At 38.2% G+C, this 144,179-nt stretch overlaps 1 protein-coding gene across 1 annotated transcript in view; it reads right to left on the reverse strand.

The window, feature by feature from the left end:
- pcdh8.2 (protocadherin 8, gene 2) overlaps nt 1-398 on the reverse strand; it is a 7,179-nt gene extending 6,781 nt beyond the window's left edge. Inside the window, 1 exon segment of the mRNA NM_001004845.1 lies at nt 1-398. This exon segment is cut by the window's left edge and continues 1,718 nt beyond it. Within this exon segment, the coding sequence (NP_001004845.1) occupies nt 1-250 (250 nt within the window). The 5' untranslated portion in view covers nt 251-398.
- Between the last annotated feature and the right edge of the window lie 143,781 nt (nt 399-144,179).

Consider the following 144,179-nt stretch of genomic DNA (forward strand, 5'->3'; position numbering starts at 1 on the left):
CAATCCTCTCCATGATGCTCAGCTGCCCATCACTCTCACGGATTCCAATAAGGGAATTATTAAATTGTTTCATTAGACGGAAATTGGTGGCAGGTATATCTGTAGTGTTAAACACAGAGTGCTGTGCCAAAACTGCAATTACGGTGCCAGGAGGTTCCTCTTCATCTATGTAGTAGTGGGCAATTTCACAGTCCGATTGCAAAACCATCAGTCCCAGAAGCAGCAATGGAATGGCTCTGAGAAGCAGCATCTTGTGACTCTAGAGGAATGCAGAATCCAAAGTTGCACCAGTAACAAAGTTAAAGTTCTTTCTTGTCTAGAAACAGTGTGCAAGTGTGAATCCTTCCAGACCCGCAGTCATTTAAAACAATCCCAAGGAGTTCTTTTGTGTAGGAAGGATCCTGCTTGTCTGCTTGGTCCCATCTCTGCCCCCAGGTTATATTCCCAGAGGATATGTAAATGAATTTACTTCTAGCCAATCCCTTTCCCCAGAGACAAAGGAGCACTGGGGCAGAGCTAATGAGACTGTCATCAAATAGGTCTCACTTGGAAGTCCAACAAACTGTTATATTTTATGACAGTGGCTCAAATCAAATCAGTGTTTCATAAAGAAATATGTGAAATACAGGGGATTCATTCTTGAATGGCAACAACAAACAAAATATTTCCTTTTTCATTGAATAAAGTAAATATTTTAATATATGTTTATATATACATATATATATATTTTTACCATGTCAGTTATTAGGCAATGTTTATTTTTATGTATATATGTGACAAAATGATTGTATAACAAATATCTATCACCTAAGGGTGTAATGAATATAGATAATGGTTTAACATTAAAATATTTTTTTTAGCCCAGACTTATTAAATCTAGATTTCATCCCATTCACCTTTCTGTTGGGTCTAAACCTTCTTCAACTTCAACGTTAAGTCTCAAACCAAATATTGCACCTCTTATTTGTTGGTGGTCATAATAATGGGTATTCCTTAGGTAGATAATTATAAAAAAAAATGGTGCTATAAAAATATTCATTTTGATTTTACCTAGCTTTAACAGGGACTGAGAAAGAGAAGCATGGGTCCTTGTTAATGTAATAAAGTACAGCCCAATGGGGATTGGACAATTTATAAATCAGGGATTCACAGCTCTTCTCGAGATACTGTTGAACTACAACTCCCAGAATCCCCTTCTGTATCAGCAATATAATTTCAAGTTACTACAAATGGGTAGTAATGTAGAAAATTATTAGTAGTAATGTTATAGGTTATCATGGAAATGCATATATATTATTTTACTGTTTAGTTCTATTAATTCACTGTAAAAATGTGCAGTGCTATGTGTACAAGTAGGACTATATATAGTGAATAATGTACCCCTTCTTCAGTGCTTTTATACATCTATGGAACTCCTCTGTGACTGCTAATATCCTCATATTTTACAAAAGGGGGTGCATTATTTATTATAATGCATAATTTCCAGTGAGTCATGTGACAGAAATGTATGTATGTATGTATATTTTTATTTATAAAGCGCTACTTTTGTACGCAGCGCTCTACAGTAGAATACATTAATACAAACAGGGGGTTAATAAGATAATAGATAAATACAAAGTATAACAATAAATACAAATAAATACAAGATACAGTAACAGTTGCAATAAGTTAAGAGTCAAAGACACAAGAGGATGGAGGTCCCTGCCCCGTAGAGCTTACAATATATATTGTAAATGACATCACTTACTGCCAATCATAACTAAAGGCATTACTAAGCACAGTTTATATAGTCAATACAGTACCCCCAATTGTAAACTATAGGGATATTATAAGTCACAGAGGAGTTGATGGAACTCCGAGGTGACTTCTAATATCCTTATATATAACAGGGATTATAACTGATGACATCACCAAGCACAGTTTATAAGGATATAATTTACAGTCTGGTCCCATAGGGAAGTGACCAAACTGTATATTATAAGAATATAATTTATGAGATATTGATGGCTTTTGTGTACTATAAGAGATAAATATTTATATACTTAAATATGGCTGACTTCTAGGGGCAGGGTACTGTGCATGAGTCCAGCTGTACATTAGTCTAGTTGATTTATAGTACAGGTATAGGACCCATTATCCAGAATGCTCGGGACCAAGGGTATTCCGGATAAGGGGTCTTTCCGTAATTTGGATCTCAATACCTTAAGTCTACTAAGAAATCCATAAAACATTAATTAAACCCAATAGGATTGTTTTGCATCCAATAAGGATTAATTATATCTTAGTTGGAATCAATTACAAGGTTCTGTTTTATTTCCACATAGAAAAAGGAAATTAGTTTTAAAATTCTGAATTATTTGATTAAAATGGAGTCTATGGGAGACAGGCATTCCGTAATTCGGAGCTTTCTGGATAACGGGTTTCCGGATAAGGGGTCCAATACCTGTAATTGAAAGTTTTAATCAAAGAGCAACTGATCCTCTGCAAATTACATTCCATAGCTAATAGTGTTTATTTAAGAAGAGACAATGGTGTCTGTGCTCTGCTCAACATAAACCCCTTGGTGCAAATGACATGGACATTAACATATCCTGTGGGTTTTGAAAGTAGGATGTGATGGCTTTGCATGTGTTATTCAATTGTATTGCAGTTTCCTATAGAAAAACATGCCAAGAGTTAAGGGGTTAATTAGTATTCACTGCCAGACTTTTTTTTTAGTACAATATACTGGGTTCAGTTGTATATATTTTCATATATACATGTCACATGCAGGATAATATTTGAATTGGAAGTGGAATGGAAGCACAGTTACACAGAACATACATAGCCCATGTTACACATGCAGTAAATAGTGCATGGCCAGGGCTGTTAAAAAAAGTTACTAGGCCACACAGCAATCTCATTGTATGGCCCACTGAACTTATAAGCATATATAGAGTGCTTATTAATCAGTGCACCACTAGGCACCCTATACTCCTAAACCCTCCAGTAGTTGCAGGTTTGCTTCCTCTGTTGTTATATAGAGATGTAACGAACTGTTCGCCGGCGAACTAATTCGCGCGAACATCGGGTGTTCGCAAGTTCGGAAGTTCGCGAACTTTTCGCGTATGTTCGCACTTTGGGTTCGCCGCGTTTTTTTACCGCTGCGTTTTTTCGCTGCGTTTTTTCTCGGCCTAAAAACGCCGCTCAAGCCACACATGGCGTTTTTCAGCCTAGTACTGGTGTAAGCAAATCCCGTTTCCATGGTGCTAATAGTGCGAAATAGCAAAAAACGCAGTGTATTTCCGCTAGGTCTGCCAGCTGCCTTTGCGGTTTTACGCAACGCTGTGTCAACAAAGTTTTCAGATACATTTTTGCCCTTGATCCCCCTCCTGCATGCCACTGTACAGGTTGTGGCACCCTTTAAACAACTTTAAAATCAGTTTTCTGGCCAGAAATGGCTTTTCTAGGTTTTAAAGTTCGCCTTCCCATTGAAGTCTATGGGGTGCGCAAAGTTTGCAAATATTCGCGCTTTTTGGCGTAAGTTCGCGAACTGGTTCGCAAACTTTTTTTTTAAGGTTCGCTACATACCTATTGTTATACTGTACCCCTATGCATGGCACACAAATACCTAAAGTCACATCCCATCAGCTTGGATGGAGAGCATTGCAGTAAGAGCCAATAATTACTAATGTAGGGCAAGCAGCATTGCCCCTATGTCACTACCTTAATTGTTATTTGCCTGCCATGTCTACCTTTTGTCCCCAGTGACAAGTATAGCTCAGTGCTTGACATCTGGGGAGTGCACAACACACAAAATGCAATGCAAAAAAAAAACCCTGAAAAGAAATCGCCATTGGCTGCCTTTAATTATATAGCCAATACACAGTCTATCAAATAGAAACAGACAAGCATTTAGGCATGGCAATACACATAACTTGTGTTCAAATCTGTATGCTTGTTCAGATTGTGGAGGCGGAAGTGTGTAGACTATCCTAATGAAGTACAACTAAAAGAATAAGGCTTACAATTTCCCATTAAAGGCAGGAGGAGGTCTTTACCCATTAGAAGGCTATTCACTTGAGTACACAAAACAGTGCATTGATTAGAGTACCTTTCTTGATGTCATCAATTAGAATTGAATAGGTAATTATATCCATAATGCCTCAGGTCTAATTAGCTACAAAGCCAATATTCCACACAGGACACAAGGCTTGCTTGTTGAACAAAAGGTATTAAATACCCCAAAGCCTATCTTAATGTACAGCAAGTGCATGGTAAGAGAACAAGCAAGCTCTATGTATTCTGCAGAATTTGCTGTAGAACAAGAGGGATGATGTTTCTGTCTTATAGTTTGTTACAAACATTTGACCCAGGATTTACACAAGAGTAAGTTGTGTTCAATGTGCTCCATTTGGCCTTTAGTTGAGTCTTTTGGTGCAAACCCTTCTGTCATTTAATTAAATAGTCCTTCTTAGAAATACATTCGGAAAACACCCAAAGGCCAGTCTAGTTAGAAAAACACTTAGGCAACAAAATTGGCACCCAGGCACATGAGGGGATAGCAATTTGTTCCACTTGCACAGTTTGGTGGGGAGTTTGCTGCAATTTGCGGTCAGGCAGGGGGACAATAGTCACCCACAGGGCAGAGTGTTATCTCAGAAACAAGTGACAGAGATACTTTCTTTTCTCATACAGTAAAGCATAACATTGGATTTTTAAGGTTTAAAGGTGGCCATACACGCACCGATATTATCGTACGAAACCTCGTTTCGTACGATAATCGGTGCGTGTATGGCATGTCAGCGAGCCGACCGATATCGCAGGAAGCTGCTGATATCGGTCGACTCGCCGATCGGCCAGGTTAAAAAATTTTGATCGGGCGCCATAGAAGGCGCCTGACCAAAATTCTCCCTTCAGAGCTGAATCGGCAGAAGGAGGTAGAAATCCTATTGTTTCTACCTCCTTACCTGCCGATTCAGCCCTGAATGGTGTGTGGCGGATCTGACGATGTTTCGTGCGACCGACGGTCGTACGAAACATCGTGAGATCGCCACGTGTATGGCCAGCTTAAAGCATGAAAACTACTCAGAAATGCATAGAAACAATCTGCTGGAGCTGATAGTCTTTAACTGTTCAACACTATTTTACTGCACGCCCTGTTTGCACCAAGAAGAGTAATCCTCTAGATTAGAATGTATGCTTTCTTGATTAGGATGTCATCCTTCTTATCAGTCTGAATGAATTATTTCTGTAATTTCTGCTACCCACCATGATGCCCCTGGTGCAATTATGGGCAATGCATTAAATCACAATTAATTGTAAATACGCTTTGATGCTTATCAGATGCAGTCAGAGTCAGGCTTGACCAGCGGCCCCTTGGCCCCGCCAACCCAGACCCGATCACTGCTAGGAAATATTGGTGCACCCCCTGACCTACCCCCACTCACTGGATACAGTTGCGCTGCAAATCTTAGGTGTTGGGATGTTGTCATTTTTGCAACCAGTTCTTTAGCCGCAAGTACACATCTATTGATGAATGCTGTGTTGGGAACCCTTGAGCCCTTTATTTATATATATAATATATATATGTATATATATATATATATATATATATATATATATATATATATATATATATATGTATATATATATATATATATATGTATATACAGTATATATAGCTATTTGATATTGCTTTTTGATAATTCCTGTTGTTTTATTATGCAGCACTGGAAATTGTGCAAAATAATATTACATAGAGACTTTGTACATTAATACATGGAAACATAATGATATGTTACCTACAGTTTTATTCAAACAATTATATATATATATGTTATAAGCAGCCCCCAAAAGGTTGGAAGAAAAGCAACACAACTATAAATTGAAAAGTAAACACTGTTTTTATGTGGAGTAATGTGTAGCAAGGAAACATACTCCCAAGTGCTCCCCAAACCTTACTGTATTTAAGTCACTACGTCGCTGTGATTATAATAGTAATTGCTGCCATGAAATGTTTGATCACCCCCCTCTATTAGGGTTAGGTGACCTTTGGCTGAAAAAAGTAACATGAGCTGGATAACAACCTTCCCATAAATGAAAGCCAGCCCTGTCCTGTTGAAAATAGTGGATTGAAAATAAGTCCACTTTTTAGTTGTAATTGTGGTACTTTCCTATCCACAATTTTTGTTTGGAACAAATAAAAGTTGAGTTTTAATCTGAGGGCATCCTCTGCACATCTGACAGTATGTACTATATGGGGACTTTTTTGAGCCCTCATCCACATATTTTTTTTATAAACACCACATGTACACCACTATATTTACCATCAGTTTCAGGGATTTACTGTATGAGAAATATATCATTCTTCTCCGCACTAACGGTTTCTGCCAAGTGTAAAAGTTATTTGAGTGGGGGTGGAGTATGGAAATTTTAATTTAATTCAACTTTTTTTCTTTTATTTTTTCAAGGAAAGAGTAATACATATTTGACATTGGTCAATGCAGGGGTAAATGTCACACACTAATTTGATCCTCAGCACTAAGCTTTGTGCTTACGCCACACAGGGCTGATTCCTGGCCTGCAGATACAGCCCCTGTGTGGAATCAGCCATTCCCCATGCCTGCATCCAGAGCCAATGCGTCAGATCAGGTGCAGAAACAGTGAATTTCAGTGTCGAAATTCATACTCATGTATTTCTGCCCTGAAATCTGCTCTGTGTGCCTGCACCTGGGTCAACACAATGGGGCTCATTTATCAACAGTGGGCAATTTGCCCGCGGGTAGTAACCCATCAGTGATAGGCATTCTCCAGCCAGCTGCAGGAGGAACAATAAATAAAACAATTTGATTGGTTGCCATGGATTACTGCCAATGGGCAATTTTGCCCAGTGTTGATAAATGACCCTCAGTGGCTCCAGGTGCGGGTGCAGTGAATGGCTTATTCCAGCGCAGGGGCTGATTCTCAGAATGTTTTAATCCACATGCCAAGAATCAGCCCAGTGTTGCATAGGACTTAAACAGTGTAATAGCCCTGTTATTGGTAACCATTTGCTTTACCATACACTTACTAAGGACTACTCTTTTAAGAGATAAATGCTATGTACCATAAATAGAATGGAATAACCCATCCACGCCATATAAACCTCTCTACTAAATAGTTTTCTGACATTATTTTTTACTGAATAATAAAATGTTATATACAACTTATTCAGTGCCTTGCATGTATATGAGTGTTTTTGTGTTATTGCCACTTATTCATTATCCCCAAGTTCAGTACACATCTCTCATTGAAGCACTGTAGGATGTGACATTGGTAAACATGCATGTAATTGGGACAGGATTCCACTCTTACTGAAATCACACCCATTGTCTGAAAACCTGCATTTCTACCTCCAATCCACAAAATAACCAATTATGAAGGCACTAAGGTGACTCTTTAGTATGCATATAGTTAGTGTTGGACTTTAGGATTTATTTTAACATTTTTGTTGACAAAAAAAGCAGAGGGAGGTGTAAAACCCCATCTGATGCCTTTCCAATTTGCCTTACACAGGGGAAAAAAATCCTTCCTTATTTCAAGATGCCTAATAATGATATATATCGTTTTCATATCCCCACTTAAGAATCTCTTCTCTAGAATAAACATTCCCATCTTGGCCAGGCTTTCCGCATAACAGAGATTTTCCATACCTTACCCAGATCAGTCACCATTTTTTGCACTGGAGACCTGCACTGCATAATCTAAATGGGGCCTTGCCAGTGAAATCTACACCACTTTTAATATAGTTCAAAACTTGGTTGGCCCTTGCAACTGCTGGCTGACTATTATGCCCAAGTACCACCAGGTCCACTTAGCCACCTACATACAATGCCACTTAGGTTAGATTTTGTTGCAGGAATGCCACATCCTATATAATGCTTTCATACAGCATCATTTAGGAATTACAGCCCTATTATGGTGAAGACACACAGAGCTACTGGTAGCAGCTACTTGTGGTGGCTACTAAAACAGACAATGCAGATCATGCACTGATAATTGTCTCTATGTGTGTTTTAGCAAAGGCAATTCTCAGTACTGTCTATGGCAGGGTATTTTTTGGCGTTTAGTAGCCATGAAAAAGTAGCTGCTACTAGTAGCTCTGTGTGTCTTCGCCCTTATCTTCTTCAGACTCCAACTGTCAAGTTCCCTTGTTGTGGTCGACTAATCTCCCCGATATGCCATCCCACTGGCTTGAATATAAATGGTGAGATGGCATATGCGGCACGGCAATTTCCCGAAATCGCGGAAGTTGCCTTGACAGTAAACTTCATAGATTTCGGGAAATCGCGGTGCTACATATGCCATCCCACCAGCGATTTACATTCAAGCCAGAGGGATGGCATATCGCGGAGATTAGTCGCCCACAACAAGGGATATCCCTCGTCGGCCCTTAGCCCTTCACTTTTTTTTTATAGCTATGACAAATCCCCTGTTGGCAAGTAGCCATGATTATATTCAAGGGATGGGCAAAGGTATACTGAACTATTAGCCATCTTATCTCCCTTTGACTTAAGGACACATGCTGACTTGCATATCCTTTCTTGTCTTATCTTTAGGATAAAACTCTCCATTCCTAAAAGAAACTGGAACCATTCTGGAACTTTAGGGCTCTGGTACACGGGGAGATTAGTCGCCCGCGGCAAAACTCCCTGCTCGCGGGCGACTAATCTCCCCGTGTACCAGAGCCCTAATTTATCCATGCCATGTGTTTGCTGTATAGATAAAAAAAAATCTACTAGATTACTTGATGTATCACATTGTCAGATAAATTGCTTGCAATTAATTAAGATCCAGAATTTCTACACACAAGGCACATAATATTTTTTAAAAACTGTATTAGTTACTCCTCGTAGCTGACATTATTACCTGTCTTTCTACTGTACATTGGTACTCGCCTTCCTATATTTTTGTTTTTTTTCCCTATTAATAGCATTTGCACCAAGCACCATTTTTATGTATGTATGTATGTATACATACATACATACCAAGCACCATTTTTATCAGCTAGTTGGCAACCCTATTGTTAGGTTTAAAAGGGGTTCTAAGAAAATAAAAAAAGAATAGGCGCGGGCTCCCTAATGTGGAAGACACGGAGACATATTAAATCCTGGGTAACAATTTACATTATAATAAGAAAGGTTGTTTTTCATTAAATATATCAGTAATGAAAGTCTGTATTTAACCACAGGTAATATATGCTCTGTGATGCTTTCATACAGGTCACTTGATTTTAAGATTCCTCATATACCAAGCATGTTCAGTCAATAACATTTCATCTATAGCTGAACTATCATTATTAACATGTTTTTCTTTACCACTATATAATAAAACTACAAATTGAAATTGTTTGCTATCAGATTTTGCTTCTAGATTCTGTTCCACAACAACTGCAAGAATAAAGGAACCTACCAAGGGTCACCTTCCATTCACAGCTTGGGCGACTGTTGCTCATAAATGCATGATACCAAAGGGTGGGAATCCACCCAAAATGCTGTTGCTATATTTTTGTTGACATTAAGGAATGTTAAAAGGCATTTTAAAGTGGCAACCAGCAGAGCTTTTCAGTAAAGGGAATGGAAGCTAAAGTGTGTGGTGGTAGATTGTGTTGTGAATGCCACCTCAATGAGCAGTAATCAAAATGCCAGGTGTGCCATCATGCTATAATCACAATTATATCATATCATCATCATCATCTCTCTGGGGTCAGAAAGAGAGAAACAAAAGTGTTCTACTGTCAGTAAATGAGAAGTTTATGTAATCCTTTATTATACATTTCCATTATGTTTTCTGGTCTTATATACAAAAGAAACCTCTGTGACGTCATCCGTGATAAAGAACTAAAGTGGCTGGAAATCTTTATTACAGGTCCAGGCAGATACACATTTTTTGTATGTTATTCCATTTGCATAATGTATTCATTTTTCTATTTAACAGAATTATAATCCTTTTACTTAAATGTCTCTAGTATTAAACATATCCAGGAAATACAATCTATTAATTAGTCTTTTGGAATGCCTCATTACATTGGCAGACAAAGCATACAGACAGAAAATGCCAAAAAAAAGAGGACATTTTCATTCATTAACTTGAGCAGCAAAATAACAAACTGTGAAAATCTGTGAAATAGATGCACAGGCCCAATACACTGGCTAACTAATCTAATTTACTGTTTGCTAACAAATGAAAGTAAGAATTAGACTAATTTGTTTGCTTTCCCAAAATGAGTCAGTCCTATTGAATAGAGCAGCATCCTGTACATTCATCTTCCAAGACAAGCTCCTAGAAATGTTCAATACAGCTCTTTCTAGACCTAAAGAAAATAATGCATATTGTAAATTAAAGCTTAATTTAGTAAATAATTGGTCAGTCCAAATAACAATACATTAGAAAAAGCTAAATACAAGTGCTAAGTATTCAGCTGGACTAATACAGCCATCTTGTACATGCTATTATTATTAACATTTATTTATAAAGCGCCAACATATTCCGCAGCGCTGTACAATAAGTGGGTTACATACATTGGACATACAGATTAACATATAAAGCAATCAGTAACCGATACAAGAGGTGAAGAGGGCCCTGCCCAAAATCTCATCATGAAAACCCAAAGAAGGGTTATGGCTCATCTTGCCAATAATAAACCCAAACTCCCCAAATCATGCGATTGTTATTATTAACACATATTTATTAAATGCCAACATATTTTACATATTCCTTCAAATCAACTTTTAGCATGTTAAACATGAGCATTGCTTAGCAACTTTTCAACTGGTCTCCATTTTTTATATTTTTCAAATTGTCTTCTTCTTCCAACTGTTTCCAGTTTTTAAATGGGGTTGCTGATCCCAAAAGCCAAAAAACTATTCTTCTTTGCTTTCTATTTAGGCATATCCTATTCATATTCCATTGTCTCACACACAAACTATGACTTGGTTGTTAGGGTAATTTGAACCCTAGCAACCAGAATTCCAAACTGGAAAGCTGCTGACAAAAAAGCTAATTAGTTCAACACACTTAATAAAAAATAAAGACCAAATGCACATTGTCTCAGAATATCTCTCTCTCTTTCTCTACATCATACTAAAGGTGGCCACACATGTGGCGATTTGCGATCTTTCGTGCGACGCATGAAAGATCTTACAATCGCCCACACACCGTTCAGGGTTGAAACGGCAGATAAGGAGGTAGAAACAATAGGATTTCTACCTCCTTCTGCCAATTGAGCCCTGACGGCAGATTTTGCTCAGGCGCCTTCTATGGCGCCCGATCAAAATCTTTTAACTGGCCCGATCGGTGAGTTGACCGATATCAGCAGCTTCCTGCGATATCAGTCGACTCGCCGACTTGCCATACACGCACTGAATATTGTACGAAACGAGGTTTCGTATGATATTATCGGTGCGTGTATGGCCAGCTTAAAAGTAAAAGGAGAACAATCTCTTTAAACATGTAAGAAAGAAAAACACCAATAACCAATACAAGAGGTGAAAGGACCCTGGCCAAAATAGCAGTCAATTGTGGCATGAAAATTCTCCAGTCCCCTATATTGTATAATGTTTGTTTACTAGAATGTGAAAAAATAACTACAGGTATGGGATCTATTATCTGGAAACCCATTATCCAGAAAGCTCTGATTGCAGGAAGACCATATCCCAAAAACTACATTTTAAGCACATATTTTTTTATATTTAAAAATGATTCCATTTTTACCTGTAATAATAAAACAGTACCTTGTACTTTATCCAAATTAAGATATAAGAGATCCCCACTGGAAGCAAAACGATCCTATTGCATTTATTTGATTTTTAAATGATTTTTAGTAAACTTAAGGCATGGAGATGCAAATTACAGGAAGACCCCATATCTGGGAAAACCCCAGGTTCCAAGCATTCTGAATAACAGGTCCCATACCTGTACCAATGCAAGACTTTCAAAGAAACCTAAGCAACTCTAGGCCCCCGTCATGCACTGGTTTCTGCATAATCCCTAATCCCATATATGGAGGTTTTAGCATCACAAAGTGTGTGGAAAAAGTAGCTGTGTAAAGCTGGCCATACAGGGGCAGATCCGCTCGCTTGGCGATGTCGCCAAGCGAGCAGATCTTCACCCGATATCCCCACCTATGGGTGAGCGATATCGGGGAGGCATGTAGGCAAATTCGATCGTTTGGCCCTGGGGCAGTCGGTTCTGGGACCACATCAACAAGCCGATGCGGTCTCCGATCCGATTGGATTTTCTAACCTGGCCGATCAATATCTGGCCAATTTCAGGCCAGATATCGGTTGGCCAGGCCCCTCGGTTCTGCCCCCACACGGGCCGATAAGGTGCCAAATCGGTCCAAGGGACCGATATCGGCAGCTATAATTGGCCCGTGTATGGGGACCTTAAGATTGGTTAATAGATCAATGTAAGCATGTTATCAGTCTTTCTACTTATTCAATAGTGCTGATATACTGTTAGTGATGTAGCGAACATCGCCGAAAATGTTCGCGAACCCGTTCGCGGACTTTCGCCAAAACTCGCGAATATTCGCAAGCTTTGCGAACCCCATAGACTTCAATGGGAAGGCGAACTTTAAAACCTAGAAAATCCATTTCTGGCCAGAAGACTGATTTTAAAGTTGTTTAAAGGGTGCCACGACCTGGACAGTGGCATGCAGGAGGGGGATCAAGGGCAAAAACTTCTCTGAAAAATACTTTGTAAAAAAAACGCCAAAAAAAACCGCCAAAAAATAACGCAAGCTATTCCTATGTAAATGCATAGGCGATAAAACGAAGCGAAAAAACGCGGCGGAAAAACCAAGGCGAAAAAACGCGGCGCCAAAAAAAAACCGTGGCGAACCCAAAGTGGCGAACATCGGCAAAAGTCCGCGAATTTGCGCGAACGCGAACACCCCATGTTCGCGCGAATTAGTTCGCCGGCGAACAGTTCGCTACATCTCTATATACTGTGCAGTAATGTACATCATTCATATCAGCCCCTGCCTCAGTTTCAGTTTGACTACATGCATTGTACACTGGAGCAAACTATACAAAGTGCATTCTGTTTTTAGCAGGGGATATGGTTCTATACATTTCATAAAATGTATGTTCAAAGGATAACAAAAAAGAAAAACATTTTTATGTATTTTCCTCTAGCAGTTTATGACATTCCCCCATATGTGTCTTTTTCACAGTGAAGGCTGGAATCTGAGGCGGTGGCTATTTCTGACAATAATGAGCTTCCTTTATGATAATCAGGAGGAAGTGAGTGGCTGCATCTAATGTAAAATGTTTGGAATGGGTTACTGTCAAATGTGACAGTTACCTGAGCACAGCACCCACAAAGTTTCCTCTATTCCTTTAGTGAACGAGCTGCCCTGTTTTAGAGCTGCCATTAAGCCCCATGCATGCCTTTTTCTTGCCTCCAGCAAATGTGGCCTCAAACTTTTAGCAATTGCTTTGTTAGTAAAAAACTGTGGCGTCTCCATGCAGGGTACTGGAGAAAATTAGAAAACAAGGATTCTTTATTTTTTTGAACTACAAATTTTAAATCAAAGCCATGGGTTATCTCTCCCTGACAAAAGGCATATGAGATCTCATTTAGTTTGCATTATCTCATAGCAATGAGATAAGGAACATATGTTCCTGACAAGAGGTGTAACTGCAATCTCCACAGTGCCACGAATAGAAAAAATAATGAGTTTCTTTTCTGGGTGATCTGAAAGTGTTGAGAATTCGAGTCTGTTGTCGTTATGAGAAGAATAATTTACATTTTTATATCTGAGATATGCAGGTTTCCCAGGGATTGACTAGGTGCTGAAGCAGATGAAATTTTAGAAACAATTTACATATGCTATACTTGTAGCATAGTCCTGAATATAGAGGTTGCATCTGCCAAATATAATAAAAAATAGTTACCCTAACTGGCAGATTGAAACATATTAGCCTTGGACAAATAACTGGATTGCATAGCTGAACCATTCAGACCCATCAGCTGTTGACCAGTGGCCAATGCATGAGAGTTTCTGCCTAGCCCAAGCAATATCTGCCTGTGATCAGATATCATTTAAAGGGTTAATCACCTTTGAGTAAACGCTTAGTATGATGTAGAAAGTAATATTTTGAGACAATTTGCAATTGGCCTTCATTTTTTATTATTTGTAGTTTTTTGTTATTGCACTTTTTGTTCAGCAGATTTTCACTTTGGAGTTTCAGCAGCTATCTGATTGCTAGGGTCCAAATTACCTTAGCAACCGGGCACTGGTTTGAATGGAAGGCTGATATATGAATAAGAGAGGACCCGGATACAAAAATAAGTTATAAAAAGTAACAATAACAATAAAATTGTAGCCTCACAGAGCAATAGTTTTTTTGGCTACTGGGGGTCAGTGACCCCTATTTAAAAGTTGGAAAGAGTCAGGAGAAGAAAGCAAATAATTTAAAATCTATAAGAAATAAATAACGAAAACCAATTGGAAAGTTGATTAGAATTGGCCATTCTATAACATACTAAAAATTAACTCGAAGGTGAACCACTTATTTGAGGAAGGGGGGCATTATTTTGGGCATGGTGATTTCCCTGTATGTTGCTAGCCATTATTTTTTTATATTGTAGTTATAACTGTAGCTATGGGGTACCTTGGGGTACCAATGATCATCAGACTGCAGTGGTCAAAACAAAGTAAAAGGCCACACAGGCCAATTCTTTCATCAAAATGAATGATATCAAAACACATGGGCATGTGGGGATCTCCTTTCAATCTTTATCCTTATTGATGCATACAGGGGTTTATTGTGAGACCTAGGGGTATATTTATCATGCTGTGCAAAAAGTGGAATGCAGCATTACAGGTGATGTTGCCCAGGGCAACCAATGAGCAATTAGATTTCAACAGTTAGAAAAACAAAGCAAATCATCTGATTGGCTGCTATGATCAATGAGCACAGCATGATAAATATACCCCCTACTGTATCTAGTAGAATTAAGTATAAACACCTGGACTTTTCTGAGTTTTCCTTGAAAACGTTTCACCAGTTCAAATGACAGGTAGGGAATTCCCTGGTATTTAAACCCTTGAGGGTAGTACAGTCACAGGCATCCAATCATAATGGTTCCATTGAACCTATTCAGTTAGGTGTTGAAACTGACAGGTGTAAGAAGGTATGATCCAGTCACAATGGTACCATGATTCTTATTGATGCAGGTGTACTACCCTCAAGGGTTTAAATGCTGGGAAATTCCTTACCAGTCATTTGAACTGAAGAAACTTTTTCAAGGAAACAACTCAGAAAAGTCCAGTTGTTTTAGACTTAATTCTACTAGATACTGTATATCATGACCTGTATGAATGAGAATCTACATTGACATATTGTGAGACCTGTTGCATGGGCCAGAACCTCTGCATAACAATCCAACTGTTCAGCATACGGGCCAATCACTTGAATGAGTCCAATGTCACCACACATTCCTTTCTTAAGCAGATTGATTTCTGGGATGAAGTGTTAAGCTTGGAAAGCGTTAATGAGAGGTACAGTGAAATATTGAGTGAAAGAGCCAGGGTTGCTTGGCATCCAGTTCTGCTTCAAGCTGCATGACTAAATCACCCAACGTATCTGATAACTGTAGGATAAATGAGTTGTAGCAACAATCTGCTGTTAGTCTTGACGGCAGTATAATCAAGAGACACATTGTAACTGCATCAAACCCATAAATTGTCTGCATGCATTAGAAAATAGAACAAATTAGCAAATCAGTGCTCTAAGTAGTCGAATACTTCTGTGTCCTGAGCAGTGCATGATTGCTTGTGTCATAGTATTAGTACAGTACTTGACAATATGAAAGGAGACTGTTTTGATGCCAAAGAGCACTCCAGTGCACACTTCCAAAGTGCCAGATGGAGCAGCATCTATCACAATGGCATTTCAATTCTCTGATTGCCTTCCAACAGCACAATGGCAGTTTTATAGAGTCACAAGCCAGCACTTCCCTGATGCAAGTGCACAAAGCAAAGCTATTAGCATCACAGGGAAGAATGATTTAACCCTCCCTTTTCCATTTAATAGAAAGCATATTCAGGCCTGTTATCTGTGTTGTTTTTGATGTATAAGTGTGAGTGGCACAGCAAAGGCACAGGAGACTCTGTATTGTGCTCTAAGAAATTGTCTTTAGATGAACCCTGGATTTAAATCTGAAGTCAGCCTGTGACCTTGGACAAGTCTATTTGTTTACTAGTCATTAAGTGATCAAAATAGGTTGTAAGCTTTATGGGCCAGGGACTCTTTGTTCAGCACTTCATAAAATTAGTAGTGGAATGCAGCCTTCTTGCAGTAACCAGAAGAGTGACCAAATACTAAATAACAGCATTATTGTCAGTCCCTGTATGCGTTTTGATGTGGATTTTACAGCAATACACTATTAAAAGAGGCACTGCCCAGCTGTGTGCAGCATTGATATGACTGTGTAGAGGGATTTCTGCTGCATTAGAATTGGCACACTATTATCTTGCTAATACCCAGGACAGAAATGTTCAGCTCACACCTCAGTAAACGTTTAGTCCCTAAAGCACATTCCAATCAGGTGCACTGCCTCATACATGGCAGAAATGAGTTACAGCAGTGCATTGCAGTGTCATTTCAGGTACAATGTTTGTTCTGTTATATAGTTCACTTTGCCATGACCAGGAATAAGCTATCTTTTTCAGCAACAATGCATTGCACCTTTACTAATATTACAATTTCAAATAAATTCCATTTGCTACATAAATGCCTTCCATAGTGTTGCTGTACTTTTCTGTTTTCTTGCTCTTACACAGGCCATGCATGTAAAGATCCATACATATGACCTAACAAAGGATCTTTAACTAGTTCGGCCACCCACATTGGTCTGATCTGAGCTTTATAGTCAATGATTAGATTACTATAGGGTGACTAAAGCTGGCCATACACGTGGCGATCTCACGATGTTTCGTACGACCGTCAGGTCGCACGAAACATCGTCAGATCCGCCACACACCATTCAGGGCTGAATCGGCAGGTAAGGAGGTAGAAACAATAGGATTTCTACCTCCTTCTGCCGATTCAGCTCTGAAGGGAGAATTTTGGTCAGGCGCCTTCTATGGCGCCCGATCAAAATTTTCTAACTTGGCCGATCGGCGAGCCGACCGATTTCAGCAGCTTCCTGCGATATCGGTCGGCTCGCTGACATGCCATACACGCACCGATTATCGTACGAAACGAGGTTTCGTACGATAATATCGGTGCGTGTATGGCCACCTTAAATGCCACAGACAGCTGAGACAAAGTTCAGTGGGCTCCTTTGCTGTCGGAATTCTGTGTCTGGACAGATAGATATCAGAACAAGTAAGGGAAGCAGGCCTGAACTGGCAATCAGTAGATTCTGGCAAATGCCAGAAGTGTTGCTGTAAGATGCCATAGACAGTCACTATTTATTGGGTCGGTGGGGGGATGTTTGGGCCTCTGTATGCTTGAAATGCCAGGGCCTATTTTGAAACCCAGTCTGAGCCTGAAGGGGAGGTTAAGTGATTCCATACACAAACCAGTAGGTTGCAGAGGTGGTAAAGAATGTATGTATGTATATTTTTATTTATATAGTGCTACTATTATACACAGCACTGTACAGCAGAACAATAAATTAATACAACAAAGGGGTTCATTTCAATAATAAATACATTAACACTGTAAAGCATTTAGAATTGAATATTAATATATTTTTGGGAGACATTAGGATCCATGGGAACAGTAATTGTACAATTATCATAAAAACATGCTTTGCATAGTCTTTGTTTTTTAGTTAAATAATGGTTCTCCCATTACAGAGCGGCTTCTCAGAGCCATGGATGCTATATGGTACATGTTTCATAAAAATATCCTCATTAGAGATATTGCTTTTTAAGAGACTGTAAATCATATTTCAATTTGCCTTACAATAGACAGCAGTATTACAGCTACATGCCACATTAATAATCCTGCCCACAGAAGTCAGGAGTCCAGGCATCCTAGACTACCAATCACACTACCAGGCAGCTGCCACAAATGCTACCCTAATATAAAAATATCATTTTTTGTCATGGTGTGGGCCCTTGTTGGCCAACTGATTGCATGGATCTGCAATCCCAAAAAGTGGCACACCATCCCAAAAAGTCAATGAAAGTCTTTAAAACACTTAAAAATGTGCTTATATTAATTATTCAAGAAATCATAATTGGGAGGTAAACAGTAGCCCACACATAAAAATTACCTGGGTACTTGTGATATAATATATATTATAATTATGCAGATATGATGTATAAATACATCATAAACACAAACCACTTGATTCATAGTATTTGTGTCATAAATCACAACCTGCATTCATCTGTTTATATTTTTTACTAAATGAGTACAATAAACTGAGTGTTTGCAGAGAGCAAGCCTACAACAGTGAATATGTGGGAATAGGACTAGAGAGGAACTAATTATAATCTAGAAAGGGAAATGGGGGGGAATTAGGTTATTAGTAATAAAGAGGGAAATGAGGTAAGTGACTCCGAATAGTCCCCAAGTTGTGACTAAAGCTGGAACCTTCCAGGCAGCTCATTAGGTGACATATGCAGCTTTTGGTGCCTTTCGTTATGCATGAAAGCAAATGGGGGAGTGTTGCAGCAGATGGAGAGCAGGAAGGTGGGTTCATTCACACCTCTACAAGCCAAACCTCCCCTTTGTCGCCTGTTGGAGTTAGTGAAGTGCAAACTCATCTGATCTGGAGTTTATTAGCAATGTTCCTATTCCAGCTGTTACTACCACCCAGTGTGATCTCCCTTATCCCTTATCTTTCCTTTAAAAGCACTGTTTGTACTTTTAGCAAATGCCAGAGCATCCCATGCCAGATGCCTAACGTAAACACGACAGCTATATCAGGAATTGCCATCTCCAGGATACTGCTATTACTGCTGACCCACTGATAAAAGTGCAAGAGATTGGAACAGACAGACTGCAGAGCCCATCAGAAAGCCTGGCTAAGTATACACATCAAGGAAAAGTTAGATTTTCTGATAATGCCAGGGTCAGACTGATTTCTGCTTTCTGTGTTGGGGGAATGAAGAAACATTCCAAAAGGTTGTTATCTGACAGTAAAAGCCCCTCTCACAGCACTGCAGGATAAATCAGTCTTGCATTTCCTAACACAGAAATAGCAACCTAATGGGATTTAGCAGTCTGTCTGACAGCTTTCTGGCACCCATAGGCTTAGCTATTCTTTCATTAAAAAAGTCACATCTTTCCCAAAAAATAAATGATAGATAGATGATAGCTAGCTAGCTAGATAGATAGATAGATAGATAGATAAATAACATAATAGTAGTACATATGCTCATAAGAAAGGATCTCACCTATAGTATAGGTTGGCCCAGGTGCTCATGCCCCAGACCTTCAGCCAAAGGGAGCCATCGTGGATATGTCTCAAAAATAGAGAAGAGGCAGGCACTCCAGTAGAGTCAAAAGTGAATAGCGATTGTTCATGAGAAGTAGGAGTAAAATCAAAAAACTTTTTATTTAACACATGATACAGAGAGCCTTACGCGTTTCGTACCTCCTGGTACTTAATCATAGGCTCCTAGATAGATAGATAGATAGATAGATACAGATAGACAGCTCAAGCCCTGTTTTGTTGTCCAAAGTATTACAGGGTAACCCTTTTGAAATAAAAAATAACAAAAGTGGTATAAAGGTGATACCTAAATTAGCTAACTAAGATAACCATAGCAAGCTTTCAGAACATTTTAGTTCCTTTTTCAAGCTGAACAGCAAAAAAGGAACTAAAATGTTTGGAAAGCTTGCTATGGTTATCTGAGTTAGCCAATAAAGGTATCACCAACTTTTCCTGTTGCCCAACATAAGGACCCCATTTACCTGACAATGTTAAAACTACACTAGAATTTATGGACATATTTATCACTTTCTAAGTAGCGCAATATAAATAAAGATATACATACAGTATGTACATCCTGTGAAAAATGATAAATATATCCAGGATAGCAAAGACACATTTACACTTAAACTTGTCATAGCCCATCCACTGTTTGGACCCTCCTAGACAGGTAGTCCCATAGTTGGAAAATCATAAAAGACAACACTATAGTCCATAATAATTTTGTAGTGTCTACAGTTTCTGCAAAGTCACTTTTAAACCAATAGCAGACCCAGCAGCATATGGTGGTGTGCGGAATTTTAGGCATCCTGTCGGGGTGGGGGGTGAGTCAGAATTTTTACAGTTACTTGGGTCACCTGAGATGGCAGGCAGGATCTGTACAGGCTCAGTAGTGTCTAGTTATGCTCTATAGGGCACTAGGGCACCATCTTTAATTGTTGTTTGGTCCCATCATTCATATAAAGTAGGACTTCCTAATACTGTGTGTTGTATGTCAATAAGTAAAGTGACTTGAATTTGTTAACACTAATATAAAGTGTTATGTCAGCATCCTTCTCTACTATACCTGCTGTTCCACATATTTGCTGCTTACTGATCCTTACCTGTGGGACCTACAGTATGTACAGGTCCAGACTGGCTGCCCCTAACTATACCTGATTATTCTAAATAAAATTGAACATAGTGTATGAGAATGCAAAAGGGAATCTGTAATAGGGAAGAGTGTAAGATCCACTGGGGAAGGGACCTAAGTGAATAATGTATAATCTCTGTAAAACCCTGCAGAATATGCTGGTAATTTATAAATAAAGAAGAATATGACTTTGGTATAAAAATGTACAGGTCACAACACCAATTTTACTCAAGCTGAACCTGCGACATTATTATACAGAAAACAGTAATTATGAATCCATTTTAACCCTTTAGCTGCTAAGACAGTAGGTACCACAAAATCAGAAGCCCCCCTGTAGTTTTAGGGAAGTGGGGTAGGGCTGGGGGGCTCAGGATACAGACCAATTCAATTTCCCTGCAGAGTAGTCACTTAACAATTCATGATGACATGACTGACATTTTTGAATCTATAAAAATTATGAGTGTGGCTAAAAATCATTATTATAAGAATAGCCTTATTTTATCATGCTTTATTACTATAGTACTTAGGGCTCTGGCACACGGGGAGATTAGTCTCCCACGACAAATCTCCCTTGTCACGGGCAACTAATCTCCCCGAACTACCATCCTACCGGCGAACATGTAAGTCGCCGGTGGGATGGTACACGCCGCGCAGGCGATTTCGGCAAATCGCCGAAGTTGCCTCGCGAGGCATTTTCGGCGATTTGCCAAAATCGCGCCACCTGCATGTTTTTCAAGTGAGGGAGGAAAACTGAGTATACAAATACACATAAACAGTAATGAAGATTAAGTATCAAAATTTAAAAGATGCAGGAGAAAGGAGGACCCTTCTAAGGAAAACTTACAGTCTAAAGGTGGCGCCACACGTAGCGATTTTCGATCTTCCCACCCTCCACAAACGTTCAGGGTCTTGGAGTCCTTGTAGATAATAAACTTGGCTGTAGCAAGCAATGCCAGGCAGCAGCTGCAAGGGCAAACAAGGTTTTGAGCTGTATTAAAAGGGGTATAGATTCACAGGAGGAGGGGGTTATTATTCCCCTTTACAGAGCGCTGGTAAGGCCCCATCTAGAATATGCTGTTCAGTTTTGGTCTCCAGTGCTCAAACGGGACATTATTGAGTTAGAGAGGGTCCAGAGAAGGGCAACTAAGCTGGTAAAGGGTATGGAAAGTCTCAGTTATGAAGAAAGACTGGCCAAGTTGGGTCTGTTTACACTGGAGAAGAGGCGCTTAAGAGGTGACATGATAACTATGTATAAATATATAAGGGGATCATATAATAACCTTTCTAATATTTTATTTACCAGTAGGTCCTTCCAACGGACACGAGGGCACCCACTCCGTTTAGAAGAAGGGAGGTTCCGTTTAAATATTCGGAAAGGATTTTTTACTGTAAGAGCTGTGAAGTTGTGGAATTCCCTCCCTGAATCAGTTGTGCTGGCTGATACATTATATAACTTTAAGAAAGGGCTGGATGGATTCTTAGCAAGTGAGGGAATACAGGGGTATGGGAGATAGCTCTTAGTACAAGTGAGGGAATACAGGGGTAGGGGAGATAGCTCTCAGTACAAGTGAGGGAATACAGGGGTAGGGGGGATAGCTCTCAGTACAAGTGAGGGAATACAGGGTTATGGGAGATAGCTCTCAGTACAAGTGAGGGAATACAGGGGTATGGGAGATAGCTCTCAGTACAAGTGAGGGAATACAGGGGTTATGGGAGATAGCTCTCAGTACAAGTGAGGGAATACAGGGGTATGGGAGATAGCTCTCAGTACAAGTGAGGGAATACAGGGGTTATGGGAGATAGCTCTCAGTACAAGTGAGGGAATACAGGGGTATGGGAGATAGCTCTTAGTACTAGTGAGGGAATACAGGGGTATGGGAGATAGCTCTCAGTACAAGTGAGGGAATACAGGGGTATGGGAGATAGCTCTTAGTACAAGTGAGGGAATACAGGGGTAGGGGGGATAGCTCTCAGTACAAGTGAGGGAATACAGGGTTATGGGAGATAGCTCTCAGTACAAGTGAGGGAATACAGGGGTATGGGAGATAGCTCTCAGTACAAGTGAGGGAATACAGGGGTTATGGGAGATAGCTCTCAGTACAAGTGAGGGAATACAGGGGTATGGGAGATAGCTCTCAGTACAAGTGAGGGAATACAGGGGTTATGGGAGATAGCTCTCAGTACAAGTGAGGGAATACAGGGTATGGGAGATAGCTCTTAGTACTAGTGAGGGAATACAGGGGTATGGGAGATAGCTCTCAGTACAAGTGAGGGAATACAGGGTTATGGGAGATAGCTCTCAGTACAAGTGAGGGAATACAGGGTTATGGGAGATAGCTCTCAGTACAAGTGAGGGAATACAGGGGTATGGGAGATAGCTCTCAGTACAAGTGAGGGAATACAGGGTTATGGGAGATAGCTCTTAGTACAAGTGAGGGAATACAGGGTTATGGGAGATAGCTCTCAGTACAAGTGAGGGAATACAGGCTTATGGGAGATAGCTCTCAGTACAAGTGAGGGAATACAGGGGTATGGGAGATAGCTCTTAGTACAAGTTGATCCAGGGACTGGTCCGATTGCCATCTTGGAGTCAGGAAGGAATTTTTTTCCCCTCTGCGGCAAATTAGAGAGGCTTCAAATTGAGTTTTTTGCCTTCCTCTGGATCAACTAGTAGTTAGGCAGGTTATATATAGGCATTATGGTTGAACGTGATGGACGTATGTCTTTTTTCAACCTAACTTACTATGTTACTATGTATTAACATGAATTTAAAACGTACCAACATGTTCTGCAGAGTTGTACAATAGAAGGGTGTATAGGGTACATTGAACTTACAAGTTACATATGTGTAACAATCAATATTATGGGTAAAGTGGGTCCTCCCATAGACTTTACAATCCATATTGTACACATTAATCTGATCAGGTCCAGACTGGCAATCTGTAGATTCTGGCAAATGGCAGGGGGGCTGCTGTAAGATGCCATAGACGAGGGATCCCCAACCTTTTATATGCGTAAGCCACATTCAAATGGAAAAAGTGTTAGAGAGCCACACAAGTATGAAAAAAGTTCCAGGGGGTGCCAAACCAAATAAGAGCTATGTTTAGCTATTTGCAGGCCTCTATGTGGACTGGCAGCCTACAGGAGGCTCTGTAACCAAAACTTGCCTCTAAGCCAGGATTTCAAAAATAAGGCCACTGGGAGCAGCATCCAAACGGTTGGTTAGCAACTGGTTGGGGATCACTGCTATAGACAGTGACTATTTATTAGAAAAGGTTTTATTTATTAAAGAAAAGGTTTCTTATTAGGGTTTTCTCTTTTGTAGGCCAAGCTTTTATACTCCTTTGGAGGTGACAAAACTCCCCAAATTACCTTGTGCAGTTACCCTAAGGGCACTGACATCTGTGGCATTTTGTCTCCTGCATTTTGTCAAAGTGGCAAAGTGCCAGCAAATAACTTGCAACAGGGATTGCTGAGAATCTCTGCAGATAAAACACTCAAATCAAGTAACCGTGCAAAGATGCCTTCATACATATTTTCATGTGATGATGTAATCATGATCTATCTTAATCTATGAAGACTGTAAGCTCTACGGGGCAGGGACCTCCATTTTCTTGTTTCTTTGATTCTTAAATTATTGCAACTGTACCTTGTATTTATTGTTATACTTTGTATGTATCTATTATTATTTTAATAACCCCCTGTTGTATCAATCTATTGTTCTACTGTACATTTCTGTGTACATAAGTAGCACTTTATAAATAAAGAGATACATAAATCCATATATACAATCTAGTCCCAGATAAATATGCCAGTGTCTCCTTAAAAGTGGATTCCTCCAGCTGTATAAATTTCTAACATAACTTACTAATTTAATTTAGTATTTGAGCATATGACCTATGGCAGAATATGTAGTTGCTGAATTACATACACACTCAGTGCTATGGATGTACAAAGCTAGATGACGCATGAAGCCACGTGGTTATTTCCTTCTGATTATGGAGATGAGAGTATGAAGATACATCAGTAAGATTCCCCACTGAGATAGCTTTTCACTCTTTTCAGCAATGAGAGGAGATCAAAGGAAAATGGCTAATTAACATACCAAAGGAGACAAAACCCCTAGCGATTTGCCATAGTTACAATCCAATAATAAACAACCAAGTACAAAAAAGATTATTTGATAATAGCACAGAGAAATGAAAGGCTTTGAAATTGCATCTCTTTGGAAGAAAAACTGTGGGAAAGAACTAATATCTGTGATTATGCAGCATGATGTTGTGAGCTTTGGGGAATACATTTTTATCTGAATATACTTGCAAATAACTTAGCTGGGAAAAAAGTTGCCCCTGTTCTATGCCCTACTGTTAGCAAGGGCACACCTTCTTTGAATCAGCACAAAGACACTTTGTAACTGATGTCAGACATGTCTTAATTACTTTTATCTCCTTTAAGGACCACGCAGCAGAAAAAAGAGTAAGTTCTACAGTGTACGCTTTTTTTCTGAAGGTCTGTCTTCTAAGGGCTCTGGTACACGGGGAGATTAGTCGCCCGCGGCAAAACTCCCTGCTCGCGGGCGACTAATCTCCCCGAGTTGCCTTCTCCCTGCCATCCCACCGGCGACTTACATGACGCGGCGGGGCGATTTCGGGAAATCGCCGAAAAAGCCTTGCGAGTCTTTTTCGGCGATTTGCGCGAAATCGCGCCGCCGCGTCTGCCATCCCGCCGGCGACTTACATGTTCGCCGGTGGGATGGCAGGGGGAAGGCAACTCGGGGAGATTAGTCGCCCGCGAGCAGGGAGTTTTGCCGCGGGCGACTAATCTCCCCGTGTACCAGAGCCCTAAGGGGTTCTTAAGGTGGCCACACACATGGCAACCATCGGCCGCACAAAAGATCGTTCCCACCCTCCACAGACATTCAGGGCTGAATCGTCAGATATGGAGGCAGAAACAATAGGATTTCTACCTCCTTCTGCCGATTCAGTCCTGAAGGTAGATTTTGCTCAGATGCTTCAATGGCGCCTGATCAAAATCTTTTAACCTGCCCGATCGACGTGTCGATATCCGCAGTCTTCTGAGATATCGGTCGCCTCGCCGACTTGCCATACATGCGCCGAATATCGTACAAAACGAGGATATCATCAGTGCATGTATGGCCAGCTTTACAGTAATATGTGTCTGTTTGCATATGTGTGCATACTAGTGATGGGCAAAATGTTTCACCAGACATGGATTTGCGGCGAATTTCCGCGTTTCGCGAAACGGATGAAAAAATTTGCCGCAGAAAAATTCGCTGCGCGTCCAAAAATTGTCGCCCGCGTCAAAAGAATAGTCGTGCATCAACAAAAGAATAGCCACGGGAGACAAAAGAATAACCGCGGGTGACAATTTTTTTTTGATGCGCGACAGATTCGCTCATCACTAGTGCATACATATTTATTTCATACAGCAATGTCAGCAGAAATTGCCATACAGAAAGGATACCCAAATTATACGTAGGCCTAATGATTTGCTTAAGTTCACATGCATCGTACATGTCCAAGCAACTTAATATTTACATCAAAAAGCAAAAGTAGTAGCAAGGACCTACTGGGTCATTCTTGTTAAATTATTTTTGGGTCCCCCATTCACCAAATCCCTGTTATGGGTCACTTCCTACTGTTATAAATTATGTATTTGTTTATGTTCCCAACAGACACCTTATATTTTACTGGCATAAGGAGACAGAGGTCCAGAGAAAGACTTGTCCAAAGCCACAAGGAACTGTTAGTATCCAGATTAAGGCACCTCTTATTCTTAATAAAGATTTTACCAATACAAATACAACTTTCCAACTCAAGATTACAAAATGACATTTAAATTCTTTACAGGATCTAGGTGATCAGTTACTGCAGTGCTCTCCAAATTATTATATATATAGCAGGCTGATTATTTCTCATACATCATGCTCAAGGGCCGGGTTATATTAAAATCATGATGTCATAAAATAAGGTCTATGGAGCCCTTGAGCAGACAGGAGGCCATAAAAATCCAAAACCAGCCTGGGGCCTGTAGCTGAACAGCCCTTGTTAATGTTGCACATTAAGGGCTGTGACACACGGGGAGATTAGTCGCTGCACAACAAATCTTCCTTGTCACGGGCGACTAATCTCCCCGAAATGCCTTCCCACTGGCTAGAATGTAAATCGGCGGTGGGATGGCATACACATTGGCGCTATTTGCCGAAGTTGTTGAAATTACCTTGAGAGGATACTTTGGCAACTTCGACAAATTGCGGCATCACATATTCTATCCCACCATCGATTTACATTCTAGCTGGTGGGATGGCATTTCGGGGAGATTAGTCTGACAAGGAAGATTTGTTGCGCGGCGACTAATCTCCCCGTGTGTCACAGCCCTAAACCTGTGTTAGTACCTGAGTTAAAATGTGTTCTTTGCACTTCTGTACAGTTGCACACAATGCCAATGTTGGACTGGGACTTCAGGGGCCCACCAGGAAACCTTTACAGGGATCCCCAAACTGTGAGCTACATTCAAATGGAAAAAGAGTTGGGGAGCAACACAAACATGAAAAAAGTTCCAGAGGTGCCAAATAAGAGCTATGATTGGCTATATTTGGTAATTCCTATGTGGACTGGCAGCCTACAGAAGGCTCTGTTTGACATTATACTAGGTTTTTATGCAACCAAAAGTTGCCTCCCAGCCAGGAATTCAAAAATGAACACCTGTTTTGAGGCCCCTGGGAGCAACATCCAAGGGGTTGGTGAGCGACATGTTGCACACAAGCCACTGGTTGGGGACCATTGCTTTTAGACCAGGGGTGGGCAAACTACGGCCCGCGGGCCACATCCGGCCCCTTGGCCTTTTTAATCCGGCCCGCCGACAACGCCAAGTCTCATCACGCAAGACTTGGTCTCATTGGCGGGCTGGAATTAAAGAGACGAAGGAGGGCTTAACGCTGGCCTGGCCCTGCCCGCCCTGGTCTGGTCCGGCCCGGGGGTAAGTAAATGTGGCCCGTGAGCCCAAAAGTTTGCCCACCCCTGTTTTAGACCATAGGCGCACTCTCAAAACTATTTTTCCTCTCCCAAACTCTTTATTCTCCTAATCTCTTTTATTTACATGCTAGCATCTATACAGCCCGACACTGCACAACACTGCAAAGTCCTTCCTGTCTTCCAATCAAAGTCCTGCACTGCTGCGCCAATTGATGCAGCAGAACCCTAGAGTTACTGCCACCTCCTGACAGGTGCCCAGTGTCAGTGAATCAGGTGCAGTCATCAGTCCCATACCAAACACCAGAAATGATGCCAGGTGGACTTCCATGCAAATGTGTCTGATCTGCGGGATCTGCGGGATGGCAGACGCGGCGGCGCGATTTCGCGCAAATCGCCGAAAAAGACTCGCTAGGCTTTTTCGCCGATTTCCGCAAATCGCCCCGCCGCGTCTGCCATCCCGCCGGCGACTTACATGTTCGCCGGTGGGATGGCAGGGGTAGGCAACTCGGGGAGATTAGTCGCCCGCGAACAGGGAGTTAATCGCGGGCAACTAATCCCCCCCGTGTGCCAGAGCCCTAAGTGATAACAGATATTTAAAAAACAAAAAGTAAATAAAAGGATGCTTTCCCTTTATTTGAAATGTGTATTATTTCTAGTATGCCTTTAAGGATCCTTTATTATATGACATATGTATTCTCATGAACTCAAATTAAAATATAGGGACAGGTAGGAGAAAAGTGAGCACAGCAGATAAAGTGAATTCATGGTTTAATCAGAGCCAATGCTGTAAAATCATAATAGGTGACCTTTTCAGAAAGCTTCATGATTATCTGCTTGTAATAATTTTGCCCTTTTAAAATGATGAGCCTGACGTGATATGGACAAAATATTGCTATTGGACATATGTGTGTAAAGAGCAAACGATCTTTTAACGTATGAAACGGCAATATAATATTTTTATTACTTTCAAGACATAATGTAAGTGACAAGATATCATATATTTTATAGTGACTACAATTAGCACATCCTGCTAATAATATCTTACATTATCAGGCCATTATTATGTCATTTTAAAGCAAGGAACATTTGTCTGTTTGAAACAGGATTAGAAGAAATGCCAAAAATCTGTAGACTCATCCTGGTAATATAAAAGGTATTAAAAATCCAAGGATATGGGGGCGTGGCCAGCACCGGGAGGGAATGGTCGCATAATCCGGAGCTCCGCACATCTCAGAGTCCACCGACCGACAAATAAGCAGATACCATGGGGAAATCGCAAACTAACCGAACCAATAAAGATGGTAGCAAGACACCGAAACAAACGGGACAAAGCAAAGACATCCCGTCCCTGTTTTATAAGAAAAATCGCGACCCACAGCAATCTAAAATGGCGGCGACTAGGCCCGAACCGCACGAGGCGGCGGAATCCCAAGCGCCAGATTCATCAGAGGTGGAAAGCGATACAGACAGCACGGTAGATATGCAAACTTACCTGAGAAGGCTACCCTCAAAAACGGATATAAAAGAAATGTTCCATTCCCTAACGAATGAGCTACGTAGCGAACTCCAAGGTATCAAACAAGAACTCGAGAGTATGGGGACACGAACGGACTCACTAGAAAGAAACCAAACAAAACTCGTGAGTAACCAAAGACAATACAATATAATAATAGACAAGCAAACAAGAGAAATAGAGGAGATGCACAGACAGGTTGAAGACTTACAGAATAGAAGCCGCAGAAATAACATAAGAGTAAGAGGGATACCCGAAACCATAGCAAAAGACGACATACTGCCGACAATACTGCAAATCTTCAATAACATACTGGAGAGAGATGCAAACGCTCCAATTGCGATAGATAGAGCCCACAGAGTGTTTAAACCACGAAATGCACCACCCGAGGCTCCAAGAGACATCTTGTGCTGCATAAATAGTTTCCCTCTTAAAGAAGATATACTAGCCAAGGCCAGAACGATGAAGAAGATCACCTTTGAGGAAAACAACATCATCCTACTCCAGGATATTTCGCTATCCACATTGATTAAGAGGAAACAGCTCAAACCACTAACAGAACAACTGCGAGCAAAAGGAATCCAATTCCGTTGGGGCTTCCCGTTTAGCTTAACAGCAAACAAAGATGGAATGCAAACTACATTGAGATTCCCATCGGACATAAAAGATTTTATACAGAAGCTACAACTGGAGGATATACAAATACCAGGGTGGAACGACGAGGAAAATAACTACCGAGAACCAAATCTAGAAGTGGACAACCTATGGCAGGAAGTACCAATGGTCCAGCGCACACCTAAAACGCCGCGCAGCAGGATAATCAAAGACATGTCAGCAAAGAAAAGAACCCCCAACAAGAACTGGTCGGAGTTGTGAGTATAATGAAACACACACATAAAACACGAGTTGATTGATATATACCCACACATACTCGAGAATTAATACTATAAGGTCGGTGAGACGTGAAGGAAGAACCTTCCCGCAAAGCTCACTCCCCCACAAGAGGTTAACCGCGATTAGCCATAAGGCAAAAGCGGACTACACCCACTAACCATTTCCTGAGGATTCAGGACAGTTATGTTTCACCCCAGTTTATCACACCCTGGTTATGTTGCAACCCGTTCCTTACCTAAACCCAACCACTGGAAGCAGGATTTTTCAAGAAACAGATACAGGACTTGCACTAAAAAGAAACAATATGAAGGATAATATACAATTAACTCTATGGTCACAAAATGTGAATGGTATAAATAGCCCAAAAAAACGGGCACAAATACTCAGTAACTGTCAAAAGAATGGTGCCAAAATTGTATATTTACAAGAAACCCATATCATATCATCGCAATCAACAGTTCTAAAGAGTAAATGGTATGATAAAATCTTTTCTAGCACTAACCCAGATAAGAAGGTAAAAGGCACTGCAATTCTAATCCATAAGGATTTACCCTTCTCATTAGTAGATTATAAAGCAGAGGAAAATGGTCATTTTATTATGGTAAAAGCAAATATGTACAATGTTGTATTCACTTTATGCTCTATATATATACCCAACAGGGACCAAACTAAAGTCATTAAGAATTTTGTAAATACTCTGTCAGAATTTGCAGAAGGTATAACATTGGTGGGGGGAGATCTCAATGTGGCACTAAACCCAACGATAGACTGCTCAACGCAAAAATCAGCCATTACTTATAAATCATTAAAAAAATCAAAAATTACTTGAACCAATTAAAACTGATAGATGTATGGAGAACATATAATCCTAAAGAAAAGGACTATACTTTCTTCTCCAACTCGCACAATAGCTACTCTAGAATCGATTACATGTTTATTAACCAAAAATGGCTGCATATCATGAAACAAATTCAGATAGGCCCAATGTTTCAGTCAGACCATGCGCCATATGTAGCTAACATTGAGATCCCCAACTCCATGAAAGCATCATTTATATGGAAATTTAATGAAAGGTTATTACTACAGAAACAAACAAGGGAAGGAATCGCTGCCACTATAGCAGAAACAATACTTCTAAACAACCTACCAAATACAGACCCCTCCACACTATGGGAAACACTGAAAGCTGTAACAAGAGGGAATTTAATAGCACTTAGTTCAAAAATAAAAAAAGAACACATGGCCAAAATACAAACAGTGCTTCAAGAAATTCATCACCTTGAAAGTAAACATAAAGAAACATTAGCTAAATTGGTATACACGGAGTTAGAAACCAAAAGAATATACCTAAAACAATTACTAGATACCTTTACAGAACAAGCTTATCTAAAATGCAAGAGAGAATACTATGAGTTTGCAAATAAGCCATCCAAAATCTTATCTAGATTAATAAAAACACAGAAAAGCAAAACATTTATCACACAAATCAAAGACTCCAAGCAAAAACTCCACCACACCTACCCAGATATAGCAAACTGTTTTAAAGAATTCTACCAATCCCTATATAACTTAAACTCAGGAGCCCAGGACCCAAACAAAATAGTAAAAATAGAACATTATCTTAAAAAACTAAATCTACCGAGAGTCCCTAACCACATAAAGTTACAGTTAGAAGCCCCCTTCTTGTTGGAGGAACTAACGAAAGTAATCAGTGACTTGCCACCTAATAAGAGTCCCGGCCCAGATGGTTATAGTGCAGGTTTCTATAAAGAATTCCAACAACAATTAACCCCTATCCTACTAAAACATTTTAACTCAATATCCAGGGAAAAAAACTTTCACAAACAGGCCCAGGAAGCACAAATAACAGTTATACACAAACCTAATAAAGACCCAGCAGCGTGTGGAAGCTACAGACCCATCTCATTAATAAACCTAGATCAAAAATTATTTGCCAAAATGATAGCTAATAGATTACAAACTATTACCCCCATACTAATCCACCCTGAGCAAACAGGATTTGTTAAAAATAGAGAGGGAAAGGATAACACTACAAAAATAATCAACTTAACAACTTTAGCTATAAAGAAAAGATACCACTACTATTGTTAACAACAGACGCCGAAAAAGCGTTCGATAGGGTTGATTGGACGTTTCTAAAATCCACACTGCAAAGCTTTGGGTTCGGACCAGCAATAATAGAGCGTATCATGGCATTGTATCATGCACCCTACGCAAGAATAAAAGTAAATGGCATCCTATCCCCAGCATTTGAAATCTCAAATGGGACTAGACAGGGATGTCCATTATCCCCAATATTATTCGTGTTAGTCATGGAAACACTGATAACCTCTATTAGACAAAATGTAGACATAACAGGCCTAAAAATGGGTACTCACGAACATAAAGCAGCGGCCTTCGCCGACGACTTATTATTACTAATCACTAACCCCATAATAACTCTTCCAAACACAATAAGAGAATTTAACAATTTTAGTGAAGTATCTAACTTCAAAATAAACTACTCAAAATCAGAAATTTTAAACATAAACATACCGCAAGAACAAGCAATAATATTACAAAAATCCTTCCCCTTTAAATGGGCGACTGAAACAATAAAATATCTGGGAATAAATCTACCATCACACCCAGACAAACTATATGAGTATAACTATGTACCTCTTATTAAAGAAATTGAAACAACACTTAACCAATGGCAAGGCAAATCAATATCATGGTTTGGCAGAGCTAATGTATTAAAGATGTCGATTATGCCCAAATTGCTGTACATTTTCCAAATGATTCCAATTAAAGTACCACGAAAATTCTTTGCTAAGATAAAGTCACTATTCATACACTTTGTCTGGGCAAAAAAACAGCCAAGAATCAAATATGACCAGCTAACAGCACAGAAAACAGATGGAGGCCTGGCCCTTCCATGCCCAGAAAAGTATTATATAGCAAACCACTTACATAGAATATGGGTATGGAAAAGAGAATCAATTTTTAAACTCTGGAAAGAAATAGAACAATGTGAAGCAAAATACAATCTATGTAACATAATGCACTTGAAATACTCAGAACTACCACAGCAGATAAAAGAACACCCCACAATTGGGGCAACACTATCAGTCTGGAACTATTTACAACAAGAACAAGAATTCTCACCATACCCATCACCAGAACTAGAATTAATGAATAATCCAAATTTCCCCCCAAGCTGCGAGAAAGGACAATTAGATAGATGGGCAATAACTCAGAACAATCCCACTAAGCTTTTTAATTTCATAGAGAATGGTAGAATAATCTCCTTACATTCAATACAGAAAAGATGGGGCCAACACCCTAGAAACCAATGGAACCATATACAGATCTCTAATTATCTGAAATCAATAGGACTGGAACGAATGACCAGACCACTCACTAGTTGGGAAAACCCTATTACAACAACAAAAGATACTCCACCCCATCGCAACATTCTATAAAAAACTGGTAAAAGAAAGCCAAGAAGGGAAAACACTTTTTATGAAACAATGGGAACAAGAACTTAATACAACCATACATATAGATATATGGAAACAAATAACACTATCAGCGCACAAAGGCGCAAGATCTAATAGAATACAGGAAGCAAATTTTAAACTCCTAAGCAGATGGTATAGAACCCCCCAATACCTGCATAAAATTTTTAACAAAGTACCACAGACATGCTGGAGGTGTAATAACGCCGAAGGATCTTATAGTCATATATGGTATACATGTGAAAAATCAAACCATTTTGGAAAGAAGTACATACTACAATAAATAACCTAAGACCGGGGCATATATAAACTGTATAGAAACGATGTTACTCAGCCTGGATAGAACAAGGAAAAAAATAATTAAAGACAAACTGATAGTACATCTATTACAGGCGGCCAGAATAATGATACCCAAAAATTGGAGAAACACAGAAACTCCCCACAAAATTCAATGGATAAGGGAAATAGAAAATACAAAAACAATGGAAGAATTGACAGCTATAAAATATGGGAGAACGAAAAGCTATGAGAAAATATGGTTAGACTGGTCAAATCAATCAATACGATAGAAAAGAAATAAGAACAGGAAACAACCCTAGTATATAAGAATATACCCAATAATAGGCACCAAGAAAAGGTTAACAAATGACTAGAGAATAACATCTTACCAAACCCACCTGCTTCCCACCCCCTACCACCCAGGCAAGATCCCACAACAAGAGTTATATCCTGGTTTATGTTTATAAATTTGAAAAGTTTGAAAACTATGCATTTTAAGTGTGATGTATAACACAATAATGGGAAAACTGCCATGTTTATGTACCAAGTTACTCCTTTTATCTCTGTATTTCCCCCTTACCCTCCCCTCCCCTCTTCCTTTCTGTATCCCCTCCCGCAAAAACTAAAAATTGAAAAATAAAGACTTACAAAAAAAAAAAAAAATCCAAGGATATTACCAATAGTCCTCTAGGAAGAGGAAATTACAGCCTTAACATGAAATTTCTAAAAAGAACTAAGTCCTAATATATGAACTTACAGATATTTGCCATGTTTTACTGGAGTAGATGTACTTGTAGAAATCTTTTTTTTTTTCCACCTCAGAGTCAGAGAATCATATCTGGGTTTGGTTTTGCAATTTGTTGCCTAGGTCATTCGACCAATTACAGGTTATGAAAAGCTCAGCCTGTGCTGCTTTCTCTTACAGAATCACAAGAGTGTTTGCTCATGTCAGCAAGCACAAATTATTTTTGCCATTCGATTCAACTGTTATGAACCCAGGGCTGGGACTAGCGGTAAGTAGAAGAGGCAGGTGCCTAGGGTGCAATGGTGGTGGGGAAATAGGCACGTAACTTCTTCTGTATGCCTACCCCTAGTATGTGCCTTTGTCATTTGTAGTGTCCTTGTAGTACGAAATGATCCCTCAGAAAACCCCTGGTCACAAGCAGTAATTATATCCAGAGCTATAGTAATTTGAAGATCTACATATATGGATGGATATGTGTATATACACTTATATATAAGTAAGTATAGATATAGGTCTGTATATGTATGTGTGTATTTATGACATGGGGATCACTTGGAGAGGTTAAACATAATAGACTATTGTCTATTGTCTAAGCCTACCCAATAAACATATGATTTTTAGACATATATCAGTCGGCAGGCATCCCTAGCACCCAATACAATAGCCAATAATTTAATGACTGAATCAGCTTTCTGTGTTAGCCCAACTTTATGCTGGCTGTGCACATAAAGATCTGCTCCTTTGGGAATGCTAGTGAATACATTTTTAAACACTTATTCATGCATCTTATTGATTAAGGAAAGTTTCAATATATAATGTTGGTCAAGTATACAGCTGTCATTCTTAGTCATATGCTTTTTTCAGATCTGAATTGTTAGACTGCAATCACTTAGCCTAACTCATCACTACATGTCATTCCACTACTATGGATTCCTGTAGCTGTGACATAGGTTACTGCACCCTAGGCAATACTATTTTACATCTATATAACAGGGACCATGCCTCATTTAATGCATTATTCACACAGACACTGCTGTTTACACCAAATTTTACAGTGGGCTTCTCATATACCTACCATAGGTTTTTCATAGGGTATAAAAAGTAGCGCTACCTTGTCTAAGGATTAGGCTTCCAAGTGCCGCAGGGAGCTTTATTATGCCCTCTTTTTATTAATATCTCAGGAAATAGTAATGGCTTTTAATATTTTAAACAAAAACTAAAGCAGGCATACACTATCCGATCTCGTATGGTCTCCAACTGATCAGCACATGAGCTGAATGGACGGATAACTTATAAAGGGCCACATGGAGTATCGCTGCCTCTCCATTGTGCAAAGAGCTACGGCTCCTCTACACTTTTAAATATGGTGCAGATGTCATTTTCAAACCTGCCGGATCCCAGTATGTTTTTGGCCACCTTAAAGATGTTGATGTTTCCCACAGCGAATGGTCATGGGAAAGAGTGTTGATTAGGTAAGAAAGACACCATCGAAGTGCAAAGCAAAATCTAACAGATATGATATCAGTTGGGATCATCTGCCCAACATGTGTGACCAACTTTTGTATATGCATATATTCAGCTACTAGTTGTATAAGTAAAATAACTAGTTGTTGTTGGCCCCACAGAAAAATAATGTTATGGCTTTCCAAAACCCAAGAAAGATAACCTGTTTCAAAAACACATATTCCAATTGTCCATAATCTGAGCAACCTAACAGCACAATGGGAAAAAGAAAACGTGCTGTTCCTATCAATTTGGTTGATACAAAAAGTGTAGCTCTTCTACAGTCTGGATTGGCTAATGAGCCCATATACAAGCCATGGCAGTGATTAACCAAACAGATTTTGGGTGATATTGCATTAAAGAGTGAAGATCTATATACTTTGCATGAAAGCACAATTTCTGTCCAATAACTAATAGAAATTACCACATTATATGGCCAAGTCAATGTTAACAACTTTAATAAAAATGCAGCTACTTTGGCAACGCAATCTGTATGGCAGCTCCTAATCCTAAACACATAAAAATACATGTATAAACAAGGCGCAGTGTGCAAAGTGACACATATGTATTTCTAAACAATACATATCTTGCCTTAAAGAGAGAATTTATGTTACATGCTATAGAAAAGCTGTATAATATTTATTTTCATAGAAATTTACACATCAAAAATCTATATTTTCAAGCATGCAACTTGAAATTGTTGTGTCCCTGCATAAGTTTTCTAGGGAGATATAAGAAAGATATGGTCCATCACACTTTAATAAAAGCTTTAATGGAACATCTGAGCCTTCAGTGTGCTGTGCTGCTGCGCCACTTGCCTCTGATAAAAGTACATCAAGCACCGAAATGTCAGCTAAACCTTTCAGTGCCATTTAGTTCTACAGTCCTAGACCTCTTTGGAATCCTGGAAACGAAAAGGAGTTATTAAGTATGATTTTCGTGGTAAAAAACTGGCACAAAACTAGAAACTGCATCACAAAAGAAAATATGACAGGTTACATTACATTGGGATTTATTTTCTTTAAGAACCTATTTTACCAGTAGGGAAAGGTGGCTCTGAAGAGAAAATGGCAACATATAACTTTCATTAGCACTTCTGACTAGTGCAGCCTTCTCTATGTGAAGTTCAGTGGCACCTCACTTCTAATAAAAGTAATTCCTGCAGAAAACAATGGGATTTCTTTCCTGTTGACTAATTAGGTGTAATTAGATTTGCATTAGTTTTTCTCAGCTATACAGCTGATGAAACATTAGTAAATAACACCCACTGCTCTGTTTATATGCTTTTAACCTTACAGCTTTGTGCAGTTTGCCAATTATGCAGTTAATAAGACTCCCACCGTCCTTTAAAGAATACCTATTAGGGTTATGTCACATGCGGTGATTTGTTGCCACAGCTTCCCATTATGAACTATGAGAACTTTGAGCATGAGAAACTTGATTATTACCCATAAACACTTAAAAAGTCACAGTAGAAATAGCTGTTGTGTAACAAAGGCCACAGGCATTTTGCACAAATACCTAAGTCGAGCTGCTTTGTCGGCTGCATTTTTTTTTCCAAAAAGGAACAGCAAAACAACTCAGATTATTTCCCAGAACTATTATTGTGTCTAGGGGAGTTGAGCAAAGGCAATTTTGTCTTGAATATCACCCTAAAAATACTCCCCCATATATACCATATGTTATAAACGGCTTTAAGTTTGCCCAGTATGTATGTATGCAAGTATATCTTTATTTTCAACTTATGTACGCAGCGCTGTACAGTAGAATACATTAATACAAACAGGGGGTTATTCAAATAATAATAGATAAATACAAAGTATAACAATAAATACAAGGTATAGTTGAATAAGATAAGAATCAAAGAAACAAGAGGATGGAGGTCCCTGCCCCGTAGAGCTTACAATCTAAGTAGCAGTAGCAGTAACTCAAAGCAACCAATAAGATGTTTGTTTTTAACAGGTAACCAGCAATTTGTACCTGCTGATTGCTTGCTATGGGTTACTGCTCCTGGGCAAACTTAAGGTCCCCATACACGGGCCGATAGAAGCTGCCGATATCGGTCCCTTGGACCAACTCGGCAGCTTATCGGCCCGTGTAGGGGCAGAAACGATCGGACTGGCCGACCGATATCTGGCCTTAAATTGGGCAGACATCGGTCGGGCAGGTTAGAAAATCCTGTCGGATCGGGGACCGCATCGGCTCGTTGATGCGGTCCCCGAACCGACTGCCCCATTGCCGCGTGCAGAATTCGATCGTTTGGCCCCAGGGCCAAACGATCGAATTCACCTACATGCCTCCCCGATATCGCCACCCGTAGGTGGGGATATCGGGTGAAGATCCGCTCGCTTGGCGACATTGCCAAGCGAGCGGATCTGCCCGTGTATGGCCACCTTTAGTGCCTTTTATTACGTAACCCCCCATAGAGCACTAAACAGCACTAAACATGGTTAGCAAAATGCCTCGAAATTGCCATTGGACAGGGATTTTCATGAAACTTCAAAACTGCTCCCAGTAAGTCATACTGGGGGAAGCCAACGTGAACTCTCTATACTCTCTGTACTAAAAGGTAACTGAAAGGGGGACAACCCCTTTAAACGGCACCTATCACCCCTATTGTTTCCCCCACCAGAGGTATTGCCCACACTCCAGATAGGGGGAAACAATAGTTTTTTCTTTAAAAAACTGCCCCTGCCAGTGCTACCCACACCAGGAGGGAGCCCCCGGTGCAGGCAACCATGTTAGGGCACATGCATGTGCATGTGAGTGTCGCAACTCGCTCATTATGCGCATGTGTGTGACGTAGGAGGGTGATTTACATTCATCGCTCCTACGTCAGGCGCATGTGCATAGTAGTGGTGGAGATTGTTTATTATGCGTATCCATGCCAACCAACATGGCTGCCAGCACCGGGAGCTTCCAGCCCAGCACTGGTGGGTGAGTTTTTTTTTTTGAAAACTATTGTTTCCCCCAACCGGAGTGCAGGCTCTATTAGGCCACAACTCTGGTGGGGGAAACAATATAGGAGTGATAGGTGCCCTTTAGGGCAGTGGCACATGAGAAGATTAGTTGCCCGCAATATATTTTCACTATTGCAGCGACTAATCTCCCCGACATGCCATCCCACCGCAATAATGTAAATTGCCGGTGGGATGGTATACGTATTGCTTCGGTCGCCCAAACTTTGGGCAACTTAAGAACCCTGAAGCAACGTGTATGCCATCCCACTGGAGATTTACATTCTTGCCGGTGGGGTGGCATGTCGGTGAGATTAGTCGCCCACCAAAAGTGAAGATTTATCGCAGGCAACTGCAGGATTTATCCATAACCTACATGGCTAGCTATACAGTACTGCAGACCTTCCATATGAAAGCCTACCATTGTTTCTCAGGTAGAGTCTACCTATGATATCAGGAGAGACATCCAACTGAATAGACAGTCACCTCCATCCTATGTTATTACACATCAAACCATCCTTCTAATATGAAAAATTCCACCAATTTAATATTCAGAATTCATTTTGGGCAAGGCCGTATTCTTGCCACAATGTCTTTCTAAAACCTTTATCTATAGTGATAATTGGCATACACAAGAATGGGCACTGCCTACTAAATTCATACAAGGGGTATGTGATAGATTAGATAGTAAAACACCAAACAAAGCAAAAAAAAACATCACCTTATATTGGTTAGTTTATTTTTGTATGTAATGTGTATGTTCAACGTATATAGCCATTTATTGTACAGTGCCTTAGAATATGTTGGTGCTATATAAATGCATGTTCATAATAATAATAACACCTCAATTTTAATACTAGAATACACCAAGTCAATGAGAGAATAGGCTGCCTGTCCATACAAGGACATGGTGGCTATACCTGCAGGCCAATAGCGTGCCTTGCTGGCCCATGTATGCCACCTTTATACAGAAAATGAGAGAATACAAAAGGAAATCACAGGAGAAAGGAAAACCGATGAGATAATTAAAGTAGGAAGGAGGAGAGCACATACACACTCTGCTTTCTTTAAAAGATATACACCTATAATGAATGACCGTAATATAACAGCCATATAATTTTTGAACTTGTTCTTCATAAATTGGAGGCACCTGGCAGAGCACGTTAAATTACAAAACACACATACAATGAAGTGTTTATCTAAGGCTTCTTTTATAGCACAGTCTCTATCCTTACTGAGTGACTGGGAAGGAAAATGACCTTATTCAGCCGAGTGCCTTTGTCTGTGTAGTGGGAGGGGGAGAGATGTCATTGTAACAGACACCCTCTTTGTTCCACCACCAAGGCAATTTAGTAATTGGTGAGCAAATGGTACCTGGCAGACTGTTACTACCCGCTAAATAGTGTGTAATCTTTATTTCAAAGGGATGAAACTTCATTAGATATAAGCCAGAGACCTAACTACTGCAACCAGTACCTTGAAAGCTTGGAAAGCACTATTATAACCCAATGTTGAATAATATATTGTAGCCTTTGGAAGTAATTGCATTTTATTTTTTTTTATTGTTTTTAAACTATATCTGTTTTCTGCATTGTTATATTTTGCTTTTCCCATTAAGAAAATCTGTATTCAACTTCAGCTCATATTCTCAGAGCTGTGAAAATTGTAGAGCAGAAATCAATACGACAAGCCTGTTTTTATCCAGACTCTAATGAAATTAGAATTTTAAGCGTCACTGTGAACTTTGTAAATACCACGGCCATTTGGGCATTAAGTGTATGTGGAAATACATGCAAGAGTATAAGTGACCGGGTTCTTTAACTTCCATTAGAGTGAATATGTTACTTTTCTGTGCCCACAGAGACATGCTAGTTATCTGCCTGCAGTCTGCCGCAGCATGTGGCTCCATTCACACCTACACAGAACACTATTGACAGAACACTTTCACGCCTGCCCATGTGTTTGTCTCTTGCATGTGACATTTAAAGTTAAAGGATGCATTAGAAGGGCCATGAGAAGAGTTTGCACAATGTCAAGAATTCCAGGGCAAACACAAATCTTCCTTCTTTAACTAGACTGAATTTTATATTAGGGTGCTCAGTTTTCAGCCTTCATATATTCTACACATACATTTCATTAAGCTAATTAATCAACGTCAGCGTTAAACTGAAACACTTGGAATAATTATATTATTTAATAATTATAGGCTATCACAGGAAAGACAACAGAGATTGGGTAGGGGCAGGTAATCCTTGACATCCCACCTGCTGCAAAACTACCACCATGGCTTTTAATCTAGGGAGGGGGGTGTTTGTTATCTAATTCATTGACATTCCCCCCAGAGCAATAACTATTTAACTATTCATTAAATAGAGAAATGTGCCGTTTGCAGGACATTTGTGCCAACAGTTGGCTATCACATGTAAATGCTGACTTCAGAAATGAGACCCACCTGCTGACATAAGTGTGTGGCATAGCACATAGGGAAGAGGCTGGGTGTCATTACTGTAAAAGCTGTTGGAAGTTAGTCAGATGTTGCTACTCATGACAGCCGTGCCTTCTGGGGACTTGCTAAATGTAGGAAGATCAAACGATCATTCATTATATTGTCCACAACTACTAAGGAAGGTGGGAAAGGGAGCAGTGTTTAGAAGGCAATATTTATTTATCAACCGCTGACATATTACAAAGCTCTTTATTATTTAATATTAGTGGCATCTGTATGCAAATGTATAGTCTTAAATAGTTCTCTTGGAAAGAAAATGTTGTGGTATTAACTTATCACTATACAATTCACAACTTATTGCATTTATTTGCATTTTTTTCTTTTTATTTCTATATCATGGATGTCACAGGTCTCATTCACTAAAGGTGGCCATACACGGACCAATTCTAGCTGCCGATATCGGTCCCTTACACCGTAGGTGGGGGATATCGGGAGAAGATCCGCTCACTTAGCAAACTCGCCAAGTGAGCGGATCTTAACATGTATGGCCATCTTTACCTAGACACAATTTGAACACAATTGCTATGTCTTTTTCTCCCAATACAGCATTCATTCCCAGAATTCAATGCAACTAGGTGATTCTCTTGATGCAATTGTGCTGCACCTACCGCTGTTGTTCCTCATTTGCCAAAATGGATAATGCTACACAGGCTGATTTCCTAGGCAATGTGTTAAGAGTAGGCTCTATTCAGTAAATTCTCCCAAGGTTCCCCCCAAGTTCAGGGATATTATCTGGCACTCGTTCCACCAGGAAGCTTTATGTTAATGGGAACACAGGGCCACCATCAGGGGGTGAGAGGGGTACAGTTGTACAGAGCTCTGTGAAATTTTCTTGCCTAGAAACGTAAAGAGGTTGTTCACATTATGTTAGATTTGTGATATGCTGAGTCTGTTTGCTTATGCCATTGTAAGGCAGAAATTAACCAATGAGCTTTTAGTTTAGGCAACTGACATTGAAGCACAAAACAATACAGAGAAGTTTTGCATGGACAAACTCCACTGACCAATTCAAAAACTTACTTATTCATTTTACCTATTTATATGAACTGCATATTATAGTAAAATCAGCTGTTTATGTTGAGATTTATTTGCTGAATTATTTTAGCATCTTGTACATGAACTTTCCAGGAGTGGAATAACAAGTTTTTGAGCCTTATGCAATATCTTACATTACTTTAAAAAAATGTATGTAACTTGCGTATGAACTCCACTAACCCCCCTTAATCAATATACTGACTTATTAGCACTTAGCTAATTAGGAATATCTTAGGACCCCTAAACTTATGCAGTTTACGTAACATATGCAAAAACTTATGTTACTTTCATATCAAGCAATGAAAGCACAGAGCAGGGACAGGTAGGTGGGAAGGAGTAACATAGGGCAAACTCCCCTGACCCCCTATCAACTGAATGACTTATTAGCACATCAATCAATTGAACTGTTTATATGAACTGCTTACTATAGAATAACATCAGCTGTTTATATTGCACACACAGGGGGCATTTGGTACTGCACGTTTGTGTTCATGGGGGGCCGCATATAAATAACTTGTGCAGAGCCCCATAGTTTCTGATGGTGGCCCTTTGGGAACATAAAGCATAGGTGTACTTTGACTGTCCACAGGAGGAGTGTGTTGGGAAGATGGAGACCATGGACCACTTTAGTGTCCCTTTAACACTGAAGTATACAAAAAATGATCTAATACCTTGAGCGTTCCTTGCCTCTCTGGACCTAAGGACATTTAGGTGTTACCAAGGTTTTGAGTGAAACACTTTACTTACTTTGCCCTTTTTGGTTGGCGTCTCTGGTGTGGGGCTTATCCCTTTCACTCAATTTAGATTTTTATTTTTTTTTTAATTTCTGGCAAATTTTTATGATTGAGGTTAGTGTGAAGTTGTAAATATGTGTATATTTGTATTAATTTATTAATATATAATAAATATTTATTTTTGGACATTGGTTGAAGTAGGTGAAATGCTTATAAATATATAATTTAGTTTATAAAGGAAGTTTAGGTTTATTAATGCAAATTTTGTTTTATATTTATGGATGTTTGTTTGTATTTAAGACAGAATATCTACTGCTCTTTGTAATTGTATTATATCTGTATGTTATGGCCACAAGGGCTGATTCTCAGCCTGTGGCCGAGAATCAACCCCTGCACTGGCATCAGTCTTCCTGATATCTGCACCCAGAACCATAACAATGTCCCGGGCGTAGGCAGAGGTGGTGGATTTTGCCATGGAAATGCATGGTTCCAGGTGTAGGTAAGGAAGAAGGCTTATGACAGTGTAGGGAATGATTCTCAGCCTGTTCTTTCGCAGGTAAGAATCAGCCCGGTGTGGCATTAGCCTTAGTCGCAAATAGGGTACAATTACTCTACATATTTTCATTTGTCTGGTTTATTTTAAGTGTTTGGCATGCCAGTGACGTGTTCGCCCTATTCTTTTGGCACAAGTGCGCTAAAACTATTGACACATGGCACTGAGGGAACCCTGGAGTTACTGCCTGGTCTGAAGGCAGAGGTAACCCTGTAAAAAAAAGAAAGCTGGAACCTGTTGCTAGCTGGTAATGTTATCCTAGGATGGGGGTCCCCAACCTTTCTTACTCGTGAGATACAGTCAAATGTAAAAAGATTTGGAAAGCAACACAAGCATCATAAAAGTTCATGGAGGTGCCAAATAAGGGCTACGATTGGCTATTAGGCAGCCTCTATGCACACTATCAGCTTACAGGGGGCTTTATTTGGTAGTAAAACTTGTTTTTATTCAACCAAGTCAGGAAATCAAAAATAACTACAACCTTATCCGGAAACCCGTTATCCAGAAAGCTCCGAACTATGGAAAGCCCGTCTCCCATAGACTCCATTTTAATCAAATAATTCAGAGTTTTAAAACTGATTTCCTTTTTCTCTGTAATAATAAAACAGTACATTGTACTTGATCCCAACTAAGATAGAAATAATCCTTATTGGAGGCAAAACAATCCTATTGGGTTTAATTAATGTTTTAGTTAGGTATGGAGATCCAAATTACGGAAAGACCCCTTATGCAGAATACCCTCGGTCCCAAGCATTCTGGATAACGGGTTCAATATCTGTACCTGGTTTAGGGGCACTGAGAGCAACATCCAAGCGGTTGGGGAGCAACTTGTTGCTTATTAGTCACTGTTTGGGGATCGCTGTCCTAGAATATGGTTAAAAGAATGGCTTATGGCATTTGTGCTCTCTATGTAAATTTCTTTGTTGCAATACTAATGGTAATCCCATGTAAAAGACCAAGTGACTCACCTCTTATTTATTATTCATTTTATTGCATTGTCTTCATATGCCTCCTGTCAGTATTATTAAAAGAGGCCAGATAAAAATCTGTATAATAGAAGTCTTTGCAAATAAAACATGAAACCCAAAATCTTTTTTTTATTTAACCAAATAAATGTATTTTAAAAAAAAAAAAATTACTTTCACTTTCCATTCTGCACTTTCTAGATGTCACTGTACTTATCGCCTTCCCCACAATATTTTGGGGTTAAACAACACTTGCCTTAGTAACTGTGTCCACAAAAGTGGTGCTTGTTTCTTGCTATGTAAATAATGTATTTTTTGTAAGTAAAGATCATTTTGCTTAACTAACATGATAGAAAAGGATTTGGAATTACAGTTTCATAAGGGCAATAGCTCCCATTTAATGTATTGTAAGAAATGTAAAATGCTACATTAAGTATCATAGTACAAAATAAAACTGTAGCCATTATATATCCATAGTTCTGAATACAAGTTACATTTCATTTTTCATTAGTCAAAGCCATTATCTACTATAAATACCCTAATGTTAGCATGTAGAGCAGCCCCTAAATGCAGGTTAATGCTGTGAAGAAAGGCGAGCTGCAAGTCATTACAGGAAAAAATTCAAATCTTCCACAGTGTGTTTCCTGGACAAGACAATGTTCCAGCCTCTTACAGGAAGCAAGCGCCTTGCATAATATTTCTTCGAATATGTACAGAGTTTCTCTTTCTTGAGGTCAAGGTGGCTGCAAAATCTATTATATCAATTGGTTTGAATCCACTCTGGACCTATTTTCTATTTCTGTTTGACTTTTCACACATTCTGTGTCATCTGCTAAAAGCAAATGTTTTTCTTTTATTAAAATGACCGCTTGGGCTTTATTGTGTAGGATCAATGGAGCTTTAAAAAATAATGTTCCTACAGGATCTTTTGAATATTGAAAATAAAAAAAATGGCGTGATCTTGAAAGGAACTGAATATACATTTTTTATATATAATACACGAGATCCAAGAATAACCTGCAAAGTACAGTCTTGAGGATTTCATCACTTATACTCAAGACTTATTATTGTCAGTTGTGTCACATGACTCACAAAAATTCACATACCATAAAAATTATGTATCACCTTTTATAAAATAGGGGGACTTTATAAGTACTGTATATACTCGAGTATAAGCCTAGTTTTTCAGCATCCAAAATGTGCTGAAAAAGTCACCTTCGGCTTATACTCGAGTCGGGTGCCATGGGTCCCTCCAGACTAGCACCCTCTGTCCTTTGTGTGCAAATTAGGCCACCTGCAACCAGACCCTCCTGTGCCCTGGCCCGCTCCCAAATTCATCTTTATCTACCATCCTCACCTGTCCCATTCTGCACTAGACATTGCACTTTATATTCTATATAAACTATTTATAGTTTTGAAGGATATTAACTCTTTGTGTTTTAGCTTGGTTGCTGATTGAGTACTCTTAAGGTATCATTGTTTATAAAACATTTGTTTTTGTTGACCCTCCACTTACAGAGCTAGTTTACAGTTTTTATTTGAAATAAATATTTAAAAACATATACCCCACTGATGCCTCATTTAATGTAATTTTATTGATATTTATTTTGATGAAACTTAGCAGTAGCTGCTGCAGTTCCCACCCTAGGCTTATACTCGAGTCAATAAGTTTTTCCAGCTTTCTTAGGGAAAATTAGGTACCTCGGCTTATATTTGGATCGGCTTATACTCAAGTATATACGGTAACCTTGGAATTCTATGACTTCAATAGACACCTACAGTATGCCAGTGTTTAGATTATGAGCTTTTTATGGGATAGGGGTACATGTAACACACTAATATTTTGTGATACGCTAGGGGGACCAAAAATTCTTACCACACCACAGATTATTTATGCTAGTGCCCATGAGTATATAGCCACCTGTGTTAGAGACGTGGTTCAGTTTTATTGTTAAGTGAACTGTCTAATATTTGCACATTCTGTGCAAAAGGATTACTGTTTCTGTTAATTTGGGTAAAAAAAACAGCACTAGTCAATCAAATTAGACCCTTTCAAATTGAATGATAATTCTAATGGACTTCTTTACATATACACAGCATCAATTTCTAACCATGCCTTGTTATGAGAACACCAGTATCCAGTATAGAGTCCTTGAAGTAGTAAGATGATATTGTATTGATCAGCACAGCAACTAACAGGACCTTGGAATAGAGTGACCCTATTTAGTGCAGTATATGTTCCATACTAAAGCCTAGCAGCCCTGCATATTACTAGTGAGTAGCTGAATTTACAAGTGACTAGAAGACTAGAGTGAATGTAGAGAAGAATCTGTGATTTAAATAAAGATTTGCTCCAAAAGAGGTTACAACCCCTTTTATTTTTCTAATTCTGTAACGTGTTGAATGTCTGTCTCTCTACTAGCATTTGTCCATTAAGACTCTTCCCAGAAACACTTTTGGGAGGAGACATACCAAAGATGTTCCTGGATTCTGTCATTCAGCAGATGGTCAGTACTGACTGCACACGACTACATTCAATTAGCATTTACCAGGAGTGACAACATTAGATATACAGAACATATGTGTCATTTATACATCTGTCCTAATTATTTTTTTAAATTATTTTTTTAAAGAAATACAGCCTTCACTACCACACAAAGAATATATATATGCAAAATGATATCTATGTCTGTTTTTTCAGTTATGACATTGTAAAGAAATAAACATTCAACAGAACAAATGTATCGATCCTAAATTATTTCAAATCATTTTTATATATTTAAGCATTAATAGTTCAAACAATATTGAAGCAATGAAGTATAGAAATACTGCCAGGAATTCTTTCACTAGAAACTAAAACTAGATCTCAAAGAGTAGATTTTAGATAAGAGTACAGAGTGCCTTTTTCATGCTGAGTGGCTCAGATTGGTATTTCCTTTGGATGCAGTCTAAATGGACAGGAGAAATTTGTCTCCACTAATGACATCAATCATAATAGCAAAGTGTGGAGTGAACTGACTAATGCAGATAACCTGAAGACTCTTTCAATCATCTCATCTTTTGAAAGAAGTTTATAAAATGCTTTGAAACTTCTCTCATTATGTTGGTCTTTTAACAAAAAATACCCCAGCAGCAAGTGTGCCAGCACCAAAAGGACAAAGCATTGTATTGTGACAGCACATGGCTCTGGGGACAATTAGAAGCTGCTATGTGAAAGAAAAAAATCTACAAACATTTAGAACTGTATTTTTGGTAAACTGTTGTCCTATTTTAATCTTTAACTCTATACTGCACTAGAAATAAATTCATGGATTTTAGATAAGAGACAGATTTGAGGGGTGGCCCTTCAACTCCCTAATGTGCACATCTGTTTTGTCCAAATAGTGCCATAGACAAAGATAAGATAAAGTGATAACTAAAGAAAAATATGCAGAGTCTTCTATAGACAGGGTCACACAGCACACTATCACTGTTTAGGCATGTGCCAAATTCTCATGTATAGCCAGCTTGCACTGATCTAACAGATTGGCCCCTGATAAGAACTAAGCTCTTTTAATTCCAGGTACAGTATATGAGATATAGGCCAAGAGTTTATGCTCCAGTGGGGTAGGGACTGATGTGAATCATGAACAATTATTAGTATCATTTATCTCTAAAGCACAGTGTAAATGTGTCGGCAGTATATAACTAAATGATCTAAAAGTATAATAGAAATGTATTCCTACAATAAAATGTACTTAGTCTGATTGAAAACATGTCTTTAATAGCTTTTTTTTTTTTTTTTAATAAAAATGGAATTATAAGCCAGGGATTTTTAGCCCCCCCATATTGTTTAATTTGGGTCTCCATGATCCCATTAAAGTAAAATGTATTCCAAAAAGAGTAAGAGCATGTAGAATAAGTGGCCCATTTACTAAACAATTTTGAGCTAAAGTCAGATTTTTTCTAAATTATAGAACATTTCAGAATGAATGCGAAAATCTAGTTAAAATTCCACTAGTTTTTTGTGGTTCTCATTAAATTTCCACAGAAAAATCGTATTTTGCACAAAGAATACGAACATTTTGGAATCCGTTAACACTTTGGTTACACTTTCATCAGAATCAAAAATAGGACATCAAGCACTCCAGACTAGGCAGGTCTGCTAAAATACGATCTTTATTTCTTCATATTAAAAACAAAAGTGCCTGACGCGTTTCGTGCATTAAAGCACTTTAAGTGCTTTAATGCACTAAACGCGTCAGGCACTTTTGTTTTTAATATGAAGAAATAAAGATCAAATTTAGCAGACCTGCCTAGTCCGGAGTGCTTGATGTCCTATTTTTGATTTTGATTCTGGAGAATTTCCCTTCAGCTGCGGGTTCGGGGCCTTGAGCACCCGGACCACTACTGGATGCCGGTGAGCACACTGATTTCTCTAATTTCAAGCTGTATTAAAGATTGAGCTTTGAACCCCAAGTGATAGGCTCAGAGTTTCGACACCCGAGCCTAATTGACTATCTGGTATATACTCTGCCTTCTTACTTCTAACATAAGTCGGTGGATAGATTGTTTATTTATTTATTAATCTATTTGTTCGTTTGCTCATTAGTTGTTTATTTATTTATTTACTTTATTTACTTAATTTTGTTTGGAGAAATCAAACTGAGTTCCGCTCTTTGAGCGCTTTATTCTAGTTACACTTTCATCGGGACTATATTAAGAATTGATTTTTTGGTAGGTTATACATATTGTACATATATTAGAATGGTACTATTCCTGTTGTCTTAAATACATTTTCAGCCTAGGTCAGACCTTTGAGTTTCTAGATTTTAGGATCCAAGCCCAGTACTATGAGGTTTGGAGAGTTTAATAACACTACAGGTGAGGGGTATGTGGTAAAGTTTAAGTTTGTCCTCACTGTTTCCCATGCTTTTAAAGCTGTAACCATAACTGGCACATGTGTATACATAAACGTCATAGTTGGGTGTTAGACCATATGATGTGTGATGGTTTCATATTTTAATTCATCTCAGACACTGAAGTGTGAAGGCAAATGCCAAACAGCAGTAGGGTTGTAAAGTATATCCTGGTAGATTTGGCTGTTATTTGTGCGTACATATGAGAAAGTAAAAGTGATGCAAGCTATTGTATATACAAAAGCCAGTTCAAGTGAATTTGTGTGTGCAAGCTAGAGAATGAAAACATGAGAAATAACGCAAGTAGATAAGTGTAGATTCTGACTGGGCAAGCTGTGTATGGACATGGAGGGGCAAAGCAGGGCACTGTAAGTCTAAACCTTGTTTGCTGTTCCTTCTAATAAATATTCCTTCAGTATATTAAGGCGTTTTCAATGTCAGCTGTTATGGTAATAACAGGTTAAATGCAACAAATCCTCATGTAGCAATTACTACTAGTTTGCAGAACTAGTTTGCAGAAAAAATCTGATTGTTGCTATGGGACTTCTTGACCTGAAGTAAACTTTGTGTCTGTTACTGCATTACCCCAAAGGACTGGAGGTTATTTCTGTAAAGGTTTTACTTCTTCTCTATAATTTCACTATATGAAACAAGTAAAAATACTTCTTTCCTTCCTTTATCTATTGGTTTTAGTGTTGTACAAAGTGCAGGTTTGCATGCAACATTCTACAGATCCAAATTTGATAAATGTAACCTTAATCAGGCAAAGAATTAAATTGTTGGATTCACAAAGGTAAAGAGAATTTATGGTTTTATTGTATTTTTGTGAATAATGTTTTCCCTAGAAAGGTTGTCTTTGAAGAAAGCAATAAATTATAAAGGGCATGGTTGGCTCTGTGCTTCATTAGAGTGGTGACATTTTCATTCTGTGTCACAGAAGCAGGAACAAGATTAGAACTAGTTTGCAAATAGCAAAACTACATTCTGAATTTGTCTTACAATAAAGAAGGCTTCTGTGCTTACCAAAAAATTAAAGGGCTGCAGTATTGACCCACAGTATACTTCTTCAGCACTGCTCTTTATCTGCCTTATTCTCAAGTAATGTGGCTAGTCCCTAGCTCAGTTCTTAGCATTGCTGCTTTGGTCCCAAATTCAGTTCTGAACTGGGCATCTGCTGGAGGTTAAATGTTCTCCCTGAGTCTTCATGGGTTTCTTCCAGTAATCATGCTTCCCACCATATACCGCCAAATAAGACATACAGGCAGGTTAATTTGCTCCTGATGCAATTGTGTGAAACTAAATCTAAAGTAGTCCCAGTGGGGAAGGTACGTGATTTGTGAACAGTTCTGTACAGTGCTGTGTAAATGAGTCAGTGCTATATACATAAAGGATAATGAATTAAAATAATTAGATTGTCTTGTTGAGGTTTTGAATGCAATTTGAACAAAAACAGTTATAGACTTGTGCAAATTAACATACAGAGCAACCCACATATATTTGTTTAGCAAATGAGCAATATTATACATGCTATGGGATAAGAAAATTGAAAATTTCTAAGGGGGGGGGGGCTATTTTCAGTCAATTCCCCCAGTAATTATAATATCTGACGTAATTATCTACCCTGTTGTCTTTGGCTGCTCTCCAAAAGTCATTTATTCTGCAGTATAGCTTCTTGGGATCATGCACTATAGAATAAAAATTAGAAACCATACATTATTGCATATTTGTATTGTCCCAGATAGCTAAAAGGACCAATTGGAAGTGCCCAAAGTTGGTTGATAGGAGTATACCCAAAGTTTGTTTTTCATTGAAGTGGAGCACCATTCCAGTGATTTTCATTTAAGACATAATAATCATTTTCATGATAACAAGAATAAAAAAGACGATCAGATATGAAAGAAATCAACAGTTAAAACTGGTACATTGCAAATAGTTTCTCTAATTCACCAAGGAGTTTGGGCCCAAACATATTACTTCAAGTACACTCTTTCCTCAAAGTAACAGGCTCTCAGAAAGTGGTGCCAAAATTATAAAGTGATTGGTAAAGAAAGCTGCAGAGTCAGGTCAAGACCCCGACTTAACACTTCAACACGATAAAGTAAGAGCACTGAAATGAGTCAATTCCCCAGCTGGACTATTCCTGGCAAGGACAAATCTGAAAGAAAATAACCTGAACTGAAAATGAACTGTTATCCCTGAGACACACACTGCCCTGAGAGACCTAATAAAGAAACAGACAAACCAAAAGAATCATTTTATAAATAATATGATTGCTGCGCAGAGTACAATTGTCTGCATTAATAATGTCTCCCTGAAAAAAAAATTCTATACTAATATTAAAATATTTTTCTTAAAACTTTAGGCTGTGTTGCACCCCTTTCCAAGCACCTATAATTATTTTTATTATTATTATTAACATTTATTTATAAAGTGCCAACATATTCCGCAGCGCTGTACAATAAGTGGGTTTCATACATTGGACATACAGAGTAACATACAAAGCAATCAATAACCGATTCAAAAGGTGAAGAGAGTCCTTCTACAAGGCCTCTAGGACTATCTTTTATCAAAAACAAACTAAAAAAAAACATGGATCATAAAGCCAGGTTTTTGTGACAATACAGGTGCTTCATATGGTTCTATACCCATTTGTTTTCTTGCTTTTCTTGCTACTCTCTACTTGCTACTCCAGGTTCATAAATTCTTTTCCCATAACAGACTTTCCATACCTCTTATCAGCATAGTTGCCCTTCTTTTCCTTAAATTCTCATGCATTGTACATCTACACAGTGTGATCTGACTATTTGCCAGATCTAAAGAATGGGAGTATTGTGCCCCCAAAATGTTACCTTGTCACATTCTGTAAGCCTCACCAATACAGCTCTGGCAAATGCAGGCCTTTGCACTCCAAAACAGAGGCAATTTGCAAATATACTTTACAGTGTGAAAAAAATAGACAATTGCTCAATTTTTTAGTACTTTGCTCACTGCATGGTGCATTGCAAATGAAATCCTGTGGTGTAGCAACAGAGACAGCAGCCCCAAACAGAGGGGCCCAGACTACTGTCTCTACCTCCCCTGTTTTGCATATAATTCCAAACATAAACAGTTTAGAACAGCACCATTAGTGTTTCTTGTTTAAAATGCCTAATATAATTCCAAGCCAGCTTTCAGGTACGAAAGCAGGCAGTGAGTAGGGATATGCAAGCTGGTGAGGGGAAGCAGGCCGCATAGGTTTTGCTACTCTGCACTGGAACCCTCCAAAGATTTTTTTGCAGGGGGGTGCAGTGCAAAGTAGTTACTCAACGGGCCCTGGGGCTGTTAATTTTGGGTTAATGCTACACACCAGCAAGTGCAACGCCTTGTTTCTAGCCTTTTGTGCTCTGGACTGTTACCACACCTGTTATAGGCAGGAACAGAGGCATTGCTGCCAAGAGGCAAGTTGAGAAACTCGCCTTAGGCAGCAGCACCCTGCAAGTTACCAGGGATGGCAAAAATCTGCTCCTAGTAACGTAAAGAGCTGAAATTCTAAATGTTTAAATTGGAATTGTGCAGAGAGCGCTGTTATACTTTCTGCACTAGTGATGCAGCCCTCTTTGACCCGCTCTGATGCAAAATACAAAGGGGGAAGGCAGCATTGACCTGGCTGCCTCAGTGTGGCACTCAGCCATGAAACACTGCTGGGCAAGTACATAGATACAACAGTATGTATACCATGTGACAACAAATTCTGAACATACAGACTACACAATGTCTGTATGTTTTTCCTCTGCTTGCATGGGTTTCCCCTGGTTTTCTTGAATGCTCCACTAGAATACAGTAAGGTTAATTGTCTCCTGATTACATTGACCTTAGCGTGTGTGAGTGTGATAGGGACATTAGATTGTAAGCTTCTCTGGGGCAGGGACTGATATGAATGATGCCTAGCCTATGGGGCTGATTTACTTACCCACGAACGGGTCGAATGGAGTCCGATTGCGTTTTTTTCGTAATGATCGGTACTTTGCGATTTTTTTCGTATGTTTTGCGATTTTTTCGGATTCTTTACGAAATTTTCGGATCCAATACGATTTTTGCGTAAAAACGCGAGTTTTCCTATCCATTACGAAAGTTGCGTAAAAAGTTGCGCATTTTGCGTAGCGTTAAAACTTACGCGAAAAGTTGCGCATTTTTCGTAGCGTTAAGTTTTAACGCTACGAAAAATGCGCAACTTTTCGCGTAAGTTTTAACGCTACGAAAAATGCGCAACTTTTTACGCAACTTTCGTAATGGATACGAAAAACTCGCGTTTTTACGCAAAAATCGTATTGGTAACGAAAAATTCGTACAGAATCCGAAAAAATCGCAAAACATACGAAAAAGTCGCAAAATGTTCGTTTTCAAGTCGGAACTTTTCCAATTCGGGTCGGATTCGTGGGTTAGTAAATCAGCCCCTATGTCAATTACAATACATACAAATATTATATTTACATACAAATATTATATGATACAGGAAACAAAGAGGGCTCTGCTCAGTAGAGCTAACAATCATGGATATATTTTTTAACTATGAACTAATTATGTTTGCTAGGTTTATATGATTCAGTAGCACACATTACTAAAGGTAAAATTTTAATTTCATTACATAAAGGCTTGAAACAGAAATATGTTCCCTACACAAATGGGTCAGAATTGAAGTTTACTGGTATATTTTTTTTAATGTTTTAACTGAACATTTTTTCTTAAAACTTAGGGAAAATGCACTATTTCACTCTGAGTTTCCCATCAGTCTGACTAAGGCATTACAATAGACACCTCTTTACCTGATGATGGTACCGCAGAGACAATATAGAACCTGTGCTACTTCTCAACACGTTGGGCCGTCAGTCAATGAGGCCTCTGTCTTGCCTTTGCTTACTGGTGACTGAGAGCATTGTTTTTAAAAGGATTTAAAATATGTGATGTCATCTTTCATTACTTCCCATGTTAATAGAAATTCATTAAAGACTCACTAACCTTTTGTGAAATAAATAATTTTTCTGCTTGGCTGGCTGAGAAAGAGAAGGATGGGTCAAATTCTTCTGGCATTGTAGTCATTAGGTGACCTCTAGAGCACTAATTCAAGGCTACCCTTCTATGACAGCAATTTGTAGAGCTGTAATTAACCTCTTCCACACTAATTGTCTGCAAAGCAATCATCTAGGTTGTTTTCTCTGTCAAAGACCTGCACAACAGGAAATAATGTTATCACTTTATATAAAGGCACCAAGTTCACAAGCAGATTAGATTCTATGTTTACTTAATGCACACTCCTTACATTTACATTGAACCTTCCTGCCTCTTCATATGGCAAAACCTAAATAATTTACTGACCCCACAATCTAAGCTTTAATAACTTAGCTTTTATCTTATATCCATCCCATACCTTCCATGTTTCCATTTCTCTTTTAGACATTAAGCTCTATCAGCAGGTTGTTCTTTGACCTCTAGTACCCTTTTGTTTATGCACTACTCTTGTACTCTTGTACAGAACACAGTCATTTGTTGGCAATTTATAAATAATTGAAAATAATCACATTGCAAAAGATTTATAGCTACATTTCAGTGTTCAATATGCATGTGTGCTTACTAGGATGTTAGAATAAAAACACATATTTATAGAAATGTGTAGGAATTGGTTTATTATTACATTAGATTTTAATAAGTGCAGTAAAAGTGTGCAGTTTTGTACCAAGTAGTAAATATGGGATACACAGATATACCTAAAGAGTAAATAGCCCAGAGCAAGAATTAGGTATTTGCAGCTACAAATCAGCACTGCTATCCTATGATACCAATCTCTGCTTAGCCAAACAAACCTACTTCTCTGCACACATAAATTTGCTCTCTGCACATCTGTTTCCTACTTTTTAAGATATTACTGAGCACTTCTAAAACAATATAAACACTAAAATAAATGACATGACCCTACCTAGCTAACATTCACCTACCTATTCACCTCCCTTCCATAACACTCATCAGTCTCTCCTGTATAACATCACCCATATGAATTAAGAAGAATTTGTAAGAATTTGTAAAAATTCTGGTCTCCTCACATTTTACTACCCGCCATCTTGATGCTTTTCATTCCAAACTTTGCCACAATCTCAGCTCTTGTCATTCCATCTATTAAACCTTTCCTTCTCAATTGGAATCTTTCCCTCCAATTAAAACATACACTCATTACTCCAGTTCTGAAAACAAATCTCTTTCAATCCACGCAACTTTGGTTACTTCTGTCTTATTTCTCAATATAAATACAACCAACTGATCTGTTTTCTCTCTGTGCAGGCTCCCTACACTCTAATTTATAGTTCCTTCTCTATACTTGAACTAATGAATTCATATGATTTTCAATACCTTCTCTTTTCTGATGATACATTTATCTCATAATATTATCCATTATCAGTTGAGACCCAGGTGTGAGACTGGTGAGTACTAGCCTATGCTGAATAACCTTGAGGCTGGATGACAACTATAAACAATATGTGGTTTAAGCAGAATGGTTTAATAAATGAAAATGAGACAAGTTCATATAACTTTGGTAGTACAAATTGTTAGGCAGGCACAAGGACTAGGCATCTGGCAGGCAGAACAGGTCCAAATAACAAGCTAAAGGTCAAAACAAGGCAGAAGAATGATAAGGGCACGGCAGAAGAAAACCCTCAGGTAGCACAGGTAGCAGGAAGAGGAAGGTTTAGGTGGGAAACGTACTGTGGCCCTGCACTGGTAAAAGTTGTGAATATATTTTAATTACTTTGATACACTTTCATTTTATCGTGTTACTGTTCCTTTAAAGCATCATCCTAGTGTGTATTGGAAAAAAATGCTACACTAAGGGGGGGAAAATGTATTAATGCTCGAGCCTGACAAACTTTTTTTCCCCCAGCAGCAAGCCAAGTTTATCGTATGCAGAAACCACATGTAAATTTACCACCCCCATGTTTTGATGGAGATAGCCTTCCTCAGGTATATATATATATATATATATATATATATAAAGGCAGCCCCAATATGGCATCTTAGATGTCTACTGCTTCAATACTAGGGCTATGCAGGGTTCCTTGCATTCCAGTTTGGTTATTTTTTTTGGGGGGGGGGGGGGCTAGCTAGGGATATGTTATATGTGTATGTTATAGATCCAACAATATATGCAGCCCTTTACAAAGATTGTTCAATATTCTTGTACTGAAAATTAGTTCAAGAGACCAACTTTTGGGGATACGAAATATATTATTTTCATTTTAATGTGATTAATATGTTTTGTACATGGTTGATTGTATTATTTCTATAAATATGTGCACAAGTGATATTATTTTTCAGAGATGCCTTTGATATTGTTAGATGATTTGCAGTCAGGATATGATGGATGACTTAAGGGTTTTATTGAGAGTTTTCTTGGAAAATTACTTTTTTCCTCCAAGCCAAATTTGTGCTAAGCAGTTTACTGGTGGATTTCAATTAAGTGGCATTGTCTGAAGAAATGCTTATTATTCTCAGGAGATGTAAATGATAGCCTTGGATAAACTTGAATTATCACCCAAAGCTTGTAGATTTCTTAATGAGAAAACAAGTCTTGATACAAATATGCACATTATTAATTATTTACCCATTTTACCCAGTTATTGGGGTCCAATCTATCAAAATTCATGTTCATGAAAAAAAAGTGGACATGGATAAAATAACGACAAACCTTGTCTTCCTGAACACATTAGTTTATGGAAAACGTTTTGTCTCAGAACACTGACTAGGATCACATAGTTCTGCTCATTTGCAATGAGGCTAAACAACTTCAAATGTTTTAATAAACTGACAATTTTTTTGTCACCCGTGTCTTTTTTGGTCGCCCGCGTCTTTTTCTTGTCACCCGCACTTTATTGCTGCAACTGCGCCCTTTTTTTGCCCAATTTGACGCACAACAAAAACATTTTTACCCGTGGCGAATTTGCACAAAAGATTTGCAAAAGAATTCACCAATTGCGAAATGCGGAAATTCGCTGCTAATCTATGCCTGGAGAAAAAATTCACTTATTACTACTTGCCAGCTTTAACTTGCTGAGCTTTTTCTGGCAACTTTTCACAGATTTTTTCATTAATATATACCAACTTTCCATGGTTCTTAAGAATATTCTCAAGTGTATTTGTGTTTTTTCGCAGCCTCCTTAGCCATGTTACTGGGCAAAGACCCATGTATCGAGTTTAATATTGCAATCTTGTGCATTATTGGTTAATAGGTAGACCACTCCAGTTACACTCTAATATAGTGCTTAGCAATGGGGTGGATCTCCCTCTTTGGCTGCATCTGTTGACTCAGGTGGAAGTTCCACTGAGCCTGGGATCAACAGGGCCCCTGTAATCCATCTACCCTAGAGAACTATCTAAACTCTAGTGAAGTTGGGGAACAGGGACCCCGTGAATGAGGATTAGCAAGAGCAAGATAACATCATTTGTAGCACTTTCTAGGACAGTGAGATAGTTAGTTTAGTTAGAAAGAGCAGTTTCTGGGTCCAACCAGGAGAGATTAGCTGGGAGTACAGGCACTGTTGCCTTAGTGTAGGGCCGCAGTTAAGACACAGGTATCAGGTTAGCTCCTATGCCTGAACCCCCATTGGCAGTTTGGCATTTGTGACCACTAAGGTACACATCCTAAGGATACAAGATACTTATCAAGACTATTCTCCAAAGTGGTGCCGTGCTGTTTGGCTGTCTTTACCCTGCCCACACTTTGCTGAGGTGGGATAAAATGGTGGACACCATACCTTTCTATCATCTGTGGCTTTATCTGCTAATTCCTCTGAATGAGTATTTCATAACCCTGTGGATCATTTGACTTGGACAAATAAACAAGTTCGGTTCTGTTTAACTGCAAAAAAGAACCTTCTGGCGTCCATTCATTTACTTTATACAGCTTAAGTGAGTTGTAGTTTCACTACACCCCAATTTATCTTTCAGGTAGTGAAAGCCCATCCTGTGTGTTAGAGAAAATGTTACCAAAGGCATTGAAGTCAATAGATATTTTTGCACCATGTGTTTTTGGTAATTTTTTCACAAATTGTTTTCTCACACCAAATGCATTGAACTCAATGGGCATTGTTTCTGACATTTTGTTTTTTGCAGAGCAAAAAGTTTGACTAAATTCTAGAGCAGATTTGCAAAAATTTTAGCCACTTGTGAAAACACAAATATCCCAGAAAATCTGTATCAGGTGAAACAATTTGTTTATCTCTAGTGTTGACTGTATTGACTAGATGTAGGGTGCGCTGGGACTGAATGCATAGCACATCAATCTACTGGGCTAATCGAAATATGCAGAAAGGCTGGGATCGCTGGGATAAGGACAAGCTGTTTGCCTTTATGACTACTTGACATACAGACTGTTAAAGGGGAACTCTACTCAAAACTCAATGGTTTTTAAGGTACAGGTATGGGATCCCTTATCCGGAAACCCGTTATTCAGAAAGCTCCGAATTATGGAAAGCCCATCTCTCATAGACTCCATTTTAATCAAATAATTCAGAATTTTAAAACTGATTTCCTTTTTCTCTGTAATAATAAAAAAGTACCTTGTAATTGATTCCAACTGAGATAAAAAATAATCCTTATTGGATGCAAAACAATCCTATTGCGTTTAATTAGTATTTTATTAATTTTTTAGTAGACTTAAGGTATGGAGATCCAAATTACAGAAAGACCCCTTATCCGGAATACCCTTGGTCCGAGCATTCTGGATAATGGGTCCTATACCTGTTTTTGTAAATGTCAATGCCATTAAAAACAGTATACTGTATGTATATCATTTTCTGATCTCTGGTTCTAAATCTTTTAAAAAGTGGATCAGAAGTCAGTTGTCTTCCAGGTCTATTAATCAACTAGCTTCTTATACATTGTTTTAGGATGTACCATGAATTGGCCAATATAGTGCATCACCAGATGAAATGTTGTAACCTGCCTGACTGCGGAACCAACCTGTATCTATAGCAGGGGTCCCCAATCCCTTTTTCTCATAAACTGCATTCCAAGTAGTCACAAAAGAAAAAAAAAAAAGGTGTGGAGCAACACTAGCATGAACAAAAATCCTAGGGGTATGCCTGTATGTATTGTGGGGATTTAGCTGGTAGCAGCCGGTAGCGGATGGTAATCTGGGCTTCACAGACGAGACAAACAACTCTGGTTTGCAACCAAAACGATCAGGCTCCTGCCTGTGCTTTATTTTCCACAGTAAAGCAGTATATCACAACTTGGTATTTTGCAAGTAAACAGTTCAAGAAAACATAAGTCTCACCAGACTGTCGTTTCAACACACGGGATACCCAAATCCTCACTGCCAATGCCCGGCAGTCCTTTTCTGGAGTCCCAGAATCAGGGGACTTTGTCGTCAGTCCAGCCTGCCCCTCTCAGTCTCTCTCAGAAACTGAACTATCGGGTCGCGACTCCCACTGCTCCCTCACAGTGGCAGGTGGCACCCCCAGCTCCTCTAGGGGTTCCCAACACAGGCAGCGCTCCTGCACTGTGCCCTGCTCTGAGAGTGACCTTCAATTAGACCAGGCTTAACCTCCAAGTCTCTCAGAAAACTGATGCTTGCTGCACACCCAGGCTCACCTTAAATGCTTCAGCTGTTGCCTAATTGGCTCCAGCATTTTCTAATTGGCTCCAGCATTCTCTAACCATACTGCTGGGCACTAGCCTCTCCTGCCCTGGAGATTTAAAGGAGCCAGTACCTCAGCCTGGGTGCTATATACCTGCCATCCAACAGACAAGTCTCACTGAGACAAGCCTTTTTGTCACAGTATGTAGAATTTTTTTTCATATAGTGCTGCTTAAGTACACAGCGTTGTACAACAGAACAATAAATTAATACAACAAACAGGGTTTGTTACAATAATAGATAAATGAATTAAAAATACCATAATTAATACAAATAAATATAAATAACAGCTGGAGGTCCCTGTCCCATAGAGCTTACAATCTAAATAGGAGGGTAATTTATAGACATAAATATAGGGCTGCAGTTTACAGTGGGTGACACTGCAATATACCGGTAAGTGCCAGTTCCCAGTACAGGGGCTGTGTGAGTGTCCCAAGAAGTAGTCTTTGAGTTCAGTTCTGAAAAGACTGAGGGAGGGTTCTCTCCAGACGAATTTAGGGAGGGCATTCTAAATATAAGGGGCAGCAAGGCAGAAAGGTTTAAGGAGAAAAACAGCAGTAGTAGTGTGGGGGCAACCAAGCGGTTTCTCTGAGAGGAGTGGAGGAGTCGGCCAGGAACTTATGGAGACACAAGAAAAGAAATGTATTGAGGAATAAAGCGTTTTGAAGGTTATGAGGAGTTTGTAAGTTAATATTTACTTTATTATTTTTTCAATGGGAAGTGAGGGGGGGTGGCTGCAATGTTTTGGATGAGAGGAGGAAAATTCTAGCTGCAGTATTTAATACAGACTCTAGAGGAGGTGGGAGTTAAGAAGACCAGCTAGTAGCAGGCTACGTTAGTCTATTTGGGATAGAATAAGAGCAGTCATAAGCATCTTAGATGTTGCAATTGAAAGAAAGGGATGAATTTTGGCATGAAAAAGTGCCAGGTTTTAAAAGAGGGTCAGAGAAGGAGAGAGGGGAGCCAAGCATCACCTCTAAATAATGTACCAAGTTGACAGGGTTAATGAGGTTAATCAATAGAGATAGTAAAGGGGTGGGTGGGGGTAGGACCAAGCTTAGGTGGACAGATGATTTGTTCAATTTTAGTTTGAGGTGGTATTTTTTCATCCAGTTGGAGATTTCTAGGAGGCAGTTAGAAATTTGAGTCTTAACTAAAGCTGGCCAGTTGACTGATATCGCAGGAAGCTGCTGATATTGGTCGACTCGCCGATTGGGCCAGTTAAAAGATTTTGATTGGGCGCCATAGAAGGCGCCTGAGCAAAATCTGCCTTCAGGGCTGAATCGGCAGAAGGAGGTAGAAATCCTATTTCTACCTCCTTATCTGCAGTTTCAGTCCTGAGCGTTAGTGGCCGATTGACTGATCTTGGTCGCACGAACGATGGCAAATCGCCACGTGTGGCCACCTTTAGGGCTATGATTGGATATTTGGTAGCCCCAGGCAGCCTACAGGAGACTTTGTTTGGCACTACACCTGCTTTTTCCATGCCAGGAATTTAAAAATGAGTACCTGCTTTGAAGCCACTTGGACCAACATACAATGGTTGGTGAACAACATGTTGCTCTCGAGTCACAAGTTGGGGATCACTGTCTATAGTATCTCAGTTTTGTAGATATTTGTACATTGGTGGGCAGTTTTATTATTCTCTATTGTTAAAGTAGTCAGATAAACACACAAGGGTTAATTCACTAAAGTGCATTAAAATGAGCGCTATTTATAGCATGCTTTAAAAATTTTATTGCGTCTAATTTTTTGCGTCGTAACGCACAATTCAGTAAAAGGATATTTGCGTTAATTTATGCTGTTTGCGTTATGTAAGTCGCAAATACTATTTTCGTGCGGTATTTGATGCAACACGCGCTAATTAACGCAGCGCGCTACTTGTCACGCGCGCTAATTAACGCATGTGCACTACTTTTCGTGCACACGCCATATTAGCCATACACAGCATTACGTTAATAAAACTACTTTTTTTTTTTTTTTAAATGCCCATTTCCCTGCAAACTGGAGGCTGCATCACTCTAGGGCCAACACATACTTGAATAAATCCCACTGCAAAGTCCATACTGTGTTGCCAAAAGCTCATGAACTGTACTTTTCTATAATTACCGCCTGCTCCGAGTAGGTGTTAATTTTCGCACAGACTAATGCGATATTTAGCGTGTCTATGTGTTTGTGAATCATGCGTTAGTATTATTTCTGCGCGCTAATTAACACAATGCGGCAAAAATAACGCATGCGGTTGGGCACTATTTAATGCACGCGATATGCGACTTAATGCATGCGATAATACTTTAGCGAACCGTGCATTTTTTGCGCGTCAATTTTAACGCAAAAAAGCATGCGATAAGCGTTATAGCACTTTAGTGACTCAACCCTACACTGTTTTTAATTGCAATTACATTTGAAAATAAATGTGTGGTCCCAAATTTAACCCAAATAAAATATCTTTTTATTTTCTATGATTTTACATTTAGATCAGGACCACAAGGACATATCGGTATCTGATTTAATTCATTCAGTGGAATAGAAAGCTACGGTACACAAAGTTCACACAGTGCTTATTGGATGGGAGGTAGGTTGAAAGTGTGTGGAAACAAGTCCCCTGGGAAATCTCACCATGTGGTTTACCTACTGACTTGCCCTCGTTGCTCTATCCAGTATGTGGGATGTACGATCCGCTCACTTAAATGTAGAATGCGTGAACATATTGGGCTTATAACTGCAAGAAATGGGAATAGTTCGGTTTCAAGACATTTTATTAATTGCTGTAATGGAGATGAGACCATGTTGCGAATTCAGGTAATAGATAGAATATTTCCGGACGAGAGAGGCAGTAACATGTGGACTAGACTTTTAAAAGCAGAGGTAAAATGGATTTTTATGTTGGGCACTCGCCATCCGTATGGCCTTCCAAGTAAGTTTGCTATAGTATCTTTATTAATATGTGAATTGCTACATTCCCCTTAGGGGAGTTTGTTACAGTGTTTATGTGCTCTGTCTTTTCGTTTCCTATGTTTTTAAAATGATTTCAAGTGTGTGTGATGTCACTGATTAGCTGACTATTTAAACTTTGCACTATCCGTCCTTTGTATGCCTATGATTAAGTGCCCATGAGCACGAAACGCATCAGGCACAATGTTTTTAAGGAAATGAATAAAGACTGAAGTTTTAGATGCTATGGCTGTCCGGCGTGCTAACTAGAAGGCTGTATTTCGTTCCCTGGGAAATCTCAGCTAGCCCAGGCTTCAAGGGCTAATCAGTTTGCCCAATATCCACCTTTTGGTAGGAGTGGAGATTGACATGTTATCTTTTCCACAGTGACAATCTGAGTGCTTACTCTGAAGTCTTCATAAGCAAGGGTCTCACTGGTGATTATTTCTGGTGGAAAGGCTTTTGGGGGAAATTAGCCTCCCACGGTAGCAGAGATTTATCACGGGCAACTAATCTCCCCATGGGACATTACCCTAAAGGGGGATGTAAACCTAATGAAAGGAAACGTAACTCTAAGAAACTTTCCAATATATATAAATTTAGGTGCTGATTTATCAAAATTAGCATTGGCGTTCTTTCCATGCTTTGAAAAAAAAAACCACAGTGAATAAAACATGAATATAATCATATAAACATGCTAATATAATCAAGAATTTTCTTAAGAACCATGAATAGTCTGCATTTATTAAAGAAAAAAATCCTTGAAAATTCACTATGAAACGCTCGGCAAGTAAAAGCTGGTGAGGTTCAATAGAAGTCAATGAGATGTTTCTCTACCTTATTTATTTTCCCAGTTATGAAAACATTCAAGTTTTTTTAGCCTTGTTGAAAATAAATGTAACAATGTGCAAGGTAATATTCTGTTGTGTTTTCCTTAAGCTAGCATTCTATAAGAAACGTTGCCCCAGTTTTGATGCAGCTATTTTTTTCATGTCCACATTTTGAGTTTTTTTCACAAACTCGAATTTTGATAAAGCGGCCCCTTTATGTAGTAGAAGCCAGATAATAACTAGACCCATGAAAAAAACATACAAAGAATTGTGGGAAATAAAGTCTTTAATGGTGGAAAGCTGGCATATGCCATGTTGTTTCAAACATCATTGTGGTGCAAAGATGTGTAGTGTGATGATATCAGCATTACATCAGAGTGAGGTCAGCATTGCAACAAGAGCAGACAAGGGAGCCAGCTTGGCAGATATCATGACTGAGGAGAGCTATGAGAGCAAACAGGAAATGGACATGGGAATTCTATGCAAAAACTAGAGGCAATATATCCACAGAGACAATAAAAATAAACTGTTCCCATTTTAGTAAATAAAAAAAAAATAGGTGTATGTTCCTTTAAGGAATCTGATATCCATAAAATTGCTTATATACCTGCATACTAGCCAATAACAATTGTCAACAGATTTCTTTGACCCTTGTCATTTGCGAGAAGGAAGGCAAATTCCAGAGCCCTTGAGAAATAAAGCATTCTTCTTCGCATTATATGTTTGTAGTGCAGTCCTCTAAAGCAACACTTGTTTTGTCAGATGGAACAATGAACATTTTGTTTTATTTGTTAAATGAAACAGACAGATGCCAGAAGTAAGGCACCACACCATTATTTCATTTTACTCTCTTCTAAATGAAGCAAATACTTCTCCAAAATGTAAATGATGGATTATAAAAGAAGCGCTTTGTTGTGCGCATACAATTATCCTTGGTCTCTGATATTCATCACTTGCTCACATACTCACAATACCTTCAAATCCCATTTCTGATCTCTGACCATTCTAATACTTTACTGAGTCTGGTATATGCCTCAGGATCATCTCTGCAGATTTAGAAAAATGAATATTGGGATAATCATTTTCTCTTTTTTGTTTTAAGGTGAAAGGAAAGTGAAAGTGGGGTGTTCTGCCACCCCCAATAATATGACTTATTTAGAAAAAGATCTATCCGTTTGAAAATAACAATCCATCGAAATTAAATAAGAGGTGAATTGGCAATTTACTTACAAAATGCAGGGCAGGGTGCAAAATGCTAAATATTAGTGATTTTTTTGCACTTGGAGCTTAAAGGGGTAGTTCACCATAAGAGTAACTTTTACTATGTTATAAAATGGCCAGATCTTAGCAAATATTCAATTGGTCTTCATTTTGTATTTTGCAGAATTTTTTTAATTATTTGCCTACCTCCTCAGACTTTTTCCAGCATTTCAGTAGGGGTGACTAACCCTGGAAGCCAAGAAATTATTGCTTTGTAAGGCTGCAATATTATACAGGTATCGGATCCCTTTTCCAGAAACCTGTTATCTTGAAAGCTCGGAATTACGGAAAGCTCGTCTCCCATAGACTCCATTTTAATCAAATAATTCAGAATTTTAAAACTGATTTCCTTTTTCTCTGTAGTGATAAAACAGTACCTTGTAATTGATCCCAACTAAGATATAATTAATCCTTATTGGATGCAAAACAATCCTATTGGGGTTAATTAATGTTTTATCGATTTTTTAGCAGACTTAAGGTATGGAGATCCAAATTACGGAAAGACCCCTTATCTGGAATACCCTTGGTCCCGAGCATTCTGGATAATGGGTCCTATACCTGTATTATAGTTATTGATGCTTTTTACTGCTTATCTTTCTATTTAGTCTCTCCGCTAGTCTCTCTTTTAAACCACTGCCCCATTGCTAGGCTAAATTGGACCCTAGCTGCTAAAACCCCAAACTAGAGGCCTGCTGAACAAAAAGCTAAATAATTAATAAAAAAAAAAAAAAGAGTAATACAAAATATGACCAATTGCAATATATCTCAATATATCTCATTATGGTACTCTTTATATCAAACTAAAAGTTAATTTAAAGATGAAAACCCCCCTATAAAAAGAAACAGTTCAAGGTAAAAATCAAACTGGCTAAAAGATAGGCTTGCAAAATATTTCAATATAGTTTTCAATATACAGTAGTTAGTTAACTAAAAATATGATTTATAAAGGCTGGAATGTACGGATGTCTAACCTAATAGCCAGAACAATACCAAATGAACAAACATTCAGTTGCATTTGTTTTTTGACGTATTGGACACAAAAATAATGATGAACGAATCTTTCAAAAGATTACCGAAACTGCAAAAAATTTGCGAAATGGCGAAAATGTCGCACGTCAAAAAAAAATTGTGGCCCGCGAATAGTCATGCGGCTATTCTTTTGTCACACAGCTATTCTTTTGTCGCATGGCTATTTTTTTGTCGCCCGCGGCTATTCTTTTGTCACACGGCTATTCTTTTGTCACCTGTGACTATTGTTTTGTTACGCGACTATTCTTTTGACGCGGGCGACAATTTTTCTGCGGAGAATTTTTTAATCCGTTTTGCAAAATAATCCGCCAATGGCGAAACGTGGAAATTCGCCGCAAATCCATGCCTGTCGAAACATTTCGCCCATCACTACACAAGAATGAATGACACTAAAATTGTGGGAATAACATGAGAATTTCTGTCAAAACTGCACTTTATAAGTTTGTATCATAGCTGCATCTCGTGCATCTGTCTCCCTAGGATGCTTACAGTAGAATCAACTCCCTGATAGACAGTAATTAAACATAAAGCAGGGTAGTTTATTGTGTTTCTTTTGACATTATATAAGCATTAAGGCTTAATCATCAATTTACATGTTGGACAGGTACAAGGTTAACCTGCAAGAGAGAGTTGCACTCGACGCAGCTCTAATTCAATCCTACAAAGCTTTTTCTTCCTAATAATCTCTGCTCAATGTTCATTTGCCTAGAATTTAACTTCTTTGTTTTAACAAATGGTATAACTGTCACTATACACATTACTATAAATACATCACTTATTCTCTTCATTGCTATAATAAGTGTAGTGTGTCAAAACTTTTATCCAGCAGTGTACTTTGCTCACTGTTCTGTTTCTCTTTTCTTGTACTTGTACTGACCAGCCTGACAGTGTGCAGAACACATGCTATAAGATGGATGTACTGGCTTAACTGCCTTGTTTGCTCAGAACCTTCCACAGTAACTGTTATGTCCTGAGTTTACTAATAATAATGTTACCTGAATTTGCCTCAGTGGAATAAATGACCCACAAACCACTTTCATCCACAGCAAAATCAATATCCTGCCAAGACACAACAGCACAAGAGAAACAATTGCTATACACGTCATCTTGGGAGGTTTTTTCCTAAGCTTGAGCTTGTTTCCATGTACAGTATATATATATATATCTTACCTGCTGATTCATGGCAGTTATAAAAAAAAAAACCCTATCATACAGTGTTTGAGCACTGCCTTGCTACTATATTACTATATTCTCTGTGGAATATGTCTACAAGAGTAAATCATTATAAGCATTGTAGAATCAATGTCGCTCCGACTATCTTCCCTCAATATATATGGCAGAGCAACCAAAACAGGCAGGGTTGTCTTTGTTTAGAAGTGAATAATGTCAGACTGAACAAAAAACTCTTTCTCTGGTTAATAGTTCTTCAAAAGCCTTGATGATATATAGGGCAACTATGAACCTATGTAGTTTCCATTCTTCTCTTTAGGCCTTTAACTGTGAATGTTCTTCAATGATCCTTACAGCAGCAAGAACAGAAGTAAAAGAACAGGAAGCCATGGATATGTAGGAAGACTCAGCATTCATCACTCCCATCAAATGCAATGCTGAAAGTTTTATTAAGCCAGAGAGCCTGGACAATTCTGGCAGAAATTATAAAGCAAAACTATCAATATAATTTATAGTCTACCTAGGTGATACTCTGTAAATCACTGCAGGGAATGATGGCACTATATACATGATAATCATCATTTTTAAATAATATATGGAGGGGCAAGTTTAAGGCAGACACTGTGACTCTGTCATGACTGTTGCAAGTGCATGAGCAATTCTAACACATGCATCTGTGCTACTAGGTAGGGTGTGTGTTTGGGGGACTTACACCAATCATGTAAGCAGGTAGCACCAGTACTCAGTTATTTAATGACAGATACCATTTTTAAAGCATTGCTTATTTATAGGCCTGTGCCTTTTGGGTCTTTTGAAAAAGATGTTAGGGTCACTCATATCATGACAGCAGGGTGACTCTGCAACTCAGGGGGGTATGCATCAACTGTTGCACTTGCCAAGACAACCTGGCCTGTACTTAGCACATCATCAAAAAGTAGAGCTTGGTCTGTCTGGTACAAAGTATTATAAGCCCTGTCAGCTTGGTTTTGACCTTGATTCTGTTGGATTGCTGTTATTAACCTCCCCTGAACTTCCTGCCTAGAGCCTTGGCTTGAACTATGTTATATATATATATATATATATATATCCACCTGCTGTTCTGATGTTTTGCATGCTTGAAGTACCAAGGGTGGAACCCTGTAGTGCTTCAGAAATCCCTGGGCCCAAAAAGCATGGGTGAAGACCATCACCTGCAGGAATCTCTAGTCTTGCCACCGGAGTCAAGCTGACAGCTTACCCCAGTGATGCCCAACCAGTGGCTCAGGGGCAACATGTTGTTCACCAACCCCTTGGATGTTGCTCCCAGTGGCCTCAAAGCAGGTGCTTATTTTTGAATTCTTGGCTTGGAGGCAAGTTTTGGTTGTATAAAAACCAGATGTACTCTCAGACAGTGCCTTCTGTAGGCTTCCAGTCCATATAGGAATTTTTCTTTATTCAGGAAAAAAGGACCAAACATAGATGACAAATATTAAGTCGGATAACTAACATAAAATAATAGTTGAATTTTACATTATTGCATATTTTGCATTTGTATAATGAGTCTATTGGAAAATAAAATCATTAGAAAGGTGGTTGACCTTTAAGTTAACTTTTAGTATTTTAAAGAATGGCCAGTTCTAAGAAACTTTTCTATTGGTTAGCATTATATTTATAGTTTTTGAATTATTTGCCTTGTTCTCCTGACTCTTTCCAACTTTCAAATGGGGGTCACTGATCCACAATCAAAAGCTCTGTGAGGATACAGTTTTATTGTTATTGTTAATTTGATTACTATCTTTCTATTCAGACCCTCTCCTATGCATACCACTCAAACCACTTTCTGGTTGCTAAGTTAGTTTGGACTTTAGCAACCAGATAGCTAATGAAATTCCAAACTGGAAAGCTGCTGAAAAAAAAAAGGTAAAAATATAAAAAAAAACACGGACAATAAAAAAATGAAGACCGATTGCAAATTGTTTTAGAATATTACTCTCTACGTCATACTAAATGTTACCTCAAAGGTGAACAAGTTTAAAGTTTACTTTTCCAGTTGTATCAGTCCTTATTTGTACGTAGTCTGAAACACCTTTCTATTGTATATTGGCACTCTGTGAATACTTGTTAATAAGTATAATAATATCCAATATGAGGAGAGGGTTCATAGCAGAATGTATCTAAAGCCAGTGTCTTTCCTCTTCTGTGATCTCTGGCTATAAAGTAGATTCAGGACGTCATGAGAGTTAAATCCTATAATCTTAAAATAAAATGCAATGAACTGTTTTCTTCTATTATTTTTCCTTTTTTTGCTATTTCTCTCCACTATGCTATCAACAATTTGAGGAAAGAACTCCTTACCAGCTGGGCTGTCTGCATTTTCCTTACCGCTGTGCTCTTGACATTCCTTCAAACAATTCTTCAGAGTAACAATTTCTCAGCAGATTGCAAGGACATTGTTCTTATCTAACTTTCAAGCTGATGTACCATAAGAGTCATGTTCCTAATCGACAGAAGAAAAGAATAAGTTGTTTTGTGAGAGAAAATTGCATTCCAAATGTCTCCGGATGAATACAATATTTCCGTTAAATAGAAATCTGCTAACGGATAAGAAATGACTCCAAACCAAAAGATAATTTAGAGATGTTCAGGAAAAAATAAAAGTCTGAGTTTTAACATACATTTTCAATTACAGTCACTTTTCTGCTATGGGAAAAGTTACAGCTAAAATTTTAAGAAGATGTATTTGTGTCCGTCTTGGAAATTCTAAAAAGAGAGGATCTGATAATTTTCTCCCTTTCATCCTCTGAAATTATATTTATTACCCCCTAACTTTTCCACTGGGGTGAGCTGTCTGAAACTGGACCTGGGGAGGTCCATTATCAACATTCTCATTTTCATGGTTTTAGAGGTTTTTGAAACCGTGAAATTTTATTAAAACAGCCTTTTAAAAAAACACAAAAAAAGTGGAAAAATTAAAAAAAAAACACACAAAAGAATGGAGTGCCTGAAAAATCTGAAAACCTCTAATACAATGAAGCAAAAGAAAATCTTCCAATTGGAAACAGGACAGATGCTACCTGACCACGACAGGTTTTAGATGAGAAAACCCTGATATGACCACCATGTTAAGGGTGATGATAGCTCCAGGGTAACCTTGCATCTAAAGCTCATGTGACTTGCACTTCTTATATGGTATTTCCTCCAGAAGTCCAAACTGTGTGTGATTGCTGTAAGTGAAGGCATCTGCCTTCTGCATCCACCTCCACACAAGCTGAAGAGTAACTGAAACTTTCTGAAAGCTTTAGCCAATAAACATATCACCTTAATGACAATTTGTGTTGTGTTTCATCTCAAAAGTGTTACTGTGTAAATCCCACAATGCTCGGGTACTTTTCATGAGACCTAGCAGACAAGAAGGTGCGGAACAACGATAGATAAGATAGGCAATATGGGTATATATACATCCACGGTGCCTGTAGTTGTGATCAGGGTCAGACTGGGGGGGGGTGCAGGGCCCACCGGGGCTACTACTGTAGAGGCCCTGCACCCCTCAATGGGCCCCTGCAGTGGTAAAACTTACCTTCAGTGCATTGGGAGGGAGACCAGTGGATCGAGGGAGCACCCTACCGGGATCAGACCCTGGTTGTGATGCCCCTGCACAAGACCCTGGGGTTTGGGCATTTGTAAATTGTTTTTGCATATGTGGAACCAAAATGTTTTTTTCCCAGCCCAGCCAGGTGGGAAACTTAAACTTCAAGCCAGTGAATTTTGCTATGTTGCAGATTAAACAAAACATTTTTGCAAGTCAGAGTAAACATTTTGGTTTGCTATTTTACCTCAACTGCAAGCTCTTGTGAGCAGGTCCCTCTATTCCTCCTATTTCATTCTACATCTTTTGTTTACATCTTATTTATTGTAAGGTAGAACTGGCCAGACTGCGGATGATTTGACGTAGTTGCCCAGCTTGACATGTATTACAATATATGGACAAACAATCCCTGTTTGGCTTAAGGAGGACTTGGTAGCTTAATGCACAGAATGTCTTAATGTCCTGTATATATTGATGATAGGTGAGTGCAGAGGATCTCTTGTTGTTGTCTTGTGAATTTTATGGTCACAGCCTCATTGCACCCCCACCTAATGGTTAAAACTTAGTCGTGAGCACAACTTTCCCTTGTTTGCTATATTTTATACAGGAGCCGCTCCATGTATATTGAAGTGTAGGACTGGCCAGAGGGGAGGACTGACGTAGTTGGCCAGCTTGAAGTATATTGCAATATATGGACAAACAATTCCTGTTTTGCTCACTATCTCCATAAAGCAGAACAGGAGTGAGGATATATTTTCTCCACTAGATGTTTGATATTTGAAAGTGTTTTTTCCATTTTTTTTTTGTTTGAGCTGCAGACCTTATAGTTTATCTGCTGGTTACTTTTATTTGCTTAATGCAATAGGTGTCATGTCTGTAGGTATATTGGAATTTACACAGTATTGCTTATATATGCAGCAATGTACATTTTTACAAAACAGTAATAGTATGATCATGGGGTACAAACAACAGTAGATAATAAAGATTAAGTGCGTGTGTAAACAAACACTAGATGCCATGCCCTGCCTAATCAGCAAGAACATTTTTGGATTGTGTTCAGTTATAGCCGATATAGTTATATGGTTATTCAGTTACAAGGGTTTTGCTTCAAATGCTTTGTTTTTTTTCCCTCACAGTCAAATGTACCAATTGGCTTTGTGCATGTCTGCTCCCACTCACATGTCCAGTTTATGCATTTGGCAAAAGACACCAATGATTGGGAGACATACTTATAATAATTTTCCGACAAAGATGGAAAAACGCTATTTGTTTAATTTCTTCATGGTACAACAAATTGTTATAGAATTCCCCAACACTGATTGTAGATCAGTGTAATAAGGAAATAAATCAGTATAAAACACAGATTCATGCATGAAGAGCCAAGGACATTACTAAAGTAACGGTATAAGCAAGTAAACTTGCCTTGGGCTGCCTATGCCTAAATGGGCAATGGTTACTGTAAATGGCAGATAAACTAATGTGACACACTGTTTGGCATCCTGACAGTGGTACTATCATCTTTAGACAGTTGCCTTTCAAAGTTCAATGGACACTGTTTAGCAAAATCCTTCCTATATTCCTTTCGTCCTGCTTGTTTTCTTCTCTCCCTATGTCTCCTGCTATTAGTTTCAATTATTTTCTGCTGTCTTCTTCTGTTTAAATATTCATTATTGTGTCCCACTAGTTACGCTTCACAGGAGAGAGGTGTGAGTCCAACTCGACTAGATATTAAATATGCAGTATTGGAGATGTTATGTGTTGGGATGTTTTGATTTCTTACCACATATATATGTAGAGAACTCTGTTTTTTACTTTTTAATTGCCAATAAAGAATTAGTGACCATTTTTTGTTTGTTTTCCAGAGCATCATTTTATGTGTCACAATATATCTGAACCACTGGAATGCTTTTCCGTGTGATAGGTCTTCCAGTACTGTGGAGTACAATGTCTTAAAGCTACTGAAATAAAAAAATATAAATAAGAATTATTTTGCCATCAGCATGAATTTATGCTAGTATCTAATATAATAATAATAAAGATTTTTTTGTAATAGGGCACTATGGGGAACAGATTTGCTGTATTTCGAAACATTCTGGATGTGAGCTTTCTTTATAACAACTCCCATACAGGTACAGGATCCATTACCCAGAACCCATAATCCAGAGTTGCTACCTATCTGATTTTTAACCGGCCTAGCCAGTAAATCACCAGCTAGGGCATGCACAAGTATTACAAATTTGCCTGCAATGTACTTATTGGTAAATTTGTAATACCCTTTAAAGCCCCCCCTTGCCTAAACTTTGCCGTGCTGATCAGCCTTTATACTTACAGGCTTACGTCTGCCCACCTACACCATTTCCCAGCCCACTCTACCCATTTCCCAATCAAATTCATCCTGGTCCGCCCATTTGCCTGCCCACTACATCATATCCCCAGCCCCAAATGATGTCATGGCCCACCCGGCGGTGGGCCATGACATCATTTGGGGCTGGGGATATGACGTAACTGAATGATATAACCGAAGGCCAGTTTTACTGAAAAAAAGGTGTCAACCCTAAATGGCCATACATCACTATGGGTTTTGTATTTTTGCATGCTGGCCTAAGTCTTTGTGCTCCAAAGAAGAGAGCAGAGATCTGCATGAGATACATCATTTATAGTATGGTAACATGTCAAAATTGGGCGCAGTTGCGTCAAAAAAGGGCACGGGTGCATCAAGACACGAGCTACAAAAACATTGTGCAACAAATGCGTTTTACAAATTTTATGCCATTTCGCAAATTTTATGGGCGTTTCGCAAATTTTATGGCAAATCGAAACGGGACACTATTGATGATAACCTTTGAAGCTATCTTTTTTAAAATATAAATATTTAAATGTAATAGTTATGTTGCAAACAATTGCAGAAAAAAACGCAAATCTGTACCTGTATTCACAAAGGCATTCCCGGGGTGGGAGAACAACCAGTTAGCATGGATTTGCTTTGTTGCATGCTGCACTGAAAATGCAGTAAATATATGGACAATATTCTTTTTTTTCAACTCTATACTAGTTTCAGACATCTTTCTTTTATCCAGCATTGATGCTGATTCATTTTAAAACATGGTATTGCGTCAACCGGTTTTGCTTCTGTATGTTGTTTGTTCTACAAAACATGCTTTTCACGCTAGTTAAAATACTAAAAAATAAATTTAAAGAATAAACAAACCTTTTTTTTCAATCTCTAAAATGACTCTAAATAGTGCCCAGAATAACACACCTTTCTTCCTTAATGGAGTCTCATGTAAATTCTGTATCACAAGCAGCTCAACTTCAGCACTCTAAAGGTGGCCACACACGTGGCGATTTTCGATCTTTCGAGATTTCGTACAATATTATCAGTGCGTGTATGGCCAGCTTAAGCTACTTCCTAGTCTAGCATGAAGCTCTGCCCCTCTGAAGCTCTGCTCTCCTTCTTTCTCTGAATGAGAAGATGGTCAAAGAGGCCTCTTCAACAATTTTCATACTCACATAAATATTTGAAAAGGCTTTATCTGCTATAACCTCCAAGCTGTATTTAGTTTAGGGACTTCCCTCTAAGGGACATGGCACATGGGGCTATACCAAGCATTTTGGTGCCTGCACGATTTAGGCATAGCGGGCATGGGAATAGCTCCGTGAACAATTCCCCTGTGAAAACCATATTTTTGCTTGTACCCTGAAGTAAAGAGTCTCTTCACGCACAGACTGAAAACTAGTTGACCCTATTGGCCGCCTTTATCTGAACAACACATTAGTATCATCAGAAGCGTAGGGAACAAAATGAAATCATTTATGAATCTTTGCAGTCAACGTACTGTAAATATCTATATAAACATGTACCCAAGTTGGCCTGTAAGTGTCAGTTACTAATTTAAATACTGTACTACAGAGATGTTAAGAATGCGTACCTGTTGTCCCTGAAGTTTATCATCACTGATGGCAAAATGAGGAATTTCCCTGTGAATCCATACCTGGCCAAAATATTTGCTCATCACTAGTCTACACCATTGATATAACATAAGAAAATATCTATTAGCTGCTGAAGGCTGCCCACAGTAGAATAAATTCACGTACCATAACAAACTTAACATCCTTATCTATACTCCCAATTTCCCCAATGCAGAACTGAGACTCCTTGCTAATCCTATACAGGTAACTCCCTTCCTGACCTTTAACCCCTCCTTATAAACCCTCCCATACCCCACCCAGTCAGTGCAACATTTCTAAACTACAATTCCCATAATACCCAGCTTCTTCTCCCTTATAAAGTGTTCTAATTAATCCTCATGTCATAGACCCGGTCGCTTCACCTGTCTGCCCTTTGCTCACTCTTAAGAGGCTCTTTTATTCTAGCAACACAGAATGTTGTTATAAAATAAACCAATTAAAGTTAGAGTAAATTTAACAGTTTCACCCTAGTCCAAGGATGCCTTATTTGCAAAGCTCATGGGGATGGTAGTGGGGAAATGTTCAAATTACCTCTCAGTCAAATTCAGCTTCTTAAGAGTCTGAGCATACATTTGGACCTTAGTTGTTTGATTCCAGCAGACTAGCTGCTAAACAGAACATGCTGATATTACAAAAGCCTAGAGCAAGACATAGTAGTTATTATTTTTGCAGACTAGAAAGTAAATAAAATCCAAAATCTAATTGTGATTTGGAATACACGTTCAAGGCAGTTTGCATGCTATTATCAAAACCTCATGACTGATTAAATGCATATGTCTCAAATCCTAAATCACAATCTTTGGCTGTTTCAGATTTTGACCCCTGGCTACTGATACCCTAATAAAAAGATTTGTAACAGCTTTTCAGAATAAAACCAAGTTAAAAAAAAGTCTTGCTACTTCTTGGACTTTAAATTGAATAAGTTCATTGTTGCTATGTCAAGCATTTTGCTTTTAAAGGGGCAATATACCCCCTTGCTCAACATGAGTTTGATGACTTGGAATTGTACTGAAAATACCTATTGCCCAAACATTCTATGTTTTTTGTTATTTTTTGGGTTAAATATGGCAAACAGGGAAACTGAAGCAATTACATGTTTGGTCCTCGTAAAGTACATAATTGGATTGCCAGAGAAAATTCCTTCACTTTACTTTTTGCAGTGAGTAGTGTTTTGCCCTTCATATGAGAAGGCCATTATCAACCTCGCAAGGACCAAACATGGAGTAGCTTCCTTATGCCCGTTTATCCTGTTTTCCTTAATAAACAACACCACAATCTCTGTTTATTGAACCCATGTTGAACATGGGTGTATACTGCCCAATTTAAAAGTGAAATCCTTTACCAAGGGCATATACCAACCATTTAAGAAAACAATACTCATAGTTATAATATCATTCAACTTTAGACTTATCTGAGATCCATAATTAACCTTTGTTGTATTTAGAGTTAAATAGTCCTTAGAACCCAATGTTCATCCTCATTACAGAAGACTAAGGGTATAATATTATGTTCCATCTGTTCTAATTTAGCAAAGCATAATGAACATTGTTTTCTGCTCCTCACTACATACTTTTACACTACTTCTTCACTGGTCTCCCTGCATGTTCCTGGTCATTTCCTCCGCTCCTCTCAGAGCCTTCGTTTTTTTACACCATCCACACCCACTGCGCTTTCTCGTCTTAAACATTATTTTGCCCAGTCCGGCGCTTAAGGGCAAATGCCCATACCTAATGCACTCTTACCTTACCTTTGTGCCTGTATGTTACCCAACAACTTAGATTGTAAGCTCTATGGGCAGGGACCTCCTTCATACCACATGGCACTTATTCCCTGTGCATTGATATTTATTTATTGTATTTATTTATTATAACACTTGTCCTCCCTGTGTGTAATTTTGTATTCTGTAAGATTGTACAGCGCTGCATACCCTTGTGGCTCTTTATAAATAAAGTTATACATACATACATGATTTGGCCAACAGAGGGCAATTTATTGATAGTCAGTTTGTCAGAGCTGCTGTCCCCTATTGGAATGAACACTAAAACCCAAATAAGTAAGGCTTCTTGTGCAGACTAAATGATGCTAATATATTTTAGTTAAAGTGGACCTGTCACCCAGACATAAAAAGCTATAAAATAAAAGCCCTTTTTAAATTAAACAAGACACCCGAAATATGTTTTTTATTAACACATCTATACCCATTATAAAAGCATTTAAAAATCCCAGCTGTCAATCATATATTGCCTGCCCCACCTCTATGCCTTAGGCATAGGCATAGAGGTAGGGCAGAGAGTAACTTTTACTTTAAATTCAGAACTTTTTAGATGTTGCTGCCCTCCTCACACACCCCCTCCCTCCTCACCATGTACTTTTGTAACCAGTGCATGGACATGGGCATCAGGTCCCTCCATACTGGCACAGAAACAAGGTTATGGCAGGATGCAATGTCTGCTTTGATAACAGTGCCCACAAAATGGCACCAGCCTGCTTGCTTCAATTGTGAATTCCAAGGCTGAAGAAAATAAGATTAAAATAATATATAGACAAAATAAAGTTTATTTTGCTTGACAAACATAATAGAAAACAATTTGGAATTATTTCTTAGGGCTCTGGTACACGGGGCGACTAATCTCCCCGTGTACCAGAGCCCTTAAGGTAAAAGGTCCCCTTTAACATGTATAAAACATGGCAGAGGGTAAAATTACTTGTACCAATATATTCTCATTGTAACAACAAATGGAATAAACTATCACCCACTATATGCAATAACACGGAAAAAGAAGTTATTTTGTAACATAAAAGCATATCTTAAAAAAGCACTATGCTCATTTACAATTTGCAATATAACACAGAAAACAATATTACATTGCAATATTTGAATATACTTAACTATGTGCATTTTATTCCACTAATGCCTTGTATCACATTTCCCTATAAGACAGCCAGGCTATAAGTGAAAAAGAACTAAGCTTTCAGAGGTCACTACTTTTGTAACTCTATATTTGTGTGGTTCTGTTAACTCTTGCAGGAAACATTTTGTGCAGCCATCGGACCCATTTAAGTTGTTATATATAAGCACCAGGTCACAGTCTCTCGCCACAATACCTTGGAGCGCTGCCAGATTTGCCTGACTGAAAGCAGAAACAAAAGAGAAGCACCTTCACAGGACAGAGCAGGGTTGGATGTGAGGGATGATATTAAATAGCCATATATATATGGAGATTTGCTTGGTAAAAAATATAGCTTACAGGAATAGCAAAAAAAAATTATATTCATGAAAGATTTGAAATCATACTGTTATTTTCCAATAGAATTAATACAAAACATATTGCAATCATGTCCCTCTAAAGTTCAGGAATAATAGGCATATATCAAACAGCTATACTGCTATTTTCCAACCAACAGACAAAGAGACATTTTGTAATTTGTGTATGTTCTACATAACAAAGAGCATTGTGAGCAGGAAAGTACCAGACGTGCCCACATGATGGTGCATAATCCCTTTAGAGCAGAGAGAAGTCATGCTTTTTTACATCCCACCTACAGCTTGTGAATATTAAAACACAAAACCCAGGAGAGAAGAAACCCGATAGAATATGCTGCCGCATATGCATAACAAAATTATATTTACGTATTGGTTTCTCCCAGTATATTTTTGGCTGTGTTACTGGCACAAATAGAATGATGTTTGTTTGTAAAGATGTCGCAAGGTAGGAAACTCCCAGGATGGCAGAAAAATGCTATTACTATTATTTTTTCGAAACAAAACAGTAAAAACAGGGGAAAATGTATCCTCCGGCTACCAATTTACTGAGGATCGTCTGTATGAGTTGTGCTAAGTGGTTTGCAGTGCAGCTGGGTTACCAAACCGGATCCTCTGTCTGCCCCCAGTGAGCCCAATACAAACACGTCCTTTCCTCATGAGCATTTTTAACCAGCCAGCTAGTACTGTTCCCCTCATGACATTTTCCTGACACACATCCGTGATACTACTACACATCATTTCATAATGTTTACTAAATATTGGCTTGGAAACATTACAATAAATGCTTATCTCTTGCAGTAAACCTGTATTTATTTCCTATTGCTCTCGGCAATTACTTTCATTCCTCGCTTTGCCAGTTCCTGCAGCGTTGCTATCACAGTTAAACATATGCTATTACCTGCGCACACAAGCTCTGTGTTTGCTGATATCCAAATGTTCACACTCACCATAAGGTTCATCAGTGCTTTGGTTTTAATATTCTGTATTGCTCTAGTAATAGTTAAAGGTTAGAAAAGTATAGAAATCATTATATTACTGTACAATTTCTATTCACCCCAATAAGCAACAGAATGCTTTTTTTAAAAATAACATTGACCAGGACGGCACACTAGAAGGAATAAGAATAAGGGAGCCTTACAAATACAGAAAGAAGGGGGCATAAGGGGGAATTTCAGGTTAAACATCTCTAATGATGCGTATGGGTTTTGTTCTTTATACGGCTGCCGTAACTAGATGTTACTGGGTCCCACAGCAATTTAGGTCCCTAAAACAAGTTGAAATATTCAACCAAAATATAGTGAAATTGCTCATTAATTAGGACCTTACACTCCTGGGTCCCTCAGCAACAGCATACACCCGTCAACCTGCATACACCTGCCAAGCCCATGTTTCCTCTGCAGTTATACCTCTGCTTTATATACTTCTTTCCTTCAAGGGCCCCTTTGCTTTTGGGAACCAAGATACTTTGGACTTCTTGCTTCTGTTTGTTTGAGAGGAGCCTACCTTACAACCCAGTCTACTGAATGGGAAGTGCCTGCAAAAAGAAAAGGACATTCAACCATCACTGTCTTTCTCTAATGGACTGTCAAGAACCACAGATGGTTTCTGTTTTTAATTGTATGCATATATGATTGCACAGAACGTTTATATATGGGGTATTAGTGCTTCGTGCAGCATAAAAGTATCTCTAAGCACTAATAGCCATCCACATCTTTACTCCACAATACAAATTGCATGCAGAGATAAATGATTCATGCAGTTTTAAGTGTGGAAAATATATCGTTAAAGCAATGATAATGTTTTATTGAGCAAAATTCAATGCAATGGTATATAGGCCCTATAGCATGGACCAAGGACCAAATAGGGAACAGCAAAAGGCTTTTTTTCCCATCCCATTAATTAGACACAGACACACTCAATGGGAAAGAAAAGGCCACAACTTTATTAAACTTGTGTTAATTATAATAAACTTACATGTAATACCAATTACTGCTATAATGCAGCAAGAAAGAAAATACCCCTGCCAAGGGGTTCCCAATCCTTGCCTAGTCCAGCCCCTTCACACGAGAACCAATACATTGGTTGCTAGGGCAGTATTTCTTTTACACAAACATTTCTTTTACACAAACTACAAATTTACAGTGAGCTACTTCTGGCTTTTGTTGTTGGTTTTTGTAGGAACTATAATTGTGTGATTTAATTATCTTATTTATGTATTTAAATAAAAACTACATTTCTTTTCTCATATAGGCTTGAATCACAATCTGGAATATGATGTTGTTCTAAGAAGAAACCATTAAATTAATACCACTAAATATATGTGTGGTAAAAAAAATCTAATTTTATGTGATCTTTTCCTTAGGATTAGAAAATATACATAAAAATCAACCAAATACATATTCATTCAAAGGTTTATCACATGTTCAAAAAACCTCTCCTGGATGCGTGTTATTTATGATAAAATGTTTCATGTTCTCTTACATATGTAAATTTCATGTCATTTTAAGACCATGCCCACCGTGATGTGGAGGTTTGTTTGGAGTATTCTCGCAATCTAGAAGGATTACACAGACTTCATTAGACAGTGCAACTCTGCATGAAATTGCAAAAGTGAAGATTACCTTTGCATTTGAAAGAAAATGGAATTTGTTATCATAAATAATACACAGTGTATCAAATGCTAGGGCTGCGTTTATGTTAAAAAGTATCAGAAGATTTTCTCAAATGAGAGCAAAGGTAAATGAAGGCAAGATTAAAGTGCATATATATCTATTAAAGGAAAACTAAGAGTGTTAAGTGGTTGAAAGCATGACAGCCTGCATGTGTCACGCAATTCAGTAGAGATGGATGGGACTGCTCCTCATTCCATCATTTCATAATATTTACAAATCACAAACCCTGTTCATCCTTTTCCATCTGACATTTTCAAATTCACAACTCTGGATATATAGAGGTTCATTTACAAATTGCAGTTTTGGTAGTGCAAAGATAGATGGAGTCAACATCACATGTCACATTTTCTAGGACTGCACAATGGACTGAAATAGCTCTAGGATATCCTTTCTTAAATGAAATAACTGTGTTTCTTTTAGGCAAACCTTAAGCATACACACACACACAAACCTTGATCAACCCAATTCTTACAGCACCCACAGCAATAGCCACCAGATCAACTACAACAATCTTATCTAGAAAATTCCATGGAGATTAAATGACAACAGAATATTTGAATCCAGGATATATTTTATACAAAATAAAGCAGCGTAATATCTCAACATATGGTCCATCTAGGAGCTTCAGGGCTTCTCCATCCCCTCCTCTCCACTCCCTAAATATGTTTTGGAAAGTGACTCCCCAAACTTCACCCCATAATAGATGCCTTTCTACCCATGACAAAAATATCTCTAACCAGCTTTCTACAACCACTGCTATACATCCTTTCTGCAGTTAGGTATGATCTTCTATGTGACACTTTACTTGCTCCAAATTGCTGAAATCACCTATGATTGCTCTGTTTACACTTTACTTCTTTATTTTGTTTTTTTTTCTTCTTGTAAATTTTAAACCATCTCAATAAAAAAACTTTAAGTTGCAAAAAAAAAAAAGATGGAGTTATTGCTAAAACTGGCATCATTCATTTAAGACTTGCATCCAAATGCAGTATCTCCAAGGTTCCCATAACATTCAATATTCTAGAAGAGCAAAAACCACCACTGGTATCTCCTGGTAAGATTACTTGTAACCGACCAATAGTTCCCTCTTCTAACTAGCCTACCAGTGGCTTGCAGAACTGGCATGTTGGAAATCACCCTAAAGGCCAGTTAGTGTGAGAACATTTGTGAGTGCATGGTCATTTGCTCTCCTAGATATGCCTGAATATATGTACAGTATATTTACTTTTCCAGGTTTTCATTAGTACTATAAATTATACAGTGACTAATATTTTCCTACATCTGCACTCAACCAAAGGATCTTCAAGTGGGGCTTGAAACTTAAAATGTTTGACAACCACTACCCTACACCTTGTTGGACATAGACAGAAATTGGACGCACACTGGAAAAATTGCTCTTCCTTGGCAAAGTTACAATTCTATATACTGATCCATATTTGTCTACTCAAACAAAAGTGGGTTTTCTTTTTTAAAATCATGTGAGTATGCCACTTGTGTTCAGATGTCTATGTAAAATGCTTAATCCTTGGTTTAGATGCAGTGTGGGACTGAGCATTCATTTTAATACAAGAAACAGCAAACTCATTTATTGATAAAAATCTTCCCAGTCTCGGTAGCACTGAATCTGATTCCGCATTTGCCGCTCTTATACAGTAGACGAGGCTGGTCTGGCTGCATGCAAATGCATATTAAAAATTGCCATTAAGATAATAAATGCACTGAGACTATTTTAATACTGCATAATTCCTCATTCTGTACATACATTCACAGCTGCCCACACTCTCTAATTTAAGAGGCCAGTAAAGAAAGAAGACTAAATCCCAGCAGTTGAGTAAAAAACGTTGTTCTCAAATAATGAAAATCTATTTTTGTAAGTAAATATTTACCTCTAAATGGCCTTATGCAAGGCTGAAATTACAAGCTAACCCTGTAACATCATCATCACAGAAGAACAAGACAAAAGTGAAATAAAAAATGAATTCAACTTTTGATTTGTGTATAGTCTGATATTTACTCTGCTAAGTTAACATCCTATTCCACAGACTCTAATTAGGCTATGAGTATGGCAGCTATGCAAGGTGTTATAGTGGGCACCCGATCTAGTGCTGCTGTGTGGATCATACACCTCATTAACCTTTCTGCCATGCCAACGTACTGTATTTTTCCTCTAATCTGTATGTGTTTTATGTAGACACCCTTCTATAAAATGTTAGTGGTTCATAAATAATAACAACCTGTATCTAACAGTCTTGAAACTATTTGAACTTGAAAATATTGGCTATTTCGCTATCCTCTAATAGGTACATAATGACCTGGATTCGTGTAGGTCAGTCTTAATGTTAGTGCTTAAAGATTATTTACATAGTAATGTAATAAAAACATTTAGATTTGCCCACATCTAGTAACCTAATTGCTAATTGGGTGCCATGGTTTACTAGACAAGTAGCAAACTTTAGACCATTTATCACATTACCCCCCCAATGGGGTTATATGGTAAAAGGCACTAAGTTTGCCCATGTACAGTAACCTATAGCATTTTCTGGTCACCTGATTAAAAACAAACTTCTTATTGGTTGCTATGGGTAAGTGCTCCAAGGCAAATTTAGTACCTTTTATTACTAGTGATGAGCGAATCTGTCCCTTTTCACCATTATATTTGCAAAACGACAAGAAAATTCGTGAAGCGGCGCAAAATCCGCTAAAACGCATTTGACATGTGATTTTTTGCCGCCCACATCTTATTTTTGGCACCCGCGCCTATATTGATGTGATCGCGCCCCATTTGTTATGTAACATTAGAAATGGTAACAGGGCACAAATGGGGCACAGATGCTGCTGGAGGGCAGGGGCAGTCAAAACCGCCCATGTACCATATGGTAGCCACCATGTAGTAAAAGCTGTTTTTTTACACAGAAAGCAGTGTTTTTCATGGAATTCCATGTAGATTTGCACATACACTAAACTAATTCAAAAGCATCAATCTAGAAATGTTACAGGCTTGATAAAATACACCAACGTGCATAAGGTACACCAATATTTGCCAAATACTTTCTTTATTTGCTAGTTGGGTGGCATGGGGTATTGAGAATGGGGAAACCCAGTCTCACTATAATTATAAAACAAAATCTAAAACCTGAACATATATTATTTTTAAGTTTTATCTGTTTCGTGTATGTGTGTCTGACTGCGTGTGTGTGTAACTGTGTGTGTGTGAGACTGTGTGTGTTCTTGTACCTGTGCATGTGTGTGTATGATGTTTTTCTGCAATACATATCCTACAGTTTTGAACATTACAAAATCATAGACTCTTTTAATAATGGAAAATGAAGTTGTTACGCTTCAAAAAGTTCTAATTCCATGCAGCCAGTAAGAAAATCAATTTCTATCAAAAGTACCAATTGCCTTAATTCCATTGCATTAGATTAGCTTAGAATTGGATCACAGTCTCTAGGTTGTTTTATGCACACACAAAACTACACTCCCAGAGCTGCTCATTACGGTCTAGCTTCCTAAGTAAACAATGATGCAGATCAGGGAGATGTCAGTTGGGGAAAATCAATAGATATGGTTTATAAAAATTTGTAATCACTTGGCGTTGAGAACATCACTGTAACACAGGGTTTGGGCTGAAAATCAATTTTATTGGCACCTCTCTCATCTGTGTACAAGAACAGTTTATTTTTTCTCTAGAGAAACCTCCCTGATAATAATGTTCTTTACAAATAAAACCTGTATATGGCTTCTTTGATTCTTTAAATTGTCTCAGTCTCAGTGGTGTAACTATAGAGGAAAAAATACCCAGAGTGAGGTCCTGGGGGAACAGGAGGCCTGGTAAGGGCATACAGGGGGAAATCAGGAGTGTGACTTGTATTGTACTAGTGTGTGACCCGCAATGATTGTGCATTGGAAGTCACAGGCAGAAGCTGTGGGTGGTGAAAATGTTTTTTTTAAGTTGTCGGAGGCATAAAGTTACACCACTTGTCTAGAACTTCTGGTGCTTTAAACTTAATCTTAATATGAGTCCAGCACTTTCAGGCACCCAGTGCAGCTACCTGCCCTTCAGACCCTGCAGGTGTTTGTTTCTCCAGTCTTCCTCATAGAATATTCATCCCTCTGGACACAGACCAGGCTTTCACTGTTCCAGAGTGCTCAAAGTATTGCAAAATTTACCTTTTTTTTTTTCAAAAAATTTCAATTTTTTTTTTACGCGCAAATTTTTCGGCAAAGCAAAACAGGACAGATTTGCTCATCACTATTTACCGTTTAATTATTTTTTCACAGTTGTGACCATTCTTATTTTTTTTTTTTTGGCGAAATGGGCCAATTTCACTAATCGTTTACTCATCACTAATCATGATTTTATTGTGTTGCCTCCTGTAAGGACTATAATGGAACTATGACAAATATGTAAAGTGTTTACTACTAGCTTTTACTATGTTTTAACATAAAATATTTATAACTTGGGAAAGGTTATATTTCAGATTTCTTCTGAAAACCATCCCTCACTACCATGAAAGCTGTATGTCCCAATAGGCTAATGCTTAAAAATGTAATTGATGCTATTGGCCAATATTGGTCACTTTTATCTGTTATGAATTGTGTGTTTGTAAAAGGGGTGCACAGCTTACTTGTGTAATGTAACCTTTATAACATGATCCCAAAAAGTGATCTTTATATTTAATCCTTTAAACAATTACAGCAAAAAAGACAGATATATGCGTAATACATAGCTTTTATACATAAAAAATGAGCTCACTGTCTGACTCTCATTCCCAAGTAACTGTGCAGTTCGGGATATATTTTCAGAGATAAACAAGCTGGACCCAAAATTATTATATACATAAATATTATTATTATTTGGTGCTAGGAAAATCCACTGTGCTATAGTGTATTTACACACATATATATGACATTTTTTTCTTTTACTGGCTATTACTGTTAAAAATAAAAAGTGGTATTCATGGCAAATTATTATGACTAAAGTCCACAAGCCCTTGGGTGCACCAATCACTCTGACATTTGCTGAGGGCAAACCTGAAAGCACAGAAATCAGTGAGAAACTCTGATGTGTGCTGAAGTGCATGGTGCTGCTGGGAGCTATAGCACAGTCAGCCCTACCAGGGAATGCTAAAATTGCACAGTTACCTAACCTATTTTTTTAAGGAACATGGATATGTGCATTTAGATAATTAGCATTGTATATGACATAAATGGGCAACGTAGTATGAACATTATTAAGGAATTATTAGGTACATTGCTTTAGTATACTATCCTATAGTAACCAACCTAGTCCACTGTTTAATTGTAAAGATACAGTACATCTGACATTTACATATAATAATTGCTTTAATGCCAGCAATATGAGCTTATTATAGCCACATTCGTTGCTAATTCAGGAATTATCTGCAACTGGAAGTCCCTCAAGATCTTGCCTGCAATGCCAAGGGATCACTGGGAATAGCTCCTGAAAAATGTAGCAATGCCACCTATTGCAGGTGCTTAAAATAAATTGCTTTTAAAATACTGTTAGCATGCCCAATTTATCACCACTGTTGCTAGGAAAGCGGAACTGTTCTAAAAAGTTTTTTTTATCATAAAAGAGTGAAAGAAAAGCTAGCCACAAAAAAAGACACTATTAATTAATATCATACTGTATATCTCAAACAGTCAGACTGGGCCTCTAGGACCCCCTTCTAGAAGTTTATATAAAAGGCCACTTTAAGAATTATTATATATGCGTGTGTGTGTGTTTGTGTGTGTGTGTGTATGTGTGTGAAAAACAGTATGACATGGTTGTGAAAAGAGCGTTGAAGGGACTTGTCCTTCACCGGGGCACCCCAGGAATTTCCATAGTATCCTGGCAATACTGGTCTGGGTAAAGAAACACATACACAAAAGAAGCCAAACATAAAAAACATGATTTCTCAATCTCATCACGAAGGGGAGGTGAGTGCATAGACTGTTTCTCGTTATTTCTCGTCGCCTGTTTTTCTGCGTATATATGAATGCAGATCTGACAGTAGCCTTAGTGACAGCAGAAGGAGATTCCAGGGCTCATTTATGAGCACTGGGCAAATTTGCTCCTGGGCAGTAACCCTTAGCAACTAATCAACAATTAGCCTGCTGCAGGTAGAACAATGGCAGCAAACATTTGATAACCCCTTGTTTCTATGGGTGGAAAAGAGCCTTGACAGTGCTGTTAAGGGGCAGGTAGGTTGAAGGAGAATGCAAGTCAGAATTTAAAAAGCATACTGCCCAATAGTCCTCCTATTGTTTAGTAAAAATGCCACACTTTTGGATCCAATAGGTGTTGAAATGTGGGAGGAAGTGTGTCATAGCATGATGTGAGATAGGAGAATTTGCTTTGGCAAGTATACCACGGGTGAAACATATTAATGTTATTGCTGTGGCCTTACATCCCAACCTGGATGTCCTTACTGTCTCTAAGGGTGAGTTATGCTATAAAGAAAAGGAGGTGAGGGTCGGTTCAAGGGAAAAAAGGGTTGGAAGCCAGAAATGCGTAGTCAAGTGCCTACTGGTAGCTGATCAATTGGTTATTGCTGTGTTTTCTGGCATTTTTATTTTAAGCTTCCTTTTGAGTTTTGCCCTTACAAGTTTTGCGATATTTATATATTTTTTTTTTGTTTTAGTTCATAGATTGGTTTTATTGATATTTTCATTATACAGTAGGAAATGTTACATTTATTTGTTGAAGAACAGGTTTCCTAGGTATTCAGACTGCCAGTAGACCAATCTATTCTGGTTTCAGAAGAATACATTTTAATTTTGTGTTTGCATTTGTGGTGTGAAATTGGAACCTGCCCTCTCTTGTAGAAAAACCTGCTTTGAATAAAACACCAGTGCAGACCTGCTTAACGTTACACTTTGGTGACCCCTCAAACTATATTTATCTACTTGTATATGCAATCCTTTGTATTTTTATATTCTACATTAATAGTACAGATAGGGGTGACAAACAGATCCATAGATAATGTGGTACATGAGTCACAGAAAGAAAGATGTCCCTGACCCGTAGAGTTTATTTTCAAGTTGGCATATATTCATAATGGTTGCTCTAAACTACATCCTAGTTAATTAAATACACAATTAGACTGTTTGGAAACATTAAAGGAACAGTAACACCAAAAAATGAAAGTGTATAAAAGTAACTAAAATATAATGTGCTGCTGCCCTGCACTGGTAAAAGTTGTGTGTTTACTTCAGAAAGTCTACTATAATTTATATAAATAAGCTGCTATGTAGCCATGGGGGCAGCCATTCAAAGGAGAAAAGGCACAGGCACATAGTAGATAACAGATAAAACACCATTGTATTCTACAGAGCTTATCTGTTATCTGCTATGTAAGCTGTGCCTTTTCTCCTTTTTTCCAGCTTGAATGGCTGCCCCCGTGGCTACACAGCAGCTTATTATATAAATTATAGTAGTGTTACTGTAGCAAACACACCAGTTTTACAAGTGCAGGGCAACAGTGCATTATATTTTTATTACTTTAAAGCTCTTTAATTTTCTAGTGTTACTGTTCCTTTAATGATAGAAGGCAACAGTAAAATATTTGAATTTACAGGTTGGAATTGCCCTAATAGTGACTAAGGCACTATCATAGATTTCCTAGGTAAATTCCTAGATATTCAGGCTCCCCATGGACCAATCTGCTTTGGTTTTAAAAGAATAAACTTTTATATTTTGTTTGCATATGCTACATGAAATTGCAAAGTGCCACTACTTGTGCAAAACCCTGCTCTTTATAAGATACATACATATATAAATATACACAGTTACACAGATGCAGGGGTACATGTTAAGGGCCACAGAAATAAGTCCCTGCCCGGTAGAGGGCAATTGCTCTAAACTTCATCCCTGTTAACAAAAGGACGCAGCTTAGAAAGGTTAAACAAGAAGTTGTTTTGCTCCGGAGATATGAAGAACAGGTTATTGAACTAAGAGGTCTTCTCATCATGATGTGTCTTTCATGTGTACGCTGCTTGAGGAGAGTTCTGGGCAAAGTGCTTTCTCAGTCAGTTACAAAGCCCCAATGAACTAATCAAGAAATGAAGGTGCCGTCATTTTAAGACTTTTGATCAAGATGAAACTGGACTGACATTAAAATGAAACCGCCAATCTCTCCGACTGGAAGCAAACTATAAAGCTAAAAATGAATATTCATTATTTATCTGAAGTAAATTAACATTTTAGTAAAACAGACTGCTGCAAAGGCGACATTTGCTTTAATTGGGATCTGTGTTATTGAAGTTCAGCATGGAAATATGATTAGGTAATATACTGTGGGAAGAAATACTCTTGGAATGAAAATAATTAAAAGACTTAAATACATACGCTTATGTATTAATAGTATGTACAGATGTGATATTTGGTAAATAATTAGTAATGTCTAGAAACATGGCATATCTAGGAACATGGTAATTAAACGTTACTATTTTATAAGTACACTTTCCTGTAACATATGCACACCGATACCTGATGGGAATTGCATGATGTATACATATGAGAAAATAGGGTAAATAGCAAAACATAATCATGAACCTTTTTTTAAAATAATAGATACCTTCCTTTTCCTTATAATATTACATTAACATTTATTTATAAAGCGCCAACATATTCCGCAGAGCTGTACAATAAGTGGGTTACATACATTGGACATACAGAGTAACATATAAAGCAATCAGTAACCGATACAAGAGGTGAAGAGGGCCCTGCCCAAAAGAGCTTACAATCTACAAGAGAGCTTACACAGGTATGGGATCCATTATCCGGAAACCTGTTGTCTAGAATGCTCTGAATTACAGAAAGACCATCCACTATTCCCAATTTGAATCAAATAATTAAATGTTTATAAATTAATTTTCTTTTTCTCTGTAATAATAAAACAGTACCTTGTACTTGATCCCAACTAAGATATAATTAATCCTTATTGGAGGCAAAACAATCCTACTGGGTTTATTTAATATTTAAATAATTTTTTAGAGTTAAGGTATGGAGATTCAAATTACGGAAATATCCCTGATCTAAAAAACCTCAGGTCCCGAGCATTTTGTTTCAGAGTCGGACTGGGGGGGGGTGCAGGGACCACCGGGGCTTCTGGCCCAGGGGCCCTGCAGGATCCCCCGACGGCCGCGTCCCCCGCACCCCCTAACTCCTACAGGGGCTCCGCTGAGCCTCCCTTACCCCCCCCCGCAGGGGCCCCCGCTGAGCTTCCCTAACCTCCTGCAGAGTCCCCCACCCGATGTCCTCCCCTGAGTGCGCATAAGTGCAATGCGTCAGGGGAGGCACGGTCGGCCGGGACACTAGTAACTACAATAGGTGGCAGCAAGTACTAAAAATATGATTAAGAATTGAGGCTGAACAATAACAGAGCAGAAATAAAGAACTGCCAGGGCGAGACTGTTGCTGTCCCTATTGCTGTGTTTATGTTACCCACCCACATAGATTGTAAGCTCTAAGGGACAGGGACCACTTCCTTATCTCTATAACATTTAGCATTTAAGCTTGAATGTAAATATAAATTATATTTTACTATTGTATTGACCTCTGTATGTACTGTATTGTTCTGCTGTACAGCTTTATGTGTTCTGCTGTACAGCTTTATGTGCACAAATAGATAAAAATATAACTATAGTGGCACCACCTGAAGAAAGTCATGGAAACAGCAACATTTTATTTTTAGATCATTTCAAGTAAGCTGCCAATCTTTATACTGTCTCTCCCTCAGTATTTTGTTCCATTACTCTCCAGTTTATCCAGCATTGTCCCTTTCCATCTAAAGCTAAAAGTTTATTTAAGGTTGATCTTTAAAAGGTCATCTTGGTAATGCAGCGCCACCTAGCAGCTGGTTGATGTTTAACCTGGCACCTTAGGATACCAGGCACCTTTAACCTGCTGGGATCTGGGTGTCTGGTGATCTGGTGAGTCAGTTGATCGCTATATATACTTAAAGGGATTCTGTCATGATTTTTATGGTGTACTTTTTATTTCTAAATTACACTGTTTACATAGCAAATAATTCACTCTACCGTTTAAAGTTTTATTCTTGAACCAACAAATATATATTTTTTTTCACTTGTGGAAGGGACCTGTTAAATTTACATCCATAACAGAGAAAGTAATTTTTCTCACATAATAGGGACTCCAGAGGAATAGTGACAGGGATAGGAAGTGTGGGGCAGGAAGTGACATCAGAGGCTGGAGGAAGGTGGGCTTGTAGGATCTAGCTGCAGCAGGAAGTGAAGGATGGCAGCATTTGCCTGATCCAGAGCAGTGGCCCGGCCAGCCGCCATGATAATCAGACTGGGGTAACTTAGCATAGGGGTCCTTGGGCTTCAATTTTGTTAAAACAAGCATCGACATGCTTGCCCTGAGGGCCTATGCCATGGATTGTTATGGCTAAGAAGCCAACAGGTAGTGATGCGGGCTCTTGACTGGCATAGGTCCTGCAAGAGGGGTGACAATTGGTTTCCTGGTTTCACTTGCCCATTTAGCCCACTAGGAATTGGGTGGGTGGCATGTCATGTGGCCCAGGAAGGTGTATAAAAGGGGTTCCTAGCAAGCATTCATATGAAAGGGTTTTTTTTCAAAGTGTTCTAAGTTGTAAACATTTTGGTTGGTACGTTAATACATTCATGTTGATGTATCTTGATCTATAATTAAAGCTGTGACCTTCTTTATCCCTAAACCTGGAGGCAATTATTTGTGTCTTTGGGGAAGAGGTTCTAAAACAGGACACAGGCATAGGGTTAAGTGAAGGGGTAGGCTTTGTGAGGTATCCTTCTCTGCCCTTGTTATCTAGTCTATTATTAGGAGCATGTGGTAACGATGAATCACTAGGAAACACTTAGGCCACATAAATAGTTAACATGTATTTAACGCAGCATCATTAGTTAACTAGCATTTCGATTAATCGACTTTTTTTCTGAGAAGAAATCATTTTCGAATAATTCTGATCTATTTTATATATTTGAAAGGTCAAAAATATTTGGGAACATTTCTATCTTTTGAATTAAATCCACTTTGGGTCTGAGTATACTGAGTTTGAAATGAACTACTTAAAGAATATTGCCCTCGAAATCATTAGCAATAATTACCATGTAAATGAAGTTCATAATGAAAAAAACATGATTGCCTATTTTGTTTCATCAAGTCCTACATAACAAGGCAAAATGACTTAGAAGTCCAAACTAGAAAATTCCCAGTGAGAGAGAGCAAGATCCCTGGGTACGGAGACCGCCTCACCTCCAGCACGAATCTATTATCTTGCCCAGCTCTATATATTTGTACACAGGCTGCTAACGATACAAATGAAAGGGACTATTTTAGGAAAATAATTAATGCCCAAATGTAATTGTCTTCCTATAATGAAATATGTGATGCTTAATTCCATCCAATTATCTGGCCAAAGGAAATGTCAAGTGACATGTCAGAGCTAATAATTCAGAGCTAGTGTTTGACAGTAGTCAGCCCCTAATACAATTAAACGATCAGCACACGGTAATCTATATCATATTTAGCTTCTAAAGAAACGCGGCAGAGGTTTTGTGATCCTTTTGTTCATATTATGGTTTTGGGCTGGACTGAGTCTTTTGTGTTCTTCCCTGCATTTGTCTTCTATCTATGAGTTGATACAATTGCTGCTCCCGCTGTTTTGCAGCTGCAGTGCTGCTCTTCCTGCTGTTTTTAAGTACTTGAAATTATCATTGATTGCACCAGGCCCATGTGTGTCCATATTTCATAATTCTTAGTTGGATTGCTTTTTATGTGGGTGAATTGTATATTATATAATTGTTTGTTCTATGCACATTTATACATTTGGACTATTTGTTTTAAAAGAAAAAACATCTTTGTACCTTGTAATCGTACATCTTTTTATATTCTTTCATTCTTAAATATTTGAAAAATATAGAATTTTATATACATGGGGGAAAACTGCAGCCAAGTAAGTATGAATTTGTAAATATATTTGTAATTTGAAACTCCCGCTGGTTTGAGGAGATTTGTACCCAAGCAGGGTCGGCCTGGGGGGTGCAGGCCCACTGGGGCTTCTGCCTCAGGGGCCCTGTACACCCCAATGGCCCCTGCCGCAGCTGTCACCCCCCTCCACGCAAGTGACTCCCAAATCAGTCTTACCCCCTGCGCGAGTAAATGAAACTTACCTGCAGCGTGTTGGGGGAGGGATTCCGGTGGATGGGTGAGCAAAACTGAGAAATAATAATCAGGCTGCTTTTTTTTGTATTTTTTCTCACGTTTCCAAAACAAAACACAGAAATTTTCATCATGAGTTTGGGGGTTTTCTATGATTATTTTTTCACACCAAAGCAAATTGAATGGCAAAATAATTGTGCAAAATTTTGTACCAGATGAAATAGATTAGTTGGACCTAAATTAAACAATACAAAGATGGCCGTCATATCTGGACTGGGATTCACAACAGGTCCTGGCATTTCAAGTACTCAGAAGCCAAAACAGAACCCCAGGCCCAATACATAGTGGGGAGCAACATATCACTCCCAAGCCCTTGGATGTTGCTCCCAGTGGCCTAAAAGCAGGTGCTTATTTTAGCATTTATGGTAAGGAGGAAATTTTGGTTGCAAAAAAAAACAGTATAATGCCAAACAGATATGTAGGCTGCCAGTCCACATAGGGGCTATTAAGTAGCCGATTAGAGCACATTTTTCTACCCCCATGAACCTTTTTCCATGCTTGTGTTACTCCCCAACACTTTTTCTATTACAATGTGGCTCACAGGTATAAAAGTTTGGGGATCTCTGGTCTATGGCATCTTACAGCAGCCCCTCTGGCAGTTGCCAGAATTCACACATTACCAGTCTGGACTAGGTGTGGCCAGTGTATCACCACCTTAGGGCTATGACACAGAAAGAGTTTGGTCACCCCATGATTATTCCCCTCTAGTGGTGGTGACTAATCTTCTCGGTAAGAATACTGGTAGGAAAACATGTGTCACTTTGGCTTTTTGAAGTCACCTGAAGTTGCCTCATGGTTCCGAAAACCAAAGTAACATAAATATTTTCATACTAGTGATTTACATTGCCACATTCAAAGAACACTGCAAAGCATTCAAAGGAGATTAGTTGCCACCACAAGAGGAGATTGATCACAAGGTGTCATCGCTCGTAAGATTTTTAAGTAGGCAAATAGCTATGTTTAGCAATTATCTGTATTTGAAACATACATTATTATAATTTATTATTTATATTATTATTAAATTAGTTTATTGTATGCCATTGAGATACAGGAACAAAGTCCATTTGCCTTTAATAGATCAACCCATGTAGATAACACCATTGTAACAGTGCAGACAAGCAAGATTCTAATTTATTTAATAATCTGTAATCTTATCATTTTTGACCCATGTACATATGAACAGGCCTATAAAAAAATCACAAGCTCCAAAGCGATTCAAAAAAATTTCTGCATGGATTTTATTTTGAAATAGTGGTGCATGATTTATTCAATGAGGCAATTTAATTTCTTATAAATGAACAGTGATGTTAAGTGAACTCTTACTGATTTCAGACAGTTAGAGAGGGCTGATAATAAATGCAATAATAATGAACATTGGGTAAGAAAATCCCCTATTGTTCTGTAAATTTAAGTTATTTGTGTAATTCCTTATATACTATATACACTGTCTCTTTTATTAATGCTTAATATCTTTGTAAGGTTGGCCATATGTAGGAAGCTAAAGGCTGCTATCTTATCTTATTTTTAATCTTATTGGCACTTGTACACATGTATAAGGTCAAATCTATGTCTAAAACCATATCTGATTTGGTATTTGTCAGATATCAAACAAATATTGATTAAAATTCCCATTGGTCAAGATCTCCTACATTGGTCACTGAGTCTTAGCAGCCCCCCATGTAGTTTAACAGTTATCTAATGAGCCAAGCAATCAGATTGGCCTGATTTGTTCAACCATTTGGATCATCTTGTATATAGTTAGCATAAGTCCCGCTACTATTAACCTCTGTTACTAAGGAAAAATGAAATGCAAACTATTTTGTAGGACTTGTAACACATTAAAGTAATCAGGGGGTTGCACATAATGGTTTAATGTGATACAAATGATTGTTTGACATTTTGCGAATCTTTTGAAACATTTAAGAATTTTTCGGCGAAGCAAAATGGGACAGATTTGCTCATCACTACTCAGCAGGGCATTCCACAACCTTTACTGCCCTCACTGTGAAGAATCACCTACCCTGCTTAAATGAAAGTTCTGTTTTAAGATTAGAGAAACAGAACTTTCATTTAAGGGGTGGCCTCTGGTTTGTTGATCTTTTTTTATGGAACAAAGATCAATAATGTGTCACTCATGTCCTCTCGCAGCGCCTTTCTCCAGAGAAAACAACCCCAGCATTGACAGTCTTTTCTCATAGTTTACATCCTCCATCAGTTTTACCAGTTGCACAGTTCTGCACTATCACCATCTCATGTAAATAACTACAAAGCAAATAATGTCCGTAAAGCATATACTCATAGTAACATAGTAACATAGGGGCAGGTAGCGCTACCTGGGGTTATTAAAGCTCTTGGAGAAGGAACAAATTGTCAGTCCAGTGACTGATCAGCGCAATATCCCATCCAGAGTAGAATGTGGGGCTGTGGAACCTAAAGGACTTCGATAGTAAGTCATATAGGCCCCCACATGTCCCCCGTGCAGGAGTTTGAATTGTATTAGCTGCTGTTTATTTTTTCCTGTTGCTATAAAAAGTATTTGTGTGTGTGTGTGTGTGTGTGTTTTCTAGTGCAATTCCCCTGAGGTGTACTTCACACTGCCCACTAGGAGGCACTGAACTGTAAATCTCAGTTTCCCAGTATCTTTCTAAGCAAAGAGGCCAGGTCTGCCGGATTGCCACAGGAACCACAAGGTATAAGTGAGTGTGATCCTGTTCTAAGGTAGTGTGCCAAGAAAGGGTTACACAACCATTTGCCCACATCCATCCAGAGGAAAGCATTTTGATACTCCTGTTCCAAATTTGCATACATACAGCAAACAGTGCACTAACTGTGCGACCACTTATTATCCCAGTTACAGTGCAGAAACAGTACAAATTTTTATTATAACAAACTTATTAAAGTGTGACAGGAAGTGGTCAATAAGCTATGGCCAATTAAATAGATACTGTATGTAAATAAGATAACTTAGATACACAAGCTCCTGCTTAGCAACAGGAGATTTATATCTATAGGGACTGTTGATCCCATGGGTCCCTACAGTATAAAGGGTGCAATATTTGCCAAGGTGTAGTAGCCTGTAGAAATGAATCAGGTGTTTCAAACAGGTGATCAGTAAATGCTACCTGCTGATAAGTAATCCAAATTATAGCAAACAAAAGGCTCTTACCGTGTTTCCCCGAAAATAGGGCCTCCTCTGAAAGTAAGGCGCCCCCCCCCCCTTTTCACCCGCCTCAGAAAGTAAGGCACCCCCCGAAAATAAGACACCCACCGATGGAATCCTTCAAGCACTGCGACCGCTGTGCGCTGCCTGCGTGGTCTCTCTCGCGCCGTCACAACGTCACCACTCAATGTGCTGTGACGGCGCGAGAGAGATCACGCAGGCAGCGCACAGCAGAGAGAAGGCAGGAGTAGAAGAGGGTCAGTACCAGTAAGAATGAAAATGTGACAAAGGGGTGCAATGAAACGGGCACATGAGGATCAAAGGGGGCAATGAAAGGGGCACATGAGGATCAAAGGGGGCAATATTCTTCATGGAAAAATAAGACATCCCCTGAAAATAAGACCTAGTGCATATTTTGGAGCTTAAAAAAATATAAGACAGTGTCTTATTTTCAGGGAAACTGGGTATTAACCAAAAAGGTACAACTTAGATATTAGCAAAATATCATAGTCATATTTAATTCCCTTTCCTTCTTTTCCGATACACAGATCACAAATAAGTGCATCTATGCACACCTGGTTTTATTAAACCTCCATAAAAAGAACACATTCATTATAGCAAAAAGTCGATGGAAGCCTAAAAGCTTTTTTAATTAACTGTGATCCATAGATGTGTCTTGTTTCATGGGACAATAATTTAACTTGTTCACTATATTCACAAGTATAAGATTTACTCTTATTAGATACTCAAAAACATGCTTTATCTAGAGACCTGTAACATTCAAGGATGTTATAGGCTTTATTATTAATTTTGCCCTTGATGGCGCTGGGGAACCCTGGAGCTACCACCACCCTGAACTTGCTGGTATCTCCAGGGTTCCCTCAGCACGTTGTATCAATAGGCGCACCAGATTTGTGCCTAAAGATTCAAACTCTGATAGTATTTTAACTCCAGATGTGACACTTTCCCCACTACAAAAATTTTAGCCACCTGGCACTCAATTGCAATGATGCTGAAACTACACTGCACTGTGGGTAAAAAGTTTTACATTACAAGCTGTACTTGGTATTTAAATGGCCCTTTATATAGTTACATAGGGTTGAAAAAAGACCAGAGTCCATCAAGTTCAACCCATCCAAGTAAACCCAGCACCCACAACCCACACCTACCAATCTATACACTCACATACATAAACTATATATACTGTACAACCACTAATACTAACTGTAGATATTAGTATCACAATAGCCTTGGATATTCTGATTGTTCAAGAACTCATTCAGGCCCCTCTTAAAGGCATTAACAGAATCTGCCATTACCACATCACTAGGAAGGGCATTCCCCAACCTCACTGCCCTCACCGTGAAAAACCACCTACGCTGCTTCAAATGGAAGCTCTGTTCCTCTAATCTATAGGGGTGACCTCTGGTGTGTTGATTGTTTTTATGGGAAAAAAGAACATCCCCCAACTGCCTATAATCCCCTCTAATGTACTTGTACAGAGTAATCATGTCCACCTCGACAGTCTAACCTCATAGCTTAAATCTCCCATCCCCTTTACCAGTTTAGTTGCAGTCTCTGCACTTTCTCCAGCTCATTAATATCCTTCTTAAGGACTGGAGCCCAAAACTGCACTGCATACTCAAGGTGAGGCCTTACCAGGGACCTATAAAGAGGCAAAATTATGTTCTCATCCCTTGAGTCAATGCCCTTTTTTATACAAGACAGCACTTTATTTGCTTTAGTAGCCACAGAATGACACTGCCTGGAATTAGACAACGTGTTATCTACAGCATAGAAGGTGTTATTTTTCCAAACTGGTAAAAGATTATTAGTATATCATTTATTTCCTGATATTTATATAGTGCTGACACATTTCCACAGTGATTATATATCATACACTGCCCCAGAAAAGATTACAATCTGAGACTATGGTCTTAGACTATGGACTATGATCAATAGTAAAAGCACAATTTACCTGCCTGTATGTATGTTTTTAAAGTGTGGGAGGAAACCCACATAAGCAGATAGCACCAGATTCTAAATCAGATTGGGGTCACCAAGTTGACTGCATTAGAACTTACTGTGTAAAAGATGGACACACACAAAATATGTATAGAAGCTGCTTCCACCTCCTGCAACCTGGTTACTGCCTCTTGGTTATAGAATTACTCCTCTGCCCTAACATGTTCTGCTGCTGTTGCTTTTGCATTTCTAATTTGAGAATAACCCTTCCATTTACATGAGATTTTCTCAGAATTCCTGGTGAGATTTCAACACATCCAACAATGACCAGCAGGGGGCATTATAATAGTTTGATCCTAAATTGATTAAAAAAATTGTGCCAATAGGAGCATCAAAGGGCTACAAAGCACTTTATCTAAGAGTGATATAAGTGAGTGAGATATAAAAACCCATCTTTCAGCAAAATAACTTGTTTTTTCTTCAGATATGGATGTTGGATTACTATCAAGGTAAGAATAGAATTTAAAGCACAATGGAACATTTATCACCCAAAAATTTCAGTTATCAATATGTTCAATGAATAATTGCTTTGATATGTTAAAAGCTTTGGAACTGCCACTGCATTTCAATCAAGTGAGTTTTCCACAATGTAACTGAAAGAGTCAGAATGCCCCAGGTGCCTTTACCCTTTTCTTTACTTCCAGCGAGTCTGCCCATATCTGATTGAATTACGAGTTTACGAGTTTCCAATGACATATTCATGAGCAGCAAAGGATACAGTCATGAAGGGGAAATGTTTGCTAATAAATTCTGAATGGTTTTTGGATTATTAATATTCACATGATCTTTTTATTTGCCACAAAATCATATGAAATATCAAAATATATATTGAATAAAGGTTTAAAAAATTCTTGGTCACTGGACTGCAAGCAAGATTTCTAATATTGTGAAGTGCTAGTGGCTATAGCCCCAGTACAGTGCTGCCAAGATCATGAATTTCCCTGCACCGCTTTCTCATCTAAGGCACAAATATAATTGTATCCTGCAGTATGACTTTGAGCTGACATGTTATCAGATCACCTCTGATTTAAATATTGTGTATTTGCCTGATGTGCATTGGCTTGACAATAGTAGCTATTGAATGTTTTAAAATTGATGGTGCTCAGCAGTAAACCAATTCTAAAAATGTCAATAAAAATAAAATAAAGGAGAATTGTGCCTGCAGGCTACAGAATAAACAATCATGTGGATCTTTTTGCAGTAATGAATCATGACTGTGTGTACATCTCCTACTTTTTGTTTCCAGCTGTGGATTAGATTAACCCAAACCATCCAGTAAAAGAAGAGATAACTTTCTGTAAAAAGGTCAATCTACTTTTCTGTTGTTGATACTCAGCAGTGCATTTTCGAGCTTTTACATGGCATGAATAATTAATATCAAGAGATAATGTCCCTTATTTATTTAAAAATGGGCATAGAGCAAATTGCAAAATTGCTATATTTTTGGAGCATGATTAGTGTACAAAGGGAACCATGGACTTAATGCCAGGTCAGGTGTAAAGTATAGGGTTCCCTTGACCCGGAAACACTGTTCTTTGCACTATGAGCCTAAGTAACAGTTACTAAATGCAAAGGCATTATTGGGACGACAGTGACAAGGCTCAAATGCATTCTGTATTATGGTTTGTGAGTGCAAATTTGTGCACTGTACCTGTCTTAAAAGAGATACAGATATTTTAAAGGGATCCTCACAGTGTTTGTCTATTTATGGTGGGCATATACAGTGGAGTTCTTAAAAGGAGAGAGCTCATACAAGTTGGAGCTCCAGGGCTCCCTCTATTTAAACAGTGGCTGTAAGCAAGGTCATTGTATTATTCTTTATCTATGTAGCACCACCATAATCTGTAGTCCTTTAAGGTGGCCATACACGTGGCGATCCGACGATGTTTCGTACGACCATCGGTCGCACGAAACATCGTAAGATCCGCCACACACCATTCAGGGCTGAATCGGCAGGTAAGGAGGTAGAAACAATAGGATTTCTACCTCCTTCTGCCGATTCAGCTCTGAAGGGAGAATTTTGGTCAGGCGCCTTCTATGGCGCCCGATCAAAATTTTCAAACTTGTCCGATCGGCGAGTCATCCGATATCGGCAGCTTCCTGCGATATCGGTCGACTCGCCGACATGCCATACACGCACCGATTATCGTACGAAACGAGGTTTCGTACGATAATATCGGTGCGTGTATGGCCACCTTTAGGCTGATGTTCCACATGGAGATTAGAAGCTACGGTTAAATCTCTATTACCGTGGGCGACTAATCTCCCTAGAAAAGTGAATCGCCGGTGGAAAGCCATACTTGTCGTTTCGTTTTTCAGAAGTTGTATGAAGTTTCCTCCTGCAGGCAACTTTGCTCCTCTTCTGAAAATGAATCAACATGTATGCCTTTCCATCAGCGATTCACTTTATTGCCAGTGAAAAGGCATTTTGGGGAGATTAGTCACCTGCGGTAATTTAACCGCAGGAATATAATCTCTCCGCGGGCCATGAGCCTTACAAAAATGATTGCTAGGACCAGGACTCTATTGGTGGAAGGCAACACTTACCCCATATGTAATAAAAGGCACAAAGTTTGCCCAGGAGCAGTAACCCATAGCAACCAATAAGATGTTTGCTTTTAAACAGGTGACCAGTAAATGCTGCCTGCTGATTGGTTGCTAGGGGTTACTGCTCCTGGGCAAACTTTTATTACATAACCCCTTAGTTATTAACTCTTTAAACACTCATTTATTTAGCCTGAACAGTCTAATGCCTCTTCTGATCCCATATACAGTATAAAATCAACTCAGATTACATAAGAGTCTAAGCCTATATGGAATATTGTTACCAATAAGTAATGGAAATAAAGAAGTTACAGCGTAACTGCAAATGCCAGAAAGTGCAGCAGAAGTTGATTGACTTCAATAAGGTTATCTACTGTATAATAAAATACTTTGAAGAAAAGCATCATTAGACATTTTATATAATTTGCACTTTCATTTTTGTGACAGGCATTTAAAAAAAGGCTCTGCAGTCACCGGAGGGAGTGCATGGCTGACATTTGATTTTTTATTGTCTCTCTAGTTTCTTATGGAGAGCAAGGTTTTTTGAGGAATTAAACATAGCTGATTAGTTTTATATGAGCCTGCATGCTTCTCTTTATTACTCTCAGAATGCCTTGAGGTTTTCAGATTTTTAATATTCTCACCTTAGTAAAATAGAGCAAATTCTGAAGGTTTGGCAATTGAAACCTGGATCATTTTTCTTTTATCTTTGGTTCATTAATGTTTTGCATTCTTTATACGTTTTGTATTATTTTGTATAACAAGCCCATGTGTTCTTATATAATCGACATGTGGTAGGTAGAGCTTTTATCACAAACGCTGTTGTAATCTTTGTGAGCATAATTCTTTTTTACAATAGAGACAATCAACCTGAAACATAAAGAGACATTATAGCAAAGTTATCTTTATGAGGAGGTGAAGAGAGCAAATTACAATATGAAGGATTTTCAACAGCCAATACCACAGTGCAAAACTATGATTTAGTAGCATCATGCTGTGGGGCTGCTTTTCATCAGCAGGATTTGGGCATCTTGTTAAAATAGATGAAAGAATGGAAAGTTCCAAAATACTGTAAGAGAACTGGTTTTAGACTGCTAAAAACTTAGTCTTGGGAAAAAGTTAATCCCTCAGCAGGACAATTGATCCCAAACACAAGGCAAAGTAATACTGGGGAGGCTCCAAAACAAAAATGTGAATTGTCTGCAATTGAGCAGTCATAGCCCTATCTCTGTCCAGCTGTAAATCTCTGGCACTAGTTGAGAATTAATGCACAATTGTCATCCAGCTAACTCATTTTCTAGCATAGAAAATATAACAACAATACATAATGCAGTCTTCAATGATGAAACTTGAAATTTCATCTTGAGTTCATGTCTGGCAACAAATTTCACTTCACTAATATAAACAATTACAAAGTATGTGAATAACAGCATACAGGTTTCTCTGTTATCATCTGTAATTATTGATGAGTGAATTTTTTTGGATTTGAAGCGAATTTCCGCATTTCATCATTGGTGAATTGTTTTGCGAAACTTCACTGAAATTTCACCACAAAAATTTGGAGTTGCATCAAAAAGAGGCATGGGCGTGTCAATATAGACACAGTTGCATCAAAAAAGGGCTCGGTCGCATAAAAAACATTGTGGTCGCATAAACTCTGAGGCTAACCCTAACCTTAATAAGCCAACCACATGCTCTCTCGCCCATCCCCAGGCCTAACCCTTACACCTCAAACAAAGGACACTCACCTTATGAGCTTTACCTCATGGGGATCCCCCATAGGCTGCAAGTAGCAGAACAGACTGTTGAACCTTTTTTAACACAACCATTTCCATGGAAAGGAGGTCTACTGAAATTAATAAAACCCACTCCCAGATAATCAGAAAGTTGAAATACCATTCTCATACTACCATTACTATCCTGCAGTTCACATCTCTATAGTTAACTCGGTTATGACCCCTATGACTCAAGCAGTGCCAGGCTTAGACTTAAATTGTCCTCTGAAGAGTTGACATTTACTGTAATGTTCAATCACACCAGGGCTCCAGTGCTGTAAACCATAGTAACTAATGTGATCTGTTACCTGTGGTAGACTGATCAGTTGCTGATAGGCTGCAACATTGCTCAAGGTTAATACACAACCCCAAATATTTCAAGCATATTGTAAGATTTTAAAAGCAATGATTCAACATTAACCATACAATTCTTTGTTTTTCATGCAGCCCATGAGTTACCTAAAGATAAAAATAAAAATGTAAGTTCTTGAAATGATGCTGTGAGGAGCCAGTATTTTGGCTGGAGGGGCATTTTAGCATCCCTCTTTTCACTGCTAGATATATACAGTATATATTGAGCCATATGTTCCCAAAATATGTCTCCTTATAAACTTGGTACAAAGAACAGAAAAACTGTCTGTGTTCTCCCAGGCTTATAATATGACATCTGACAAGAATCTTATTTCTGCCAAAAAAAGCAGAGCACTTGAGAAAATATAACCATTTACACAACTATGGGATTATAAACCAAACCATTCAGGCAGAGCATTTTCTCTTCAGTCATTTCGTCTGACAATATAATGACATTTGGCTTTCATGATCAATATGGTATCAATATCACACTGTTTTTTTGCAGTTTATTTTGTATTTACCATTTCATGAGATGTTAATAAGCCTCTTAAAACAACAATAATATGCATGCAGAAACTGGAGCAGATTTTTCTTTCTCATAAAATTGTTCTATCTTGGAATGATGGGAGCTGTATTTCAAGAGCTGGAAAAACATACATTGCCTATGCCTATATTAGAACGTTAGTCACATTGATTCAATCTCTGCAGTTCTTGAGGAGTTTGACCTGTTTAGGAGTTTCACCTTCATACTACATCAAGGTTGTGGGGAAATTATTTTTCAATGGCAAGCCTACTTATCTGATAATCACAAATGTGTCCTTTCCCTCAAATACACCTGTTTAGGTACAGTTTCTTGTAGACAGCAGAACCCAAATTAAGTCAACTTTGTTACCTAAGCCCTAATGCAGACTTGTAAATTACTTACAGTTGTCTACATATTTTATCATGGTGAGCCATCATATACAGAAATGACAACCCACTTTTGGATAACCTACATGTCAATATCTCTTACTACAAAATAATAATATAGACAAAATGCATTAAATACACTGGCATAGCTATAGAGTAAGCAGTTGTGGGGGGGGGGGGGAGCCATGGAACAGGGAGCCCAGGTGGGTGACCTAGTGACCTGTGATTTCCTATGCATTGCCAGTCACATGGATTTTCAAAATGTTGTTAAGCAACTACACATTAATTCTTGCACCCGTAAGTGTTCTCATATGCACGTTTTGATGCAAGCCCATGTTCGAGCGTACATACGCATGCACTCACGCGCGCTTTCTGATGTATGTGCATCTAGCGTACATAGATGCCGAGGCCTATGCTCCAGTGTGAGGTGATCATCTTTTGACACTGAGCGTTCCTGAATACTTCTGATCCTTGGACTTCTGACTTCAGCTTGTTTCCTGACTTTTCTTTGGTTTACCCTTCGGCTTAATTCTGACGTTGATCTTCTAGTTCTTACCCCAGCCTGTTTCATGACAACTTCTCTCCGCATCCAGTTATCTACTATTGAATTCCTACCTGTGTTAAAGGACTTTTATCTGCCACATGGGTATTTACGCTACATGCGCATGAGTCAGAAAACACTCACGAGTGTGCTGGTACGCATGCTCGAACATGAGCTTGCGTCAAAATGTGTGCATGCTCGAACACTTACGCATGCAAGAATTACCGTGTAGGTGCTTAACAGCATTCTTGCGCAAGTGCACGTGAATTAACGTGCATGCACCAAACATTGGCCACAGGTGAGCTCTGACATGGACATTTCCACTACCCCTTTGTCTTTTGAAGAGACATAGCCTTGCTCAGTTGATTAGTATATAGTAGGCATATGTCTAGTGCAACCAATTTCTGTGTTTCTATAGACAGTGTAATTCATCCATAACATTACCTATGCCTTAGCCTTGGTTTCACCTTATCATTGTGTTTCAGTCTGCTATAAAGTGCCTTGTTCAATCCTTCCCATCTTTCCATCTTTCTAGCACAAAAGGAAAAGGAGCGTTATTGGAATCTGAGCGTGCCTTTGAAAGGGGTCATTTGGGGGAATTTGTCAACATTGAGGACTTATCTCTTGTCATTCAGGTTGACAGATCAAAGAAAGACATCTGAAAGGAACTGGTATTCCAATCCAACATGGACCTTATGTATTCTGCTGCTATCCTTTTACAGACAAAGAAGCCAAACTGATGAAGCTAGACCAGTCAGGAACTGCATGATACATTCATTATTCAGAATTCCAACTCTTTTAAAAGAACTATATAGTAGAGTGAACCCTGTGAAGGAAACTTTAGCTTCCCTATTAAAATTCCCTTTTTCATAAAATACAACACTTGATCTTTCTTGAGCTTATAGATACTACTGTAAAATAGTAGGAAACAAGCGTACTAGCTTCAATAACACTGTGCAAGGCTCCTTGGGTATACATCACAAATTATCCATAATGTTGTCATGCAGAACTTGGTACAGAGATCATCAGATAATCACACCATTCTGCATTTGCCCTTCACCAAAGTAAAACAATGTTATTCTAAAACATTATGGAACTGCAATATTTAAAAACTACACTGTGCCTGTATCCTGATGTGGAAGGCTAAAATACTAACAGCTGTTATGTACATTACAAGGGTCACACCATTTTGAATGCAAAATGCAAGCTGAGCCCAAACAGTACACAGTACACCTACACTTGAGTTTCATATTAATGTCTAGTTAAATAGTAAATTGATAATATCTATATATAATTTTACAGTAACTTTAATTTGCTGTTGGTCCCACACAGTCACTTGCATTGCCAGGACCGCTATCAGATTCCACAATTAAAAATTACACTAATATTTTATTATTTTGAAGCAATCTTGATGTGCTTGAGATATGGTTTATGTTTTCCCCTTTTGAATACATAAAAATATCTTTCTAATGGGGCTTTTGCCTTTATTCAGACATGGGTACTCTATGAAATAACAAAACTACTTTCAGCTTTTCTGATAATTACTTTGTATGACAGGATATCCCCCCTAGACTCTCACAGTGATATTATAATAACAAGTGGAAGCCATGCCTGAGAGAATAACAAAAATAAAACACATTTCCAATAAGGTTCCTGAATTTCAGTGACAGCCCTAGAGAATAAACATGAACTCCTGTAAATAGCAATATACATTAAGCTTCTCTGCCTCATTGCCCCCATTATTGCTAAAAAGATCAATTCCTTAACTAACAATGTTGTGCTCACTGGTAATATAATCACGGGATGGAACATTGACTGAATCATCAGTATTTTTAAGTGGCAACACAACACACAGATCCCTACCCATATTTAGAAACCTAATGTAGTCCTCATGGACTGAGCTTATACTCTGTATGTTCAAAAAGAGGTTTACATCTAGACTATGTGAATGAGTGACATTGAGCAATATATATATGGTTTCTTTTTTTATTTTGTGAATGTAAAAGGAAAACTATGAACTATTTACATGCTCATTCTAAGGTTAATAAGTTAAAGTAAACAAGACATTATAGCAAATGATTTACTCTATTTAGGCAACAGTCACTTATATGTGCAGGAGCTTCGATACTGCTTGGTTTGTTGAGTTGAAATACCTTCCATAGACTGCATGTTGCTATAGTTTAATCATTTCATATTATAATAATAATAAAGGCTTTCTTGGCTGAACAAATGGTAAGATATAAGTAGTCATATTTTATTAAAAAGCTCATTGTCTATGACTTTATTACTGGTGTGGATTTGACTAATTCTATTCTATAAAGATTCAGTGCCTTAGTGACATTGTAAAGATTATGTTAATGGGATTCTGTCATTATTTTCAAGGTGAACTTTTTATTTCTAAATAACACTGTTTACATTGTAAATAATTCACTTATCATTTAAAAGTTTATTCTTAAACCTATAAATGTATTTATTTAGTTGCAATATTAATGGCAAGACAGCCATGTCAGGTCATTGTGCCTGATTCTGAACTTTCTAAATGAGCCAGCGCAACACAATGGAACTGCTTGCAGATAAACTATTGTTTCTCCTTCTCAATGTAAATGAAGGAGTGATGACTTGGATTTTTACTGATTGAGTGTTACTCTCATATCTACCACTAGGTGGGGCATGGGAGGCGTCAGGGAGCTGATATCTTGTTAACTTCCCATTGTTCTGCTGATCAGCTGCTAGGGGGGAAGGGGAGTGATATCATTCCAACTTCATTGCAGCAGTGAAGTGTGAAGTTTATCAGAGCACATGGCTGAGGGCACCTGGAAAACTAAGAATATGTCTAGCCCCATATCAGATTTCAAAATTAAATATAAGAAATATTAAACAGGATTCAGGATTCAGCTGGAGAAGCTCTATTAACTGATGTGTTTTAAAAAAATGTTTTCCCATGACAGTATTCCTTTAATGTACCATGGAAAATGTAACTTAATTATATTCAGCTTTTCCTGGCATGACTCTCATTCTTAAAATGAAGGTCCCTGGAAACCTATGGTGGAAGATTGCAGTCTTTTGAATTAGCTGACAAAGATCCATAACAATCCATGGATTCTAAATACTGTAATAGATGGTTGCAGACTGGAGCTTCAAGAACACCCTACACAATAACATTTCTAGTAAACCATTCCCAAATCTCCAGAGAAGCATTGTCTGAAATGTTTGTATTCTTTGATGTCTTGATTGCTGTTTGTCTGTGTGTTGGGGGTGTATCTCTTCCGCCTTTTCTTTTGAAGAAGTCATTAGGGAGATGGAAACGATTTCTGGAGCTCAGTCAGTTAGCCTTAGTCATTGAGCATATATCACTTTAATATAGAGTCATGATATGAGCCTAAATCCAGTTTTATTCATGAACATATTTTTAGATTTTAGCAAATTCTATATCTTTCATTTTAATAAGTTTCCTTAGTAGAATGCAACTCAAATCCTTGTGTACAGTATACCTGTATCATGAACAATTTCAGAGCATGCATGGAAAACAATGCTAGAATTGCCAAGGTATTAAACCTGGACTGAGGCTTAAGAAAGGTGAAGTAGGTCTCAAGTTGAATTGTGTAGTGTACTCAGAACCAGAATCATTTCAATGCAAATGTATCTAGCAATTTCCCATACAGAATAGCATAAGGTTGGTGGATATTCTATTGCAATTTAAAGCTATGCTAAATGCTGTTTCTTTGTCAGTCACATAACAATTGGCCCTCCTGTGGCTATAAATAATGATATTTGTTATGTGATGAAGTAGACTGGAGAGAAGGGAGTAGCAGGTGGGTAGAAGTAGAGTAGCTAGTTGTTATAAATTATACACAGTACAGGGTGGTAGCTCTTAGATAATTATCAGATAAAACATGTTATGAGCTACTTTCCAGTGACCCTCGCCCTTGTCTATTAAAGGAAATGTAAAAAATTATAGCAAATATTTTACAGAACTGTTATATAAATCAAAAATTGGCAGATTTAGTAATTATGTAAAACTCTAAAGGCCCCCATACACGGGCCGATAATAGCTGCCGATATCGGTCCCTTGGACCGACTCGGCAGCTTATCTGCCCGTGTAGGGGCAGAAACGAGCGGACTGGCCGACCAATATCTGGCCTGAAATTGGCCAGATATCGATCGGCCAGGTTAAAAGATTCAGTCGGATCAGGGAACCGACTGATACATTGCCACCTACATAATCTGGTCGTTTGGCCGTAGGGCCAAACGATTGGATAATTTTTTTTTTTAACTTCAAGCTCCCCGATATCGCCCGCCAAGCGAGCAGATCTTACCGTGTATGGGGACCTTAAGAGACCAGGCCTTTTCTTATTACCTAAAATACATAAAAGACTGGTTAATCCACCAGCCAGACCCATTCACTATTACACAGCATGTTGACACTTTTCTATAATCCCTTGTTACTGTACATAAACACCCCCTTATATTACAGATTTTTTTTCCTAAAAAAAAACTTCATGAAACTGAAGATGAACTCCAGATTTTGGTTGCACTCTTACTCTTACTAACATTCCACATGATCCAGACAAAAGTGTCATATAGGTATAGGAATTATTATTCAAAATGTTTGGGACCTAGGGATTGTTTGTTTTGGTAAGGGGTCTTCTGTAATTTGAAAGCCAACAATAGCCACTCACAGTGGTCATGCTCACACAAACACAGATTTCATTTGTGAGCCAATTGTGAATATTTGGGCACATCTCACTGTGATTCGCAAAAAAGGAAACAGCGTACAGCGGTGCAATATTTAAGCATTTAGGGGAAACCATGTTCAAAACAACTATATGCAAAGGCGCTGTGCAAAGTTTATAAACGACCACACTTGAGTTTTGCAAAAATGAACCAAGCAGATTTACCACCAAGTATCCATCTTAATTTTTTTTAAAATACACTTAGTAAAAAACTTTGCTCAGTTGCTGTTACCGATAGTTAGTAATTAGCTTTTTTAGGTCTTGTGCAGTTATAATAATGAAATCTGACATCTGCTTGCTGTGGCTTCTTGGACTAAGGCAAGCAGTTGCCAAATATAACCTTGATATACAGTAAAAAAAAGTATTTAAATATTTGATTCTGTATGGAAGTGACAGACAGCTACCTTCCTGAATTTATTGTTTAGCGACTCAGAATAAGTAAGCACTCATGCAAGAAGAACATTAGATGATCTAAGCTTCCATTGTCTCTATCCTCATCAATAGATACACTTTTACGTTGGATCAATAAAGCTGTGCATTTCAATTCTTCCATACGCTTGAAGTTCACTTTACCCTACACAGCGGGCCATTACAATAAATGTATGCACCGACTTCATAATAAGCAAAGAGATCACAAAACTCAGACAATGAATAATTACCTTTAATATTATATCAGGTGATTTCCTATTTTCTTTGTTCCAGAAATGCAAATAATGATTTGTTCTTTGTGTACTGCAGAGAGGTTTTTCTCAGCTTGAGAGATGACACTTACATGTTTAATTTTTTTTTTTTCATTATCATGTGAACTTTATTGATCAGTTTCTAGAAATGAACTGCATTTACCATTGTTTATCATCCAATATACTGGCAGACAGAAAGAAATAGATTTTTTATTGACCCACAATTTCAAGTAGGTGTATAAAACAGCGACCAAGACAATGGTTTTCAGTTTTTCACAAAATAAATGTCAAAAGCTATGAATAAACTCAAAAGACTGCATGCAGCTTTAGTAATACTTGGAGAGATCATTCCTGCCTTACATTATTGGAAATTCTCTTTGGGGAAAAATAATGCAATTATAGGGGAACTATTATGAAAACAAAAATTGTATACAGTATAAGCTTCATCCCATGGAAATAAGGGTCATTCTAATCATAATCAATAAAGAAAATGATGTACGGTTTCTAAAACAATCAATGCTTTTCACCCTCTCAACAATCTGTCTCTCTACATTCAGGCATAGAAACATGTTTACTAAATGGTGAAAGTTACAGTATGACAAGTTTAAGTAAATTCATTTTCCATTAGTACCATTTTTTTGGGGGGGGGGGGTTGGAGGACACTTACATCTAGCGATGAGCAAAACTGCCTTGTTTCACTTTGTGGAAAATGGAGTCAACAAACAGTTTTTCTTGCAATAGTCAAAATTCTAGTAAGGTGGGTGTGCAGCAGTGGTCCCCAACAAGTGGTTCTTGAGCAACATGTTACTCACCAACCCCTTGGATGTTGCTCTCTGTGCCCCCAAACCAGGTAGTTATTTTTGAATTCCTGACTTGGTGGCAAGTTTTGGTTGAATAAAAACAAGATTTACTACCACATAAAGCCCCTGTAAGCTGATAGTGTGCATAGAAGCTACCTAATAGCCAATCTTAGCCCTTATTTGGCACCTCCATGAACGTTCATGATGCTTGTGTTGCTCTCCAAGTCTTTTTACATTTGACCACTTATTCCTTCCTGCCTTCTATTAAGGGCTACTGCCGCAGAGGAACCCTGGATGTACCACCACTTTTGACCACCTTTGGAAGTAGCTCCAGAGTTTTCTGGGCTCCTTGTGTCTATAGGCACAGCACACTTCACCTAAAGAAGCCATCACTTACACACTGAACACCAGAAATTATGCTAGGTGGACTTCCACTCAATTGCATCTGTTGAGCTGAAATGAGTGCTCGGTTGCATTAATTTTAGCAAATTGCCCTCTATTGTATCAGACGTACTGCCTCCTAATGACAATTAGACAAGGGCAGTTGCCCTGAAAATTTAACTTTGTTCACAGACATAAATGAGTTTTTATGTATTTTGGGCACTTTGTTCATTCTTTATTAGCACAATCAGACAGCTTCCAAAAGGCAAAATTGCCCACTATGACAATTACCTGAAAGCGTTGAAAGTTCAAGTGTACGTCAAGCGGTTCTTGCCTGAAAACACAGCAGCACATGTTTACAGATGAGAAATGCCTTCTATTCGCATGAATTAGTGCGTCGCATAACAATGGAGGCTCTTATGGCACTGCCTGTTTGTGTTACTATTAAAGGTAAGCATAATTCTGTCAATGTCCCAATGTGCAACTGAAGGGTCAAAAACATTTTCCAAGCCTGATCTTCCTGGGAAGGTATTAAGTACTAGCAACTAGTTTAGCCATTGAACCTGTACTATACTCCTGTGTTTAGATCATCAATGTTGCCTTTTACAATCCTTTAGGTCTGTCAGGGGTTATAGTCCTTATTATTACAACCAGGTATAAAAATTTCTGCTGAGACTCAGAAATAAACAGCTTTGTACTAAAATAAAAAAATGTGTTTATGTTTTTGTTATGTTTCTTGGGTTATACTGTTGCTTCCAAAGGGGCCTGAAACAGATCCTGTCAAATACTGCCATTTCTAAAGTAGCCACTAACACCAGATATCTGCAGATACAGACACTTAAGCTTTCCAGCAGGTACTGGAACACACTAGCAGATTATTGAAAGAGAAGCGAGGTTTTGGCTATAGATATTATAGGCATAACAATGGATCAATGGATGGGCACGGATTAGAGAAATGTATTGTTTGCTTCCATATTCAATTTGCTTTTTGAGTCATTAGCTAAGTTAAGAAAGATACACCTATACTATACAGGTTTGGAATCAATCATCCTTTATTTATAAAGAGCCAAATTACAAAAAGGCCATTCCCTGTAGACTCCATTTTTTTCAGATTTTCTCTGAAATTATAAAACAATACTTTGTACTTGATTGCAACAAAGATGAATTAATCCTTATTGGAAGCAAAACAATCTCATTGGTTTTATTTAATGTTTAAATGATTTTTTAGTAGTCTTAAGGTATGGAGACCAAATTATGAAAAAGATCTGTTATCCGAGATGCCTGAGATCCTGAGCATTCTGGATTAAAGGTCCCATACCTGTAATGATAACACAATTATCTATTGCCCTTTCGGCGCAATTCATCTACAGGACATGCACACTCAGACATATTAGTGTTTTTTCACATAATCCATCATTTGCTTAAAATCTGCGTACAGCTGTGAGTAAAAAATATTGAGGTAACAAAAATATAACATTTATCATTGGGAGGGTATTCATTCTGGCCATATACATTTTACCTAAAGATCTAGTACAGATCCTGGCAGAGATTTGTCTCTCTGGTATACATTTCACAGATGGACTCTAACAATTTTTAATAATGTTTTACAATACCGAAGAGTATCCCATAAAAAAAATCTATTTTTGAAAAGTAAAATCAGACTATAAAAAGCAGCATGTGAACTCTGAATCTAGTTTGAAGTTTCAGTTGCTAAGTGGGTTATTGATGTAGCTCAGGCCATCAATACTGCAACTCAAGTGCCAATATGACTTTCATAGTTTTTGCACAAAGCAAGGTTATGTCCTGACAAAAGTAATTGGCGAGCTTGACCCAATATATCAATTGTCCTGCGGCCTCCTGCCTTTAAATGGATTTCACAGACTTCTTATATTCACGTAATTTACAGTGGGTGTACATTATGCCATATATAATTTGCTTTGAGAGCTGGGAACAAAGAACACAGAGATTTTAAATATTAGGAGAGTTTTAGACAAAGGACTGAGCAATGATATGGGATGAGGGTAAAAATATCAGAAATGCCTACTGTAATTGGGAAGGAAAAATAATACAGCTACATTTGGAGTTATAGAAAGTAAAGGAAATTTGACCCTGCCCCAGAGAGCTATAAATCTGTGCATGATAGGAGATTTATAAAGATAAGTGGGGTAGTAATAAGTGCTGCCTTTTGCAGTGTAGATATGTAAAGGCTCAGATATAGGAAGCAGAAAACTTAGCTACTATTTGTAGCGGTAAGATTTCATTTTACTTCTAAAGGGTGTCAGTGTTTGATGGGGATATACAGTGGCAATCAATGATTTACTGCTTATGATTATTAGCCTTTCAGAGCTTAAAGGTTATTCCCTGCTCCTGTCAAAATATAAAATTATAAACCTAGCAGTTCTTTATGTAAAAACACTTATTGGAATAGACAAGATAATCTGAGTAAAAATGTAGGGTTCTTACATTTATAGCGGGAGAAATGCATTACACTGGATGTTTGAGTTACAGTATTTCCATATTAAAGGGTCAGTACATGCCTTGTTCAACATGAGTACAAAAATAGTGTTTGTGCTAAACAAACTTTTGCCTATTGTTTTAATCATAATAAATGGTTTTTGTTATTTCTTGTGCAAATCAGTCAAACAGGGACATTAAAGCTACTCCATGTTTGGTCCTTGAGACATAGATAATTAGATTACCAGTACAGGGGTAATGCCCCTACATAATGGATTTGTGCTTTGAAAACACAACAAAAGGGTTAAGATATGCTGTTGTATATTAGTAATCTAATTATGTTCCTCACAGGGACCAAACATGGAGTATCTTCAATTTCCCTGTTTAACTTAAATAACAAAAACTAAAACATTTTTCATGATTAAAACAATTAACAAAAAGTTTTAGCACAGACCTTATCAATAAACTCATGTTAAACAATAGGTACACTGTTGCTTTAAAGGGACATCATCATCATAACTGAGACTGGGAAACAATGACTGGAAAATTATCATATATCATTTATAAAGTCTGGTCCTTAATGAGACACCCAAAAGAAACTCAAGTGCTATGATACAAATTGTTAATAAATATGGGATCCTTTGGGAGGATACCTTTTCTCATCATAAGTGAGAACATATGGATATTACCTTTAATTTTCCTAAACAACTCTGACAGTAAGGCTTATTAACAAATGATGGGGGGGGGGGCACTTGCATAGCTGTTAAACAATTGTGCCTGCTAAAGGCCACATGCTAATGTTGTACATAACATAAGGAACACTATTCTTTTTGCCAGGCAGGAATCCTTGCGTAAGTGAGTAGCAGAGGGCTGATATACCGCATGCATGCACATAAATACAAGCCAGGTCCCAAAGGCACTCTGCAAAAAAAAATCTTGTTTCTATCCCCAGTGCCAACCACCAGCCTACTTAGAAGTAAAGATGCTCAGTCTCAAACCCCAACTCCTGCCCCACTAACCCCAAGCACTGCCTGACATACAGGTAAATAAGAGCACACTACTATTGGTAAATTAGCCCCAACATTCTTATGGGGTCTAATACAATGTCACACTTTTGGACTCTAAGGGGCAGATTCATCAAAGTAGTTTGAATCCCGAAATTGGTAAAATTCAGATTAGATATGATAATTTCTGATGATCGGAAATGTCACAATATGCTTACGAAAAATCGTAATAGTCACGATAATATCGTATTGGCGATTTGAAAGTCACAAAATTTTCGTATCCGAATGATCGTAAACAGCGGAAAAATATTTCTGACTTTGATCCTTCTGTGCATGATTTTGGAAGCCTCCCATAGGACTCAATGTGCACTCTGCAACTCCAACCTGGCCCAAGGAAAGTCTCCCATAGGGCTCAATGGCACTCTGCAGCTCCAACCCGGCCCAAGGAAAGTCTCCCATAGGGCTCAATGGCACTCTGCAGCTCCAACCCGGCCCAAGGAAAGTCTCCCATAGGGCTCAATGGCACTCTGCAGCTCCAACCTGGCCCAAGGAAAGTCTCCCATAGGGCTCAATGGCACTCTGCAGCTCCAACCCAGCCCAAGGAAAGTCTCCCATAGGCCGCCTCAATCCCAGGAGCCAACTCTGCACTGCAGCTCCAACCCGGCCAAGGAAAGTCTCCCATAGGGCTCAATGGCACTCTGCAGCTCCAACCTGGCCCCCCAAGGCAAGCCTCCATCACGGCCCCATGGCACTCTGCAGCTCCAACCGGCCCAAGGAAAGTCTCCCATAGGGCTCAATGGCACTCTGCAGCTCCAACCCGGCCAAGGAAGTCTCCAAGCCTAATGCACTCTGCAGCTCCAACCTGAAGGAAAGTCTCCATAGGGCTCAATGGACTCTCAGCTCGAAAAAGTCTCCAGGCGGCACCTGCAGTCCAACAAGGAAATCTCCATAGGGCTCAATGGACTCTGCACCCAACTGGCCCAGGAAGTCTCCCATAGGCTTTCTTTAGTATGGCATCTGCAGCTCAACTGGCCAGGAAAGTTCCATAGGCTCATGGCACTCTGCAGCTCAACACCGGCCCAGGAAATCAAATACCGAGCTTTAATCATCCGACACTTTCAATACTACATGCAGGTTGACAAGTTTCGAAATAGCACAGTACAAAACTTAGAAAATACAATTTTTAGTTCGGCCCTTATTATGTCCCTAATTTGACTATTGAAATGTGCCCTGCATGTAATGCATAATGTGATATTTTCTTACATACCAGGACCTTCGGTGGCTGAGGAGAGTAAATTATTATTTTATCTAAAAACACAAAGAAAATACATAGAAAAAAAATCTTTCATAGTGAATTTTACTATTGTTCCCCTTGACTTTTTGACATTTATTGCAAGTTATTCTATTTATTTTACTGTGCTCCTTTGTAAAGTGAAGAAACTATTGTAAACCTACTTAAAAATGCATAGATACATATATTCATTTCTACCAACACAGCTTGTCAGGGGAGAGGCTGCCGAGACAAATTTATCAGGAATCTTGCTGCCTGTCAGCACTGGGATTTCTGATATTTTCACACATATTAAAAAATTCCTAAAAAAGAGAAAATGATTGAGAGTGAGACAAGCTTGTAGCAGTTCCCACCAGTACATACATACACTGCTCCTGTAACCCTGAGAGGCACAAACTATGGACATGGTGAAAAAATGGCTACATCAGACAGAAAATAAAATTTAGCAAATATTCATCATTTTGCCAAGTAATAATAAATATTCTATTCTACTGGTTTTTTTTTGGACTGTTTACAGATGAAGTTTGAGTGTACCACCCACATATGGAGTCAGTGTTCCCTCTAAGATGTGCGCTTGTGCACACACAAATTTTAGGGCCAGCACAGACAGCAATTGTGGTGCGCACAAAATAATTTTTTTTTGCATACATAGCCGAGAAGGAATTAAAGGGAACATTGTATGCAGTGATTTGCAGTTCAACACTAGTAGTGTGCTGGGTAGTATAATTAGTAATTTGCTAAAAAAAAGAATCAAAAGAAAAACCCATACTGGCACCTCCCACACGGTGATTACTAAGTACTTATTGAGAAAGCAGAATTTGGTTCTGTAAAATTGAACTTTTAATGGTCTACATTGAAAACAACTATTTAGTCCAATAGACCAGACACCAAACATGAATCCCATGAGGTTACAAACCCTGTTCCGAGACATTGATCATATGTGGACCTTTTAGTTGCTGAGCCTTGAGCAACTGAATGAATCTAGGGCAGCTTAGAGTCAGGTGGGCTCAGCCTCACCTCTAACCCTGCCTCACTAAGGGAAAGTACATCAGGACACCAGTAAAACACTATGCACCGCGTGTCAAGCATTTCCCTCTGAGGGGGGTAACTTTTGTTTTAACTTTATGTTACTGTCTGAATAGTGATCGAATGGTACTTTGTGGAGCAAACGTGACTGAGGTGTGAGCAACTGCACAATACAGAGCCAGCAATATACTTGAGGGCTAGAAGTACAAGTTTTATAGTACTAAACTCTGCTTCCTCTACTGTTTCGCCAGGCATGGATTCGTGGCAAAACTTCCGTGTTTCGCCATTGGCGTATTGTTTTGTGAAATGGATGAAAAAATTAGCTGCGGAAAAATTCGCCACACGTCCAAAAATTGACGCAAGAATAGTCGCGCGTCCAAAAATTGTCGCAAGAATAGCCGTGGATGTCAAAAGAATAGTCGCACATCCAAATTGTCGCAAGAATAGTCACAGGTGTCAAAAGAATAGTCGCACGTCCACATTGTTGCAAGAATAGTCGCAAGAATAGTCGCAGGCATCAAAAGAATAGTCGTGCGTCCAAATTGTTGCAAGAATAGTCACAATTTTTTTGGCAAATCGAAACGGGACAGATTCGCTCATCACTAGTATTTAGTATCACTAGTGGGGAGGTGCCAGCATGTGTTTTTCTTTTGATTCTGTTTGCAAATTCTTTTTTGACTTTGGCTTAGTATTTCTAAATCGCTAGTACATTCAATCATCTATCTTGGCTGTTTTAACAGGGCAGCATCACCAGAGGGAACAAAAAAAAACATGGTCACCAGATCAATTTCTATCTGATGAACAGTGTATAATCTTGCTTTCACTCTTAAAAATAAACCGGTAGCTTCCTTTAATAAATATTCTGCTCAAGTGCAAACCTATTCAGACTGTCTATTGAAAACTCTGTTGTCAACGAATGAACTGATAATTCCTTAGTATTTTTTTACATTTAGGGCTTATAGGTAGGAATGTACCAAGAGATTATGCAAAGCTCTTTAATAAATTAATCAGGGGCCATAATAAACATGACAAGTGCAATTTTGTTGCAAGCTCAGGGGTCTTGACAGGCAACCAAGCAAGGAGATAGGCAGATAATGCTGAAAAAAGTACGGACCCCATGAACATATCTGACCCAGGGAGTTTACAGTAGGAGAAGTCCCAATATTATTGGGCCTGCTGAACTGTGTATGAAAAGGAGAGATAGTCTTTCATGATGCAAAAGTCCACATTTAAAGGCAACTCTCTGGTGGTTTCAGAGATGATATCAGCAGGTAATAGTCAGGCATCTATAGCCAGGGCACATGAGGCTACAAGCAAAGGTTGAAAGCTTGTCTGCGCTGTAAAATATAGAAAATACAGTATAGGGTAGATTTTGCTCTATAGCTAACACGGTGCAACACTGTGCTACTGTTTTTTTGATGCAGGCGACACTTTTTGCTGCATGCAACATTTTTTAACGCGGGCAACAATTTTGCAAAAGAATCTGCCAATGTTGAAATGCGGAAATTCACCACAAATCCATGCCTGGTGAATTATCTCACCCATCACTATTTATAACCACTGGTGTCCTATAATAATCATTTATCTCTAGTAAAGTTGTGTATTACATTTAAAAGATGTTTACATCAGCCAGAGACACTTTTTTTGCCATGCAATAATCATGTCTAGATTATTTTACCACATTAATATACCACACAGAAGCTAAAACAATTTATAATCCAAGATTGTCATATATGGTTAGTCTTTTTGTCATTTTGGTAAAAATGGTGGAATATCATACCTTGTTTGGGCCAAAATGGACACATTTTGTAATCAATATATTGAGTCTCAAACAAATACTGAGCATTAAAAAAATAATTTTGACTTAATACCTGTCTAGAGCCAGGCCTACACTTAAAAGTCCCCAAGGCTTGTCTCATTCCCTTTCCCCCCCCTTGTAACATGACAGCTTTGCCCAGGTTCAGACTCCAGCCACACATTAACCTCTTTGGGGGGAGGGGCGCAGACAATGACATTGGCCTGGTACCAGGGCCAAACCTAGGAGAAGGCAAATAGAAGTGGTATATGTCCAGTGCCCCCTCCCTTCATCATGCCTTTTCAGCCTTTCCCAGTTCTGGCCCTGGTGCCAGGCCAGTGTCATTGCCATGTTTTTCTGTTATTTTATGAAGATCAAGGACCAAATAAATTCATCTGACTGTGTATGGCTACCTTTTTAATAGTGAAATGTTTTAATAAATGTTACTATAACAAACGTCAATAGCAACCCCAGTAGAATACAGTAAGAAGTCAACATCAGCTTGTCTGTGCTGTAAAATACAGAAAATACAGGGTAGATTTTGCTCTATGGCTAACACGGTGCAACACTGTGCTACTGTAAAATACAGTTACTTTATTTTTGATGGATGATGTCAATAGCCTGAATCCTCAACAAATTGTATTTCACCCTTAGTTCAACTGATACATGGGGCTAGTTAACAAAACAGGTATAACTGCACTTTCCATTTTATTGATAGCTTTTATTATAATTAATCTTATGTTCATGAGACATGTCATTCAGAACACTAAAGGACAAATTAATCCGGCTAATCAAGTCACTTTTAAATATACTTTGCAATTATTTCTTTTTAATTTATTGGTCCATGGGGTAAATGAGAATAAGAAATCAAAATGATTCCAGGACCTTTACATTTGTGTAGCAGCACTCTCAACCGTTCTAGAATCATTGGAGTGTTTAAGTTCACAAGCAAAGTGGTCGAGAGTGACCTTCAAATCCCTATCAAGTCTTTTCTTGGTTATATATCTTTTCATCTCTGTCAGAGATTGTCTATTTTTAGAATTATATAACCTATCTGTGTTCATTCCCTCCAAGGTCTCCTGCATAAATTGAGTGTCTCGTCTTTGCTGCCTTCTAAGTCACTGAGCTGACATAGTCTTTTTTTCAAGTTCATATTCCATTAACGTTCATTAAGTAGAGCCGTATAATTAGAGGGTGATAGCCTAGAAAAAAAAGCTCTATGTCACTTTTAAATGGGATATTAAACTACAATGAAATATACTGTATAAATGGTAATTATATACCACATGAAACTGGGTATTAAAAATAGAAATGGATAGCAGGAAATGATTTTAAAAACCCTGGTGTAATAATACACTACCCTCCAGAGAACATGCAATGCTTTGTGAGGCACTGGTAAGTATACATAACTACCATTAGTGTTATGTGTCAGGAGAAAGTTGTGTATTTAAATATATAACATAGGGCAAAACACACTTTATGTCTTGTTACACTATGATAAAATGATGATATAAAACTTAAGTTACAAATATATTTCGTATAAATTCAGGGGTCAATGCTCGGTACGTTCTGTAAGCAGAGCAGTGGGTGGGTCTGACAAAGTGGGGAATAATGAGTGTGCATACACATAGTTACATAAGGTTGAAAAAAGACCAGAGTCCAGGTTCAACCCTTCCAAGTAAACCCAGTACACACTTCTTGCGTGTGCTCTACAATTTGTTGTGTTCGCTTGTGTCATAATTTATGTTTGCATACAGTAACTAAACAACCACAACCATACAATACCAACAGTGCCAAAATGTCATCAGGAGTACCTACGCCACTACTGCAACATAAGCTTCTAGAGTGCAAGGCTAGACAAATTAAAAAACGGTGTGACTTATTGCACATTATCTTGCCCAAAAACACAGCTTGCATTGCCAGAGGACCATGTTAATATGATCTATTTAAAAAAAATGTTTTGACTAAATGAACCAAAGGTAATTTCTCAAGCTACAGCATGTAACAATTTTGTCATCCTTTCCCAATAAGACAGTGCTATGATTTGTACATATGTGCATGATTATATCTAATGTATTGGAGCCCTTATTACTTTCAAGGCAAAATTTGAAGATGTTTACACCATCAATATACTGGGTCAATCTGCATTATATAGAAACAGACATAAGAACAACACTTCTGCATAAACAGGACATCAGAGGTTTATGAACTTGGTGTTTTATCAGCTACAACAAGCAAATGCTTTATAAAAGGTTAGGCTCAAAAGTACTTTAACAGTTAGATTCAATTTCCAGGTGAAAGTGGCACCTATACAATATATTACCCAGCTTAACACTCAATGATGCATGCACATTTAATGAATTAACTAAATTATTAATTTTAGATGAAAACAATTGATGGTAAATGAATTGGCCATTTTTAATCTGATAATATATTATTTACTGAATTAATACATTATGTTATGTTAATATTGATTGATAATGCATACTGGTCTATTCATTGGTGTAGTCATTTGCAATATTCAGATTGCTCACACAGTATCAACATCATTTATTGCAGAAAAGGGAGTACACCAAAACTGGTGCCAAAAAACTTGCAAATCGTTTGCTTAACTAAACCAGATACCGTAAGACAAATGAAAAGCTTCATATTTTATTAAAGCTTTGACAGATGAGTTATAGACAATGTCAGTGCATTTTAGTAAGGAGATCACAACTGGATCCCAATTATATCCCTACTCTAGGTACATTTTCTTTGCTATATGAATTACTGTTAAAGTCATTTATTGGAATAATGCTAACATTTTAACTTAATGAGAAAAAGTGCTTCACCAAGTGTTTAGTAACTCTGCTAAAATTCAGTTGTTAGGAGATTCCTTATAAATTCATTTTAGCTTTGGAGAGTGACATGGAAAATAAGGATAGGTTTTCTGAATGATCAGTTCAAAAGAAATAAATGAATATGTTAACTGTTAAATACGTCCCTAAAATCCCATATAAAGAGAGCAGCAAAATTTCACTCTGGTGGACTTATTGATATGCTTCACTGAAATGCCCCTTTTTGACACTATATTACAATGTACATGGAAATACAATCCCAGGAATTCCACATACAAAAAAACAGAGATTAAATGCTTGCTCTGTCCCATTAGAAATTGTTCTTTCTCAAGCTCATTGGTTATGAGTGCTGCTTCTAATCTATGGGTTGTTCACAAATCTGGGATTGCATCTAACTGTGGTGAAAATATCACTGTTATTATATAAGCAGTATTAGATCACTAGGGCATACGGAAAACTGGTGGACTCAGGTCTTAATTGTCCCCCCAACTTTTTAGCCTTTTGTGCTTAAATCTTTCTGAGAAATCAGAGGGAAAATAGAGGATAGGAGAAAACAAAGACATTAACAGAGAAAAGAAAAGAATGGAGAAAATAGGGAGATAGACAAAGAAAGGAGAAGAGAAGGTGAAAGAGAAGGAGAATGTATTGGGAATTAGGATGATGGGAGTTGAGTAGAGAGAAATAAGATAACTTTGAAGAATGAGCCTATGGTCTGTGGTTTCCTGTTGTCTATCAGGGATGCCACAGTTTAACACAGTTAAGTAAAAAAATCTAGTGTGGTAATGACATAGTTACATACTTATTTAGGACACACATCCGTCTAATTCAACCTTTTTGCCTAACTGCTAGCTGATCCAAAGGAATGTGAAAAACCCTATTTGAAGCCTCTCTAGTTGCCTCAGAGGGAGGGAAAATTCCTTCTCAACTCCATGAAGGCAATCAGCCAGTCCCTGAATCCGCTTTGTGCTAAGAGTTCATTTTACTAACTCTGTAATTTATCACTTGCTAAAAAGCCATCCAACCCTTTCTTGAAGCTGCCAGTACAACCACTTCAGGGAGAGCGTTCCCCATCTTCACAGCTCTCATTTTGAACAACTTTTTCACATCTGAAAATCAAACAGCTTTTCTTCTAATCTGAATGGATTCCCTTGCGTTTGCTGGAAGGATCTTCTGGTGGATAAAGCATCAGAGTTTACTGTATGGTCCCCTTATTTATTTAAATGTAGTTTTCATATCTCCCCTTAAAAGTCTTTTCTCCAGTGTAAATATTCCCAACTTAAGATCTTCAATACCCTTTACCAGCTCTGCTAGCTCTTCATTGCCCTTCTTTGAACTCTCTCTAATTTAATTAATTTTTAAGAAACTGAGACAAATAGTGCAAGGCATATATAACATGGGGCATTACCAGTGCTTTGTAAAGGCAAAGAATGACCCTCTCATCTTACAAATCTACACTCCTTTTTCTCAGGTACAGCCGCAATTGTGTAACTGGCATGTAGGTACGCTATGTAACCCGGTGTACACATATTACTGGCTGGATTTAAACTGGAAGCCATATCATAGTGAATACAAAATGTTTTAAGGAATAAATAATTGACAAACGCAAGGTTCAGAATAAGATGTAAACTGTGCAAATAAGTCCAAATAAACAGGTCAGTAGTTGAGGCAGATGACAATCTAAAGTGAGGCTGTGTAATCAGGTAGGCAGCAGGCAATACAAGGCCATGTAATCAGACCAGGAATCTAAACCGGGAGACTAAGTATGAAGGATAAGTGTAATATAGGAGCTCAGTAACATGGGAGCTAGAAATGGCTCAACAAGGAAATGCTCCAGCAGATTAGTACAGATTAGCACAGTTTGATTTCTTGAAATCTCAAAACCTTGGTTTGCTTGCTGCAGCTAGGTTTATTATCTGCTGGTCCTTTTAGGTCCTTCTCCATCAAGGATTTACTTAACAGTCCCAAGAAGGGTATATCTGACATTACCAGTTTGTCCAAATCCTGTTGCAAGTATGCTATATCCTCAATGAATTTAATTGGCCTGGATTGTTGTGAGTGGCAAACAACGATACATTTATTACAGTGCCCAGCTCAAGTCATTAATGAAGAAATTAAATAAAAGTGGACCCAGTACAGAACCCTGAGGGACCCCACTGAGAACCTTACTCCAATTAGAGAATGTGCCATTAACAACCCACCCTCTGTACCCCATGTAGCCAGTTTCCTATACATATATAAACAACATTACTAAGACCAACATGTAAGGTTGAATAAGATATATGGAAAGCTCCAAATCTTAACCAAGGTTTTATCTTTTTATTTACACACTTCCCAACACTTTTTGTTTTCTTTTCTACACTCACTTCTCTTCTTCTTTCTTTGTCTCTTACACAAATTCCTCTTCCTTTTTCCTGGTTCATCCCAACACTAACCAGTCTACTTACTACAGGACCTAGCATCTGATCATAGAAAGCTATGCTGTAAAAGGAAGTAATTGCTTTCATTTTTGGTTTTTCCTCAAATTTTACAGATGTGCACATTACTTTGCTGTATTTTCCTTATTGAAAAATGGTAATTGAACAGAGTTTGCTTGCTTACAAGAAAATGTTTTCTGCCTTTATGTATTTTCATGTAAAAGTACCTGTAGGCAGTGTTGGACTGGCCCACCAGGAAACTCCCAGTGGGTCCAGCTGTCAGTGTGCCCTCTTGCTCCTGACCATTTGGCCTTTTCATGGTCATTCCCTATTTCTAAATGGAAAGAAAGAGGAGAAATAGATGCTAGCATGTAAATAAGCAAGACTAGGGGGCACATTTACTAAGACACGAATCTGAACCGAATTGGAAAAATTCCGATTTGAAAACGAACATTTTGCGACTTTTTCGTATTTTTTGCGATTTTTTACGACTTTTCGGAAATTGTCGCGACTTTTTCGTTACCAATACGAGTTTTTCGTAGCCATTCCGAAAGTTGCGCAAAATCTGGCGATTTTTTCGTAGCGTTAAAACTTGCGCAAAAAGTTTCGCCTTTTTCGTAGCGTTAAAACTTAAAAGGTGCGACGTTTCGCGCAAGTTTCAACGCTACGAAAAAAATCGCAACTTTTTGCGCAAGTTTTAACGCTACGAAAAATCGCCAGATTTTGCGCAACTTTCGGAATGGCTACGAAAAACTCACGTTTTTTCACACAAATCGTATTACTAACGAAAAAGTCGCGTCATTTTTCCGAAAAAATCGCAAAATACCGATCATTACGAAAAAAACGCAATCGGACGCATTCGGCCCGTTCGTGGGTTAGTAAATGTGCCCCTAGGAGAATAAAGAGGTTGGGTGAGGAACATTAGTTAGGAGAGTGGGCCTATGGTCTAAAGTTTTCTGGTGGGCACCTGGGGTCCCAGTCCCACACTGCCTGTAGGGATCAGAAATAAGCAGCAATTGTTTAATTTGTTTTATTGTTTCCGGTTATGCTTGTACAATTTATTAAAAAATAACGACCCATCTTCCATCAAATCCTATACATTGCTGCATCTAAAGTACTCTGCATCTGTCTTCTTTCTGTCCTGGGGGAAATATCACACTTAATTAATATCATTCAGCATTATTTAATAATTTGGTGAAAAATTTGCACTAATTTGAAGTAGATATTTCTGAATATTTTAATGTTTATTAGTTTGTGTTTTGCAGGTACAAATAAAGTATAATGTATGCTTTTCTACACAATGTATGTATATGGTTTTCCAAATATAAGCAAAGATAAATATCATAAAATATATTTTACTTGTCTTACTTCAACAATTCAATAACTAACAGTAACGATAAGCAAATAATTCAAGAAGATATGAATTTAATGATTATTATTGGTGTCTGTGACAGCTTTTAAACATGATTAACAATAATAATGATAAACAATGTACATTTTCCTTCCTGTGAAAAACATCAGGAAACCTTTATCACTCACCAATCAGGGATATTTATAACATGGAACACAGAACAAGATTGCACATTTCCAGCCTGGACTACTGCTTTTTCTGCAATTAAATAGCAATGTTGTAAAGATAACAAAGCGTAGACAAAGCTTTCTCAAAGGGAGCTAACCACAAATGTGGTGGATTGCGTGTGATATTGCCATTAATGCCTCCCCACATCTTTGGGGAAGCTTTGCAGTAAATTTGCAAAGGTGGACTCTAATCTACTGGTTATAAGAACAAAACTGCATAAAATGATGGTAACATGCCAGACCATATTGTTCATGGCCAGGTTAATGCAAAATTAAGGGGCACATTTACTTATCCACGAATGCTCCAAGCGGTCGTTCAATCGGTCCAATCATATTTTCCGCAACTTTTTCCTACCTTGCACAACTTTTTTGCTGCTTGCGCAACTTTTTTGGCGCTTTCGCAACTTTTTTGTATTTTAGCGTGAAAAAATCGGATCGGTTTTGCCGCTGTTTACAATCGTTCGGTATGAAAATTTTGTGACTTTCGCCAATACGATATTATCGTGAGTAATACAATTTTTTCGTAAGCATTTTCATGATATTTGCGATCTTCAGAAATTTTCTTTTTCAACCCAAATTTTTCCCATTCGGGATTCGAACTCGTGTTTTGATAAATCTGGCCCTTAAGGTAGCTTTTTGTGGGGAACGTCCTAAAAATGATCAACAAAAAAAATCACAAAGCAATTTTTTCTCTGCGCTTATTTTAATATAGGTCTATTTTAATATAGACTTTGAGAAGTATTAAGTGCCCCCAGTGCGCAAAACTTGTTATTGAAAAAGTCATTAGGGTCATTTACAATGCAGCAATTGCCCATTGTGTTCTGCACTGTGCAAACTGCCACAAGCCTCTGTAGATATCTGCGTAGATATCTGCCACTTGCACTTACTATACAATGCTGACAGCTTCCATCAGCTCTGTATTGGTGATGTGGGAGAGATATCTAGGCTTCCCCTCACAATCACCTAACTTGCATGTCATGCAGCCTGCAATAGGGCCTTTATCACCTGCCTTGGGGTAAGTAAGCACCCCTTAACATTCTTGCCCCAGCTAACATAAATGACCCCTATTACATTTGACCTCAAAAGGCCTGAAAAAATGCACTATGTAATGTAACTACTGTCTTACATTACGTCGTAAAATGCTAAATTTTTTTCTGTGTACAGCTTTTATTACAGTCACCTATTTATCTCCATCAGAGGCAAGCCTGCCATAATCAGGGAATGAAATGTACAGAAGGCTAGATTCAACGTAACACATAATAACAAGACATTCACAAGGGAGAGATTGGAAGCCAGACATGCATAATTCCCACTGTAGCCGCCAGCATAACACAGAGCGATCCCCAACATTTTGAACTGCTAACAACTATAATCATCAACTTAGAACAAAAAAAAAAAAAAACAGGACAGAAATAATGACATAGTAAAGTGAAATACTGATTGGTGCTGCTACTCTACTGTGTAAATAGTAACTTAATAAATGTTTGCCTATTTTTTTCATATTTTAATGTATTCATTGATTAATATTGCTCTATACTGCATTTAAGTAAGACCCAAATAGACCAGCAATGTGTTGCATATTTTAGATCATATAGAGATCTGGTGTAAATAAAACAGTGCACCACTACCCTAGACTAACCTAGGTGCAGATCCACCTTTGATCTTTATTGAACAGTTAATTATGATCAGTAAGTAATGAGCGATAGTTCTAATCATTTTATTGTGGATCATTTGTTGTGGTCATTAACAACTTGGAAAGTGTGGTTGCACTTCAGCGGAGGTGATTCTGTTACTATCGCTATTTTATTGATATTTATAGAATCCACTAGGAAAAAAACGTAGTAAAAAATTCAACATAACTGATAGACTATGGGATTCAATACCCCAGACCAGTTAATGATTTAGGGGTCTTAGTGGATTAATTGCTTGTAAGGCTATGACAATGTCATAATGATTTAGACTCGATTGCCTTTTTTGTATCTATGTGTTTGAATCAATAGGCTACAAAGATCAAATGGTTAGAAATTTTGCAGTAACCCTGTAGGATTTCCCATCTGATCCCTGATAACTCTTCTCTGTGTCCAAAGTGCAGCTCCTTAGATATGAGAAGTCTATAAATGACAGATGCATTAAGGTATGCCCCCTTGGTATTTCTATTCTTAACACTGTTACCTTAATATTGTGAAAGTGAGCACTTTGTGACATTGTGAGGCAGTTATACATTTCATATAGTTTATATAAATATATATGAGACGTAAGCAATGTGGCAGTATTTTGAACTAAATTGTTTTGATATAATCATTTCTAGTGATAAACGAATCTATCCTGTTTCAGCGAAAAATTTGTGAACAGCAAAAAATCCGTTGCCCGTGTCTTTTTGTCACCTGCGTCTTTTTTTTGTTTAGTGCCTTTTTTTTTAAGCGACCCAGCAATTTTGACAAAGTCGCTTCCATTTTGCAACAACCGTGCCCAATTTGACTGCGACACGACTTTTTTTAACGCACAACAAATTTTTCCACTGCAAATTTTCATGGAAGTTTCGTAAAACAATGGCGAAATGCGGAAATTTACCTTCTGAAAATATTTGCTCATCACTAATCATTTCTGTGCATAATCATTTCCACTTTGTATCCCAAATAAGAAAAATACGGAAAGTAAAAAAAAGACCAACCAAAAAGAGAAAACGACATTTGCAAAAAGCATACAGAGGCCGATGTTCATCAAAGGACATGTTTCTCAGCTGCAAGTAGATGCTGTGCTTATCACATATATACACACCGGCTTATTTTCTAAACGTGAGCATGATTTATCAAGTGCCGTGCCAGCAGTCTTCAGCTCTGTAGGCAGAGTATGCAATAAAATGCAGCACATTTAGTAAATCAGATCTATGTTATTGGGCACTGACACATAAAATCTTGGATTTTGTCCTTGTCACATGTGATTCTGAGGACAAACTGTGTTTCTAAAAACCTTTACCTGAGGGGCTCATTCAGTATCCTTCGTATTCCGGGCGAGTCTTCTCAGAGACCTTTCTTATTTTATTTTTTTTCTTCCTTTAAAGGACTAAATTAATTCAGCTTTTGTTTCCTGGCTTGTGAGCAGGTCGGATTATGGACGCATTATCACTTTTAGCAACTGGAAATTCTAGAAAAGGAGACAGTGATAAAAATGAGAATATGAGGAAGGAAAAGAAATGACCTTGAAGGACTAGTAAGTATTTAGTGGCAGACTAGTGCATGACTAAATCGGCTTCATTTAATTTCTTACTCATTTAAATTATTAATCAGGGATGTTCCAGAGATGGTGAAATCAATAATACTAAAAATGATCAGATTGGTGCCAGGATTTCTTCTTTATGAAAGAGGATAACACCTTTTAAAGGTCTCATGAACATTTGTCTCATTTCAGTTGCCTAACTGGCATCAGATGACACTAGCAGGACTGCATGTTAGGAATCAAGGCCCTTGGCATACATTACACTTGGGGGTATATTTATCATGCTGTGTAAAAAGTGGAGTAGAACATTACCAGTGATGTTGCTCATAGCAGCCAATCAGATGCTTTGCTTTGTTTTTCTAACTGTGGAAATCTAACTGCTGATTGGTTGCCCTGGGCAACAGCAACATCATTAATGCTTCACTCCACTTTTTACACAGTATGATAAATATACCCCTTGGAGTATTTTGACACTGCCCTTGGATTTATGTCCCGTTACAATGTAAGTCAGTGTCTTTGAGTACTGACAGGCAATCATTCTAAATTAAATCCTAATCAAGCTGGCATCAAAGAAAGAACCACTTTGCAGATATTCACAAGACTTAAGAGACATCGTAACCACCAATTATGCAGAGAGAAACCATTTTTATTCTTTGTGGGGCCCTTCCTTGCATGTGTACATAAAGGTGGCCATACGCATTCAGATTTAAGTCTTCTTCCTATTCAGGTATCAGTCGTATGTTTAAATGCAATGTTCTGAGACTAACATTCAAACTGAAATTGTAGAATAAATCCCTTAAAATACAAATCGGAGGATTGAACATGAAATAGTTGGCAGACAACAATCGTACAAAAGTGGTTTCATTGTAGGTTCCCCAAGGATATCGTTCGAAGCACAATACACAGGCAGATTTTTTCGTTAGCCGTCCAAAATTTTCTAACCTGTCCGACTAAATGACGATCACCATGGTACAAAAATCAGAGCCCACACACGGTCCACAAATCGTATGAAACCTAGTTATTGGTACATATATGGCCAGCATAAAAAGCACTGGTCACCATTTTTTCATATAAATTGGGTGCTAGAGTTTTACTAAGCTTGTCTCATTAATCGAGACACAGGTGCATCGAGGCCCGGATTTGTGGAGAGGCCACAAAGGCCTGAGCCAAGGGCGGCAGAAGTTTTGGGGCAGCATGCCGCCCCGCCGCAAGAACATTTTTAAATTTGGCTCCCATATGGAGTAGTCGGGACCTCTCCCCACTGCTCCGTATGGGAGTTTAAAGGAGCACGTGCGCACTCGCGGGTGGGGGTTGTCGTGCGTTCGCGCATGCACACTGGGGGGGTGGCGTGTTTGCGTATGCGCATGGGTGGAGGGGGGGCGACCAGCAGGGGTGGCCTCGGGGCGCCCAGAAGAGATATCTGGCCCTGGGTGCATCCTCTAAAAGATTACAAGCAGATAATTAAGGACAAAATAACCTGGATCAGTATGCTTTACTGAGATGCTGTAGGTCATAATAATTCAGGTGTTTAAGAGTAAGATAATTCAATGCAGAAAAGCTGGTGACACATGGCCAAAAAAGACTGAGCAAGGAGGATTCCATGTCCAGAAACCCGATATCCTAAAAGTTCCAAATTACAGAAAAGCCCTCTTCCATAGACTCCATAATAGGCAAGTATATGTCATTTTTAAAAATGATGTCCTTTTTCTCTGTAATAATAAAACAGTTCCTCGTAGTTAATCCCAACTAAGATATAATTAATCCTTATTGGAGGCTAAAAATCCTATTAGGTTTAATTAATAATTAAATTACTTTTTTTTTGCGGATATAAAGTATAGATCCAACTTACAGAAAGATCCCATATCTGGAAAACCCCAGGTCCCAAGCATTCTGGATACTAAAGAGAAGGAGGGAATGTTGAGTATCATTCATATTGCCATAAAAGAATAACTATAATAATAATGCATCATTGAGTGTGAAGCTTGTCATGTTTTATGATTTAGCTTCCTGAAGCTGTAAGACAATAGTGCCTTAATTTAGCCATCGTCACTGAAATTGTTTTTGATTGTTAGCTGCATCAATCAAACATGTTGTGATTCGCTTAGAATGCGTGCAAGGTTAAACATTGGACGCACATTTCATTTAACACACAGTTCATCTACTGCGTTCAAATTATCAGCTCCCATTACATTACATTGTCCATGCATACAACTGACAGCTTCTTTCTGAAAATAACTAAATTACATCCATCACATTACAGTTGCATTACACTGTGGGCAATTGCAAATTGTGAAACTGTTTACTGGAATTACATTTCAGTATTTCAGTACCTGAAAGAGTTTTCTTTTTTTTTTATCTCAGTGTGGGTAGACACCGCGTTTCACTGATGACAAACTGCACTGCTCATGTGTTACCCATGGGCAGAATTTGGCCCACTTTTCCTGTGCTCTTTGCTAATGCCCCATGTTTTTATGTATGTGTGCATATTGCTTTACACTGTAATATGTGCTACTAAAAGAAGGAAAGGTGGGCCTTAATGTAAATGTCAGTTATGGTTCATAGAATGTTCATGGGCATTTCTGCAAAGTGAACAAATATTAAAAGACATCTTGGAGTTCAGTGACTTCTATAACACTCAGACAGTTTTCTTGAGCTTTTATATGATTACTGATGTACTGAACTTCGAGACGTTAACACAGGAAATGTTTGCATTTGCCTAGTAATCCAGTTGGTCTAAGACCGGGTCTTAAACTTAATATATGAATGGTGGCTATGATCCCTTGGATCTGATGGTGGTGCTTCAAAATGCAGTGGGAGAGCACTGACTTTGAAAGAAACAAAATTCATTGCAGCATTCAGTGCCAGGCAGAGGCTGTAACAGCCCTTTGATTCCAAGGATGCAAGTGGAATACTTTCTATGCATAAGTCATTTGTTAGGCCAGATCTTGAGTTTAGGTTGAAGAAGAACTGGATAAAGTTCAAAGAAGGCCAATCAAACTACTACTTCTCTTAAGGTGGACATACATAGCCACATCCATTTGTTTTGGCAGGTCAAACAATTGGATCATCCAGTGAGGCCTATGGACACCTCTTGGACAAAGACTGTTGAGTTCCTTGTCTGACAGGATTTTCAAACCTACCCAATTGATATCTAGTGATTTTTTGGCTCCATACATGGGTCGATACATTGCTGACTTACTGACCCATGTTGCAGCTTTTATCAGCCTGTGTATGGTCACCATTACAGTTAAACGGTTGGGTGGTATAATCAATATGTTTTATAAAATGCAAAGTCAATATTAACACTTTTCAAATATCTTCCCAATAATGGTGCAGGTTTCAAAAGGACATCCACTGAGGTCAGAGGAAAAGGGATTTCAGCATAACATAGAAATGATTTCTTTACTGTAAGGGCAGGCAGAATGCTCAATACCAACTCGTTGGGTAAAGGGATGGTATTATCGCTTGTCTCGGAAAGTTTTTTCCCCAGTGAAGTTAATTGTTCACTTCTAGTGATGAGCGAATCTGTCCCGTTTCCGTTTGCAGAAAAATTTGCGAATCTTTCAAAAGATCTGTGAAACAGCGAAAAATTTGCGAAACAGCGAAAATGCCGTGCGGCAAAAAAAATTGTCGCCCGCAGCTATTATTTTGTCGCACAGCTATTATTTTGTTTCCCGGCTATAATTTTGTTGCCCGCAGCTATTATTTCATCGTGCGGCTATTATTTCATCACGCGGCTATTATTTTGTCACACGGCTATTATTTTGTCGCCCACAGCTATTATTTCATTGTGCGGCTATTATTTCATCGCGCAGCTATTATTTTGTTGCCCGCGGCTAATATTTTGTCACACGGCTATTATTTTGTTGCCCGCGGCTACAAAAAGGTGTACATAAAGGTGGCCATATGCATTCAGATTTAAGTCTTCTTCCTATTCAGGTATCAGTCGTATGTTTAAATGCAATGTTCTGAGACTAACATTCAAACTGAAATTGTAGAATAAATCCCTTAAAATACAAATCGGAGGATTGAACATGAAATAGTTGGCAGACAACAATCGTACAAAAGTGGTTTCATTGTAGGTTCCCCAAGGATATCGTTCGAAGCACAATACACAGGCAGATTTTTTCGTTAGCCATCCAAAATTTTCTAACCTGTCCGACTAAATGACGATCACCATGGTACAAAAATCGGAGCCCACACACGGTCCACAAATCGTATGAAACCTAGTTATTGGTACATATATTTTGTCACACGGCTATTATTTTGTCGCCCACAGCTATTATTTCATTGTGCGGCTATTATTTCATCGCGCAGCTATTATTTTGTTGCCCGCGGCTAATATTTTGTCACACGGCTATTATTTTGTTGCCCGCGGCTATTATTTTTTCGTACGGCTATTATTTTGTTGCCCACAGCTATTATTTCATCGCGCGGCTATTCTTTTGACGCCCGCGACTATTCTTTTTTGACGCCGGCGACAATTTTTGGACGTGCTGCAAATTTTTTCATCCATTTCGCGAAACAATCCACCAATGACGAACCGCGGAAATTCGCCGCAAATCCATGCCTGGCGATACATTTCACCCATCACTATTCACTTCCAGTTTTGTTTGCTAAAACTGTTTTGGAAAGGTTAAAGTAGATGGACTGGGTTTTCTTTCCAACCAAATTTCCTATTGTATCAAATATGCTACATAAAAAGCTGTTAGCTCAGTACATACTGTATAATATAGAAGGATGAAATGTAGGTTAAGCTGATCACAACTGGCTGCAACACCTTTATTAATAAGAAATCATTTCCCGTACACTAACACAAATACAGTGACCAGTTTTGCTAAGAATGCAAAACGTCTCCAAACAAAAGATAAATTGTACCCACTGTTTCTTAAAATGTGCTACGCTCTGCACTAATGCAGTCCTGGGATTAATTAAATTCTACAAAATAATTAAGACAGTCATAAGGCGGCTAATTTGCACGTTGGCTTTGCTTGCTCATAATCTTCTCCTCGTGTCATAAAATCTAAAAATCTATTCAACCTTTTAAGGGGACTGTGTGTCGCTATGCTTTATGGGCAACAAAACCATAAATTGTACAGAATGCGTTCATTTTGATGGGATTTAAAATACATGGTAGTCAAAATGACATTATTTAATTTTTATGGATGTTTCCTTTAGGATACTAATTGGTTATTATATTCATTTCTTCCAGCAAAGATTTGTGTTATTAAAAAAAGAATTCATGAATATAAGTAGCAACTTGCATTAGTCTAAACTGCTGGGGCCATTCAATAAATATCCATTGGCCTTTTTGTTGAGAGATTCGAATAAAGGTTTTTTTATCAGTACATTCCTTAAATAACTCACAAAAGACTCATGGCATCCAGAGGGAGGGGCCTATATATATATGCCCCTATATCGCCCCGAATCCCTGAACCCACCCTGATGGATTCTGGCGAATCCTGAACTGAATCTGAATCCTAATTAGTATATGCACTTGCTAATTAGGGAAGGGTTAAAAGCTTTCCCCCTAAAAATTAACCATTTCCGAATGTTAATTAGCATATGCAAATTTATGCTAATTTGGATTGAGTTCGGCCGAAACCGAATCCATCAAAAAAAAGGCTTTGGGATTCAGTGCATCCCTAATATTTTCTCCACAAACAAGGCAAGATGGAGGCAGTGCCCCAGCAAATGCTGCTTCTCAGCTTCTCTCCTGTAACACCGCAGGTCTCAGCATGTAGCAAGGTATGGGATCCGTTATCCGTAAACCCGTTATCCAGAAAGTTCAGAATTACGGAAAGGCCATCTCCCATAGACTCCATTTTAAACAAATGATTCTAATTTTTAGAAATCATTTCCTTTTTCTCTGTAATAATAAAGCAGTACCTTGTACTTGATCCAAACTAAGATATAATTACCCCTTATTGGAGGCAAAACAGTCCTATTGGGTTTATTTAACGTTTAAATGATTCTTTATTAAATTTAAAGCATAGAGATCCAAACTATGGAAAGATCCCTTATCCGGAAGACCCCAGGTCCCAAGCATGCTGGATAACAGATCCTATACCTGCATTTCCTTCTGGGACTGACTTACAGCCTGGTCACTTGTGTAGAGAGTGTTAATATAGCTCTGGTTCAGTGATGGGAATCTGCTTGCTTCTGGGTGTCTGTGTGTGTGACAGATACCAGGGGGCATATTTAGCAAAAAACGGGTGTGAATTGTGAATTTTCACTTTTTTTTACTAATTCTACAAATTCGAAAATTCACCACACTCAATTGTGTGCCCATTGATTTCTCAATCGATTAAAAACGTGAAAAAAAAATGAAGCCCAAAATCACATTCTATTCATTACTCATTATTTTCAATTAATCTGCCAACTTTCAAAAGATTTTAAGGAATCAAAAAGCTTGAGTTGAAAAAAAATTGCTTGCATTTTGCTAGTACAACTCCCACGTTCTAACTTGTCAGCTTTTAGCTGCCGAATCTTTACATTTAAGCTTTTTGTGCTTAATATATTTCACATTCAAGTTTCAGAAACTCTAATTTGTGTGAGTTTCAGCACAAAAAAACTTGAACTTTGTGTGTGTGTATGGGGTGAGCCATGTTACTTGTGGATGCTGCACTAATGGAACCACCAAATGACTTTCTGAGCCATCTTATTCAGTTAGAAGGTTTTACTGTTTGTGTGTCACTTCCCATAAAGTCCTGTGTTTTGGGTCAATCTCCCCATAGATTAGCAGTCCTGTTCCTGTGCGCCAGCCCTGTTTCTAAATGATCCCAATAACAGTTTCAATATAAATCAATTCTTAACCATCAACCATTGTTTGCAAATTGGAAATAAACCATTAAAGCACCCCAATATGTTATAAAAAGTGCTAAGTAAACAGTACATGCTGGTTGGTTTCTATGGGTTCTTGCACCTGGGCAAAGTGCCTTTTATTACATAACCTCTCATTTTTTTTCCCCACAATGTAGCACAACTTCCTGAATTGCAGCACTTTTGTGGTCACAGCTCTCTAGGAATACACAATAGGACCGCCATTCTTGGGGAAAAGCTTCATTCTCACCCAAAGAATTGTGTCTGAGTGCTTGTTAAAGGAACAGTAACACCAAAAAATGAAACTGTATAAAAGTAACTAAAATATAATGTGCTGCTGCCCTGCACTGGTAAAAGTTGTGTGTTTACTTCAGAAAGTCTACTATAATTTATATAAATAAGCTGCTGTGTAGCCATGGAGGCAGCCATTCACAGGAGAAAAGGCACAGGCACATAGCAGATAACAGATAAAACACTATTGTACTTTACAGAACTTATCAGTTATCTGCAATGTAACCTGTGCCTTTTCTCCTTTTTTCCAGCTTGAATGGCTGCCCCCGGGGCTACACAGCAGCTTATTATATAAATTATAGTAGTGTTACTGTAGCAAACACACCAGTTTTACCAGTGCAGGGCAACAGTGCATTATATTTTTATTACTTTAAAGTTCTTTCATTTTTTGGAGTTACTGTTCCTTTAAGTAAATGCTCTTTTATGCTTGCTGGGCTACTCTTCTTGACTACTCTTCCCAGCAGGATTCATGGCCACCAATTTGACAATTGAAAAGGAAAGTATTTGATAGGCAAACTGGTGCAGTTCAGGACGGTTCGTAGTGTTCCCCATACTGAATGTTATTGAGATGTTTTAGGCTCAGGACATTGTTGGCAATCTCCCTGGATGTAGGGACACAGGTTGCAGAGAAAGATTTTTGCAAACTATGGTGAAAGAACCTCAGTCAGGTGCCAGACATAAGGTGCAATAGTTTCAACATGTATAATCCATTAAGCTAATTGATATAGGTATTGTTCTACAGATTTATATTATATGTGCACATGTTTTAACTCAAAGTTTGAAAAAGGTTGAAAAGTATCAAAAGAGCAGAAGGTTGCCAAAGCAAAGAGCCACAGCTTGGTTTCCTGTTACAGTGGGTTCATGTATTTCTTTGCTTCATGCAGTTTATACATTTTAGCCTTGTTGAGCCTGGTTTAAGGAGCATGTACTATGTGGTACCAAACAGTATACAGATAGGGCTGCAAGGTCTCTGGGTAAATCTTCATTGTGGCGGAAAGGGTTTTTCCTTGTTATAAATTATCCCAGAATTCAGCTGCGTATGACTATATATTAATGCCTGATACAAAGTTTGATACATACAGTATGGTATTCCTAAATTCTTCCAAGTTAAACACAAGTTTGTATATTTTATGTGCTCGTTATTTAGAATATCTGCATTACAGATTTGCTCATGCCTTTAGTGATTTTTCTTTTACAGGTACCTCACCTTTGGGGGGAGGGAATAGCCATTAAAATGTCTCAAAGGTGGTTGCTGATGACTTGGGTTGGGGCAATAAAACATATCCCACAGAAAAGGGCTCGTAGAAACTTGATAAATCAGTATATATACAGTTAACATTGTTGTACACCTTTAAGTAATTGCCAATCTATAAGGTTTTCATTCACCCAGTTCATGATATACAGTATCTAGTACTAGAGCGATAAGCAGCAAATGGTCTTGCTCAGTATTTGGCATGATCAGTTTATTCAGCCTTATCACTATGAGATATTTTATAATTGCTGAGATCTCTATAAGGAAGCCTAAGATGTATGATGTGTGTATAGAAAATACAAATGAGCATTCCAAGAATCTGAAAATTAAGCTCTAGGAGCCATAGCACTTAGCACCTCAGCAAATGAGCTGCAACTGCTGAGAAGATGTTGATTTGTGGTGTCTTACATAGTGATGGCATTGAATTCTTGACCTTACAGTTCACCAAAACAAGGAATGTAAAAACTGAGGAAATAAAGCACACTAAGAAAGATATACAATATATTCCCACTCACAGCTTGAACTAAAACAACAGTTGATGATGAAGAGGTTGCTAAATTGTGAAATAATAGAAAATCAATAGTATTAGCAGATAATGCAGTATAAGCCTGTGGCTTGAAAATCAGTACATTGATTTACTGCCAGACATCAGATTGAAGGCCAATGGCAAGCCGCAGAGTGAAGCAAAAAGTCTGAACCCAGTGAGTAGGTCAATTATTTGATGTGTTCAGATGTCACAATGTTGGTTATTTAAGGGGTCAACTAGCAACTGGAACACCAACATTATTAGCCCACATTAATTGTTTTACTAACCTATGATAGTCTCATAACCATTCCTGATTTAGAACATAAGCATGCCATGCTGTAAATGTAATAAATGCCTTAACTATTTATCAGTCTTTGTTTCTGTCCCTTTTCTATCCTAGCAAACTGTGTGATTCCAGTGACTTTGCATAGGTTTACAGTCAAAACACTTTATCATAGTTCTAAATAAAAAAAAAATAATAATAACCGTCTTGTCGTTCTAGTATTCCACGTAGAATCAATATTGGACATAAAATGTGTATACTTATGTGTAATCATTAAAAAGCATGGTAGTTTTACATTAAGAGAATGCCTTGAAACGATCTTCACGTGGCGCATGTTCATTATAGATTTTACCTTGTACTTCTGTTGCGGCACAAAGTAGTCACTATGCAAAAGTTAAATTGAGGTATTATTGAGACAGTATTTCGAACTGCCATGGTGAATTGGTATTATATACTGCAAAAGCAAGAGTTTAAAGTGGAATGCTAAATAACATCACTTAAATATACTTTTAGTAAGATTGCTCTAGTATTTTATGGGTGAATGCAAAGGAGAAATAAAAGATGTTCAGCAGTATAAGTGGATCAATAGGAATGAGTTTGGAAAAAATAACACAGTCATTAAATAGAGACATTTCATTAGTTCATTTGGAAGTTAATGCTAAAGAAACAAGAGTTTGAGCTGGAAATGGTACATAAATACATGTAGCTTTTTGTAATCTGGATTTCTATAAAATGAACAAAAAAAGACTTAAAAATTAAATAAATACTAAACACTGTTGTGTTATCATAAACATGCCTGGTAAGGCCTCACCTTGAGTATGTAGTGCATGGGCCCCAGTTCTCACGAAGAATATTAATAAGATGGAAAAATTCTAACTAAACTGGTAAAGGTAGTGAGAAAATTAAAAGGCTAGGCACTTGCAAAGGGACGTGATTACTCTTTACAAGAACATTAGAGGGCGCTATAGACAGGTAGTAGAATAAAGTGTCATGGCCATTCCCTATTTCTGTATGGAGCAAAGATGGAAGGATAGATTATAATATGTAAAGAAAAGAGACTGGGTATTCGGGTGGGCCCCTGGCACCCCAGGCCAACGCTGGTGGAGGATCTCTTTTTCACAAAGAAAAGAACAGAGAACCAGAGGACACCCCTTTAGGCTTCAGGGACTGAGCTTTCACTTGAAGCAATGCACAGCGAGGGCAGCGATGCTGTGGAATTCCCTGTTGTTATAGAAGACTCTAATTATGCCCTAAAAGAATCTATGTATATACAGTATATATACAGTATATATACTGGAACAAGGACAGCACTCCTAGGATTTAAAGAATTATGAATGAATGTATGAATGTAAATGCAAAAATAGAAAGGTTTATTACTTGACGTTTCGGTCTCACACAGAAACCTTCATCTGAGTTTTGTTTCTCACTCAAGATGAAGGTTTCTGTGTGAGACCGAAACGCTGAGTAATAAACCTTTCTAATTTTGCATTTACATTCATACATTCATTTATAATTATTTAAATCCAAGCAGTGCTGTCCTTGTTCCAGTGCCTGGGTACTAGCACCCAGGTTTTGTTGCTGCAAATGGTGTGCACCCTTTGGACTATTTTATATATATATATATATATATATATATGGTTGGTTCTATAAATAAAAAAAATAGCCATTGACTTCTTGTCATTCTCCACAATATCCTGCTGAGTAGACCTCCAAAACAGTTGAAAAAACTGAGTGACACAATCTGATTGGTTGGGTGGAAAGGTATGTGTTTTGGGGTTAAATTAAAGAATTAAGTTCAGAACCTTTAGAAAATCCCTAGGTAAAAGGTTTTGTAGCATTTTCTTGTACCAAAATGACAAAATCTGGAATGTCAGTCAGAATGGTGAGCTACTGTGGGTGGGGGACCTGCATTTTGTCAACTACAGATAGGGGACAACTATATATAGGGTTATTGTTTTATCAATAAGAGGGTAGGCCCTGAGCCATTTCCTCTTTTCAGTCATATTGTGTTCAAACATATACACTAAATAAAGTATATATAGCATAAGATAAAGAGCTAAATGCTGTATGACATTAGAGATATTTGCACTTCGTGTTTAGGCTTTTTACATTTGACTTGCCAAAAAATAAACAGCATTTCAACAAGTTCTTTGGCTAACCTACACAACAGCTGCCAACACTTAGTTAAAGTCTTTCATAAAGAAGACATTTGAAAGAATGAGGTTTTTTTGCTTATAGGGAAACTATAGTGAAAAGAAAACTTTATTATAAGCTTCATCTCACAGACATGTCAAATATAATCAATGAAAATGATGTACCATTTCTTAAATAATTATGTTAGTCTTTGCCTCTCAACAACATGTCTCTCTTCATTCTCTCTTTATGCAGGAGGCAGAGTCAGATTTTGATTGACAGGTCTAGTACATGTTTTGGAGGGGCTTGAATACTTTTCCAAGAATATGTATTAGAGTTCTATTTTTTCACAATAACCGGATAATCCTGTCCCTCTATATGCAGGATGTGTGCCAGAATCAGTTATTCTGTTAGCTTTGTTTGTGCTGGAGTTGGTTATTTGAGTGAGCTGAAATGTATCTGCTAGGAAAGGGAGCCCCCCTAAAAGAAAGTTATAGACCTACCTATCAACCAAAATCTGACCCTGACTTCTGCACGAAGAGAAAATGAAGAGTGACGAATTGCCTTAAGAGGTAGATAGTGAGGAGTATATTCATATACTATAAATAAATATCATATTTAGTATTGTTTTATATTTACAGCAAATAAAGTTTTCATTTTTGTGATAGTTCCCCTTTAACTGTGCACTATCTATTGGCATTTTGGGTGATATTAAATATTCTCTATAAAAAAGCGGCTTTTTATTAGTATTTAATTGGTAATATATTACTAAAATTCAGCATGGATATTGGTTTAATTGTAGGCTAAATCAAGACTGTAAAGTTAATTATGTTTTTCATGCAATCATAAACTTTATCAACTCATTTAAAATTCTGTGAGCAGTGTTCTCGGGTCTATTAAATTTTAGGGAACTATAAGTTAAATATGCCAGAGAAGAAACTGGTGTGCTTCAGGTATCTTTAAGTAATAAGTTGTCAGCAATGACATTTTTTGTAGTTGGATTTTTTCGGCATAGTGGAAATCCCCAAACCCCAAGCTTGTGTAAGGGAGCCTAGCTATTACCCCCCCCCCCCCCAGTCAGCTATCAATTTAGGCAGTCTGGTCCCATCTTTGTGAAATCGTCAAGAAGTGTCTATATATCTAATGAACAGGAGATCAGCCTGAGGTATGCTGGGGCAATAAAGGATGCCTGTAAAATGATATGGACCCAGGTGGAGCCTGAACTTACAGAGCCCCCAACTGTCTTTAGATAAAGAGCCATTGTTGGGGGGATATTTTCAGAATTCCAAGCTATGCATGTTTGTACAGGTATAGGACCTGTTATCCAGAATGCTTGGGACCAAGGGTATTCTGGATAAGGGGTCTTTCTGTAATTTGGATCTCCATACCATAAGTATACTAAAAAAATCAATAAAACATTAATTAAACCCAACAGGATTGTTTTGCATTCAATAATGATTATTTATATCTTAGTTGGGATCAATTACAAGGGAGACGGGCTTTCCGTAATTTGGAGCTTTCTGGATAACGGGTTTCCGGAGAAGGCATCCCATACCTGTACTGTTGTATTAGATCCCTGTAGTTTAGTATTTTTTCTTATAAAAAGGTTTTGGTTATCACCATACTTGTAGGTTAGTATGTGTATATGTAGCGGGACTCAACTAAATGTATCTATTGGCCCCCATTGGGGAAGTATTGTTTTCAAATACAAGCTCTTCCATTATTCCATTTCACCAATAAATCTGGGACTCAATTATTAAAACTGCAAAACTGCACCTGGGCAGTAACTCAGAGCAACCAATCAGTGATTAGCTTTTTGCAAGCTGCAGGTAAAACAACAAAAACAGCATTTTGATTGGTTGCCATGGGTTACTGCCCACGTTCAGACCTTCCCAGGGTTGATAAATGAGACTGGGGGCAGATTTACTAAAATATTTTAGTATTTTAGATTTACGAAAATATTTTTCTTTTCTTTTTTTTTTTCCTTTTTAAATTCAAATAAACTTGGTTCCACGAATTTACCAAAAAAAATTAATTTACTGAAAAATCAAACTGAAAAAGCACATGCAATTAAAGTCATGAAAATTTTTCGCCTTGTTACATAAACCAACTGCAACTTTTTAAAAAAAATCCGAAACCTAGCAAAAGAAGGATCCTCCAGGATAAACACATTTGCATTTGACTTCTACATGATCTCGGCAAGTTTTAGCTGGCAAATTCTCATATTTAGATTTTTAGCTATGGTAAATCTCGAAAAAGTCACAACATTTTTTTTTTCAGTGAATTTTTGCAGTAAAAAATACTGTATAAGGGGAAGCATTTGTGCCTTATCAAGGTCGATGTTTTTTAGTATATTAGCTTGGCATTTGTAACAATACATGCCAGCCTGATGAAGTGATATATGAAATGAATCCCTAAAGTTAACATAGGGAGATTGTACTGTTTCTTTAATGCTAATATTTATTATAGGCAATCATATGTCAATTCTTGCTGTTTTACCCATTAGGTGACTATCAGTGATACCATGGACATGGTGCGGCTCCATAAAGCAGCTGAGGTTGCTTCTTAAAGCAGCAGTTACTGTAGAATGAGGAGATTTTTCTGTGCTCACTGCCTATAAGAACATATAGGTGTGTTTGTTAAATGGAGCCAGATTCAATTACATTCACTAAGAAAAATTTAGTGTTCATCTTCAGCTTTTCCCACTGAGATAAAACTCATCACATTAAATCTGACCCATTATTCCAAATATCTGATGAGGTTATTCTGTAACATAACTGGAGAGTGCAGTTAATGAATATTATACAACACATGCTCCCTGCTGAGCCTATTGCTCTTCTGCAAATTAGTACTGTACTTTAGAAGCGCATTTCTATGAAAAATAAGACAATTCATGCATTGTTTAAAAAAGGTCAAGAATATAGGAAAATTTAAAACATATATGCCATAGTAATGCTCATAAAGGCTCAGGAGCCTAATGTGATAATCACACATCTCTATACTGTGAATTTCCTAGACATGCATATTGTGTTTTAAAAATAAAAAACACCCCTTTTAGAGCCTGTTAAAATATCCATGCAAAAGTAATTTGCGTTCTTTATTTAAATGGGATCTTAACGACAAAAATAATTAATTTAAACTTATTCAGATAGCTTCTATAAACTTTTTCCCTATTTTTGTGTTTTTTGAGTCATTAGCAGTTTTAGACTGCCAATATAAGACTTTGTCAAAGTGAATTAGCTATGCACTTTTTGTGCTCAGTTTACTTTAGGGTCGCTGCAAGTTGAACCAAAATCCTGGTATAAACAGCCTTAAACTGCAAATAACTTAGAAACCACCAGAATGGAATTGTATGTAAACTGCAAAAGTGCTCAGAGAAGAACTCTGGAAAAGTATACATGGATTTTTTTTAGGTTCACTTTAGTGGCAAAGGCACATAGTGAAGTAATGGCCCAAAACTCATTCGGATGGGTTTGGGCTGGCACAACACTCTTTCATTAGGTCAGCATCAGTTGCTCCACCCCAATCACTCCACTGACATCAGAGAGAGAAAGCATGGGGAGAAAGCATGGTATATAATAAGTGACGGTGGGCTGGTTTTGGTTTAGGAATAGTCAGGTTGGGTTGGGCATAGACTATTTATTTTTTTTCGACACATCATGAACAGCACAATGCCAACTTAGCATTTAGATCCATGGGGAACAAACACAGGGGATCATTTACCACTGACTTCAGTAGTAAAAGCCCTGATCTACAGATGCACTCACAGATCAGGCAATTGTTGTTTAGAAAAGCGGACTACAATGTTTTTAAGCGATATTCATGTCACCCAAGAGTGCATCTGTTGGTCCAGGTGACTGCCATTAAAATGTATGAGAGAGTGACACTAGGGGGCTGATTTACTTACCCACGAACGGGTCGAATGGAGTCCGATTGCGTTTTTTTCGTAATGATCGGTATTTTGCGATTTTTTCGTATGTTTTGCGATTTTTTCGGATTCTTTACGAATTTTTCGTTACCAATACGATTTTTGCGTAAAAACGCGAGTTTTCGTATCCATTACGAAAGTTGCGTAAAAAGTTGCGCATTTTTCGTAGCGTTAAAACTTACG

This window comes from Xenopus tropicalis, chromosome 2, assembly GCF_000004195.4.
Source record: "Xenopus tropicalis strain Nigerian chromosome 2, UCB_Xtro_10.0, whole genome shotgun sequence".
Classification (NCBI taxonomy): domain Eukaryota; kingdom Metazoa; phylum Chordata; class Amphibia; order Anura; family Pipidae; genus Xenopus; species Xenopus tropicalis.